Source organism: Rhinolophus sinicus, chromosome X (genome assembly GCF_036562045.2).
Source record: "Rhinolophus sinicus isolate RSC01 chromosome X, ASM3656204v1, whole genome shotgun sequence".
Classification (NCBI taxonomy): Eukaryota; Metazoa; Chordata; class Mammalia; order Chiroptera; family Rhinolophidae; genus Rhinolophus; species Rhinolophus sinicus.
This window is the reverse complement of record NC_133768.1, coordinates 5734677-5878855: the sequence shown is the minus strand read 5'-3', so window position 1 is coordinate 5878855 and position 144179 is coordinate 5734677. Positions and strand designations below refer to the sequence as shown.

Genomic DNA, 144179 nt, shown 5'->3' with positions numbered 1-144179 from the left:
GCTTGTTGGCTTCCTCAATGTCTCTTGACACCATTTACCTCCATCCAATTAAAAGGGAAAGATGAGGTAGAGCGTGCAGGGATAATCCAACACATAGATCTCTACACAAAAGTTCTGGTTTACACCCTAGTAATTAATTCCCTAAGACCGGCCTGTTCCCCACCACCCGCATGGATGCCGGGCCATTTTGTCAGCCCCGACACATATCAATATTTCTCAGGGCAAACATGAGTGTAGAAAGAGCATAGTGTGATCAGATTAAACACGTGCTCTATCTGTTAGGACACACACTGCCCGATAATATTGACATATTAATACGCATGGTTCCTAATGGATTGATGAACGAACGTCTTCTTAAACAGTGGGGCCAATTCTTCAGCAATGAATTGCCCATCCACAAAGGTCATGTAGTTTAGGGCATGTTGCTCACTAGTTAAGTCTAGTATGCAAGGAGCATGCCAATGGACATTCATCAAACACTGTTTTCACATTTGACCCCAGTCTGGAATGTTCTCTGCCAAGTTTCAAGTGTGAAGTTCCCTCACGGAGATTCAGTGCTGGTTGCCTAACCGGAACGGTGGGGAAGCTGTGTGGACTCATTCCAAGGTATATCTTACTACACACTAGTTTACAAGGCATTTCATTCACCCTAATGAGGTGTTTATTGGTGGGAAATATGCGTCCTTAGGATCTCCAGACAATGAGACATGCCCCGTTGGCCGGCCCCATGGATTTCTGGCTGAGAAGGTGCCTGGGTCACCCCGGAGGAGAGAAACGCTGTGGTGGGTTTGAAGAATCAGAGTGGCAGTGAAGCTGGCTTGTCATATGCACAGAGCCCTAAGTCACACAGTACAGACTGTCACAATGTTTGTGCGTGTTTATCCACTGCTCACAGATGGTTGGCAACTTCTGCCTTTTGTCTTAATTAAGTGTGCTTGTTACTTGTTGCACCCTCTACAAAGGCAGGCTGTCGGGCTGCTTCCCTCACTTTGCACACAACTGAAAACCTTCAGCCTTCCCACTTGAATTGTGCCCAGACAGAGTGGGGCGCGGGGCGTGTGGGGTGCACTGGACCATTGCAACAGCGGCTTCACGGAACTTAACGAGACGACGGCGTCCTTCCCCACGTTTGGTTGGTGGCGCTGACTTTTCAAGCTGGAAGCTTCATTTCCGGTGCAGAGTAAAGATCATGGAAAGTAAATAACTGCTTTTCCCCCAGGGCTGACACCTTTGCCATTTTAAATTCAGCTGAGTTTGACTCTGCCGTGCATTCTTGATGGAAACCGGGAGCACAGATTTTCAGAGAGACGGGTAGGGGAGGAAAAGCCATCCTGTAGGAGACACCCCTCCCAACGCCGTGGCCGTGAGAGCATGGCCGGGCAGGCATCCTGGCCTCAGCAGGGAGGGGCACAGAAGACATAGAAACTTCCTGCAGGCAGTGGGATTTTATGGGGCATCACCGCCATCCTTCTGTTCTGTATGTCTGGCTCTATTCTCTGTTTTTCTGATCCTTCACTCAATTTATATTTGGATATAGCAAATGCTATTTCAGGATGACTCTAGAATATTGCAGCACTGCACATTTTCCAGCAAAAGCTACGATTCTGTGACAGCCCAGAGCATAAAACATTATAAGACATGCCCAGGGCACCAAAAAATGTATCCAAGTGGACACTTTGGTCAGTGTTGCTCAAGCAATAGTTCGCCATCATCAGAAGTGTCTGGACGCTGATGGGAACCACTTTGAGCACCTCTTGTAATTGCAGAAGTGAAACGTGACTTGTATTCATCTTTTATTATCGGTATATATTGAGAAAGCAGTAGCTGTGTGCTTCTTGTCCACAGTGTAGGACCCACCCCGTCCGTGTTCACACTGCGGTTGGGGGGTGGGGGTCATCCTGCCCTGAATCTCACTTAGCACATCCCACTGTTGGCTTGCCACCACCTGCCGCCTTCTCCTGGTTCACACACCTCTGCTGTTGCAAGAAGCCTCAGAGCTTCACCTCCCCTCTGCAACGTCCCCAGAACCCCCCACATAGTAAGGTGCCCCCACCCCGTGCTCTGTTTGCACTTGGCATTGTTTCCTTGTAGCCTTTGTCTCACTTTACTATGCGTTCCTGTTTGTCCTGTGGTCTCAGCAAGTTGAGGGGAAGAGATGCTTCTCTTTGTTTAGGTCAGTCTTGCTCCAGCACGGTTCCTACCTGCCACCGAATGCAATGAGCTGTTTGGGACTGAAACCCGGGCATCACATGCACAGCTCAGTGACAAACTATGGATGTTGGTGTTCCGGTGAGCTCAAGGGCCCATGGCTTAGGCTGGGGCCCCCAGAAGCAGACAGAAAGCCTTCAGGGAGGTGAAGGAAGCAGAAGTGAGGGAAGGGGGAGAGGCAGGCTGAGGGGCCGTTTCCACCGTCGGGTGTGGGCAAGGCTGATGCTTAGCTGTCAGGCACCCTCTTCCCTGTGGACAGAACGAGCTGAGTCTTAGGACAGAGCCTCAAATGCAGGAAGGAAGAAGGAGTTATCTGCTGCCTGACCCCTGTCTGCCATTGTTCAAAGATTTCCTCCTCCTGCGTGGGGTCTTGACCTCCCCATGCTTCTGGATTGTCACGTCCCAGCTCAAAAGGGCAGGGAGTAGGTGTTTGCAGATGTATATACATGTGCGTGTAATATGTATATGCGTGGATATGTGAATATCAATATTATCCAGATAATTTATACTTTGTATATATATTACATTACATTTCATATAAGATGCATATAGTATATATTATATACTATCATATATTATATATATGATAAATGCTCTATTACATATAAATTATATAAGGCATATATGTAATATATACAAACTTATGTATTATATATGTGTTTATGTATAACTATATATATACATATATTCTACGGAATATAAATTATTATATATTATATTATATATTGTATGTGTACATATATGTATATTTTACATGTATTATTTATATATTATGTGTATATATTGCATCTCTATTGCTAGATAATACAGACGGTGCCAAAACAATGTATACACATTTTAAGAAAGGAAAACTGTATTAAAATTGGAACTTGCACGGTTACAACACAACTCTCCACAAGTGACCCAGCTTCAAGAATCCATCAAGCCACTTCTCCACCTGTATCCTCCTCATCCCAAAGTTATCCGTTGAAATCGCTTCCGTCTTCTCAAGAGAGGAGCAAGGAGACGGGACTTTTGTGCACATAGCAATGGGAGGAAGTGGGACCAAATTGAGGTCCAACACACCCAACTCTGTTTTATTCCTCCATGAACCTGAATGAGTTCCAGGAGCCTCTTTTTTCCAGGGTCAATCTTATGGACCTGCTCTGAGTCGGGTCTCCACCTACTGATCAATTAACCCTGCAAAGGATGGTGAGGCCACAGAACGGTCATCAAGAATCCACTCTTGAGTCAAAAAGGTTCTCTCAAGGATGGGTGATTATCAGAGGGTGGGAAACCATTCCAGAGTGAGTTACTGCACCTACAAGTGAGTTATGTTGCCCGTGAAATGTCGGCATCCTTCAAGAGAAAAGAGACAATGGTACGAAGGATTGAACATGCACATGCATGAAGCAAAGTAAAACCTTGGATCCTCCATCCCAGTTGAAAAACCTAGAACCTTCCTTACTCACTATTGCTCTCTGGGCTCTATTCCTTCCAACTCTCCTCAGGAAATCCCCACCACCCGAGTTAACTACTTTCCTGGATTTTCTGTGTCATGAGGAGATGGTCATCATTTCGCCAAAGGTCTCTGTATGCTGAAGCAATGTATTAATGGTCAATTCTGCTTGATTTGAACCTTACTCATTCATAACACACACTGTCTGCTCTTCCGCATTTTTTTTTCCCACTCAACATCGAATGTGTAAGACTTCACCCATGACGCTACCTGGAGTTTAATTTGTACAGTTCTTTTTTCTACAATATTCCAGTGTGTGATTATGTCACACGTTATTTACACATTTCTTCTTTCAATCAACACTGGAGTTGTTTGTAGGTTTTCACTCTTACAGACATTACGACTGAGAATATGCCAAGCGTGTCTAGAGTTTCTACCAACAAGGGCAATTGTTGGGTCATGTTCAGCTTTATAAGATGGATTTACAGAGTGACTGTATGAATTTACAGCCCTGGCAGTGATGGATGAATATTCTCATTGCTTAACATACGAGGTCTGTTAATTCAGTTTGCGAAGTCATCCTAGAAAAAGTGCTACACACCTCACTGCTGAATATCACTACTGTCACCTTTGAAGGACTCCCCTTGGGAAGCTATGCACCAATGCCAGCACCTAGTCCACCCTTCAAAGCAATGTTGGAACTCTTTCTGGAATGGCCATCAGAGCTGTCACTGTATTACCCTTGATGTCCTGAGTGTCATCAAAATGTCTTCCTTTCAGTATTTCCTTTATCTTCAGGTAAAGAAAGAAGTCACTGGGGGCCAGATCAGGTGAGCAGGGAGGGTGTTCCAATACAGTTATTTGTTTACTGGCTAAAAACTCCCTCACAGACAGTGCCCTGTGAGCTGGTGCATTGTCGTGATGCAAGAGCCATGAATTGTTGGTGAAAAGTTCAGGTCGTCTAACTTTTTCATGCAGCCTTTTCAGCACTTCCAAGTAGTAAGCTTGGTTACCTGTTTGTCCAGTTGGTACCAATTCATAATGAATAATCCCTCTGATATCAAAAAAGCTTAGCAACATCGTTGCAACAAGTTCACGACCTCAATTGTCAGACCTCGTATGCATTAACTGATGGTTTTGTCAGTGAGCGGATATGACTAACTGATACCAAACCAATTCTTCCCTCTTCTCAGTGTGACTGCATTTCCCAGCTGGCCTTACAGCTGGATGTGTCCGTGTGGTTGAGTTCTGGCCAAAGAAACGTGGGTGGAAGAGCGTGCACCCTGAGAACCTCCCATGGGTGAGCTGCGTGTGCTTTCCCCCTTTCAGCTGTCTGGCATTGGAACAACGGCAACAAAAGCATCAACAGCAAAAAAGCAAGAACAAAACCAAAAAGCAAAAACCACCAGTGAAAACAGGGCTACCTGGGCAGGCAGGTGTTGGTGATGGCACAGCACCAATTTGGCAAGGAACCTGGATCTGTCACTCACCACTTGGAAGAAACCTGCTCAAGCAGGGACACCTGGAGTGGACCAGGAATTTAAAGTAAATAAACTGTGATTGTGCTAAGCCAACAAAATTCCTCAGTGTCTTCCTGATGGCACCATCACTACTGGAACTCACACAGCCAGAGTCCCTAATCGATCAACGTAGCACGTCTCAAATGACAGCTATTTGGTCACCGCTTGAGTTTCTCGACTTTGGAGGCAATTGGTCAGCGTTGCAGCTGGCTATTCACCTATCATGTTTCCCCTTCTGGGAAGCCTGACTTTGCGTGTCTTTTGCGCGCCTAGAGGCTGTAAAGTAATTGGAAGGGAACATGAGACCAAGGAGATACGTGTACATGAATAGTTGTAGACCACATATGGAATATGTGAGTATGCGAACATAAACAATGTTAAGAAATATGTCAGTTTTAGGGATTGCTGAGAATTTACCTTTCTTTTGTATCAGGGCCTGTTAGAATGTGTAGTGAGTTTCATGTTCTGAGAGAAATATACCTCTGAGGAGCATTATGCCACTCTTACTGAATTATATGGGGGCCCCATCCGTGCGTCTAGAATATTACAACAACAAAAATCCAAAAATTAACCCTTTGTAACTGGATGCTCCTGGGTGATAACCAGCCTCTAGATTATAGCACTTGGAATGTGGCCAATATGTCCAAGCAAGCGAATCTTTAATTAAAATTTCATTAGCCATGGGTGGCTACTGGCTACTGCGTTAGACAGCGCCTCTCTAGAACCTTCCCAGTCACCGTCTAAAGCGCCACCGGGAACACCACCTGGGAGGGACCGAGCTAAACATGGCCGTTCTCAAGCCGTGCCAGGAAGTACTGAGTCAGACGCATCCGTGGGCTCATTAAACTCTGCTCCCCGGGTGTAGAGCTGTTTCACACACGTAGCCTACCTGTCGTTGCTGCTTCTCAGAACTGCCCTGAGCAAAGCACCCTGGCCCCCTTCCATCATCCACTGAAGGTAACAGTATCCCTGTGCCTACTTGTACCTCTGCAAAGCTGGCTCACCAGTGTCCCGGAGAATCGACCCATTTCTCATTCAGGCTCCAAAAGCAGGACAAACTATGCTGTACAGTTTCTGCCATGATGTCGATCGCCATGTGGCAGAGGAAGCAGAATGAGGATGCAGAAGTTCGTTTCCACAGAAAACGGAATTCGAATAACTACACGACTGAGCAAGCATCCCTACGGACGGATTTGCAACAGGAGGCCTGTCGTTGCCGAAAGCCACTGCATTATAGAGAGGTCTGTCCGGATGAAGCCTCCCTGAAATGTTTTCTGTGACGCCACACCGATGGCTGAGGACGCTGGCCACCCCATTTGCACACCTCATGCCCTGTGACCGTTAGGGTCCTGCCCCTCTTTGGCCAAGCTCCCATTCTCTCCGAACCCAGCCACCGAGAAGGTCTCACGAGGAGGCTTTCTCCAGATGGTTGCAGCCTTTCTCATCCCTCACCAGTTGGCCCGGTGCCCTGAGACATGACCGCATTTCACCAGGGGGGCGGCTCACCCGGTGTACCCTGGAGGCCCTGCAGCCACGGCTGCCAGTGGGGCGAGCCCAGGGCGGATCCCTGGAAGAGCTGACGGGATTCTGTGAGCTGAGCGTGGACAGGCGGGTACTGGCAAGACGCTTGTGAACATTTATAGAACGTTTCCAAAACAGTAAATCGGGTGAGCTCTTGCGCCTCGAGAATTTATGAAGAGGTTAGACATTGAGAAATAATTGTGGGGTGAGGTGAGACTTGGTGGATGATGAATGCACTTAAATATTTTTACATATGTTTTTCTGCCTCGTTGCCACGTTTGGAGTATATGAGAACTACAAGTAGAAGAAAGAAGGGATTGCTGGCTGGTGAGAGCGGGGAGGTGGGGGGTGACTTTGGGGAAAGAAAAATCCCTGTGTTGGGACCTGAAATGTTTACAGATATTACTATAAATAGGCACATAGACAACTTTTTCTGGAACTCTAAAACTCAACGAGAACTATCATTTTTAAATTACTTTTTATTGTTCAATTACAGTTGACTTTCAATATTCTATTAGTTTCAGATCTACAACATCGTGGTGAGACATCTGTATAACTTACAAAGCGATCGCCCCCCAATAAGTCTCGTCCCCACCTGACACCGTACGTAGTCCTTACCATATTATTGACTATATCCCCTGTGCTGTGCTTTACAGCCTGGGATTATTTTGTGACTGCCAATTTGTACTTCCTAAGCCCTTCCCCTTTTTGGGGAAATGCAATGTAAATGCATGTTACCACTTGAGAAGGCAACAGGCTGTACGATTCCAACGCTACCACCTTCTGCCAAGGGAAAAACCGTGGAGACAGTGAAAAGATCAGAGGTTTCCAGGGGATAAGGGATGAATCGCGGGAACCCCCAGGGTTTTTAGGGCAGTGAAACGACTCTGTGTGACGCTGTCATGGTGGACCCATGACATTATACATTTTCCCAGACCCATAGATGGTACAACACCAAGGGTGAACCCAACACAAGGTACAGAGTTAGGGTGATAGCATGTCAATGTAGGTTCATCTATTTTAATTTTACAGATGCACCACCCTGGTGTGGGGTGTTGACAGGGGCGGAGGGGTGCGTGTGTTGGGGCAGGAGGTATATGGGAAATCTTTGTACTTACCACTAAATTTTACTGTGAACCTAAAGCTGCTCCAAAAATAAAGTTTAGTTTTAAAAAATAGTACACAGAAATGAAATTTTGTTCAAAAATTATTCTCCTACATGAAAAATGAGAGAATATAATGGTTGAGGTGGCAGAGCTTATTTTTATTTTCCAAATGGAAAACCACTAAAGTCAATTTGTTCTTAGATTCCATATGTAATTGAGATCATATGGTATTTGTCTTTCTCCGTCTGACTTATCTCACTCAGCATAATACCCTCCAGGTCTATCCATGTTGTTGCAAATGGGAAGATTCCACTCTTTTTTTATGGCCAAGTAATAGTCCATTGTATAAATGTACCACCTCTTACTTCTTTGTTTGTCCCTTGACAGACCCCTAGGTTGCTTCCATATCTTGGCTGCTGTAAATAACAAAATAAATGACCGAACAAAACAAAACAGACTCACAGATACAGAGAACAAACGGATGGTTGCCAGATGGGAGCCAGTTTGGAGCAGGGTGAAAGAGGGAAAGGATTAGGAAATACAAATCGGTAGTTACAAAATAGTCACGGGGCTGTAAAGTACAGCACAGGGAATATAGTCAATAACATTGTAATAACTGTGCATAGTGCCAGGTGGGGACTAGACTTACCAGGGAGATCACTGAATAAATTATATAAATGTCTAACCACTATGCTGTCCACCTGGAACTAATATAAAAAATACTGAATGTCAACTTTCATTGAAAAACTTTGAAAAATTTAAAAATAAAATGTTAAAAAAAAAAACAAAAACAAAGAAAAGAAAATCACTAAGTCAATACTCGCGATGAGCGAAAGCACTTTGCAAAGACCATCATCTTCGTAAGCATCTTAGAACATGCGAGGAAAGAGCAGACGGCAGTGCCGTAAACAAGCTGAGGCCCCCTGATTCTGTGACGCGGCAAAAGCCACAGGGCGACGGGTTTCCTGGGGGATTTGCATCCAGGATGTCTCACTGCAGACAGGAAGTCAGGTCTGTAGTCAGCACGCAATGCCTTGAACACAGAGGGAGAGCCCCGTGGAGAGGAAGTCAGACTCCACGGACACACCAGGACCTCAAGACAACAGCACTGGATGAAAAACAGTACGGGAAGGTCTGAGTGCTTTCATTTCTGAATTATAAGTGTGTAGCAGGGAGGCATACGGACGCACGCAGCAGATGAACGATGTGTGTGGCTGTCCTTTCAAATTTCGGAGCAATCAAACAAAACATACATGGTCGTCCCTGAAGAAAGTGGTCAGCCTGCACCACCGACACTCTCAGAAGGGCCCAGGGCAACTGTCCTGCCTCCTGGAAAATGTCTTAGGGAGTCAGGCCTCTGGGGACCTTCATCATAGGGGGAGACCCTCGCTCGCCTTGCAGGACATTGAGTCCTGACCAAAACGTCCACTGTGACATTTGCTCCACATTTGCCAAAAGGTCTGTGACATTTGGTCCTTCCCACAATTATTGGACCAATAAAACATGATAGTATTTTTAGGCATTAGTCCTGTGAACCAAAGTATAAATACGTATTCAGGACCACATTTGAACCCAGGGATGTTTTCTGAGTGTGGGTATTTTTGACAGGACCAAAAGGTCCTCCTGGTGGGGACCGATGTCTCCATGGGGCGTTTTTAGCCGGGATCGAATGTCTGCTAATCGTTGCCTGGTGAGAAGAGGCAGCTTCCTGGCTCCGTTCAAAGGGCAGCTGTTGAATAGTTTGAGCTGTAATGAATGCAAAGGCATCTCAAGGGGAAAGTACAGCTTTAAAAATGTATATATACACATACATCGGTTACATGGGCAGCGTAGTCCCCAGGAAACTCACAATGTTCTTACCAGCCTGAGACCTCATATCATAGCCTGAAAATCCCACCCAGCGTCTGAGGTTGAGACTTGTTAATAAAAGTCACATATCTTGACCTCCCTGTTAACAGACCACAGGCATTTAGACTCTTGTGCAAGGGCCTGCCAGGAAATCCCATGCACATTTGGAGTGGGCTCCGCTCAGAGGCCGTCGACCAAAGGCCTGTGTAGACATGGCACCGTCAGGTACTGCAGGGGGCCAAGGCTTACGGAAACCATTCAACCCTTTCCCAGAGATCATGTGAACGAACTTGGCCCTGGAACCAGGCAGGTTCTGCGTGGTGTGTTGCACTACTGTTTGCTTTGCATTTTGGGGGCTGTATATATTTCAGGGTTTTTCAGAGAAACAGAACCAGTCACAGTTAGATGATAGAGATGCAAATACATATTTCTCTATCTATCTATCTATCTATCAATCAATCATTACCTATCTATGCAGAAGACAAACAGAAAGATCGATTTAAGAAACTGGCTCACAGGATCCAGTTGTGTGGTTCATGAACGGGAACGGCAGTACAAGGGTCCATGGAATAAAGAGAAATATTCAGGCCTCATGGGACCTTTGAGTGGAAGCAACACCGTTCGTACCACATCTCTGCAGTCCCCATCAGCCAGGACTGGACACTGGCCCTGCCCCAGCGCCCCAAGAAGAACCAGATGCCCCCCCACCCGTGTAACCTGCAGACGTGTACTTCTCCTGCGCTGGCTGACTTTCAACGCTCATCTCAGGGCCTCATGTGATGACATTGGTCCTACCTGGGAAACTATGGGCCAGGTGACAATCCGAGATGCCCAGTATCCTGGAACACTTTCCATCCTCTCTTGTCTGGGAAGACAAGTTGCAACAGAGACCCTACATATGACCCCAAAAGCCCAGAACATTTACTCTCTGGTCCTGTAGGACATGGCCGTGTACTGTCTTTGAGTATAAGTCAGGAGGGAACCAAAACCTTAAAAAGCATTCACTGCCCTCTGTCTTTGACGTTGCCTGACACCTTCACGTGCAGAGCCCTTCTGCAGGATTCCGCAGCCACCGCTTCTTTAGGCTTTGTGAGTGAGGGCTTCCCTCCTTCCAGAATCCCTCCTCTATCACGCCCATGCCACCCCTGACAGACCCCAGTTGTCACCCGCAGTGGGTGTGGCCCTCACGAGTTCCCATTTTTCCTGACTAGCACCAAACGGCCCTGCTCTCCACAGCTGTCATTGGAGTGAGTCATCCGCTTCTGGAAAACACAGCCCATTACTTCTTGTGCAGGCAGCCAGAACACGACTTCTCCCTGCCAAGCTCACACAAATGCAGATAACCGTAACTGCTAAATGCATGACAATAAATACCGATTGTGCAAGCACAGAACGCCAGCGGCAGCTAAGAAGCCAGCGTGTGCTCCAAACGACAGCCTTGCGTTTGATTCAGCAAAGCATTATGGTGGAGAGTTATTTGCAAACATAACCATGTGCGGCTCCAAGAGGTTACCCGAGACCACGTGGGCATGGAGACCCCAAAGGCCTGTGAAGAAAACAAAAGATGGCAGAACAAGTCTAGTCAACGCGATGTTTTGGCTTCTTGGTTGAGAGATGAGGAGGTAAGAACCGAGAAGCACCCATCTCACCTCATCTCCTGAGCTAAGCAGCTGTCACCTCATGCTAGGATAGAAAAGGTGCTTCTTCCAGAATCCCCAGTGATGCCAGTATCCTCTCCTTGGTGAACGCAGCCATCAGTCATGGTCCCAAGTATGACAGGGGTGGCTGGGGGGGGAGGAATTATTGATTTCCTCTAGCGTCTGGAGCATCTTACTAACATTCCCATCATCAGATCCATTTTTCTAAATTGTGTCTTTCAACTCTGGAAAATGCCATGAAGGTCCAAGAAAAGGAACAATGTTAGCTAAGGGCCATCCACACCTTGGCAGATCGGGCGACAGGACCTCCCTTTGTTATCAAGGGACGGTCTCAGGCCTATTTCTGAGGCTGACACTGAGTGAACATACTAACATGCTTATAGACGTTGAGTGGCTTGTGGAAAAAACATGAGTTTGTATAAATATGCATGAGTGCCACTCCCTGCATTCCTTACGTGCATCGTGTGCGTTACTTATAAGAACGCACGACGAAATGAGATGTAATTCAATAATTGAATGCAACTGGCTGATGTCTGGGCTTAGCTTCAAGGTAAGTCCTGGGGGGAGGGTATAGAAGGGGCCTGGCCACAGGTATGGATTAAACAATGCTGTCCACGGGTGGGCAAATATTCAAAGTGATGGGTACACCAGGGATCCAATGTCCTATTCTCCCTCCTCTTGTGTATGTTTACAATCCTCCAGAAAAGTAAAAAAATTAATCTAACATAACACTTCAGAAGGCAGAAGATTTAAAAATGTACCCTTCCCCCAACCCCTTCCCCCCACATCTCAATATAAGTGTGTCCCTGTGGAGCACAATAGCAAGATTTGTTTTATTATTATATTAGTTTCAGGTGTATGAAACACACAGTGATTAGACATTTACACCCCTCAAAAAGTGATAAACCCCCACATCTACCAACCCTCTGACATTGTATATAGCTGTTATAATACCATTGACTATATTTCCTGGACCACCTTCTTACGCCATATTCAAGAATAAACTCAAAATGGATTAAAGGCTTACATGTAAGACCTGAAACCATAAACTCCTAGAAGAAAATATAAAAAGTAAACTCGCAGACATTACCTTTAGTAACATTTTTACAGACTTATCCCCTTGGGCAAGGGAAGCAAAAAAAAAACACAAACAAATGGGACTACGTCAAACTAAAAAGTTTTTTCACAGCAAAGGAAACCGTGAACAAAAGAAAAACACATCCTACTGAGTGGGAGAAGATATTTGCCAATGATACATCTGATAAGGGGTTAATATCCAAAATTTATAAAACACTCACTCAACTCAACTCCAATGAAACAAACAACCTAATTGAAAAATGGGCAGAGGACCTGAAGAGACATTTCTCCAAAGAGGACATACAAATGGCAAATAGACATATGAAAAAATGCTCAACATCACTAATCACCAGAGAAATGCAAATCAAAACCACAATGAGATAGCACCTCACCCCAGTCAGAATGGCTATCATCAACAAGACAAATAGTAACAGGTGTTGGAGAGGCTGTGGAGAAAAGGGAACCCTCGTGCACTGTCGATGGGAATGCAGACTGGTGCAGCCACTGTGGAAATCAGTATGGAGGCTCCTCAAAAAATTAAAAATAGAACTACCACAATGACAAGATTTTAAAAAATTCAGTTCTGAGCTTCCCAGCAGCCAAAGGAAAAAAGTGAGACACTTCTGTCATGTGGCTGGCTCTCTTCCCAACCGATCTTTCTGGGAAGCAAAGTTGTTCCCGTCACGTCTCTGAGTCATTCATACCAAATGTGTCTTCAATAATATCCCTACAGGGGAGACAGGACAGGGATGTACAAATGTATTCTGCTGTAAATATTTCCATTCCAATGCCCAGGACATAATGACAAAGTGTACTCAGTGGTGGCAATTCTGTGGAGATCTGCAAAAGAAGTGGCCAAAGAACTCAGCTTTTGGGTGGTGCAGGTGAGCTCAAAATAAAACCTATGCCATCTAAGCCTGGGCAATGTAGTCACTAATACGGTAATGACTCTGGGTGGTGCCAGGTGGGGACTAGACTAATCGGCGGATCACTGCATAATTATATAAATGACCAACCACTATGCTGTACACCCGACACTAATATCAAATCACACTGAATGTCAACTGTCGTTGAAAAATCAATAAAAAAAAAAAGGGAGAAAAGTGAAGGGGAATAAGAGGTCCAAATTTCCAGGTATAAAAACAAATAAGTCACTGTCACAGGGATAGGAAAGACAGTTTGGGGAATAGAATCAATAATGTAAAGATTTTGTAGGGGGTCAGATGGGCACATGTCCCATTAGGGAGACCACTTCATGGACAGTGTAGATGTCTGACCACTGTACTGTACACCTGAAGCTGAAGCTGAATAATATTGAATGTCAACTAAAGCTTAACACGTTGCGTACGGCAGGGTTTAAATCCCTCGTGAAGATTCTCGTGATCTGTACACAACGTGTTAATATAGTCGTGGGATGTGGGGTACAGCACAGGGAATAGAGTTAATGCAATTATAACAACTATATACAATGTCAGAGGGGTAGATTGGGGGAGGGGGGTTATACTTTGTGAGGGGGGTAAATGTCTAACTAGTACATTGTTTTATACACCTGAAACTAATAAAACGAATGAAAAACCAATAAGTCATGGGGATGTAATGTCCAGCATGGGGAATATAGTCAGTAATATATTGGTGACAGCACGGGACGGTGTCACATGGTTGCTGGACTTACCATGGTGATCACTTCATTAGGTATGTAAATGTTGAATAACTATGGTGTAGCCATGAAACTAACATAATATTGTATGTTCCCTATATTTTTAATACAAATCTTTTTTTAAAGAAAGAACGTATGCTATTTAGGACCAATGGTCCTTTCTCCCCATAGATCAGTTATTTTAAGTGGTTTCTTGACCCAAAGAAATGGCATTTTAAGGTCCTGTCATCTTGCATACTCATGGGAAACACATTTTCTGAGGCCGAGTAAGGGCGGATTCATAAACTCTAATGATCTACCATGAGAAAGATAAGATTATGACCCTTTCGTGGGGGCTTATGGCAGAACGGGTGGTAAGCTTCCATTAGTAGAGCTCATATCCTCATATAAATGAAAATCCTAAATACTCTGTCTTTCTTTTTTGTCACACACACACACACACACACACACACACACACAGGTCTCCTATCTTCTGAACCCTTGTGTATCACTTAGCTCATTATTTTAGCCAAGGAAAAATTTCAAACTCAGACTTAGAAGTCAGGGCTCCCAGCTCCAGAAATATTCCTGTCACTCTCTCATGGAATGTCTGGATTTGAGTAATGCAATCGCATCGTCGAGTATCAGGAGTTATTTCATGGAAAAGATAATTTGAAGTCAACAAATCATGGAATCACTGCCCATGAACCCATGTCGTCTTTGTGATCATCTGCCGAAACGGATTAGACACCGTTCAGAAAACGTATCATAAGCCACTGTTATGAGAATAGGTTCATCGTAGGGATAACTGTTGACAGCCCTCGGTTATCATAAGTTAATACACTGTTAGGATATATTTGTTGGTCTCACGCCCTCCGTGTTGGGGAGATGGAACATTCTTTATATACTTTCACGTGCCGTGGAAATAGGGCTCTGACCTCTGGGCTCGTTCCCACGGTGAAATCGATTCGTTTGGGTCTTGACCAAGGAAGGGAGTGGGGAGAACATTACTGAACTGTTTAAAAACTACATCAAGAGCAGGTAAAAAAGTTTAATCCATATCAAGTAGTGATTGATTACTGCATCGGCAGGGCAGGAAATTAAAGAGCCAAATTTAATCGTGACCGTAAGCTCTGGTGAACCTGGCAACAGAAACTCGAAGAAGACTCATGAAAAGTTGCTTAATGAGAAGCTGACTGTATGGGAATTCTCATTCGCTTGGAATCCTTGTGCCTGAGAAGCTCACACGTGTGAATTACTTCTGTCCCCTAACAGAGACAACGATTTCACTAATTCAAAAAATGTGGTTAAAAGATACATTCAAGTGACTGTACACAGGAATAGCAAGGTTCAACACAATTAAGTATCCGATGCATATATATAAATCCATATAAATATCCATATCTTATATATATATATAATTATTATATATTGTATATATCCATATTTTATATATATGGATATATATAAGTATCCAATGGATATATATATATATATATATCCATATATCAATATATAAATACATATATTACATTATATATAGAATGTGTGTATATATACATATATATATACATAACACTGACTGAATTACTATAAGCTATTCTATAGAACACTAATAAAATTGAATATAAAAATGAGTATGTGTAATGACTCTGGAGCAGGTAAAATGTAACTGTAATTTGTGAATCACACTTCTTTAATGACAGAGGTGGGAGAGGCTACGTCTCAGGTCCATATCTGATGGCTGTGTCCCCTTCTAAGATAACTAATGATTCCATTAGGTGGTTTTTCATCTGAAGAATGAGGATCAGAGTAGAATCATTGGGGATATTGTCTGTGAATCATTGAATGGATAGACACAGAACGATGGTAGATAGATGATAGTTAGATGACAGATAAGAATAAATGGAAGGTTTATAAATTTGATACATGATACAGATACAGATAGATGAAAGATTGATCAATGTGATAGACGAGAGATAGCTAGATAGACGGTTGATAAATACAAAACACTGACGGACTACATAGAGAGTTAATACATCTAGTATACATGACATATCATCTGCATTTAAACTTGGACCCTCACCCACGCAGCTGAGCTTGTCATGCAAGTAACTCACGTTTAGATGGTAGTGATTTCAGTTGAGTTACCACTGCAATTTGTACATTTCAGGGTCATATTCCAAATACTAAAAACCTGATTTAAAAAACATTCTCAGTTTACCAGCATGCTCAGTTACAAAGAACTGAGGACCCTCCAAATCTATGGACACATTTGAAAGGATCTGCTGCCCCTGTGAAAGAGGGGGCTTCTCCCCTCCGCTCCCCTTGCTCTCTCCCTTACCCTGCGTCGCTTGCTAATAAACGACTTCTAGCTCTGCACACAGAAGGAATCTGGAGACCCAGTGCTCTTGGAAAACGCTTTTCAAGGCTGACGTCACTCAGCTTTGCTGACTTTGGCAGAGGCTGGAGGTAGGTAGGTGCTGGGTTTGCTCAAGCAGATATGCCAAATGGATGAAAACCTTGCTGTCAACACACTGGGGAATGGTGACCTACATATAAATATTAGATGTGTGTTTCCAGTTTCTGCTGGTGACTCACCTTGACTTGTCAGTCCTTAGACTCTCCTAGCTCCAAGGCAGAGCCCTGGCACGGTGGGCAGGAGTGTGCAAGGACACACTTTGCCTGGGTGATCAGGCTTCCGAATCAGAGGGACTGCAAACATCCGGCAAAGTTATTGCTCCACCCTCAGCGTGCATCAGAAAAGGACGTCTGCCTTCAGGGTCTGCCGAGAATGCTCATTGCTCCTTTCCAACCCTGAGTGGACGAATTTTCGGGCAAGGCTGAGCTCTGCCAAGGACAGCCAGCAAAGACCCTTTCTTCAAATCAGGTCACATTCCCCAGGGTCCAGAGATGGAGACCTGATATCGTTGGGGACTTTTATTTAGGCTATTAGAGGAATAAGTTGTCACAACACTGAAGGGCTCTATTCTCAAATGACGACCAGTCCCATCCCTGTCTGGGAAAGAGTGGGGGCCTGGGTGGGTCCCGGCTATCCCTTTCATGCCGTTTGTTAGCTGAAAGGGAAAGAAGCGATGTCAGAAGGGGCCTCTTCCTCGGAGAGATGTCAGATATCTCACAGTGGTCCCCAGAGGTTCCAGGGACCCTCTGGAGCCAGATGGAGCCTTTTCCCCGCTCAGTCTGTGTCTCCAAGAGAAAGTGAAGTCGCCTTTTACAGCAGACAATTGGCCTCAATTATCCTCAGCCCAGCCTGTCCTTTCTGCTCTGTTTCCGTTCTTCCCTTCTCTCTCCTGGAAGACACAATGAGCCCTTTCCATATGCGAACTTGATGTGTGAACTTGAAGACCTCAGACCTGGGCTGTCCCTGGCTGTCCTTAACCAGTGAGAACCGCTCTACACATCAGGAGTGGACTGGACTCCAGGCACAGGGAGGCATGAGGCAAACTCATGGCCAGTGAGGTCCAAAGTGCCAGTGTGTCTAACGCCATCGAAACTTGGGGAAACAGCCACCTTCAGCATCACGAGCTTGCTCCGAATTAGTGCATAAATACTCTTGCTAAGTAAGAAACACGAATAACACAAAAGGAGTCCAACAGAAACTCTAGGGGATACACTTTTTTAACTTTTCACATCTGGAGCATCCAGATTCTGTCAAGTTAGCTTTAAAAAAAAAAAAAAAGAAAAAAACAATTAACACATGCAACGTCTCCATATGAAATCAAGATGGTTGTATTAAGCACGATACACTTCCCTTCCACGGCTTGACAAAACAGGTTCTACTATAGAAGGATGACACATTTGCTCTAAACCATATAGAATCTCTTTACGTTAACTTTATTAATTTCTTTTTTTTATATCTGCAGTTTAACTTTCCCAGTGACATTATAGTTTTTAATAATAAAGAGTTTCGCATACACCCTTAGGTCTCTCGTAAACTCCTTTGGTGATGAGAAACTTTCCATTATTAATGAAAAGCATATGCTGAGGTTTAGATGACATCAGTCTGATTCCTGTGGAATGATGGGACCTTGGGAGCTCTGTGCAGTGGAGAGAGAGACAGAGAGAGAGAGAGAGAGAGAGAGAGAGAGAGAGAGAGAGAGAGAGAGAAGAGCCCTACAGCTTACTCAGCACTATCGTTTAAACCAACAGGATAAAAGACCGTTTATGAGCATCTCCTGTCAGTGCACCGAGCGATGTAAGGTGATGACACATAAGAATGGACACAGTTTATCGTTATCACTATGGAACGTAAGAAGCACCGCCCATGGTGAGCTGTATCCACCAGAGATGTGATGCTGGCATCACGTCTGCTTGAGAAACTGCATGTCCAGAGGGAGTGAGTGTCCAGTCTCCCTCCTGCTCTCTCCTCACTCTTTCCAGCCCCCATCGGCCTTGACCTTAGTCATGTCTTGACCACAGACATCTCCTGACCAGCAGATACTCATGTCCACCCACGCCTTTGTCGGGCTGAGAAGTCTCACTGGCTTTCTCTTCTGCTCTTTCTTTTGCTTTCCTTCCACCGACGTCCCATACATACCAGATGCCAGATGGTGCTGGATGCTTTTTAACGGGGAACGTGGCAGACGTTCTCAGATGCACCTGTCTTCATGAAGACGCTCGCTCGTGTCCTTGTCGTTCCCTGAAGATTCCGTCTGTTCTCCCGCCTTCCTCTCAGTAGCAGATGTTTCCGTACATGGACCACACGCATTCTCTCCCGTTCCTCAGATATTGTGGAGTGTTCAGCTCATCCGATGATGCTGACGTTACCCAGGAAACTGGGCAGGATCCCCTTTCCAACCCCCAGAATCCAATTTCAAGAGGTTCTTCTTTTACCTTCTCTCAGCCCTGGCCTCCACCATTTCGTTGTTTTCTCTCCTTCCTCCCACTCCACTGCCCTTTTCACCCATCCTGATGTCTTTACAATTTCCTCTCCTTCGTGCTCCCGTATTTGCAAAAGCTGAGACCTGGTCAGTTTCTTCTCCTCTAGGTGCCCTTGTCTCCTTCTGCTTGTTCCAATATCTTGCACATGCAGACGTGTGCACGTTTCCCTAGCCCTTCCCAGGTGATCCTCCGGGTGCCAGTTATCTATGGAACCTCTCCAGTAGGATGTCAAACTCACGATGTCCGAAAATATATGTATTATCCGCCCTACCTCAATCCCAAACAGACTGCGTTTACACGTCGTATCTCAAAGGGCCCTCAATCTGTTCACCAGAATGGGAAACCATAGAACGTTTCTTCAGTCCCCCCTCCTTCTGTCCTGGTCACATCAGACTTGTCCCAAAGTCCCACCCATTCTATCATCCCTTTCTGACCTGTTCCTCTTTCCTTAGTCCCACGGCTGTTTTCCTGTTTCACGTCCTCACCATGTCCCTGAGGACTGTGGTGGACACAGGTAACCCCACTCCAATCCATTGTTCCCTTCATCCTTTCGGTCACAGAACCCCCAAGTGTCAGTTGGGTACAAGATTTTCCTGTCTATTTCCCAGCGTCTCTCGCAGATAGTGGCAGAAAGGACCAAGTCACAGACTCAAGCTATGGAAGGGATGGTGGCCCTTCACTGCCTTCTTGCAATCTCTTCAGGGCTAAATCCCACTGGCACCACGTGCTGACTGAGCAGAGATTCTACCTTGTTTTTTTCTGTCTCTCATGGATCACTGTTCTTAACTGCCCGATGTCCAGTCTTGCAAACTGTTCCTTCCTGCACATTGAATAGATTCCCCCCACCTTTTTCTTCCACGTCTCCCGGTTCAAGGACTCACGGCAGCCCAGCTCCAGGGAGAGGTGTTGTTCACAATCTTAGCTGTAGAGGGCGCAGCTCACTGGCCCACGTGGGACTCAAACTGGCAACCTCGGTGTTAGGAGGCGCTCCAACCACCTGCGCCACCGGGCCAGCCCCGTTGACTAGATTTTTGACTGATTGTTTGAAGCTAAAGAGTCAATCCAATTCCTGTTACTCTATCGTGACCCACAGAGAAAGTATGGTGACTGAATTACCCCATTGTGCCTGTGACTTTCCAAATTTTAAGAAACACCTCCATTGCAGCATGTGTTTAGCCCTGAGCCCCTCAGTCTCTGGGAAGACCAGGATGGTTGTTGACCCGCACTGACGATCTGGGGGACAGTCTCAAATTCTGCTTCTTTGAGTGTCCGAATTTCATACTGCCAGAGGAAAGATTCAAATTGTTTGGTGTCTGTGTTGAAAGCTTATAGAATATTTCCATGTCTGAGCACTAAATGTGTACATCTTTACAATGTTGATGGATTTTTGTCATTTGTTTGTGAAGTAAAGCAATGGGACTCTCCAAAGGGACACATTAAATAACGTGGAATGGTCACTGTGTGAGGACAGTGATAGGTGCATATATGTATGTCCTCTGGTCACTAATACAGGAAGTTCTTCTGGAAGTTTAAGAGGAGGAGACGGAACAACTGGAGCTGCTGTGCTTTTGATGAGAATAATGCAAAAAAAAAAAAAATATTTGGAGAGCAGGAAAGGGAAGTAGGACAAATAAACAGCAGTGCCTCCATGCTGGCTGCTTCCTTGAGACAGTGTTTTCTGAAGCTAAAGCACCCACACCCGTAAATGAAAATAACACTATATTCTAGCTTACAGTTGTATCTACTTTTCCAAGTCATGGCTACCCATTAATCTGAATAGATATCTGTTTCTTTTTCTCACCCCAAATTTAAGAGAATGCTAGACCTCAGTGTTGGAAGCAGCCCTAAACCCAGGCACCCTGATTCTTTAGAGCAGAGTTCCTCTCCATGATTATAAATGAATATCTCTGGGAGAATATTATCAAAATTCACGCACCCAAACCCACCCCAGATCTTCTGGTTTCGCAGGTCTGGAGGCGAGGAAAGAATCTCAAGTACATATTTTGGAAAAAAAAATAAATAAAATCCAGGTATTTCTCATGCGTACCCTTCCAGAGTCACTATTATAGGGCAAAAGAGTGTCTTAAAAATAGTTAAATTTCCCTCTGGACTATACCTAAGAATTATGTGAAGGAGAAAGTGACACAATTTGCCAGCAACCGGCCAAATGAAAAAAGATCATTTCCTTCTGCATATTCATTAGCAAATTGGGACGATGCAACTCGCTTCCCAGCCAGTGTCCACAGAAGCTGGACCTGTTACTCTTATCGTCACTGGATGGAAATGACACTGGCTTTTCTGTGGTCTGCAAAACAGGACATGAGGCCGTTCGCGCAAACAGAGGGATATAACTTCATGGGGCTCTGGGATCTCTGGGCTTTTATTCTGCACACTACCTGGGGCCAATGCACACCTGAATGTTGGTAGGAAAGGGAAAAGTAAGTGGGAAACAGACATCCAGAGATTCCCCATCATGCAAGGTATGAGGAAGGCAGGAAGGAGAGTCACCAAAAAGCACCCAATAAACAAGCGCAGGCAATCTGCTGATGGCTGGGTTGATGGTAGAAAGCATGAATGTAAGTTGCTTGGAGTCCTTCCCTACCCTGCCACTGGCATGGCTGGGGAAGGGCTGGCACTCATGGGTGGAATGGTGTGAAAAACAGGTCAGTCATCTGCAAACTTGCCCATCTCCACTTGGGTTCATCTGCTTCCCTGTCACAAAGCAGCCTATTGTTCAGGAGCAGCCAAAGCTGCTACTTGAGGCATAAATTATTTGCAGACCATCCTTCTGTCAAACATGGTTTTACTCCCAAATCTGTGACGAGGAGATCTGCTCTCAGCTTTTTCCCCTCCTCCTCCTACTTCTTCTCCTTTCTTTTATTTTTATCCTGTTTAAAAGTGTTTCCTTGGGAGATGCTGGAGACATAAGTGTGATTCACGTGTACACTGGGAATAGCTGATTGTTGTGCCAAAAGTAGAGAAACAGAAGGAGTGAATGGTTGCACCTGTGTATAGGTGTATGAGTGTGTAAATGTGTGTGTATGTGTGTATGCACACTCATGCATGCAGACACAATGTCGCATAGTGCATAGGGCACAGAAAACAGCTAGGAATAAGGATTAAGATAGAAACTGCAGTGCTGCCGTTGGCTGTATGGTAAATGAGTTAACCCCCTTTTAAATCCCTTTCTCCTCCTTTATAAAGTGGAGATAACACCTATCACAAACATCTGTTGTGAGATTTGAAACAAAGCTTCCAGTCCTGGAAGAAAGCCATGAACTGTTCCCGGTGTGGCTTGGTTTGGTGGAGGGGGAGGGGAGGCATGGGGCTTGAAGACTCCAGCAATCAGGGCTTCCTCGTCAGTCTGATGCCAGACAAAGCAATTAGACCCCAATATGGGCAGCCCAGGAAGTTTATTCTTTACAGGATGTCACCACAGTTATTTTCTAGACTCATCTAGTAAACACGGCATCAGTCTATATACGGTGACATAAGCACGCCCTCTTCATTTCTTAAATGCAGCTAAATCAAGGTGGTGACATATACCACATTCTTCACATCTGGGCTAAAGAAGAGATTAACAAGCAACAAGGTAAAGAATGGGGAAAAAATAAAACAACTTCAATGTGGAAATTGGACATTGCAGCTCCTGTGATCCATCGCTGCTATCACACTTTGTGGAAAATTTTTAAAAGTGTAATCAATAATTGAATCTGTGAGGTGCCTATAGAGTGTTTGTTATTTAGAACATTCCTGAACCAAAAGATTAAACTCAGAAGATGCTTCCGGAATACATTACCTGAAAGGAAACTAAAAAGACATCGAGAAGATGATGAAACTCCAGCGAAACTCCCGTGAGGGTCCCCTCCAGAATGGTGGGTGGAACGTGAGACCTTTGCCCCAAAGAACAAAAGACTCCAGAAACAGAGAAGAGACCTTTTTTGGGGCAGGAAGCTCCCTCTTGATGGGGGCTGCCCCTGGGGGCAGAGCTAAGACAAAAGGTAGACTCTACAACAAGCCCAACCACACTCCCACCTTCAGGAGGGTGGCTCCCCGTCAGAACTAGCAAAACACAAAATGGGGCCACCTCCAAGACAAGTGACGGGGGCCATTTTCAAACAGAGCTGCTCACCCTTTCCTTTGGTCCTTCAAATCTCTACATACAGGATGTTTGCAGAGGGAGTTGGCCATCAGCTGGGGAGGAACCTCAGGTGTGACCAGCTGAGCAGAGCTGGATGTTTTTGTATTTAACCCAGAACCTTGGACTAGTTCACATCCTGTCAGATTTACCGCTTGTTTTGAAATGGCTCCCTGCAACAAATTAGACGTTGTGCAATATTCCCTTCAATACCTTCAAGGGAACAACAACAACAAACAACAGAAATGCAATCACATTTCAGCAGGCATGAAAAAGAATTGCATCCTTGGAAAGGGAAATACCAAACCCAACATTTTATGAGTAATTCGCCCGTCAGACCGTTTGTCACGGTGCCAATTCAGCGGGACGAGAGGGACATCCTGAGATAAGGTAAGCACAGTGCGTGCTCGGCTTCTCGTGACGTTGGGCTGTTTCGAAAGAAGGGAGAAGCTTTGGGTTAAAACATCCAGATGGTTACAGTTGATCTGAATTTACCGTTTCATTTTGTTTATCGATAATCAAAATGATTCCTTTGTCCGTGGGCGTTGTTACGCAGACTGTAGGTCCTAGAAACCTCAGATCTATAAACAAGGAAGGCAGCTGCGGGGTTGTTCACCTGTGAATTAATATAACTTGTCTGCCACACTTGAACCGCAGGACCCCACATACGCGACAGTTGTGCTCTGTTTCTCCCGCGGCGTTTCATTCGGTCTGACGTCGTTCTTATTCAACCTGCTTCAGATTTAAGCAAGGTAATCTCAGGTCTAGAAAGTTGCGAGAAACAAAGTCTTCACGTTCTGTGTATGTGCAACACAGATGGCTATTTCAAGGATGCAGTAGCTTTTTCGTTTTGTTCTGTTTTTTTTTTGCAAAGCATTAGTGCTATGGTTCATCTAGACCAGGGGTGTCCAAACTCTTTTCAACGGTTTTTACCAAGGGCCATACGCGGTAAAATACACAAACAGCCGGGCCACTCACTCGAGGTGAGGTACGTATTGCCTCATCTGGTTTATTTAAGTAAACTAAATATATTTTCCGAATTTGCTGCGGGCCAATTAACAATGGATTGTGGACCACAGTTGGCCCGCGGGCCGCAGTTTGGAGACCCCAAATCTAGACTGAGATGCTATCCCCCAAAGTGTTAGGATACCCATGGTTCAAATTCTCCAAGTCCGTCAACTTTGTCCCCGTCTCCCGGCCACGATATAGCAACTCTTTCATTACATCATTAAATAACATAAGCATGCAGTCCTATGTACGGAAACATATAAATATCAATAGATACGTAGTCCCTGGTTGTGTGGGCCACCCAGATGCAGGCATGTGGATAGGGGGTGCTGTGGGCAGGTACCCGTTATAAACTGTGAAAAGACCAAATGAACTCCAGCTCTCAAAACCCTTCAGCCCTAAGCATCATGCCCCACGGGGAGTGATATGCAGATTTTTCTAGATGGCAGGGTTCTCACACATTCCATCGCTGTCCACCGTTGGGAACTAAGTGCCCCTCACCCACATTCTAGCAGAAGGGTCAAGGGTATCAGACCTCAGGTTCATCGTGGGTGTTATGGCCCCGTTAAATTACAGGGGGAGTCAGAGCTCATGAGTGAGATGGATTGTCTTTTTATGGCACATTGTCCTTGAGGAGCAGATGTTGTCACAGGGACGTCCAAAGTCACACGTGCAAGTGATTTCACAGTTGCAACTTTTCCTTGGAGGAAATGTTTCATCCTTCATTTCTGCCGACACCTATCAGATTGATTTCTTGGTTGTGAAGAAGATGGTACCAGGCATAAAAGAAAAGAACACATGTCATTCGTGTGTTTCAAATCCCACCAAGAAACAGCGTGTGGAATGAACACGGGGCAAAGACTGGATTCCCAGGAAAAACCACCCAAGAGACCTGTTTTCATGTCCCCTGACTTCCAGCCCATGGGGCAGCTCAGGTCTCAGGCTGTGGCCCAGGCTTTGTCGCTGCACAACTGACGTCTTATACCTCTCAAATGTCATATACCAATACCCCCCCCCAAAAAAAAAAAAAAAATCTGCATTCAGAGATGAAATAGAACAGAGGTAGAGAGTGTCAAGGTCCCAGCATTTAAGAGAGGGTGAGGGACCAGGCGAGAACAACTTGGGGACATAAAAGGAAGGGAGAGAGCAGCAAACTGGAGAGTGTGCAAAAGGGCAAACAAGGGCTCCCTGTCGATAAAACAGTGTCCTTTTGTCCCACTGGGGTCATGAAAATCCCCACCCTGACGGCTTGTGAGGCTGGTGAACCACCAGAGTTCTCCGCCTGGTGTGGGTGAGAAGCTTCAAGTAGGTGTTAACAACTTGACAAGGATGGATGTAGGTGGCCCTGACAAGGTCATGGAGACCTAAAAGGGGGGGCGGTCAGGAAAAACCACCCCCAGGGGACCCACTCCTAGGGGAGACAAACTTCTGCCCAGCAGCCGAGACACGCAGACTCCGACGCCCACACACGTTTCCCTGCTGGAGGAAAAGCGAGACTCCAGAATAACGGAAACGGAACGCACATCTCCCCGTGTCAGAATTTGCAGAGGCCAGGCTGACCTTAAGACGCTGCATAAAAATCCGGGAGGGCTCAGGAGAGGTTCTGAGTCACCTTGCTTGGCCCGCTTGGTAATGGATGGCTTGTCCAGACTTGAACTTTTCCTACTGAGTCTGTTGGTTACTGGCCACAGGGTCAGCCCTGCAGCTATTTTCCGGCCACTGTTCTCATCTGGGTCCTGTAAAAATGGACCCTTTTAGAATCAGTCCACAGGGGCACTGTGCAGGCTGGCCTGAGTCAGGTCGGGCAGCGGGGGCTGCAGACAGCAAAGGCTGCAGGAGGCAGTCCCGGACCTCGGCCACGAGAAGCTACAACCCTCCATGCTCAGCTCACAAGGTCACAGTGTCCCCACACGTCCCTCTAAGGTCACTCCATCATCTTATGTCTCAACAGGCTCTAGCAACTTTCTCCCTCTCCCTGTGCCTTCCACTTAAAGTTAGAGACTGATGTAATTCTAATCATTGTCACCCCAATAAATTTAATTTTTAAAAAATGTTAAGGATAGCTTCCCAGGGAAATTTCAGTTGCCTGCTCTGGTGACGCTCTGTAATTAGTCCTTGGATAAAAACCTTATCACTGGGGCCCAGGCTGTGACACCTACACTTTACACCTTCTCTCTCCTGCGGTCAGCTGTGGCGTACGGTTTCACCCCATGTTCACTGTGGCCATTTGAATCCCAGCCTCACACCCTGTTATCCTACATAAAGGTCTTGGGACCAGTGCTTCCCAAAGAAAACTTAGCGGCAAAAAAAAAGCCTGAGATATAAAACTTGCAGAATTTTGTTTGCCACTCCCACCTTTTAAATTTGGTCGGAATTACAGAGCAGAGAGAGACAGAGATCATCACCCATCGCTGTTTAAATAAGAAAGATCATTTTCTTTTAATTCCAAGCAAACAGCAAGCCGTATGTGGATGGAAGCTTGCACCCAAAATATGTAGACACCTACCGAGGCATCGCTTGCCAAAAATTACAGCTCAATTTGACTGCCAGCAATAACTGTAATATTAAGAGTTTCCTTAATGGTCTTGCAAGATTTTCACAGCTCATTTTGTAACACTCTCACCAAAGGTGGAGGTCAGTAACTGAAAAATTAATGTCACAAAGCAGACGTCATGAAGCAAACCTTTGCAGTGGTGGCTGGCCAAATGCGTTATGCTTTCCCCAGTGTGGAAACCACGCTAAACAAGGAAACCTGGGAAGGATGGTGAGTTTACATTCTTGTGTGTGTTGGGGAAGTGCTAATTTTCTCATCCTCTGTGGGCTTGCTCTGCGTCCCTTGGTGGGTGGGGTGGGTGGAGCGTTGCTCTGTGAAGAGATAGAGGGTCTGTCTCTCCCCAACTCAGTCCAAACATGCACACACACCACAGATTTGTGACCTTGACAGAATCAACTCATATTTATCTGTCCCAGTTTGGCCAAGGGAAACAATAATCGGACAATGACATCATTCTATTTTGGTTTAAACGATGGACATGTCGGGTTTCCTCAGATAATTACAGTCCCGCACTAGCAGCTTCATGTCGAGAGCAAATAAACCAGAGATGCATAATGACTATATGCATATGAAATTGGAACCACAACCACCCAAACACCTGCCTCCCATCCTCAAGGTTGCCTCATGGCTCACCATGGATACTGAGGCTCCAGCCATCGCGTCTCCATCCCTGGAAGCAGGAATGAGAAAGCGGTGAGGAATCAAAGAGTTTACCTGCCAACGGAATTAGCTCTTCCTCAGCAGGCTGGCTTCCTAAATGTCCCACACCATGACTGATATTATACTGAAGTTAGTCACACGGCCACACCTTCTTGACTGAGAGTTTGGCTAATGGCGTTTGTTACGCTGGGGACAGTAGCACCACCCTCAAAAACGAAAAACAAAACCCAAAACAACTTGAGTGCAATTACGAATGGACTTTGGAGACCAACAGGTATTTCTGCTGAGAACGCCACGAAACGACCCACGTTAGGACGGCGTAGAGATGGGGCCAATCGGGACTGGGGTGCCAACTGCTGCAGGTACCAGCACAGCTTTGTCCCCTTGTGCTCCCAGGCAAGGCAGCTGCTCTCTCTGCACGGGGCTGTCTCCTCACGCATGCCCGGTCTCAGCTGCAGCTCAGCATCTGCAGGTCACCGGCAGGGCTGCTCCTCCTGGAAGCTTCCCAGGGACTCTGCTTTCCTGTCTTCTCCAGCTTTTGGTACCTGCACTGCTGGGCTCACGGCCGCTTTCCCCATCTTCAAATCCCAGAGCAGCGTGTCTTCCAATCCCTCTCTCTCTCCTTCTCTCTCTCTGTCTCACTCTTTCCCTCTCTTTCTCTCCTCTAATTGTCTTGTCCCATCTCCCTTTCTGACTCCACCCTCATGTTTCTCTCTTATGAGGACACCTGTGACGGTCATCGTCCCATCTCGACATCCTTCATTTAATCACACCGTCAAAGTCCCTGTTGCCACATAAAATGACATACTCATGGGTTCCAGGGAGTGAAACTATGGACTTTCTTTTTCTTTCTTGGAGGGGTTATTATTCAGCCAACTACACCCAACTTAGGATTCTGAATTAAGTGACACGGAAGCATAGGTTTTTTCCAAAAATGATTTACTGTTTGGGCCGCTGTGATCTGAGTGTTTCAGCTGATGAACCTGGAAGCCACTTAAATTCTAGAGCGTCACGTGGCCTCCGTCTGACATTGCTACATGTGACCATAATCGTATGACAATGCTTCACAATAGAACCAGCAACCTTGTTGTTAAAAGCACCGCACGCTAACCAACTGAGCCATCCACCTGCCCACGTCTCGTGTTCTGATAACCACCTTGGAGCATGTCCTTCGAAAATAAAAAAGAGATAGTTGCCTTTACGCTTCAGCTGAGGGCCAGTTAGATAAGCGAGTTCCTTTCACTTCCAAAACAAAGCTAGGGGGTCAGACTTACTTTTAAGTAAATGTGTGCTGAATACACTGGAGGAAGAAGTGGAGAAAGCTGTTGTGTAGGAAAAGCGTAGGGCTCACTCTTAGAATTCAAGGTAACGAACACAGCAAGTGGCTTCGTTCACAAGACGGTTTGTGGCATTAATACAGACAGAGCTGTAAAGACTCTGTTTGTGAGACAAATATCCAGAGACCAGGCTGACCCCTTCCCGCAAATGATGACAGAATGAGAAGATTGTCTGTGACGCACGGAGAGGGCTGTCACCAGACACCAAATCTGGTGTCCCCTTGATCTGGGACTTCCAGCCTCCAGAGCTGTGGGAGACACATGTGTGTTTTTTCGAACCCCCAGTCCATGGTATTCTGCCCTGGCAGCCCAAACGGATGGACAGGGCGCTTGTGGAGCGGTGGCCAGAGTGTGAATCCACATGGATTTTCACCGATGGCATTTCATAAAGAGAGAACTTTTGTGGCCTCGAGACCTAGCCCTGGGAACTCTGACATCTGCTCTCAGCAACTGAAATAGAAAGATTTGTCTGTACTCTGGACTTGGACCTAATCTCACTTTCTTACTTGAACGAGACGACATGGAAATACAGAAAATGAGCAGGAAAGAGAGAGAAGCATTGATGGGATCACCCCCAAATTTTCACGGCAGGTTTCTAAGCTCTTCAGAGGCCATGACCTCACCACCAGGCGGAGGGGGGCGCTGTCACCCTCTCCAGCTTACAAGTAACAAGTAAGGGGACAGACGCACAGAGAGATGGGGGAGCGCGGCCAGGTTTCCAAAAGCAGGAGGTGGACACGTCACTACTTATCAGATCTGGGTCCCTAATTCAGGAAAGACAGTGTAACACAGCAGATCCCTACTGAGAATTCTGCAGGTGGTGGTGAAAAGTTCCTTTTCTCTGCGTTTCTTACTCTGACCATTTTCATGAGCCGGCACGTACACTCCAAGCGGAATTGCAAGTTGGATTGTGCCCGTCTCCCAGGGGGGTGCCCTGTGGGTACCCATGCTCATATCCGAGAACCAAATAAAGTGAAATGTGTTTCCTGCAATTGATGCTATGAAGGTCTGGGAAGAAAAATACTAGAACTAAGACCTGCGCTGACTAAAATCAAAACGAACCCATCCTTCTCACCTCAGCCTATTCCATTTTTCCGTATTGGTTTTTCAAATAACCCAGCAGTAATCTAACACACACACACTCTGCATGGCTGCCCCCCCATCATGTGCACAAGCAGGGACGAGGCATCAAGTCCTCGTAAGCTAATCAAGTCCAATCTATGCACATGTGAATTTTAAAGACACATGCCATTATTTTACGGGCATCGTTTCGTATCCTGTCCGGGTAGGGTCTGACACCTCGGCCAACGTCAGCAGTCTCAGCTGTCAGAAGAAGCACGCCCTCACCCTTCCAGGAGTGTATACGTTGGCTCCTTACAAACGCAGACACACCCATTCCGCGAAAGGCTTGTACAATGTCATTTGAAATGAGAACACCGGGAGCCAGGTTTCAAATGCAGTACACGCAATGGAGATGAAATTAAAAATGGGCCGTCCGTTACCCGGAGAATCTGATGAGAGCAGAAACTCAGTGTGGGCCGATCGCAGGAAATAGGAACGTACACTATTTCAATGCCACGGCAAGCGCTGTGAGTCTGTCTGAAACCCTGGAAGCCCTGCCTGCAAGTTTCCACTTCCCTCAGCCAGACTGAAAACTGCATCGAATACTTAAAAGGAACATAGTGAAGATTATTGCACCAAGAAAAATAGGCCCATTGTAGCATCTCATGAACGAAGGGAGAATGGAAAACTCCGAACCAAGCCATCCACCTAAGCTGAGGAAATGGGGGTGGGGGCTTGCTAGGACAGTTAGCTTCTGGTTCCCATCGGAGACAGAATGACGTGACTTACGACCTTGAATCTGAAACACTGTCTCTTTCCAACTCAGCAGCACCGGATTCCAGAAAGACATTATTGCAAGAATGGCTTCATGGCCAAAAATAAGGTAAGAAGACATACAGCAGTATAATTTCTGGGGTACTGGATACATACCTGTATGAGCTTGCTAGGGCGGCCATAGCACGTACCACAGACTGGGGGTGCCGGGGTGGGGAGGGGTTAACACAACACACATTTCTCTCTCCCAGTCCTGGATGCTGGAGTCCGAGACCCAGGTGTCCCAGGGCGGGTCCCCCCGAGTCCTCTCTCCTGGGCGTGTGGACGGCCGTCTGCTCCCCGTGTCCTCACATGGCCGTCCCTCTGTGTGTGTCTGTGTCCTCATCTCCTCTTCTTATAAGGACACAGTCCTATTGGATCAGGGCCCACCCTAGTGACCTCATGTCACCTTAGTCCCCTCTTTACAGACCCATCTCCAAGTACAGCCTCCTTCTGAGGTCCTGGGTGTTAGGGCTCCAACATATGAATATTGGGGGCACACAGTCCAGCCCACAACAGTGCCCCTTCCAACAAGCTGTGTTTGTGCTGAAATGGTCTGCATGCCATTGGCCTCGGCTGCATATTTTTATAAAGAAAGGGATACAGGCACCATGAGCTGGTGTTAGACAACACGAGATGAGAAACGATGGCTTGTGGGGGGCAGCTCGCTCCGATCATGAAGAACCTTACACGTTTCCTAAATGTTGGGACTTAGCCTAAATCAGAGGCCAGCAAACCACAGCCCATGGGCCCAATCCGGCCCACCACCTGTTTTTGTAAATAAAGCTTTATTGGCACACAGCCACGCTATTCATTGACATAATTTCTATGATTGCTTTTGCAATAAAGTGGCAGAGCTGAGTAGCTGCTATGGAAACCAGATAACCTGCAAAGCCAGAGATGATACTTTTTCCCTGTCGAGTTAAAAAAAAGAAAGAAAGAAAGAAAGAAAGAAAGAAAAGAAATGCATCCCCTGCTGTAAATGAAAGGGAGTGATTGGAATGGATACACTCACGTTCACAGTTTTACAATCGCCCAAACTATTCTGAGACGAGACCAGGGGGACTCGACAGGTAAGATAAGGTCTCCAGGTGATGGGGCGTGTGGATGACAGGAAGGGGTACATGTGTATACGGAAACAGGTTGGCGGCAGCAACCGGTCCTGCTAGCCTTACGTTTGCATCAAAATGTAGAAGGTAAGTGCGTCTTCTGAGAAAGAAGACAAGGGGCAGATGTATTTGCAGGTGTGCAGCCTGTCCTCAGGACGCCCACGGTCCACACTGCAACCCTTTGTGATCAAAATCAGTCTCCTGCTTTGTAATTCAGTAAGGGCTACTTTAGAGACTGGAAACACACGCATTTTGTGACAAGGCTATTTTTTAAACAGTAGCACGATTCACAATCGCCAAAAGGTAGAAACAACCCCAATGACCATCAGTGGACGAGTGTATGAACAACATGGGGTCCATACGACGGCACAGTATTCAGCCAAGAAAAGAGGGAAGCACTGATATTCGCTACAACAAGCATGAACCTTCAACACGATGCTAAATGAGAGGCCAGACACAAAAGGCCACATCGTGTGTGACTCCATTTATGTGAAAAACCCAGAATGGGCTCCTCCACAGAGAAAGAAAGTGGGTCGGTGTTTCCAGGGGTTAGGGGAGGGGGATGGGGGCGACTGCTAATGATTTTTGGGGTGACGAAAATGTTCTGGAAGTAGATAGAGGTGGTGATTGCACAACACGGTGAAGGTACTAAATGCCACTGAGTTGTTCAGTTTGAAATGGTAGGTGAATTCTGTCTCGATAAATTGTTTAAAAATAAGATAGTACTGACCACAGCTAGAGTCCCGATGTCACCACCGAAACACAATCATTTTTGTGTTCTTACATCAAATGTGTAGATAGATGATTGATACATAGATAGATGATAGATGATTGAGATAGATAGATAGATGATAGACAGATAGATGATAGATAGATAGAAATAAATCATTTCCACTTTTACCACGATCTTATTTTTCTACTGACAAGGAACGTCAGCCTTCTGTGAAAATCTGACTTCTGTTCGATACTCTGAAACACCATTGCTATTAGCCAAATGCACATAAAAAGCTGAATTTCAGGCTCTATAATAACACATTCTGGATCAGCTGGATATTTTCATGTTCAAGCTTTTTGTGTGGTGATCAACCTTTGAATGGTAACTCAGAGGCCATTTCTTTTTATGAAGAGGTTAGCTGCTCGTTTCATCTTAGATGAATATTCAATATGGTGGATGAGGGAAGTCAAGTCTATGGGGTTCCTGGGTTAGTGAGAAAGAGGCCAGCTCTTCCAAAACTATGGGAGAACGGTATTTATTCTATAAAATAAATAGAAAGAATAATTTTCTAAAGGAAGTGACTTTTAAAGCCGAGTGAGAGAAATCTACTGGAAAAGGAAAAATATTCCCCAAATCCCAGGGGAAAGACTCTTTCAATGATATCTACTGCCCTCTCGTGGAGACTATTTGAACAGAAAAGATCCTCCCCAAATATATATTTTTAGCTATTATTAGATGGATTATTTCCAGCATAAAGAAAGAAGAGAAATAAGTCTGCAAATGTTTCTTATTAATTTATACAGTTGTTTAATCATCCAGAAAAACCACAATCAGCAGTGTTAGGAAATATTATGTATACAAATGACTGAGCGCTTTGCAGTTCAAATGACTATAAAGTAAACTATCTCTTCCTTTTCTCCAAAGATTAAGCAACAATAATTTTTTTAAATATTCAAATTTGTCATATTCAAGTCTGTTTAGTCCACTCAGCTTGAAAGAGTTTTGCAAGATCTCCTGGCTGCATGACGGGCCATAATTCACCAGCAATAACAGAATCATAGCTGATATTTCTGCACAATAGTACAATTGTTGAAAATATCTTGATAAGGACAAAGACCCCTGACGGCACCAGACAAGAAAGGTAGGGTTTTCCTGGCCTTATTCTGATGGGTTACACTTATTTTTTATTTAGTTTTTTATTTCCAGCTCCACAAGCAATTTTCAGAGCGGAAAAAGTACGTGGCAATAAATACTTCATTGCTGGACCCATGAAGCCAAGAGGATCTGAGCTCACTCGGGAGCCAGGACTCTCCAAAGTGTTGAGAGAGTGGCTCCATGAAGCCTGAACTGGGGAAAGGGCTCTTGCTGCGTGGCGGCGTCCCTTCTGGTTCTAGTGGGTGACAGGGAAGAGATGAAATGCATTCCATTCTCAATGGTCCTCTGTGTATTGTGCCCCTGGGGGACACCGGATAATGTCTGGAGACATTTTTGGTTGTCACAGTTTGGGGGCAGAGTGCTATGACATCTGGTGGGTGGAGACCAGGGAGAGTGTCAACACGCTATAGCACACAGGACGGCACCCCACCACAGAGGTGATGCAGCCACAGACATCTGTTTCTGAGGGCAAGAAACCCTGCCTTAGCATGGCAGTCTGTCTGTCTGTCCATCTATTTACCTATGTATCCGTTCAGCAATCTATCAGTCCATCCATCCACTCACTCACCCATCCGTCCATCCATCCATCCATCCATCCATCCATCCATCCATCCATCCATCCACCTGAAAGTTACAAGAGAGCCTGGACAAATTGGTCACTCTAGCTCCTGGAATAAGGAAATAAATCAAGTAAATATGTAGATTGTAAAACTATGAAAAGCAAAATTTGCCTAAATTATGACTTGCTTGGAGAACACCATTGCCCAGGACAGGGGACAGATGGTGGCTTGAGAGAAGTTAGGTCTTCAAAGCACACCAGATATTAAAAGGTGGGTCAGGTCATGTGTATTTCTCAAATATGATTTGTCGTTTTTTTTTCCCCCCCCAAAGTTACAAGTTTCCTTTAAATAGATGCAGCTATTCTCCAGGACAGCTCCAGAGGACTTTGCTGGAAAGCAATTTAATTTGTAAGATGGAAAATCTGGATAAAGCTTAATTTTGTGTTATTTTACAAAATTAGAGATCATTATCTGGCATTCCAAATGTAAATCCCTACAGGTATCAGGCCATCAAAGAAAATGTGCTTAAAATTGCAAATGGGGGATGCTCAGGTGTGTGCTTCCTGTCTTGTGTCTGTCACCATTTTCAACATAGGTCACCATTAACCTGCAACTGAAGCCATATTTCCAAGATCTATTGAGTTTTACTGTCTTTGCACAGAGTCTAGTCAAAGAATTTCAACTTAACTCTTTCCACTGAGCCAATGAAACAAATTGGATGCAAAGCATCACGGGCACTGGGGGATGGCGAGTGAGTACACGTGATGAATTCCCTTCACAGAGGAGGCAGCTCTGGGAAAGAGGAAAAGGTCACACGCATCCTGCAGATTAACTGGTTCTCTCTGCATGGAATCCTGTGCATCAGTTAAATTCTCAAATAATCCCAGGACCTCCTTACCTGAGACACTGAAAACCACCACCATAACTACCACCATCCCAACTGGGAACAAACTGCAATTAGGAGAAGACGCAGGTTTTGTGGGAGCTGAAGCTCACAACAGTTGGGGGAGTCATCTTGAAAAAAATGAATTCCGACATATCCTGCTTCTAGAAAACTTGCTAAACTGTACAACTGTGTGAGTGCACTGCTTGGGACCCTAGGAAAGCACAGTAATCCCATTCCCGAAGGCGCCATCCTCATGACCAACTCACCCCCCGCAGGCCCCACCTCCTAAATAACATCACCTTGGGGGATGGGATCCAACCTTTGAATTCTGGGGGGACACACACATTCACCCCATAGCACCTCTGCATGCCACTTCCACAAAGGCAGTATGAGGCCACCCAGGAGAAGCTCTTAAGAGGCAAATCCACAGCGCGCAGTTACATAAATGACCCGACCACTGAAACAGCCAAGTCTTGTGCCGACACTTGTGCCAAGGCTCTGCCCAAATGCTGACACGTCCACAACGACGTGGACCATCCAACTTCCTGAGTCTCCCTGTAGGACACTACGTGTGCTTCTCACAACAACAATATTAAAGTCTGCAATGGAATACAACTTTAGAAATAATCCAGTTGAAACCCCTCTTCTTAAAAGACCATGAAGGAAAACAAATTGGATGGAAGGATTCAACACCAGCTTCTAAAAATGAACGTATTCTCTCTTCTCATTATAGAACATTTGAAGGCATGGAATAAATTCCAGCTACTAAAGTATGACTTTCAATTTTTAAAAAAAATGAGCCTCAGTGCTATTTTTGGTGAAATGATCTCTGTGTTATTTACAAAACGTTATTTTCTGACATCACCTTTGAGTTAGGCTTTAAATTTAGATCAGCTAGGATCTGGATCCAAGATGGCGCAGTAACTGTGCTTTCTTCCTTCCATGAACACATTAAAATTAGAACTAAATTATAGAGCAATCAACCTGGAGAACCATCTAAAGTCTCGCTAAACAGAAGCTTTGTAACTAAGGATATAAAGAAGAAGCCAGGCTGAGGCTGGGAGGAGGGGTGGAGACGCGAAACGGGCCCCACACCTGTGTGTGGTGGATGAGGACCAGGTGGGATATCTCAGCATGGAAGTTCCCTTCACAGGAGCGATGGACCCAGCCCCACACCAGCCTCCCCAGCCTGGAGCACTGGTGCTGGGAAGAGGAGGCCGCATACAACATCTGGCTGTGAAAAAACACTGGGGATTCTGACTGATGGAGGCAGCAGGAAACCGAGACATTTTCTTAAACAGCCGCACACAGACCCACTCGCTCGCAGGCACTCACCTTGGGCTCCAGCGGAGGGACGGTCACTCGGGGGTGTCGGAGACATACCGGGGGCAGACTGAGGTGTGTTGCTTCCGGGCGAGGGCTGGGGGACAGTTGGCATTTTCTCTGTGAGGACGCCCTCCTCCCAGGCAGCCGGCTGCCTGGCGCCATCTTTCCTGTGTTGAGCCCGCCCCCTACGCTTAAGGCCAAATCTGAATCGGATTGGCCTGGTGAGCTCTGCAGCCCCGCCCTGCTGACTCACTGGGACCCCACCCCACCCAACTCCCCCAATGCCAGAGGCGCTTTCTCCCCAGCAGCCAGCCTCACCTGAACTACAGTCTTTCTGGAAAACTGTCAGTCTGTGGGCCGTAGGCCCATGGCGACTGGCCTCATTGTGCTCTGAGATTTTTGCTGAGTTGCTCCAGGCTCAGCACTGGCACCAAACCAGAATCTACATTAACCTGGTGACCACAACTCTTCCCACTCTGGTGACTCCCCGAGACTCTGCCTCACCCAACTCAGTACTTGCACGAGACTCTATCAGTGGCTGAACCTTAAGGGAGCTGGCAGGTGGCAGCAGGCTTCTGAGTGTCATAGCTTTTTGAGGAGCTACCCCAGGCCGAGTACTGGTGGCAGGTATCCTTGGTTCGCAGTGTGGCCTCTGCCATCTGCTTCCAGTTTTAGCACAGGCAGCAAACAACCACGGATCACTTTGTAGCTCCTGCCAGGTAGCCCCTGGTTGGTCACAGGCAGTGGGTGACTTGGGCCTGCACCAGAGCCCCTCCCAAGAGGCCCCAGAACCAATATACTTGGAAGTTGGCTTCAGACCACAGCACAGCTCTGCCCAATGAGCCCCACAGGTGGCACACGCAAAGGGCGGTCTCAACAGGCACCAGAACTCACTGGGGGGAATCCCACTCAGTGGGGTAAGCTGCCCACACTGAGTCTGTAAGCTGTGGATGTGGCCAAACCCCACAGCCAGTCAGCCTGAGGGTCAACTGCACACACTGATGTGCCAATAGCAATCAAGACTCACCTGTAACAGGAGGGCACACACAACCCACACAAGGGACACTCTTGCAGCACCAAAGCAGGTGATCAGAGAAACGGTGCCAGGGCCCCACAAGGCACCTACTACATAAGACTCCCCAGCCAAGCCTGAAAGACATAGTAGATCTAATTAATACATAAAACAAATAGACAGGCAGCCAAAATGGGGAAACAAAGAAATACATCCCAAGTGAAAGAATGGGAGAAAACTCCAGAAAAAGACGTAAGCAAAATGGAGGCAAGCAACCTACCAGAGACAGAATTCAAAACAAGGGTTATAAGGATGCTCAAGGAACTCAGTGAGAACTTCAACAGAGAGATAACAGCATAAAAAAGGACACAAAAACCACAAAAAAGAACCAGTCAGAAGGGAAGAGTACAATAACTGAAATGAAGAATGCACTAGAAGGAATCACCAGCAGATTGGATGAAGCAGAGGACTGAATCACTCATTTGGAAGACAATGTAGCAGAAAACACTCAATCAGAACAGCAAAAAGAAATAAGAATTCACCCCTCCCCCATAAAAAAGAAGAAGATAGTTTAAGAGACCTCTGAGACAACATCAAGTGTAACATCATACCAGAAGGAAAAGAGAGAAATTCTGCAAGGGATTGAGAACATATTTGAAGAAATAATAACTGAAAACTTCCCTAATCTGGCAAAGGAAACACACATACAAGTCCAGGAAGTGCAGAGTCCAAAACAGAAGGAACCCAAACAGGCCCACACCAAAACCCATTATAATTAAAATGGCAAATTTTAAAGACAGAGAGAATCCCAAAAGCAGCAAGAGAAAGGCACCTAGTAAATTATAAGGAAGTTCCCATAAGACTGTCAGCTGATTTCTCAGCAGAAACTTGGCAGGCCAGAAGGGATTGGCACAAAATATTCAATGTGATGAAAAGCAAGGACGTACAACCAAGAATATTCTACCCAGCAAGGCTGTCATTTAGGATCGAAGGACAGGTAAAGAGCTTCCCAGGCAAGAAAAAGCTAAAGGAATTCATTACCACCAAACCAGTATTACAAGGAATGTTAAAGAGATTTCAAGATGAAAAAAAATCAAAATTATGAATAATAAAATGGCAATAGTTACATATCTATCAACAATTACTTTCGATGTAAATGGATTAAATGCTCCAATCAAAAGACATTAGAGGGCTGAATGGATAAGAAAACAAAATCCTTGTGTATGCTGCCTACAAGAGACTTACTTTAGATTGAAAGAGACACACAGACAGAAAGAAAAGGGATAAAACAAAAAAAAACAAAAAAAAAAGAAAAGGGATAGAAAAAGTTACTTCATGAAAATGGAAAAAAAAAAAGCTGGGGTAGCAATAATTATACCAGACAAAATAGACTTTAAAACAAAGAGTGTAACAAGAGACAAAGAAGGACCCAGTAATCCACTTCTGGGTATTTATCTGAAGAAACCCAAACACTACTTTAGGGGCCGTGTGCATCCATATGTTCATTGCAGCATCGTTTACAATGGCCAAGATGTGGAGGCAGCCTGGGTGTCTGTCAATGGATAAATGGATAAAGAGGAGGTGGGACATATGACCATACAATGGAATATTGCTCAGCCCTGGAAGGGAATGGGTTCTTGCCATCTGCAGCAGCGTGTGAATAGACCTGGGAGGTATTGTGCTGAGTGGAGTGTCCGATACAGAAAGACAGATGCAGTGTGATTTCTCTTATATGTGCAATCTGAAGAACAAAATAAACAAAACAAGAACAAACTCATAGATACAGAGAACATTGTGATGGCTGTCAGATGGGAGGGAGGTTGAGAGGGTGGGTGAACAAGGGGAAAGGATTAAGAGGTACAAATTGGTTGTTACAAAGTCATCACGGGGAGGTAGGTTATAGGATAAGGGATAGAGTCAGTAATATTGTAATAACTATGTATGGTGTCAGAGGGGTACCAGATTTGTTTGGGGTGACCGATGGAAGGTGGTTTCAAGGGTTTCAAGGTGGTTTGAAGGGGTTAAGAAGTACAAATTGGCAGTTACAAAATAGTCATGGGGATATATGGTAAAGCACAGGAAATATAGTCAATAATATGGTAATAACTATGTGTCACAGTGCCAGGTGGGTACTAGACTAGTCAGGGGGATCACTTCTTAAATTAGATAAATGTCTAACCACTGTGCTGTACACCTGAAATTTATATAAAATAATATCAAATGTCAACTGTAATTGAAAAATTTAAAAAGGGTGGGAAGGTGAAGGGGAATAAAAGGTCCAAATTTCCAGGTATAAAACAAGTAAGTCATGGGGATGTGATGTACAGCACGGGGAATACGGTCAATAATATTGTGACAGCCTGGGACGGTGTCAGATGGTTGGGGGACGTATCATGGTGGTCACTTCTTTAGGTTTATAAATGTTGAATAACTAAGGTGTACCCTTGAAACTCATATAATATTGTATGTTAGCTACATTTTTAGTAAAAATCTTTAAAAAAAATGTAGATCAGCTCATCAAAGCATCGAGTCTCTCATCTGGGGAAAATGAAGAAAAATATTAAGTTAAAGAAATTGTTTTATATTCCTAGGAAAATGTATTTTTCAGCCCATTCAGTTTTATCTGAATACATTGAGGCTCTGTCTTACCGTGGCCCACCCAGGTCAGTTCTCCAGAAATCCCCAGAATGATCTAAGATTGGAATGAGCTCAGAAAATTCTTGTTATGCTTTTTGTTTCTCATATGGGTGACTTTTTATGAGAAGAATACTTAATACTTTGGCTCTGATTGACTAGTTCTGTAGAAAAGTTTCATAACCACTTTATAAGCAAGGAGTTAGCTGGGTCAGGTTTATAATTGATGGATGAATGGATAGACATTTAAATATGATGAATAGATTATTAGATGATAGATTAGATAGATAGATAGATAGATAGATAGATAGATAGATAGATAGATAGATAGATAGATAGATAGATAGATTCCATGACATGGAAAAATATCAAAACGCATCAAAATATCTGATGAAATGAAAAAGGTTTAGTTCAGTTTCAAACATATTTTCACCATTGTGAAACTAGTCATAAAAGCAACCAGTCATTAAACCAGTATTCTAAGAGGTTTATCTGACTCTTCTGACGTTTCTCACTTACTGTCCATCAGGGTTTCTCACTCTAAGTGCTATTTGACATTTGGGCCAAGTAATTCTCTGATGTGGGGGCTGCCTAGGGAACTGTACACTGTTGAGGGTCATCCCTGGTCCCCACCCACCAGATGTCAGTACCATCCTCTCCCCGCAGTGGGAACAACCAAAAAAAAATCTCCAGATATTGCCTAATGTCCCAGAGGGGAGAGGGAAGAGTATCTCCCCAAATGACAACCACTGATGTTAATGGATAAGCTAATTTTCTCAGCAGTTGCCATCCAGCTCATTCTAGTGTGTGAGTTAATTCTATTTGTCAACCTGGCTGGGCCAGGGCGCCCAGATACGTGGTCAAACATTATCCCAGATGCTTCTGTGAGGATACAGTTTAGATGAGATTAGCATTTCCGTCAGTAAAGCAGATTGCCCTCCATAATGTGGGTGGGCCTCACCCAATTAGTTGAAGGCCAGGGGAGAGCAAAGGTGGACCTCTCCCTGAAGAAGAGGGAATTCTATAGCAGACAGCCTTAGCCTTGAACGGCAAGTCTTATTTGAGCCTCCAGCCTGCCAGAGTAGCCATCAAATTTTGGACTTTCTAAGCCTCCTCAATTGTGTGAGCCAATTCTTTAAGATAAATCTCTTGATAGATAGATGAATTGATGAATGGATGGATGGATGGATGGGTGGATGGATGGATGGATGGATGGATGGATGGATGGATGGATGGATGGAAAAATAGGTGCATAGATGATAGATAGATATTATCTACCTATCTCGATATGTCCTGTTGGTTTTCTCTCCCTGGAGAATGCTGACTGAATCACGCATCATGATTCTAGGCGTCATTAGGAGAAGTTCTCTTTTCTTTTTCCTCATCGTAGAATCCACGCGTTCACCCGCAGTCATCTTGTTCCTCCAAGTTCCATTTCCTCCACTGTTCCCCTGGCTTTCGAGTGCAAAGCCCATCTGGATCTGACTTCTTGGCAACGTTAAGGCATTCAGTCTGGGTGTGTCCTGGAATTCTCACTCCCCACTCACTGTCCTGTCTGAGTAACCCTGACCTGGCGTGTGAATAGCTTCTTAAAATTTTCACTCTTTATCTAAACTACTCTCTGCTCATTGGGAAGTTCACCAGGTTCACCTTCTCTTTCATTTGTTTGCAAAATCTGGATTGAGGAAGATTTGAGCTAGAAGTTTTTTGTTTTTTTTAATTGACATGAAAAACACATGCATAGGGGATAGAGTCAGTGGAACTGTAACAGCTATATGTAATGTCGGAGGGGTGGTAGGTTGGAGGAGGGGGGTTATCACTTTGTGAGGGGTGTAAGTGTCTAACTATTACATTTTGTGCACCTGAAACTCATTTTTAGGAAACCACATACGCACACACACTCACGCACGTGACATAAAAACAACCGTTTTAAAGTGACCTGTTCAGGGGCATTTAGTACAGACACAAAGTTGCACAACCACCAGCCGTATCCCGTTACAAGACATTTTTATCTCCCAGAAAGTAACCCCCTACCTATTAGCAGTCATTCCCCGTGCCCCTCCCCACCCCCTGGCAACCACTCACCCACTTCCTGTCTCTGTGGACTTGCTTGTTCTGCACGTTTCCTGTAAATGGAATCACACACCGTGTAGTATTTGAGTCTGGCTTCTTTCACAGGGCATCCTATTTTCAAGGTTCATCCACAGAGAACCAAGTATCGGAACTTCATTCTTTTTTTCTTATTTATTTCATGGCTTTATTGACAAAGAGACACGCCTTGGGTTTTTCTGGGGGCGTGTCTATTGAACCATTTGTTGGTCCAGTGTCACCATACGGATATAATGTGGATGGTAAAGAGTACCATTTTCAGTTTGGGCTCTTATTTCATTCATTCATTCATTCATTCATTCATTCATTCATTCACTCATTCATTCATTCATTCACTTGCTAATGGACTTGCCCACTCATTACAATTAAGAGAACCGAGGAGGGTCTCATCTTACAGTATTCCCGATAGCACAACAGTCTGCTCATTCCTTCAACACATATCTGTCGGTTTGAATTGGTTTCAAGACATCCCTAAACGATTAAGTGATACACACCCACCCATTCTCTGCATATTTCCCCTGGACCTGCCACGTAATAAATTACGTGACACTCAAAAACTCACGAAATGGAGGGAAGCAGATCTAAGAAAACTCTCTGTGAAACCTGAGTGTGGCCTGCATCTCACTGGGGCACAGGATGTGGGAAGGGAGGCAAACTGTCATCATCTTATCAAGTCAGGAGAAAAGGGGAAAATGTGTAGAATACCTCCCCCAGGGATTACTGGATGGCCAAACGGTGTATTAAAACACATAAAGAGAAGCTCAAAAACGTGAGGGGTTTCTGCAACGATCTCTAGGCAGGTGTCTGCAGTGGTGGTAATATGATCCCATCTGAGTTATAATTTTCTGTACCTTTTTGGCGTTTACGGACACCCATTAAGAGCAACGCAGAAATGCACATCTTTCTGTTTTGATGTCTGTAACTTACTTTGGAGAAAATTAACCAAGATTCAATAACAGTGAGTTGTTTCCAAAAATGAGTCAGTTAAAATGAGCCGCAAGTTATAAAGGAGAGGACCGGTGATTGAGTCCTCTGAACTGTAATGAATTTAACGATTAGGATGGTGGCGTCTCTTAGGAAAACAACACATGCAGTGAAAACAGCCGAAGCCAATTTCTGAATTGCCCAATTCATGATACAAACCCAGTCACCTTGTGTTTTATTGTTGTTGGTCTTTTACTGGAAAGCAGAGAGGAGGCACAGCTCACAGCTCGCTCTTTAATCCCGTGTCAATGGCAAAGTGATGTTTGTTTATCGTCCCTCGTCCCCAAAACCTGAGGGCAGCTGAGCACATTCACACACAGAGAAAATAACGATGCCCCAATGTTGAAAACACACCTCGTAGCACCTACACAGAACAAACACAGGGTGCTTCATCCTTCCTCATTTAGAGAATTTGTTCTTTAAATTTGATCTTCTGGTGGTGAGAACGTTTCCCATAAGTGCTGGCCTCTTAATAACTGTGCAAGTGGACAGTGCAGTATTCTTGGCGTAGGGCTGATGGTGCACAGCAGACCTCTACCACCTACTCATGTTTCTCACTTCCCAAGAGTCAGGGCTTTGGCCACTGAATTAAAAGGTCACCAAAGATCCATCCACCATGCTTTGCGTGTCTCTGAAACAAAACCCACACGCTATCCTAGATGACAGCGGTCACCCAGCTGGGTTAATTCTGTACCAGTCCTCACTCCATTCTCCAGATATACACCTAGGTAGGCAGACAAAACAGTATTTTGTTACCTGTATTTCAAAGAGAAGGGGCTGAGGCAGTGGTTTATCCAGCAGGGGACACTCGCCAAAGTCTGGGACACTTTTGGTTGTCCAAATGGAGTGTGGGCGGTGCTCCTGGCATCTGGTGGGTGGAGATCAGGGACACTTTTCAGCCCCATAGGGCCCAGGACGCCCCACAACAGAGAGCCAGCCAGCCCCAGATGCAAGTATATGAGGTTGAGAGACCTGCCTTAGCATGAGACATCTGGTGTGTCTGCTTAACATTGATCTATCTATCTATCCATCCATCCATCCATCCATCCATCCATCCATCCATCATCCATCCATCCATCCATCCATCCATCCATCCATCCATCTATCCATCCATCCATCATCCATCCATCATCCATCCATCCATCCATCCATCATCCATCCATCCATCCATCCATCCATCATCCATCCATCCATCCATCCATCCATCCATCATCCATCCATCCATCCATCCATCTATCCATCCATCCATCATCCATCCATCCATCCATCCATCCATCATCCATCCATCATCCATCCATCATCCATCCATCCATCTATCCATCCATCCATCATCCATCCATCATCCATCCATCCATCCATCATCCATCCATCCATCCATCCATCCATCATCCATCCATCCATCCATCCATCCATCCATCCATCCATCATCCATCCATCCATCCATCCATCCATCATCCATCCATCATCCATCCATCATCCATCCATCCATCCATCCATCCATCCATCCATCATCCATCCATCCATCCATCCATCCATCATCCATCCATCCATCCATCCATCCATCATCCATCCATCCATCCATCCATCCATCCATCATCCATCCATCCATCCATCCATCCATCATCCATCCATCCATCCATCCATCCATCATCCATCCATCCATCCATCCATCCATCCATCCATCATCCATCCATCCATCCATCCATCCATCCATCATCCATCCATCCATCTCTATCTATCTATCTATCTATCTATCTATCTATCTATCTATCTATCTACCTACATAGCTATTATCTAACTATTGCTTATCTATTTTATCTACCTATCTATTTTTATAATATATCCAATCTCTACCTAACAGGTTATATATTAGAATCTATCCCATTCTTACGTATTATGTATCTATAATATAGATAATTTGTAAAATAGACAACCACTTAAAATAAAGCACTATATAGGGGGAGATGAAATGTGTAACTTGGGAAACGTAGAAATTGCTACCTCAGGAATTCACGTTTAGTGATTGGCAGACCGACGTTTGTTCACTCGCCACAGCTATGTACAGCCAGGGGTCCTTTGTGGAGACAGTCTCCCTAGTCCCCTCCACCCACGTCTCCATCCCCAGCACCGCTCCCCACCTTTGCACCTGGCCGACCAGGACAGCACCGTGTCCCTGGCCCATCTCAGCTGCCTCAGTCAGCGTGTCCACGCTGAGTGTTGGGCGTTTGTCCGACTCCCCTCGGCAGCACACACACAGAAAGCACCGAGAGGCGTCCTCAACCAGCCTCCCTGTACCCGGCCCAGCCCTGGCAGCCAGTATCACCCCATTCATGTCTAAGCAAATTAAAGGGCAACCCAGCTCTTGTTACAACTGTCCTGATTTTAGCTCCTCAGAGCCAATTAACAGGAGGAAGGGCATTTATTGTCAGCTCCGGAAAACGGCTGAGAGGAGATGGTGAAAAGTACCTCATTCATGGGAGTCTTTTCAGTAAAATGTGTAGTAACGCAGGCGTCCTGCCGTGTTTCTCCAACCACGGTTCCAACGCATCTGGTTCTAGTTCAGGCCAAAGGAAGTTAAGTGTGTTTCATAACAATGCCTCACGGCACACAAATGCAAATATTGGGGTGCTTTGGGAAAATTGTCCAGTATTTGCTAGTGGTGGTGGGGAACAGTGTTCTCTCTCAAATCTCTCCCCCACTGACGCATGTAGAAAGAACTGGACATAAACCTAATTTTTATCTCCCAGCCTGTGTTCTCCTTAATTTGTTCAATGTCGAAATTTTCCTGAAAAATCATCACCAGATTGGAATTCTATATGTCTTTTAAGTATCTCCCTATGCCAGAGGGTGGGGCGGGTTTTGTAAAATTATCATTTAGATTATTTACATGTTTTTGAACTGCTTTAATGAAGTTACCCATGGTCGGTAGGACAATTGAAGTGTCGTGTAAAACTGAATCTTGGGGGTGCAGGTTGTAGAAAAAAAGAAAAAGTGTGGACATTTTGGGCAATGCCAAACAGTCGAAATCTGATTTTCTTCTACAAGAAGGAAGGCTGAGGAAATTCTTTTTCCCAAGTTTAAAAACCATTCAAACTTCATGAGTTTGCTGTTTTGATCATAATGTAAATGGCTTCCAGATTTCCACCCTTAGAAAAAAAATATATGGGTTCATGCTTTTAGCAAAGAAAGATCAAAATAGTCTATTAAATACTCCCAGAAGACTTTCTGTACACATAAAAAATATTCAGTGAGTTCATATAAAATAAATCAGAAACAGATAGACTGATTCTCTCTTAGATTACACAAGCATTTAACTGCTAAGAAGATGAGGGATTACAAACTAGGAGACTAATGAAAAATACCAATTACCCAAGAGAAACATTTTAGAATCTCAATGATGGCTCAGAGTCACTATTCCTAACAAAAGTCAAATATTATATGCAAAACAAATAATGTCATGTCTTGGTTCTTTACACCGTATGGAATCTTGACTATGTACATTTTCAGGCCTTTGTTGGGAAATCCAGTGTAAGGATAATGGTTGAGCAACCATGACGGATTAGGCAGCAAAGCCATTTCACTACACGTAAGTCGAATGATAAATAAACGAATTCCTGTCTGAAACATAAATCCCTGTCACCGTGTCCAACTTTCCCTAAAGGAATTCCCTTCGCAAACTCAAGCTCAGCTTGGCTCAGATCCACAACTAACCCCTGCGGCTGAAACTAGCTACCAGCCACCCCATCACCCTCACGTCACATCTAGACCCACAGAACCAGTGGTGAACTCTTCCGCCATGTTGGAACTAATTATAAACATAGGAGGTCGGACGATTAAGTATGTGAACTCATTCTAGAAAAAGTGCTACACACCTCATTGCTTTGAATATCACTCCAGTCACCTTTGAAGCACTCCCCTTGGGAAGCTATGCACCGAAGCCAGTGCCTAGTCCACCCTTCAAAGCAATGTTGGAACTCTTTTTCTGGAATGGCCATCAGAGCTGTCGTCGTATTACCCTTGGTGTCCTGAATGTCGTCAAAATGTCTTCCTTTCAATATTTCCTTTATCTTCGGGTAAAGAAAGAAGTCACTGGGGGCCAGATCAGGTGAGTAGGGAGGGTGTTCCAATACAGTTATTTGTTTACTGGCTAAAAACTCCCTCACAGACAGAGCCATGTGAGCTGGTGCATTGTCGTGATACAAGAGCCATGAATGGTTGGTGAAAAGTTCAGGTCGTCTAACTTTTTCATGCAGCCTTTTCAGCACTTCCAAATTGCCAACTTGGTTAACTGTTTGTCCAGTTGGTACAAATTCCTAACAAATAATCCCTCTGATATTAAAAAAAAAAAAAAAGGTTAGCAATGTCATTGCAACAAGTGCGTGACCTAAACTGTCAAACATCATAGGTGTGAGAACGTCCATATTTCAACGAAATAAGCTGTCTGTTAGTGAAGGAGCCAGAGCCATGTCAGTGAAAAGCTAAAAGCTACCACCATTTTACTTACCTGCCTTGCGATGGGTCAGCAATTTAGGCTCAACTGGGTGGTCCTTCTGTTGGTCCTGTGTATGGTCTGTCATGTGGCAGCAGTGACCTGGCACTCTGAGGGAGGATGGATGGATGACCCAAGCTGGGGTCCAGTGACACGTCTGGCTATTGGTGCTGGTGTCAGCTGGGCCCCTGTCTCAGCTTGGTCACCTGAAGGATGCTACCCTACCTTTTTCACATGATGGTCTCAGGGCTCTAAGCTGATGGACAGGACCGTCCTGCAGAATGTGAGAGAATCTATGGTTGACCCTTAAATAGCACAGGTTTGAACAGCGTGAGTCCACTTGTGCATGAATTTTTCCCCCCAATAAATACGGACAGTACTGTAAGTATGTTTTCTCTTCCTTATGATTTTCTTAACATTTTCTTTTGTTTACGGTAAGAATACAGTATATAATACATACGACATACAAAGTCTGTGTTAATTGACTTTGTGTTATCGGAAAGGTTTCCAGTCTACAGCCAGCTATTAACAGTTAAGTTTTAGGGGAGGCAACAGTTATAAGTGGGTTTTAGACTGTGGGATGGGGTTGAGGGGATCAACGCCCTTAACCCCCGTGTGGTTCAAGGGCCAGCTGTATTGTGCACCATCCATTCTCCTGCAGGCCATCCAGATGGCGGCAGCTGTGTGAGCGGCCCCAGGCAAGACCAAAAGGAGGCCTGCGCAGGGAAGCCCAGCCCCAGCTGCTGATTCACGGAATTATGAGCAAATCCAGTGCTTGTCATGTTGAAACATGAAACTAAAAGTTCTTTGTTGCTCTAACTTTTTGTTGCCAAAGCGTTTTGTTGCCATAACACACGCTTAAAACATCCTATATTGGCGTTGAAACTGGGTGGGGAATAGAGGTTCGAAAGATAGTAATGAAATTACTCCTGGATGCAAAAAAAAACACACACAAACAAACAACCCCTTACACTGTGACAGAAAGAGAATCTGTTTGTGATGTTTTTGGTTTTTTTATCTCCTGCTTTCACCAAGGGTTCATTCCCTTTCAGTGCATCCCATGGGCTAACTATGACATCGGACAACCTTAGCTGATTTTGGCTATTATTCTATGAGACAGATACCATCTTTACATGAGCAAACTGCTACTCACTGAAGTTAAGCAGCAGGGGTGCCAAAAAATGTGCACAAGTGGACACTTTGGTCAACGTGGCTCAAGCAGTCGTTTGCCGTCATCAGAAGTGTCTGGACAATGATGGGAACCACTTTGAGCCCCTCTTGTAATTGCAGAAGTCACACGGGACTTGTATTCATCTTTTGTTACCGGTATATATTGAGTATTATAATTTTAATAGTGTTTTCCTTTCTCAAAATGGGTACACATGTTTTTGGTCCCCTCTGTATTTGGGTCATAGTCGCGAATATAGGAAACAGTATTGGTTTCTTAGGGTCATCATAACACATCACCACTAACTTGGTGACTTTAAACAACATACAGCTATTTTTTTGTAGTTCTGATGGTCAGAAGTCTGAGACAGGTCTCACTGGGAGAAAACCAAGGTGGCAGTGGGGCTGCTTCCTTCTGGAGGCCCCCCTGGAGAAATGTTTTCTTGTGTTTTCCGACTTCCAGAGGTGCCTGTATGCCTTGTCTCATGGACCTTTCCTCTCTCTTCAAAGCCAGTGTGGTGGGTAGAATTCTTCTCAAATAGCGTCACCGTGACCTGCTTTTGTGTCTCCTGTCCCATGTTTAAGGACCTGTGTGACTACACTGGGCCCAGCTAGATAATCCAGGAGCGTCTCCCTATTTTAAGGGTCAGCTGATGAGCAGCCTTAATTCCATCTGTCACTTTAATTCCCTTTTGCCCTATAACCAAATATAGTCCCAAGTTTGGGGGGTTAGGACGTGGCCGTCTTTGGTGGAGAAACCAGCATTGCACCTACTACAACGCAAAGGAACCGAACGTTGGTCTGACAAATACAACATATACAGAGGGTGCCAAAAAAATGTAGACACATTTTAAGAAAGGGAAAAACTGTATCAAAATTGCGATACCGTGAATGATGCTAGCATTCATTTGATTAATGCCGTCTTTTGAGTGAACGTCATACTACACACACATTGCTACACTAGTCAACTCAACTTCGAAAAGTAATACATAGATAATATCTCTTAAAATGTGGACTTTTTTTTGGCACCCCCTGCCCCCAGTATCTATTAGTCTAGATTTTAGTCTACAGTTCGTAAATCTTTTCTTCACGTTGAGATTCCTCATGCCACGAAAAAGGGAGACCATCCCATAAACCAAACAGAAAACCCACAGAGCTCTTGAAAGAGAGAAGGGATATTTCGCATTGTCCATATAAAGGGGGATTTCTTTACAGAAGGATGGGCAGAGTCTCACAAGGAAGGCTTCACGTGGCCCAGAGGGAACCCTGACGGGTGTATTCTCGGAGGACGTGTGTGTGTTTGATGGATGAGGTCACCCCTCAACACAGTTGGACTCAGGCTGTTGGCTATAAATAGGCTCCCCATTAGCTTAATTTCTGCAGCGGAAGCAAATTTTAAAAATAGAAGTACATGGGGCTGTTCCATCTGGAGAGCATGTGTCTAGAAGAGTGACAGTGCTTGCATATGGGTTGGGTCACAAATGGCTTCAGTGGGTGTCACTCCCAGGGCAGTCCCGTTGTTGGTGTACACATGGCATTCAGTCTGGCGGGGGAAAAAGACAGAAGCCGACAGGTGATACCTGGGACACACACGATGAGAACCGGAGGGAGTGTTTCCTGGAGGGAGAGACATTTCAGATGAGGCGTCCACCGCTCAAACTTGAATTCCCTGTAGAAAGTCTTGGCCATGCATTTGTGGGATTGCCTCCCAGTTCCGTGGCTGCAGGAGTCAATGTATCCACCGCTGAAAATGCAGGCTGCTCAATTTGTGTCTGACGGGGCACCCTTCAAGTTGTCAGACACGGCCGAGTACGCTGTCTGTGAGCTGGGGACAACTTGTATGGTTGGGGCTGAGGTTCCAACTTCCACTGGCTTTTGTGTAATGACTTGTAAGCTAACAGCTCGAGACTTCCAGCTGAAGGGTCTAGAACATCACATATCAACATTGGGCCTAAAACGAGAGGTCATGCCAAAGGAAAATGGTGACCTTCCAAACAAATCTCCCTTTATACCAATATAAAACCGTGTTGTAGTTAATGACCCCCCTTTTAAAAAAGTTTTTTATTAAATGCATTGGGTTGACATTGGTTGGAAAAATTGTAGACGTCTCAATGGTATGATTCTATGATACATCATCTGTATATCGCATTGTGTGCTCACCACCCAGAGTCAAATCTCCTTCCATCACCATGTATTTGATCCCCTTTTCCCTTTTCTCTCATCACCCGTCTCCCCTGACTCTCTGGTAACCACTAAACAATTGTGTGAGTCTATACGTTTTTGTTTGTTTGCTTGTCTTGTTCATTTGTTGCTTTCATACACGATGGAATATTATTCATCCATAAAAAGGATGACATACTGCCATTTGCGACGTGGATGGATCTTGAAAGTATCACGCTAAGCAAAATAAGTCAGCGATGCCTTTTGAAACCCATGCCCTTATCTGTTTGTATAGAGTGATCACGTCACCGTCAGCCCCAAAGATACACTCTATAGATTAGATGAAGCAAAGCCCAGTTAATATCAGCTTTTTAAGTACATTTTAATACTTGAAACATTTGAAAGTCTTCCTCAAATCTGATCTTCCTGAAAAGAACGAGAAATTCATTGCTACTGTAAACACATTAATATCTTCCATCTGCAAAACTGTCATTGTCGATAACGCGTTGATCGGATCCCGGTGCAAACTGCCTCTCGAAACGTTTTAACGAATTTTACTTGTCTAGGGATGATGTCTGGCCATGCACGTTTCACTCCGCAGATGGGAATCCATGTTTTCCCAGAACAGTGGGTCCATTCAAGTTTTCTGTGATGGGGAGCCCCCTGCAGGATTGGAAGATGCGTCCCGTGGGCTTGGTGCTGTGCTGTTGCAGCTGATGGGAAAACAGATGGTGGGACACAAGCCATCTTAGGAAAATAAAATAGCTGCAAACAGCACAAAGCAAAGTCAGGGGAACAGTTGAAATCAGCGTCTGATGCTGGCTCTTTCCCTTTCCATAAGGGCCTCTGTCCTTTCCCAAGACTATTTATAATAAAGTGAGCAGGATGCCTTTTTCTGGAAGCACCACGCCCAAGATTTGCACACTGATGACCAGCGGCCCACTGGGTTGCCAGGGACAGCTGTTTGTGGTTAGAAGCATCGACCACATTTTCGTGTGTAATCGTTTTTATAAGGATGCATTCTTGCAGCTGATTTTGTCAAGGTTAAGGGCCAGTCTTCATTTTAACACCCCAGCCCACAAAGGTCACTGAATCAGACATGCAAAATTACACTTATATGAGAACAAATTGCAGAAAAGAACACTCTCTTCAAAAAAAAAAAAGTAGTTTTGGCTTTCCTCTTTCCTCAGCAAATTGTCTTTGATGAAGCAATTTCCCTCTTGTTTTCATCAGCATCAGCAACTTTTTAACCCAGAAGGATCTCATCAAACACATGCTTCGTTTGCTCTTGAGTGCAAAGATAAAGTGGTATCTTTCCTTGTTTGTATTCCTGTTGTTAATTGACTTTTCAAGAAATTCACCTTTTCTAAGTTGAATAATTAAGAGATACATAATTATTGAGTCTTACCACGTTTTGTGGTGGAATAAACATAAGGATAGAAATTTACATAATTTGTAATATATATAGGGAGACGTTTACGAAATAATATCAACCAACTTCTATGTATCGGTAAAGTTTTAGGAAGGATGAGACTGGGTATGCAAGTCCCCTGATCCGCAAAGAATGCAACAATTTCACTGAAATGCCGAAGAATTTATACCATTCAGAACTTGGCAGATAAACTGAAAATGAAGGTGGTGGTAAAGAAGCATCAATAATGCAGTGAGAACTCAGACACCCCAAGGCTAGAAGAGTGCGGTACACTTTCTGAATTGAAGGCAACCTCAACTGACCTTCCTCGTCAATCAATTCTGTAAACACGGGGGAAAGAAAGAAAAGACTGTGTTTCCAAAGAACGGACTCCTGGAGAAGAAATGGCTGTTTCGGAAACACATTCTTTGCCAAAGGATGAGACAGATTCTGAATTCAGGATGGAGCGCGCACACGTGAAAACCCAGACTGACGAAAGCAGACGTCCTCAGGACGTGGCACATCTCAGATCACGCCCTGGAGCATCTCAAGTCCACAAAGCAGCAGACAGACAGATCCAGGACATGCAAAACTAGAGGAAAGGTTCATAGCAATGCAAATGGCAAGAGGTTTGCCATTATGTAGTTTCCATATCGTGAAGACATCCAGTCAACCCACAGAAAAAGATTCATCCAAGGAAACAAGCCTATCCAACCAAAAGAAGTTCCAGCAGAAATAGTAGAAGAAAGCGTTTCTGAGTTGATAGAAGACCTGAGTCCAAAGGTGAAAGAAACCCACTGAATTTAAAGAAATAACAAGTAAATAATCCAGTGAGTGTGAGCCTTGGTTCAAATGACAAAAACAACCATGATGGAAGGGCAACAAACACAACACGTTGTGCAGGCCACCATCACCGAGAATGACACAACCCCAAATCTTAGTGCTGCTGAGATGGAGAAACCCTCAACGAAATCCATCACGTCGTGTTACCCTCCAACCTCTGCTTGGTTCTACCTTCCTTCCTCATCCCTGTGTGTTTGCATGGCTGCCTTCTACTTAGTCGTATATATTTTGCTGTTGAGGTTCTTCCTCGGACCTCCAAACCAAAAGTTCAGTGGGTTGTTGTAATTCACAGCACCCATGGCAAGAATTGCTTTTGTTGACATGTGTCTTCCTGGACCCACGTCCCCCATTGTGATCTGTTTCACACATGTCTGTAACGATGCCTGTGGGTTGTAAGTGACACCGTGTTGATTTGTGAGTCTGTGTTTCTCATTTATATAAATAGCATCATACTGTAAATCCCCTTCTGTTTCTGAGTGTCTTTCATTCAACAAAATGCTTCTGAGGCCTGTTCATGTTGCTGACCACACAAATATTATGCTGTATATCTCTATGCTGGATGCGTCTAGCACAAGCACAAGGCTTACATGGTGACGGCTACCTAAGTCCCTAAGCCATGGGAAACACCCTGGGTGTGTCACCTTGCACACCTCTGTAAGAACTTCTTCCTGATGTATACCCACAATGCATATCGCTGGGTCATGAGATTAGCAAAAGTCTAAATCTTAAACTTAGCAAAAATCTAAAGTCTGGCCAAAGTGCCCTTTAGAATGGCAACTTTGATGTTGGTCATCACCACTGAGGCAAAAAAGCTCTGGTCTGACAATTAAGCTCACAAATTCATCCTAGAAAAAGTGCTACACACCTCATTGCTGAATATCACTACTGTCACCTTCCAAGGACTCCCCTTGGGAAGCTATGCACTGATGCCAGCGCCTAGTCCACCCTTCAAAGCAATTTTGGAACTCTTTTTCTGGAATGGCCATCAGAGCTGTCGTCGTATTACCCTTGATGTCCTGAATGTCATCAAAATGTCTTCCTTTCAATATTTCCTTTATCTTCGGGTAAAGAAAGAAGTCACTGGGGGCCAGATCAGGTGAGTAGGGAGGGTGTTCCAATACAGTTATTTGTTTACTGGCTAAAAACTCCCTCACAGACAGTGCCGTGTGAGCTGGTGCATTGTCGTGATGCAAGAGCCATGAATTGTTGGTGAAAAGTTCATGTCGTCTAACTTTTTCATGCAGCCTTTTCAGCACTTCCAAATAGTAAACTTGGTTACCTGTTTGTCCAGTTGGTACAAATTCATAATGAATAATCCCTCTGATATCAAAAGAGGTGGGCAACAGCGTTACAACAAGTTCATGAACTTAATTCTCTGACCTTGTATTTCAGATTTAGAGTCTGCAATATGGATGCAGACAAAAATGTCTCTCACTGTTGCTTTAATCTGCAATCCTCTGATCATGATTAGTTACTTGTTAACAGGGCTCACTGCTTTTTTTGCACTACCTGCTCCTCTACTTCACCTGTTTTGTTGTTTTGTTTTGTTTTTCCATGGAGTTTCCAGTGTTTTCTCTTGTTAATTTGCAGGAGTCTCATCTCTATTCTAAACAAGAATCTTTTTTTCCACTACATATTTGCTATTACATGTAACAATTCCCATCCTCTCAGCCATCCATTACATTTTCCCTATGATGTCCTTCCCAGAAGAGTTAATTCTGACACAGTGAAATGTCTTCATTTTTACTTATCATTACTGTCCTTAAGATCTTTTCTAAGAAACCTTTTCTGAAATGATAGAAGACTTGACTCAAAAAGATGAAAGAAACCCACTGAATTTAAAGCAATAATAAGTAAATCATCCATTAACTCTGAACCTTGATTCAAATGACAAGAAGAACAACGGAAGGGCAATAAGCACAACATATTTGAAATTATAAGAAGGGAGGTGGGAGATGAGGGTAAACGGGATCAAATATATGGTGATGGAAGGAGAACTGACTCTGGGTGGTGAGCACACATGATACATAGATGATGTAATACAGAATTGTACACTTGAAACCTATGTATCTTTACTAAGTATTGTCACCCAATAAACTTTAATTTAAAAAAAAATGGAAAAAAAATATAGCTGGGTCTCATGTACAAGGTTGTAGCGATAACCCAAGTGGTGAATTAGAGTGTATTTCCCAAGAAGGGTGGGGATGTAATATTATTATCTTCCTCATGCTGGAAAAGTTTGGGGTAGCCTGTATTTTAGGCTTTGGCCAGAATGGCATCGCCCAAGACCAGAAAAAGAAGGGACAGGAAAAAGAAAGGCCAGAACAGAAGGTGGAGCGTACGTAATTAGGTCAGGACCAACCCTCCCACGTCTACAGCTCACGGCGGTGTGACTTACTGCATCTGCTGCTTGTCACCTGTGCAGACACCCGTCGCCAACACACAGCTCCCTCTGCCTCTAGCACCGTAACCCATCTGGTCGTCTCTCAGTGCCACTCTCATCTCCTCCATGCTGGACCTGAGGTGACGGATTTCGTGATAATTCATGGCCCCACCTGCAAACTAAGTCTCATAACAGGAATGCTGTAGAGCCTGGTTTCCTTGGGTCCAGAAATAGCAGAAATCAAAGGTAAGCAAAAGAAGCAGTTCTACGCTTATTAGTGGTTCAAACTGCCTTTTCATTCATCAAAACCACGTGTGTGTGTGTCAGCGCCGTGAAGTCCAGATGTCTGCGTGGTAAGAGGCCGTGTGCAGGAGAAGGGAGCCGTGCCAGCCACTCCAGGTTGCACCGGTCTGACATGGCATTTCACTGTGTGCATTTCTACAGACACCGACACAGGTGGTCGTCCGCCGAGAGGACTTGGACGTGAATCTGAAGCTCGGTGAGGAAGTCCTGGTGCCATAAAGGAAACGCTTCTCAGTGGTTCCACAAACGTCCCATCTGTAAATGCACAACAAACTTCCTACCGCTCATCCTAGCAATTCTGACTATTCTTGTTCCATCGTCATCACTGCAACAGGAGCTTGAATACAGCTCAGAAATAGTTCGTTTCCTTTCCATTTTTTTCCCTTTTTTTTAAATTTTCTTTTTTTTTTTTTTTAAATTTATTAGGGTGACTTTTTTTTTTTTTAATTTACTTTTCAATTACAGTTGACATACAATGTTATATTAGTTTCAGGTGTACGATGTCGTGGGGAGACATTTATGTAACTTACAAAGGGATCCCCCCGTAAGTCCAGTCCCCACCTGGCACCGTACACGGCTATTACCATATCACTGACTGTATTCCCTGTGCGGTACTTTACACCCCCATGACTATTTTGTAACTGCCAATCTGTACTTCTTAATCCCTTCAACCTTTCACCCGGCCACCGCCTCCCCCAACCTCCCTCTCATCTGGCAACCATCAGTGTGTTCTCTGTATCTATCAGTCTGTTTCCATTTTGTTTGTTAGTTTAGTTTGATTTGAGGATTCCATAAATAACTCCATTTTCTTTTTTTTTTTTTCATCAAAGAAAGGTGGGCAACAGACATGGGCAGAGACATACCACGGCTGGCTTTCTCTTCTAGAATCTCAGTATCAGTTCAGTTGTCCTAAGCCCTGTGTGGATGCGTACGTTTTTATCTGCTGCAACTTGGACAACTGCAAAGCAATTTTTTGCACACGTCCAGGGTTTATACCATGGCAGCTGAGTTTGCAACTGCTGTGCTGCGTGTTTGCTTCAGGGAAGAAACACCTTTGTTTAAAGCTCGTATGCCTTTCTCATGCTGGCTACACTGGGAATAAATTTAGACTTTTGCTTTTGAGGTCATTGTTCTACAAAAATAAAATATTACGGGAAATGGGAAGCCATTGCATTTATTCATACAAAATGCTTTCTTTTGCCCAGAGAAATAAACCCCACCTGTCTAAATACTAGAGGCTCAGGAAAGAGCCGTTTACTTATTATTATAAAGCCTTAAAGACAGTAGGAAGCGAATCGCGTGTTTATTTTTCTACACGAGATAATATTTAAATTCACAGCAGCAGCAGGCTGGGAGATGAGAGTCTAAATTAATGGACCTATAATAAAACTTTTACCAAAAGGGCATAGATGGACGTCTGCTAGTTACTCTACACAAGGTTTATATCAGTCAGGGTACAATTACCCTGCAGGGCTCAGGGAATGGCCCACCTTGACACAAATGCAAGTCCAACAGATCTTTTCTCTCCGACATTCACATGTTGATTTTGGGGTAAAACCCAAAGAACAGTAGCCCGTATTTAGCCAGGAGCCATCAGGGTATCCTAGCCGGGTTTCTTTACGGTGTGATTCAGGCTGTTGTACAGTATAATTTCTTTTATCTGCCAGCGCCCTCTCTTTAATGACTGAGATGCTCTCTTATTTGTTAAGACTTGTTTCCTTTAAGTTAATCCTGCTCAGACTTCCTTTTGAGTAAAAGCATGTGGGAGTCGCTAGATGATTACTCATCTGTCACAAATCATTGGTGACAATGCTTTTTATGGATGGCTGCCAGCTGAGCAAACTAAACTGCAGGATACCCTCTAGTGTAAGTATGTCCCAAATATTACACGGGGTCCACTTACACTTGTCACCCGTATAAGTATGTCCCAAATGTATAGGATATACTTAATACTTAAAAAAAAAAAAAAAGTATTCATTATTTACCCCAAATTTCGAATTTAACGGAGTGTCCTGTACTTTACCTGGCTACCATGCCTTTATGAGCTGAAATAACGGTTTGTTTGTTGTAAGTAGCAGATGGTACCATCATTTTGGTCTGGGGAAACAGTGGATCCTTGTGATCCACTAAGGCTAAGGGGGTCTCTGCAGCCTTGGACATCCATGCCGTTCACTTGTAACTAAACGTCTGACCATCTCATTGCGGAGTCTGACCTCTAGCCATGGAAATTCTCTGGGACACTCCCCACCAAAAGAAAACAGGCAAGAATGAATCTTTTGAGGTCACACAGGGCCATGCCACGCGGTTATGGGGGGGACCATGCCCTGCACTACTGAGTTTTCCCTTCTCACGACACCCGCCACTTCCCACCCCACCGACAACGTCTTTGTAACGGTGCCCAAGCAGGTCCGAGGCACAAGCAGATTGGGCTCCCCTGCATTCTATCACGGAAATGCAGTGACCTTGGACACAGAGCAGAAGTTACACATTGACTCCTTGGTCCCATCTTCTCTGTTGGAAGCCGGGCAAGTTGCTTTTCACTGAGATGGCCCACCTCCCAGAACCTCCATGAGATTCAAGACATTCCCAGGGAGGGTGGTCTCTGAGCACCAGACACCCCGCAGGACTAGAAGGCTTGCGCTCTGTCCAGAGTGAGGACCGCCTAACAGGGAGGGTGCAGAGCAGCAGAGGACCTTGTTGGGGGCAGCAAATCTAGACTGCAAATGGCTTGGTGGACCTGAGCTAGATATAAATGCCAAGCTGGAAAACATGGCTGACAACAGCTGCTACCTGAGAGGTTCCTGGGGGAGGAGGTGGGAAGGAAGAGCTTAGAACAGTAAGCATGGTAGCCAGTTAGTGCAGAAGGAACAAACGCGGCCCGAGGCCAGCTTGACACGAACCAGGAAAAAAAGAGACCAGCACCAGTTATCCAGAAAGCTCCCCTTGGGTCCAAACAGAAATGACTTTCAGTTTCCCTCTGGGAAGATTAAGAAACCACTGAACAGGTACTTCTAATAGGTTTTCACCAAAAATGGTGGACATGCTGTTGGCATTCGAAGGGCGAGCTCTTTAGAATTGGATGCAAGGAGAGAGCAGATGTGTGATGCGTGTGGGAGAAACGAGGCTTCCGTGTTGCTAGATGTTCTTGTATCACAACATGTGTGGGCGTGTGTGTGTGTGTGTCCTGTGTCACTTACCAAGTGTACAGTCGCTAATAAAAAAAATATGATTCCTGCCTTTATGGGTCTCCAAAGCACTGGAAAAACCAACAGTAAACAGACATTATAAATCACTGTAGGATCGATGGGTGATGTTGAAATCATTATTTATACCGTGTTCTCTAGGGGCCTGGGAGTTCCTTCAATGAGCTCGTCCCTGGCAATAGCAAACACTTTTAAAATTAAGTACAAAGACCTCTTACAATCAGCCCTGTCTACGAACTGCACACACACACACAGTGTGTTGCTTTTATAATGACGGTTTTGGTCTGTGTTTGATCGTTGGTCTTTCTTCTTCTTTTTTTAATCCATTGTTGCCCTGATCCATGACTATGGGAGAATTTCAGTGAGGAATGTGTCTTAACGAGTCAGAGGTGATGAATGGCATCATGCGATGTTTTGAAACACGTTTAGAGTATCCCTTAGACTGGTCAATACTCCTCTGAGGTTGGGTTAATTTTCTATTAATTCTCGAGTTGCTCAATGGGAATTGCCTTGAAGAGAAAAAGAAAAGACTTTCTTATCGCTTTCTCTGACGCCCAATGAATGTTCTTCCATTTCAGTAGAATTCTCCAGGTCTTTACTAACTCTAAATGCATTCACAGTTTTTTATTTTATTTTTTGCATTTTTTTTTTTTTTTTTTTTTTTTGCATTTTTACTCTTAAACACCGAGTCACTCTTATTTGGGGGTAAGTGTGGAATTCAGAAGACACCGGAGCCCAAGGCAATGCCAATTTTTGACGCAAATCTTTGTTGTGTGGTCTAAGCAGTATGAAAAAATAAGAACATCTCTTTTAAACGCGAGCGTGAAGGCTTGGCGTGGAATGGAAGTGTAGTTTAGAAATCAAGGTTGTCTCCACCTTCCAGAATGTGTGGAAATAGACTAAAACATGAGTTTGTCAGATGCCACAGGCAGCGCGTTATAACCCCCAAATAGACTCTACAGTGATCTGGTATGAGGCGGTTTTAAACTGATGTGCAGAATTTACATTTGATAGCCCTATTTTTTAAAAAAAAGAAAGAAATCATGAAATCATACAATTGTATCATTCTGCCTTCACTGAGCCAAAATGAACGTGCAATCATCCCTGATAACCCGTAATTACCTGACTCGAGAGCAAACTTGCAAAATGTACTTGGAATCCATAATTATTTGGAGTGAAGTTTTGAATGATAGTGATTTTCCAATTATGCTGATTTAAGGGGCGTCCTACCCCTGCTTCCAAGAATTGTAATTTATCCTTTTTTCAGTGTTTTCCTTCAGCATGCATCATGATAATGCCTAACACATGTTTGTATCTTCCCCGGTGAGGATGAGACGGCTGTCACAGGGAGGTATTCAGTCGGATTCTGCTCTCACTGAATGAACGAATGAACAGCAATAGTTCTGTGATATTTATAGAACACACCGGGCTGGGGCCACAAAGGCGAAAGCGATTTGACACGTATGTCCCCAATCTAAGACAAAGTCCCACTCAACCCCACCTGGAGGCAGCTGGCATGACCAGGGCAAGCAATGCATGGGTTAGGACAAGGGCTGGGTGAGTCAGGAACTTCTACAGAGCATGGCGTTTGCATTTGCATCTGTGCAGGTGGCCTTGCCCGGGCAGAGAAGTTGGAGGTCTAACCTCCAAGAGAAAGAGGAAGTGCTGTGATGAAAACCGAGATGCGACATCAGGCAACTCCACGTATATGGTCTTTGGAATTGTGGTGGTGCTATTTACTCTGGCTGTGTTTTCAAAACTCCAACGGTAGAGAAATAAAAGGAAACAAATCAAGTTTCTCTTTACAGTCCCCTTCCATTCCCCTCGGTTGTTACCTTTCCCATGTGTCTGTCTGCATGGCTTTGGGACCATACGTACATGCTGAAAACTGTCTAGCTTTCTGAGGTGCGTCATTTCTACCCCCAAATGAGCCACACTGCAGACACTATTTTGCCAGTTGCTTTTCTCACATATCGATATGTCTTAAGGATTTTCCACTGACCCAAAATAAAGGTCTTTTGATTTTTTTTTTCCAAACAACTACAGCTTATGCTACATATTTGATGCACTGTGGTTTATTTTCTAACCCCTCCCTAATTGTATGGTTATTTTTCAAATTACTTTTTCCCTTGGTTTGGTATTAGTTTATTTCTGAGTAGTTTTAATACAGAAGGGCAAACCAAACCAAACCATCTGATAACGCCACCACACAGAGATGTTGGTTGCCCTTTTTTAGACAAGCAACGTACGCATGTGGTAAGAAAACTCAAACAGCGTGGACATTGTCTCTTTGTTGTATGTATTTGGGAACTATACATCAATAAGATAACCGACACAAGGGCCAAATAATGTAAAGAATGCAGTCACCCATTTGAAAGCAACATGTAGACACTGACATACAGCAGATGGTTAAGTTGGTTCATTCAAAACTGCCAATTACGGTTAAATAATTTTTACCTCTTACAACCGGCAAAAAGAACATTTAAGTACATGCAAGCAAAAATCTGAAGACACGTCTTTTATGTCTTAAAGCATTGATTCGGTGGAAATAAGAGCTGACTTGACGCTCTCTGTCAACTTTTAAATAGCATATGGAAGTAGGACGTTTGGAGGAGAAGAGGTGGACAGCAAGACATTTTTGTATTTTCTATTCATGGGTTGAAGTTTAAAGTTAAAATACCTGAGGGCGCAGAGATAAAGGATTAAGGGTGAAAGCCACATTTCTGCCACCTCCCTGAGCTCCTGGGTGGGGTGGTGCTGCCATCCCCTTCCCAGCACACAGACCCTACAGGACGCTTCCTAACCTCCTAGATGCACCAGGAGGAAAATGGGGAGAGGAACAGAATAGTGGATGGTGGTCTCATCCCTCTACAGACATTCAACCAACCCAGCTCTCGCCCTGCTTTGATTAGGCCCGTACAGAAGGGCAAGACCTGGCTTCTGCCGGCCCTTAAAGAGGACTGTTAAATAAGGAAGAATTCTGTGGGCCAGCTGTGAAACTGCAGGCCGCTAGAAATCAGTCATGGCGGAAAGTAAGTATTTACACCATGGAAATGAGCAAAGACACCAAGTCACAGCTTTATCTCACCGGGGACAACTGGTTTACCCGCATCCACTGCGAAAGCTCTTCTGGACCTATTTACTGCAACACTGGAGGTCTATCGTCCCTCAGGGTCTCAAGAGAACGACAGCAGTGTACTATTTAAGGGGGTCTTTTACACACTTTGCAAGCCACAACATGGTGTTTTCCAGGGGTGACCTGGAGGCTGCTGGTACACGGAGAAATAATTAGGGAGGGAAGCTGCAGAACGCCTCCAGGAAAAAGTCAGAAGGCTCCAAAGAAGCCAAAGGTTCTGAAAGGAAACGAGCAGACCCAGGAGCCCACATGTAAATTTAGGAGACAACTGCCTTCCGCTATCAGCTTTCACTGAAACACAAAGCAGAATGCAGACGTGTAGCTCACTGCCACGTCCCCATTGTTGGGGCAACTGGCAAGACAGACAATGATGTACTTTGATACGTCTGCTAATTGACTTTCAAATATTGTAGAAAATAGATCTACTTCGGCTGATGTGCATCCAAACATTACACACAGACTGGGGAAAAAACGAAATACCAAGTGGGCGCTCATAAAAAGTGAAATGAATAAGAGTTTTCGTTGGCTGTATCTAATAAGCTAAAATAACAAGAACTCTCTGGACGATGGGCTCAGTTGCTAAGTTCGGAAGTTCAAGGGATGGTGAAGGGGGATGTATAATGATTTCTTTATAACTTCTGCTCCACACCGTGATGCCGCTTGAGTGCAAGTATTTCAGGCAAAGAGATGTGAACCATCACGGGAACATAGCACGTGGAAAAGACGGTCCCTCACTTAGCAGAGAAAAGCAGACCAGTCACTTAGCAGTTTGGAAAAAGTCATCCAAGAAGAAAGAAATCCCCACCACACTCCATCCATCAATAAAGTAAAAAGGATTTAGCATTCTGAATCAGAAATCAATCAACAGACCCTGAAAAGAAACAGCATCACGATGGGGTGGTCTCATTTTCATGAAATCCTGTCTAAGTGACACCCAAGGGACCGAAAACACACACTCAATTACACAAAATGTTGGCAGTATGTTAAGGACGTATTATATACACGTGTTAAATATATTCAAATAAACGTTTTGAGTAAAATTATGATTTATGTTTATATTTTGACTAAAATTATATATACACACACACACACACACATATAAATAAAACAGATTGGAAAAGAATGAAATTAACTGGAAAATATTTTGAACTCAGACAGAGTTACGTGGTTACATTTCTGGTTTTGACGATGTACTATGGCATAAAAAAAATGCTTTCATTGGGGGAGGCTGGGCCAAGGGTCCCCAGGAACTCTGCATTGTGTTTGTGACTTCCAGTGAGTCTTACATTATTTCCAAAGAAAAAGAAATCCCTGATAAGAGACTATAACTTGAACCCCACTTGTTAAAAACTGGGCAAAGGGACAGCAATTCAAAAATAATGTAAATGCTCAAAACCTAAAAAATATGAAAAATCTCACTAATAAAGAAACATGGATTGAAAATATTGAAATATCAGTACTTTTAACTAATCCAGTTACCACAAACCATAAAAAATAGCAAAGCCATAAAAATTAACAAGGCTATGAGGACCTTTTATTAATTATACCTGATGGGTATAAATTGACACAGCATTTCTGGATTGCAGTTGGCAATATCTGATCGTAATTTAATTGTGCAAATCTTTTGACCCAGAAATTCGTTTCTAGAAACTGATTTTACACACAAACACAAACACAATGGTATTTTATATAGCATTGTCAATTGTACAAAATGCAAACTTAGTTCCTTTATTTTAGGCAATTGCATAAATAAGTTACACTACATCACACCCATAAATTAGAACACTAAACCATCATTGCAAACACAAACGCCCTACATCTATGCATGGGGACAGGCCATAAATACCATCATTTTCTATGAAGGAGGCATCTTCCATATACTAATGACTGTTTTAGGGGCCAGCAATATAGCACTGAACACAAACCAAAGACCAGATTCTCTCTCTGCATGGAGCTCGTGTCCTAATGAGGAGAGAGAGAGAGAGAGAGAGAGGGCAAAATGATTACGTAAGAAAAGTCTATAACCCGTTAGAAAGTACTTGATGCTACGGAGAAAAATAAATTAGGGAAGGATTGGCAGGAATGAAGTTTTAAATAGAGAGCAGGAGGGAACCCTCATTGAGAAGATAGTTGAGCGAAGACTTTAAAGATGGTGAGAGAGAAAGCCACTCCAGTGTTCTGAGCAGAAACAGACCCACGGGAATAGCTGCCGTCCCTATCAGGGAAGACAGTACCTACATTGCAGCTAAGAAACTTGCCCGCCATCTTGGCCCCAGGGAGACGCTGTGAATTGGAATCCAGGTCTCGGATTCAAGTCCAGGGTTCTTTCAACCACTCACGCTGTTCCTTATTAACGTGTCTCTTACTGCTCATTTAAATACCTGCAGCTTAGCAAAAGGTCAGAAGTTGACCTGAGGACATTCAGGGGGAAAAAAATCCAAGATGGAATCAGAGAAAGGAAGTAGAATCCATCAAGAAAATATCCTTTCCAAAACACGGGAGGAACACCTCTGTAAGGAGACCTGTAACACCCCTTTTCTCCCTGTTTAGTTCTTTGCTGAGAGGCAGTTTTTTTTCTATCTCAGTGGCCCTCTGGTGGCACGGACTGGCTTGCAATTTTTCCACTTGATGTCTCTCATCCCATGAAAGTGAATGACTTTAAGAACTCACATTCTCGGTTTTGCGAGTCGGCAAGACCCGTCCTGGTTTCCAAATTGCGAGGTTGACTGTTGATTCAGGATCTTTCTTCGGCTCGAAGATCAGTCTTGTGAACGTTGGAATAAAGCTTGTCACTGAGGTCTTGATTCTCTCCTGGCTTTGCTTTCTTGGTGAGCAAAGAAACGGTCCCCCAACAACAAAATACTATGAGACAGTGGTTTTCAACTGGGAGGGCATGTTACCCCCTGGGGACATTTGACAATGTCTGGAGGCACTTTGGGTTGTCACACTGGGCAGTGCTATTGGCATCTGCTGGGTGGAGATCACGGACGTTGCTCAACAGCCTTTAGGGTCCAGGATGCCCCACATCAGAATCATCCAGACACAAAGGTGAGCAGTGTGAGGCTGAGACCTGCCTTAGCATGAGAGACTATGTACCGTGTTTCCCCGAAAATAAGACCTAGCCAGACAATCAGCTCTAATGCGTCTTTTGGAGCAAAAATTAATATAAGATCCGGTCTTATTTTACTATAAGACCGAGTCTTATATAGTATAATATAACATAATATAATACCCGGTCTTATACTAATTTTTGCTCCAAAAGACACATTAGAGCTGATTGTCCGGCTAGGTCTTGTTTTCGGGGAAACATGGCATCTATCATCTACTCACCTACCTATATATCGAAGTATCCGTATCTATCTGTCATCTGTTTATCTACCCATAATTATTTATCATCTATGTATCTAACCATCCATTGATCCATAATTATTTATCACCTCTATCTATTTATCAATCTAGCCATCCATTTTCCTACCTACCTACCTACCTACCTATGGCAGTGGTTTCTAATAGAGGGTAATTTTGCCCCAAGGGGTGTCTGTCAACATCTGCAGCCATTTTAGGACGTCGTGACAAGGGGGATGGTGCCCCTGGCACCTTCTGGGTGGGGACCAAGGATGCTGCTCAATGTCCTAGAGGGCACAGGGCACCCCACATCAGAGAATAACCTGGCCCTACAAGTTCATACTGTTGAGGTTGAGAAAGCCTGTTTTAAGGACAGAATTGTAACATTAAACTCATTTATACTGTCCTATACTCACAGGAGTCACTGATGGCTTTCTTTGGAATATTTCCTTTCTAATGTTTACCTTGGTTGTGCAGGGTATGCGGTTTTCCCCGTTGGAAGAAACTGAAGACTCAGCAGATCAGGGGTCTCGATGTAACAAACACCACTTGTGTAGCCAAGGGCTGAGCTTAACAAGGCAAGACGCCTGGCAGATCTGTAGGGAAAGGTAAGGCCGGGTAACTCCAGGGCGTCCTGACGAGAATACTGCAGCCTTTGTCATTAGCCAAGAGTGTCTTACAAACATGGAAGTGGCTGAGTGAGAGCAACAGAAAAGCTGCCTCTAGACTTTGAGAGATTTTAATGCGATAGTAACAGCTGCCTGCGCGGGGTCACAGCAGATACTGCTACTGGTCGGACCTTATCCATGACTAAGCAGGCTTTACTCCTGTGCCATGTTTCAGACTTATTTGCATGGGTTTAAATGTCCTATTTACCATGTTCACGAAATAGCACAAGAGTTAACTATGATAACACCGAAAACTGGTTTGAGTAATTCGTCTATTTGAAATATTCAGGATTATAAATTGAAGGCATTCTTTGTGCCCCTTGAAAGAAAACTACATTTTTTAAAGGTGGGTTACCAGCATTGATTTTGCCTGGGCAGAAACAGTAAATCTACTGCTGAATTGGGAGCCACTTTGGTCAACGTGGCTCAGGCAGTAGTTCGCCGTAGATGGTTAAAACATCAGGGTCTTCCATACTGAACAAGGAGAAGCTGGATTCTGAAGCCTCAAAAGCTCACCCTCTGATTTGAAATAGTTAAGGAGTTAGGGACGGACGTGGAATTCCACCAGCCCCTCGTCCCCCTTTGAAAAGAGAACGCTCAGCTGTATCCAGAGCTCCAGCGTCCATGCAGGTCTTCAGAGAGAATTGGAAACTTTCCATGGAGGGGCGTCCTGCCTAGTCCCCCAGCTGCCAAGAGCTGACAAAGATATTCCACCAGTGTTAGGAAGGGAAACCCATCCAACTGGCATCCAAAGCAGATCGTAAAAAAATAATGGCAACTTATAATGTCAGTGGCAATTTTGACCCAACAGTTGTAAAAATAATAATAATAATAGAACAACAAAAAAAGCTGCACCAACTGTGTTTGTATTTTTTTGGGGGGAGGGAGCAACGTACAAATTTGCAGAGACTCAGACGAAGGCTGAAGAAAGCATTACTCCTATAATGGCAGACTAATAATAAACACTCTCTAAAGTGCCGTATTCGCCAGAAGACTGGTGTGGTGTGTGCCACAGTGAATGACGGAAATGAAAATAAGGGGGTTCGAGTTTTAAATTCACAGATGTCATGGAAAAGAGAGCAATGGGCTTCCTCTGGATATTAGCTGGCATTTAATCCCTCCTTAAATCGCCAATACTCCGCTCCGATTTAATGTGGAAAAGTACAGAGACTCAGAGCCATCGCTCACATTTTTCTTAGCAAAGCGTTTTTCAAACACTGAGCAAGACCCAAGAGTGGGTCATGCAGTTGGGTCCCTACGAGTAGTTTTTTAAAAAATAACCTGCAAGGAAACAATGTTCTAGTCAAATGTTCATAATGTTGTATTTCAGGACACTATCTCTACGCTATTAATTTTGTTAAGTTAGAATTGTCTGTCACTTTCAGGTGTGTGTGTGTGTGTGTGTGTGTGTGTGTGTTTATGAGTTCCGGATGGTTCTGACAAACATGCGAATAACATTCCCCACTGTGGCTACAGTAAAGGATTGAAAAACAAGGCTGACAGCATCTCTGATGAAACCCCAATTACTTTTTAAGATTAAATCCTGAAAGAGGCAGACATTTCCCATGTTAGATCACGTGGGGATCCTTCTCTTAGCAGAAGGGGTGCTGGAGGGCTGGGTTAGAAAGACAAAGGGACCCAAGAGAAAGATATCTCCACGTGTGGGCACCATGAAATGGGCCTTCTCTAGGGCCTGGCGATGGATCTTTCACAATTTTCCCCCTAGCCTGTCAGGCATTTGGGTCCTCATTCATCAATTCAACAAAAATAAGCCCAGTGGAAAATCAGTGTAAGAACTCAGACCTCCGCTGGCCAAATTACCTTTGTTCAGTTCCCACTTCCTGGGGTGACATCACTTTTTAAACTTTGCCCTTGGCGGGGGTTTTTTTTCTTTCCTTTTTCCAAGGTACTGGTTTTAAATCGCCTGCACACAAATTCTGATTATGAAAGATTTGTTCCTGGGCCAGTGGCTCTCTGAGACATTGGCCCCAAAGGGATGGTAAAAGCTGAGTTTGCAGCAAGATTAAAGCCAGATGTTTATAATGAGATACGAAAGCCTGAGTATACTTTCCGTGATGTCCTTGAGAACTGAAAAGACAATTCAGACTTGAAGACCCAGGCAGTCAGGTCCCTAACTTCTCTGATCGGAGCCAAAGCCCAGAGGTGGGTGCCAGGGGCGAAGGCCAGGGAAGAACGGAGTCACTGTCCAACGGGCATAAAGTTTTGATTATGCAAAATGAATAAATTCTTGAGAGCTGCTGGACAATGCTGCCTGGAGCTGACAATGGTGGATTCTGCACTTCAATTTTGTTAAGAGGACAAATTTCACGTTGTGTGATTTTTACCACAATAAAAAAAATTTTGTATCGGAGCTTGTAGCTTCACCGGTTTTATAACCTGTTCTTTTGCACGTATTCCTGGAAGGCAACTTCACTTCTTAAAATACATTTGAGTCTCCGAAGGCTTGATTGACCGGGGTTTAAACAGATCATGGTTTTATTGCCTTAAAACAGAACAAAACATCAAACCCCAAGTTATCTTATCAGAACACGCTTTGTAGGTCGTCAGTATTTGCAAGTTCCACGCAGCCTCCAATGTTTTCTTCAGAACATAGAGAATCTGGTTCGAAATTTGTCTTTTTATTACTGAAACTTCATGTGGTATTTGGAATGAGGAGGGCCCGATGGAGCTTAAATCTCAGCTCCATAATTTATTAATTGTGAGACCTTGTGTAAATAACTTTGTCTGTCTTGATCTCCATTTTCCTATCGGTAAAGTGGGCAGATACCCTATTGCACAGTGTTTTTAATTATTAAATGTTAACATGTACCCAGAAGTGGAATTGCTGGGTCATAAGGTGGTTCTATCTTTAATTTTTTGGAACCTCCATACTGTTTTCCATAGTGGCTGCCCCAATTTGCAACCCCACCAACAGTGCACGAGGGTTCTCCCGAAATGTGTTGTTTCTTGTCTTTTTGATAATAGCCATCCCGACAGGTGGGAGGTGGAATCTCATTGTGGTTTTGATCTGTAGTCAAAGAGACACTACATGCCCATGTTCAAGGCAGCATTATTCACAATAGCCAAGATATGGAGGCAACCTACGCGTCCCTGAATGGATGACGGGATAAAGAAGAGGTGATATGTATACAGAATAGAATATCACTCAGCCGTAAAAAAAAGAAGGAAACCCTGCTACTTGCAGCAACCTGCATGGCTCTTCAGGGCATTATGCTAAGTGCAATAAATCAGAGAAAGAGAAGTACTGAGGATCTCACTGATATGTGGAATCTAAACAAAGCCAAACTCATGCAAACAAACAGTAAAATGGTGGTTACCAGGAACTGCTGGGCGGGGAATAGGACCGATATTGTTTTTAGGGTACAAACTTGCAACTAGTCGATAAGCCCTGGAGATGTAATGCACACAGCGCAGTGACTATAAACCACCACACTGTATTATAACCATCAAAGATGAGAACTTAGTTATTCCCATCACGAAAAATGACAATCACGTGACCTGATAAAACAGGTGTTAGCTAATCCCACAAGGTCATGCTCACCATAATATTTACGTGTCGAACCCACATGTTGTCTAACTTAAATTTACTCAATGTCATGTCATTTCCATGGTGTCAGTAACCCGAGGTCAGACACGGTCCTTAAACAGCAAACGGAAAATTCCAGACATAAACAACTTGTGAGTTTTACATTCTGTGCTGTTCTGAGTAGCGTGATAAAAATCTCGTGCCATTCCGCTCTATCCTGTTCGGGATGTGCCAACCCTTCGTCCCGCGTCTCCAGGTTGTAGACGCTCCCTGCCCGCTAGTCACTTAACAGCCATCCTGCTTATCAGATTGACTATCCCGGTGTCACAGGGCTTGTGATTAAGTCGCCCCCATTTCACTTATTAATGGCCTCAAGCACAAGAGCAGTGATGCTGGTGGTTCGGATACGCCCAAGAGAAGCCATAAAGTGCTTTCTTTAGGTGAAAAAGCATCTACGTATAAAAAAAATACAGTCTATACAGGGTTTGGTATTATCGGCAGTTTCAGGCATGCACTGGGGGTCTCGCAATGTGTGCATAAGGGCAATTGTATTACAATAAAATGGTAACCTATACAAACATGCAACTCATTGCCCTGCCATTAGGGGGCGCTCCAAAGACGAGCTTCTTTTTTTCTCTGCAGACAACAGCTGAGACCACCTCAGGTTGCATCGTGCTCTAACCAACTGAGCTAAGCAGCTGCCCCGAGTATTACAATTTTAACACAGTTTTTTCCTTTCTTAAAATTTGTATACATTTTTTGGCACCCTCCGTATGGTTTTTCTTTAGCTTTCTTGACACAAGGCTATCAGATCCTCTTCATGAGAATGCAAAACGAGCTTGGCTTCGAGGAAAGTAAGAGACCTCCGTGCACAATGTGGTTATGGAAAAAAAAAAAAAAAAATTAAGAAAAAAAAAATCTGAGGGCATCCAAAAGGGTAGAGAAGGGTTTAGTTACTTTGTACCATTCACCCCCTAGATAATCTCAGTTTTTCAAAAATCCTTGTATCTTTCCTACCTCCAAAAAAAAGTGCGCACACACACACACACACACAGCGCTTCTCCCAACTAGACTGTGACCTCCAAAGCACCTCCTCTATAGAAAGTCTACAGAGTCCCACAACGCTGAAAATATTTACCATCTAGCCTTTATGAAAAAAGATACAATCATACTGGTGTTATATATTTGGAAGTTTCTACGAGTTAGAACTGAAAAATTCTCATCACAAGAAAAAAAAAAATGTGTAACTCTGTGAGGTGACAGATGTTAACCAGACGTACTGGCATGATCATTTCACAATATATACATATATCGCAGCATGAAGTTGTCCACCTGAAACTAATATAATGTTATATGCCAATTATATCTGCATTTAAAAAAAACCTAATTTTTAAAAATGAAAAAGACTGCTGACTCCTGGACCAGATGAAAGCCGACAAAGCTGTACCCGAAAACGCAGACGAGAATCAGACTTCTTAAAAGATACAAAGTTTTATTAAACAAACCTGGAATCAATAGTATTATTCCATAAATTAGACAGCAGTAAAATTTTCCTAGGGTATATATACAAATCACAGTGATTTTCATTGTGCAAGAAATTGACAGAGTTAGAAATAGTTTTTTTCTTCCCCCACTCCCCCACATGAGAAGTTGGGACAACCCCGCATGGAGCCCGGTGGTGGCATGCTGGGCCATGCCACACCTGCAAAGGCACTCTGTCTCGTGTCTGTGGCATCCTACGGCAGACGTACGGCCCTAGAAGCGCCTGGGCAACCCAGCCAGGCTGCCCACAGCCCAGCACAAGAAACAACAAAACTACAATTGGTCTACAGAGCTGAAAAACAGTCACAGAGGACCAGGAAAGACTCCCCTCTGCTAACACACACACACGTCATGACTTTTACTTAAATAACTGAAGTGTCCCCCATGGAAGACCAAATGAAAAGCTAAACAGAACATCTTAAAACACAATAATTTACAGAAAACTTGTTCTCTTGGGTGCAAGCCCACAGGGTCTACAAAGCAAACCCGATATGAAACGTTTCATTTGGTGAAAACACCACCCCTCATTCGTTCTACTTCCACGGAGACTCCCTCCCACTCCCACCCCCCACACACACACCAAACAAACTATCCAAACACATTTTCCACACAACATTTCATGTGCTTTCCTTTTTGTTTTTGGTTAAGCGGACATCCTATACTCAAGTCGACCTAATGAGTCAGAAACAGCAATACAGTACATGGAACTCACCCAACACATGTAAAAGACACACTCGGTAGACAGACCACTGCGAAAAGAAGAACTCAGGCATCGGATTTCAAATGTCTACAATTGGAGGAATCCGGGGCTTCTGTGATGGTGATAGTTTTGTGATGGGAAAACCAAACTCCAACCAAGTGTTTTTGCTGCCCTCCATTAACCAAGTATCCAGAGGGAGGAGACTGGATGCAGCCCTTGGTGCCTACAGAGAGGTGAGCTGGGGTTTTTCCTTAACAGCATCGGCCGTATTTTTGGACCACAGCTAAAGTGGTCCAAAATCGAGAGGCAACTTAGGTCAACATAGAAACAGCAAATGCATCCCACATTGTTCCAATGTTTAGCGCTGCTGTCACGCGTGCCAAGCGCTTCTTTAACTGTTTAGATGTATAGAATGAAACAAAACGTTCTAGACACTGGTCAATGGGTGGTGGTGCAGCTGCTTCCTGGGCGTCGATGGCAAAAGGAGTCTTACATCATATCATGATGTCGTGAAGTGGGCACACATATCTTGTGGCTGGGGTTTCTTTTGCTCTTCTCTCATGACGCCAGCAGAAATCATAACTTGCCCCTTGCCGACAACAGATATGTAGCACACAGTTTCGACGTCTGTTGGGAAGAAACTGGAAATCGGCCTATATAAATGGGAGCTATGCTGCGGAATGATTAGTTGTGATTTTGTTTCCTTCTTAGGTTTACAGGTGCAAATCAAAGCAGGCTAGTGACATTCCCAAGAGGCAAACAAGACCACGGCAAGACACCTCTTCTTCGTTTATATGCATAGCCTAAAGATTTTTTTTTTTTAAGAGTACGCTTAAGAAAATCTTGCCAACTCATAAAATTGCAGAAAGCAAATCTCTAACTTTTTCTGATCTGGCTTTTGTGATGATTTCCATGCGTTTTCTTCAGAACTGTGCACCCTGGCTCTATCTGAACATAGAAAGTCCCCACTGAGTAAACTATGGTTCAGTTATATGCAGTGAGTGAGCCATGGGTTGAAGTCCATTTTTATTAAACCAGACTGTACGTTACATCACACCATTTAATTTACGGCCCTGCCACGGGCAGTTAAGATCTAGCACGTGCCACTTCAGATACGCAAATTGGCACGGCTGCCGAACGTGGCTGTAACACCCTCAGGTATTTTGGAATTCCTTTCCATTTCCAATTTGTGTCACTTGGCTGATGGCAAGGTTTTTGAAGGACAATGTCATCGATGCATTCAAACACTCCTGCATATTTGTTCAAAATTAAGGCCGTGCATTCCATGCTCTCTGGATGCTCTTTTCATATTCCTTATTAAACCCTGGACAGTAAGAACTGAACCTGAAAATAAGTATATGGGGGGGAATGTCCCTAAGTACAATTTTTTATTGTATTCAAGGACGGTGGTTCATTTATTTTATAAAGTAGAAGGAGTCACAATAACAATAATAACGATAGTTATTATTTATTTTAGAGTCAGAAGACATGAGACAGGCTGTTCTTTCTGGGTCCACCCCTCACTGCACAAAGTCACTTTGCCAATCTAACCTGACATTCAGTCATGAAACAGTTCAGAGATTCCTAAAGTTTTGGCCCATGGCCGCCCTCCATTGAAGCCACACAGCATGCGGACGGAGAAGTACAGACGGAGAGGGGACATGGGTAGCGCACCCTTGGGGAATAATGTTTCACTGAGTTACTCGTAAAGAGTTTGTTGTAGTAAATTTTGTACTCGGCGCTCACGTCCTGAGTTGATGCCTGTTTGAAGAACAGGTCACGTATGAGAAGGCGGAATGTTTAGGGTCTTTAATTTCACTGTGTTTTAACGTTTTAGAGGGGGGAGTTCTCTCCCCATACATACAGCCCTTGCCTTCTCATGTGTGACGGGAATCTGGCCCAAGTTGATAGGAGAATGTATTTCCTTTGACTTGTTTCTACTTAAAAAAAAAAAAGAAGTCTGACTTTCCCAAGTGGCAGCTCTCCACATGGATCCCTAGATGTGTCTGCAGGAGAGAGAGGTAGCAAGTGCTGGGGGCAGCATGCCTTCCTGGGCACAGCATGGAAAGACAGTAACGACAACAGAGAAACTGCCAGGTGACTCAAGCACACCTGAGCCGCAGGGGTCGGAGAGGGTGCCAGGCATCCTCTGGTGCTGCCCAAGGAACGGGACCTTTCGGGCACAGCACAGGAGAAAAAGGAGGGTGCAGAAGGGGTCCTGGAGGTCCCGTGGGTGTAGCCCTGTCATCACAGAAGGTTCTGGAACCTCCATCTTCCATGCACAGATCTCCACAGGGAAGGTCATAGGTGGGCCCTCGAACCAGACACACACCCGTTTTAGGCAACGGTGTCTTTCCAGCTGACTCAGAGTCAACAGAGAACGGGCAACCCCTTTGGATTTTTACAACGCAGCTTAGACTCAGGAAGCAGAAGAACAAGAGTAGAGAAGGGAGTGAAACACACAGAACGAAGACGCCAGGGACCGGTATCAGTGACCCATTTCTCAGAAGACCCACATCTAGTCACACACGTATCGTGGCCAACCCCACACCTGGCCTTCCTCAGTCAATCCTGAGAGGAAAGAGTCCCAGGGTTCTCGCCAAGTTCTCTTCATGATTAAGCTCCAAAGACAAGAAACGTCACCCACCGCTAACCCTCCTCCAATCCGTCCTGTCAGTGAGACCAAAAGATGCTGGATGGATTCAACTTGACCATCTTTACAACAAGGAGAAAAGAAACTGGGCAGAAATGAGCGACGTTCAACGTACTATGTCAAACGCTGATATCCTAGAGGTCATTTGTTTCTCACTTTTCCCACATGAAAATGAACAGGAAAGCTTTGCATGGAGGTCATCCGAGCACACGAGCCAATACACTCGGCCGTTAGCTTTGGGAGGTGTGTTCTAGTCAAGAGATTCTAACTGAAGTTTTAGTAGGTAGCCTCCCCCTCTGTGCACGACGACATTTGGGGGAAACAGAAAATGTCCTGATGGTACTGCATTCCTTGAACATCTTTAATGCTCACTGGCTATTCCTGGACTAAAATTCAAACCCACGTCTCCTTCCCTTCCTTGTGGTTTCGAGACCTACACTTACCAGAGCTGGAGCATTAAAGGTGTTAGCTATAGAATGCCACGTGGTATTTTCCACGCAAGTAATGAAAAATGCATAGAAGGTAGTAATAAAAAACAAACAAATGCACGCACCATACTTTTTAGATTTTGTCCCCAAGAGAACAAACCCTAGAAAAAGGAATTTGAAAACTTAACATCAGACGCTCTGCAAACGGTGAACATTTACACGAACACGCACAGTCCTGTGAGCCAGTCATACTGTCTTTGTACACGCACACGCGCAGACACACACACATGTGCACACACACGCACACACGTGCACGCACAACTTCTGGTTATAAATGAACACACTCAGTTCAAACTTATAAAGCTGAGTCTGGGAGAAACACCAAGATAAGACAGTAGGAACCCAATGCTAAAGATAAAATCTACCACCAAACGAGTTCTCAGAACGTCCTACTGGGCAGTAGGTTTCCAGTTGCTTAAATAACGGCAGGTCCGTGACTGTCCACTGCTCTCCCATCTCTTTATATACAGAGGAGCGTGTCTCCACGCGGTCCTGTCCTTCTCACAACAAGACGGTGTTTCCTCAGGTCTGCATATATGGAGCGCTGCATCCCAGGCCGGCCCACCTCATCCAGTTTCTGGGATGAAGTAAGACAAAGGATTTGGTTAGTATCTAAATAATTGAGTAAATGACGTAACAGCAAATGGTAACACAAAAGAAATCCCATTGTCTTTGGAATGCTTACTGCAAAGATCCGTAACTCTCAGGAGGGGAGATGTCTCCTAAGAGACACGGAACAGCATTTTAAAGGTTGCAAATGTTAAATGATACTCTCATCCCTTGAATTATCACACCCTCACGCATGCCAACAGAGGAGACCGATGGTACCAGCAAAATCGAATCCCTGTTTCAACGTGCTTACGGCAAGACGAGACATTTTATGAGGAAGGAAACGAAAATGCCAAGTGACGTGAGCCCTCCCGGGCCAGCTGTCCCGTGCCCTCCTCTCCGTGCTGGAAGCACACGAGGGACTCAGACAGAGATGACAGGTGATGTCCCATGGTTATCAGTCATCTCTGCTCACCCTGTCACTTCTATGAGAGACGGTTCTGTGTCATGAAGCAGTACTTTCCTGCATGCGACCAACTCTTAGCTACAAAGGCCCGGGCTTTCTTCTGCCTCGAGTATAAATTACCGCTGGTAAAATGAATGACTAGGTTAGACTACAAACGTGTCGGGCTTTCCGAAGAAGATGGCAAAATCCAAATTTGTTGAATAAATAGAAAGTAATGCGATCAGTAAATGATGTGTTAATTTTCAAAGGTTCTTCAAGCATGTCATCAGCCAGCGCCCCCAGCATGGGACAAATTACATTAAAAACAATTCCAGGAGCAAAAATGCTATTTACATGTACTTTCCCAAGAATACACAGAGAATTGAGAAAGGTGTGCAATCTCCTTATCAGGTAACTGGGGCAGCTGGAAACACAATGTAAAAAGTATTCACTGGGTATAAGACGAAATCCATCGGAGGGGCAGCCTTTTGTTTCTTTAAGGAAAATTTCACAATATCTCTATTAGAAAAAGGTTCTGCACTTTTGGCTTGTCAAGGAAGCATTCCTTGCGACAAAGCAAATCGAGTCTCTTCATCATTGAAAGATTAATGCATAATAATATATCATAAAAGGTTACAAACAAAATCCAAGCAACTGAGTAGACCAGGAAAAATAAAAAGTAAACAGATTCAGGCTGCCATGAGGGTGCCATCTGCAAATGGTGTCGCCTGGATAATTACTTTTCCACTCCTTGTATCTGCCATTGGGGAATCAAAAATGGGAAAAACAAGATAGGCCAGTGGGTAAACATATCACTGGCAATATTTCGCTTGTCTCCTTCACGTGGTGTTTTTCTTGCTTGCGTGTTATGCAGGAAGGAAGACCTGCTTTACGTGGTGTAACCAAGCGATTCAGAATTGGGAAGTAACCAAAATATCTTTACTCCCCATATGAAAAACAAACTAGACCTTCAAAGCCAGTCACAGACTCTAGTGATATAGTCACAGACCTTCAAAGATTCAAGGAAATAACAGATTCAAAGTCACGTGGGTTTTTTTTGATCCTAAATTAAGCTTCGCAAATCCCGTATAATCACATTTTAACTAGGAGGGACCCAAAAACCCTTCTGACAATACTTGGCCAGTATTACGGTGACACTGCTCTGGAAGTCAGGGTTTTCATAACACAAGAATTCACCATTTCCCACCAAAAAAGCTGTGCCTCTCTAATGCTTCGGCACACGCAAAACTCCTCATCAGGGGTCTTATTTGTATGCAGACTCTGCCCCTGCAGAACTGTTCAGGGACTGAGTTCCTGGAGGTGGTGGTGACACCGCCAGGCCACACCATATGCTCTGAGTGACCCCCTCTGCGGTGTTTATTACGCTGAGACTTGCAAGGATTCCCTCCCTCTGCTCCATCACTTGTGTCCCAACAGGTGAGGGAAATCCCGCTTGGTCAACACCGTATGCCGATGACATGGGGTCCTGTTTGAATTACTAAAGATGAAGCTATACCTTCCAGAATGTGGACTCCTAGCCTTCAGAAATTCTTGAAGACTTCCAAATCTTTGGGTGACACTGGAGGCGCTGTGTTCCAGTCATTCTCAGGATACGCTTCGAAATTGGAGGTATCCCCCTCGCCACACACTTTGGGCACGATGGGAGGCTGCGAGACGAGAGAAGACCCAAAGGTACGGTTAGAAAGACGTGATTTGGACAACCCTCTCCAGCTGCGACCGTCCACATCGGTGGTCTGGGCTGGGGACCAGGCATCAGTGTTTTTCTAGTCTCTCCACTGACTCTAAAGCACCAAGCTGAGGATGCTGCTACTAAGGGCTCCTATGAAAACATCCTTCCTCCATTCAGAGGAAGATGACCCCCAGAATATGCTCCATCTAATCTACGTGCATCACTGCACAGGATCCGTAAGGGTGAGACACACCAGTGCGCTTTCACGTACCATTCCCCCTGAGAAAGTGGGGGCGGCGGGGGCTTCAGACCCACACTGGCCACTGAGTTTGTGAGGCATGGAGCCAGGTCTCAAAAAGTCCAACTGCAAAAGCTGGGTCTTAATCCCCGTCTAGGTGCCTCTTTATGGCCAAGATCGGCATTGCATAGGGGACGTGGCTTACCAGGGGTTTGATATGATTGGTTGTGCCGTGCAAACTAACTACGTATCAACCACAAACAACCGAGTCACAGAGTCAGTGATTTTATACGGTGCGCTCAAAGAGGCGGCATTAAGCGTCACCGTTGACAGAAGCTGTACCTTCAGTTTCCTCTGGGGCACAGCTTCCCAGTCCACCGTCCGGAACCAACGATGGCGCTTCACGTCCTCCGCTCCATTCTTTAAAAGAAACACGCGTCATCCGCACACAGAATTTTGACAGGACCGCAAACTACATATTCTAAAGCACCGGCATTTTTGTAGTACAGAAGGAAACGGACAAACAGAAAGTCTGCTACGTTTGGAGTAACTGTCCCTGGCGTGTGAGCTATTAGTGAAAACTCTCAGTGGAGCTGTTTGTGTCTCCCTGGCTTTCCTCCAAAGTAGAAACAAACAGTCATCACGCCCACGTGTGTGCTACTCTGGACCAAAGATGCAATGATGGGTGAACCTCTTGACACAGAATTCGACGGATGGTAACGTCCACGTTTGTCACCTGTTTTTACCGTGACAATTTTCTGTGCTGTTTATGACCCTTATCTGACAGACCCAGAAGCTAAGGTTCAGGGAATGATGGAGGTTGCTCAAAATGGCCCAGCAAGTGTCACAGGACTAAGACATCCCATGACGTCCAATTTCAGAGAACTCAAGAACTACCCAACGTTACCTTCCAGCTAACAATGTTTACTAGAGTCTGTCTCCCTCATTCCCCAGTGTGGTGCTCGTGTCCAGCTGGCAGAGCCCAATGTCATCGTGACCTCTGTAAATCCCCGCCAAGTTTCCAGTCTTCAACTGTGTCCTCCTGCCTTTTTATTGCACTGGTAGCCACTGTTTGAATCAACGCAACGTTGGAAGTTGTGAGAGAGACACAGGTGAATTCTGTACTATGGGAGCCAGTGGACCTGAACGAATAAATGGATGGATGGAAGGAAGAAAAGAAGGGAGAGACGGAAGGAAGAAAAAGACAGAAAGATTCATCTAATATGAAAGAAAGAGAAAGCAAATGCTAGAATTTTCCATGTGTGGAGGACAGACCGGTAGCCATGAAAATAAAGGAAGAAAAAGGAGAAACACGCACGATAAAGGAACCCCAGGAGGATAAAAACAGCATGGTGTGATAATGGAAGGAAGACGGAAGTGGTGATTCAGCCACCCAGGCTGGCCTGGGTTTACCACGAGGACAGTGAATGGTCAGGTGAGAAACCGGGGGCGGGCAGGAACGGGAAGGTTGCTGAGCGCCAAGCTAAGCTCCTTGGGCTGTTCCCTCAGAATGGCAGACTCGCGATGGCCGTCCCTGCCTGTCGGAAGGTACCCTCGTCACCCCAGAAGCCAGGGACACACCCGACCTTGGAGGCAGGCACGGCAGAGAGATGGTCAGGCTTGGCCAACGTTCCAACGTCACCTGGGCAGTACCCACACTAGACTGCTTACGAGGGAGATCGTGCTTTCATTTTAATCGGGCAGCGTCTTCCCCCTCTTCCAGCCAATGTCCACGCCAGGAAGCCCTCCCCATACTCTCAAGTCCTAGCTTGAATGTCAGTGAATATCTTCCAGATTCTGTTGATTCGAAAAGATTGTTCTCATCCATCGCAGGGTTCGTAGTGCAGACTCTGAGCCTCTGCCAGCTGATTCTACATACGGGTCATCTGATGTGTCCCCACAGGGAGTGAGAGCGTAAGGGCTGCTGGATTCCTCGTGATGAAATGTTCTCTAAAACTGACCGTTGTGATGATGGCATGACTCTGCCAAGATCGTGTTTCCCCGAAAATAAGACCTAGCTGGACAATCAGCTCTAATGTGTCTTTTGGAGCAAAAATTAATATAAGACCGGGTCTTATTTTACTATAACATAGCCCTGATATATGATATAATATATGATATGATACAATATAACACCACGTCTTATATTAATGTTTGCTCCAAAAGACGCATTAGAGCTGATTGTCCAGCTTGGTTTTATTTTGGGGGAAACAAGGTATATTAGAAGCGAATGGACTATACACTTTAAGTGGGTAAATTGTGTGGCGTGTGAATTGGGTCTCAATGATGCTATTTAAAAAGTAAAAATAAATGCACAAAATAAGTAATCACTTATAGATCACGGCTGAGTCATATGTTCCTACGGAGAGAGGAAAAGACGTGTGTCGACCCAGCTGGATTTATTTTTTACACCCAGATTTGAAATTCGGCCAACGATTCAACACGCGTCCTGCGCCTTCGCTTTTATCTATCAAAGCAATGCATGGCGTCAAGTGACAGGGACTCATCACGGAAACCACTGAATAGATCGGGACGCAAACACTGACCTTCATGTTCCCGAGACGCCTTGTTCTGTCAACAACAAGAAGTTTCTTAATGAGGTCTCTGTTTGGGGCAGGAGACAAAAAAAAAAGCGTTTCTGTTTTGAGACGGACCTGAGCGAACGCCACATGTCAACAGTCATAAAACTACCCTCTACGTATACAGGTGGGCAGCGGTTCGAGTTTCACGTTGGCTCACCATCTTCCAGCACTTATTTCTGAATAACTGACGCAATGGTGGGCTTGCTGCACACAGGGACTGTACTTCTTCTTCCGCCCCATTATTGACACCATCGCCGACCCAACGAGTACCCACAGGTAAAGCTGCCATACTGGGATTATAAGGAAATGGAGGTTTATTGAAAATACGACACCAAACCCCTGCAAAACAGCCCGGTCCTGAAAGCAAGGGGCGGACGGGGCAATGGAAAGGGGCCACCCAGTGTGGCAAAGCCAGGTAGGAATTCGGAGTGGGTGCGTTGACTGTGAAACGGGCTGTGTGTCCGCTGGCAGTACCTTCATCCACTGTGGCTGAAATCCTTTAGCCAGTAACTAGAAACTGGCTTTTCTCTCATCAGACACGATCAGACATGAAGAAACACTGGTAAATATTAGTTCTACCAAGCTGGCAAGAAGCTCCAGAGCTTTGCTTCCCTCTTCCATCACAGACACAGAGGGTGCCACAAAAATGTACACACAGTTTAAGAAAGGAAAAAACTGCATCAAAATTCTAACACCATAAACGACAGTAGTTTACACGGTCAAATGCTGAGGTTGTGTGAACCGACAGATGACCTTAAAAAACACTCAGCGTCAAAATTCCACCCTCAGGTCCACCCATGACAGTAATTTGGACGACAAACAATGCATGAGGGTCCTGGTTCTCGGCCAGCTCCCTAAGATCCAGCCCATCGTGTGAAGACGTGACGTTCTGCTCAAGGTCCGTGTGCTGTCACCAAGTGCAGACGGGGTCCCCGGTTCCTGCTCTTGCCCAGCCCCCTCGCTGGTGACATGGGGGAGCCCCAGGGTGCAGGGAAGGGCCCGGGGGTGCCTAAATTATGAGGACGTTAGACCAAAGGAAACCAGGCAGCCACTGCTCATTGTGTCTTCAAAACAAGGATAAACTCTGAGAATACAAGTGGGGAAATGGGAGCACACCAGAGTTACATGATGCTTACATTTGCTCTACACTTTCTAAAACACCTTCTTTTCCACGAAATGCTGGAAACCCACTCAATCTATTGATATACATGATCTGAGCCCTTTTCTCGATATATTGATATCAACGGTCTGTGTCCAATGACCCCAGATTTACGGACCGTCCTTTCTTTGGGGGGGAGGAGGGAGGGCTTCTCTTGGAAGAGTTTATGGCATTTCCTTGCAAGAAGAAGGGGAATAAATCGTATAATCTTCTGAATTGCCTGAGACCGTCAGGAGTCTACAAAAGAAAGCGGCTGAGTGCGAGAATACAAGGGACAGTGCACAGTTACTTCAGCTCAAGCAAATGCACCGGCGGTGACTCCTAACTGACACCCACCGTGGACAGTGCCCCCGACATGTGCATCTGTACTAAGGTAGCTGTGCCCACACCCTGCAGGTTCACCCAGCAGAATTCTAGGTGCTCCAAGAGGACGACTTTCAACTGGCAGACCTATCAATGCTTCTGAGCACAATTTAATCCAACCAAATCGTTGGCCAATTATTGATAAACATGTAACTCAGTTTTCAAAGTGTTTTGCCATCCATCTGAAATAGCGTCACTCAACTCTGCTGGGATTTGGACCCTGGGAGAGAAATGCTATACAATACGGTTCACTTCTTTTGGGATGAAACACTTTTGAGTGCCATGAAGCCAATGGCCCCAGTTACTGATGCATTGTCATGAAATAAGTTTTCTCGGAACTCAATTTCCATAGGCTGCTTTTAAAAAAAAATTAGCAAAAATGCAAGGAAAGTTCGGTTCTGAACTAAAAGCATTAACACCCGTTTGTCATCAGCAGGGGTTGGTGCCCCCATCAATTCACCTGGGAAACAGTGAAATAGCTAGAAATCACAACTCATTATGGCGCAAAATGGCTAAAAACTGACCAGATGGAGTAAGGTATCTGGAAAACTAAACACATTCTTACACCTTTTTTTAAAAAAAACTTAAGTGTTTTCTCCACCACCCTCCCACCCCAATTGCCACAAATTTACTGAAACTCGGACCTAAGGTTCCTAACACTGACGCAAGGCAAGAGGTCTCAAAGAGACACGCTCATCTCTCAAAATTTAAGCATAAAGAAGGAACTTAAGGATGGGAAGTCTTTGAGCAGGAAAGAAAAGAGAAACTGTGCTAAGCCCCCCAACACTTCTGCCAACTACACAACCAGCTGGAGGAGGGGAACCCTATGTGTGAAATAAATCCCCAACCGGCTCTTTCATTAAATAAGACCTCAAATGCCTTTACTTGCTAATGATAAATCTCATTGATCTCAAAAGGCATAAAACACAGCCGAGAGTCACTAAGAGGGTAAGTGCCCGTATATATGGCAGGGTAACGGAAACCGCTTCACTTTTTGTGGCAAATTGACTGCCCAACATAGTTTAAACAACACACTGAATAATGCAATGTGGTGCCCTGCTGAGCACATGCCTTAACTGTGATTTTCTTTTTGTAGATGCTTTAAAAATAAACACGCCCGAAGATGAGGGACACGGTTTACTTACTTTACATTGAAATCCAAATGTCTGGGGAAATCTATTTTGCCGGCAAGAATTTTTTGATAAATGCCAAATGGGTTGTCATCAAAAAATGGAGGAAACCTGTTGGGAGAAGGAAACGTGTGTGGTTAGTGGACAGCCAGTACGGAAAAATCGCCACTTTGGAACCACTACTATTTCTGCTTGGCAGACGCAGAGCGGAAGCTACTTCACGTACACGCTTTCCTTGCCGTCCTAGCAGGGGACACACGGGGAAGGGATGTTTCTAACAGGCAAAGCGTGAAATGTTGCAGCTTGAAGCAGAAGAAACGTCAGTGGAGACGGGCAACCATGGGGACACCATTTGACCGACTATTGTGACACCTTCTGAGGCATTAAACATGTCAGCCCCAGCAGGACCATAAGTAGACGTCTGTATTCTTCATACAGGCAGCATGGGGCACATACTCGGTGCTTAATAAATGTGCACGGGACAAATGGAAGCGGATGGGTTCCACTGTATCCTATTTTTTTGGTCTGGCTCCAGTAGTGTAGAATTTTACAGAAGCCAATATATGAAACCCCATTGTAGATGGATTCACCTAGGTTAGACTTTGGGAGGTGACAGCAAGGCGGGTTTCCAGGCTGTGAGCCTTTGGTCACACAGATGTGGCCCAGGGCTTGGATATTATGGCCCCCGGCCTGATTTTGTCAAAAACGTTGTAGGGGTACACGGCCACCCCCAGGCACTTATGCATGTCTGTGGCAGAGTTCCCAGAAATAAAGATTGTAATCCTGGTATAAAAACCAACAGACCGACCTTTTCAAATAAAGACCCTCAACTCAAAAGCATAACCTCCCTTGGGAGGAGATATAATTCTGCTGAAACAAGCCATGGAAACATCTCAGAAAATAGAGCTTTCACATGACATCCTGGTCAAAGGTGGACATTTCAATGAGCAAAGATGGTTCTCTTGTGGGTTCCAAATCCACCCCCGAGTATAGCGGGTGGGATGGTGGCCTCCAAAAAGATGTCTCCACATTCTGACCCGGAAAGTGTGTGTCGGACCTTATCTGGAAACAAGGTCTTTGCAGATGGGACTGAGTGAGAGATCTGAGGTGAGGTCGTCCTGGATCAGGGGGCCCTGGATCCAATGACAGTGTCCTCTTGTCCCTCACAAGAGGAGGGACACAGACACAGAGGAGACGCCACGTGGAGACGGAGGCAGAGATGGGAGGGACGCGGCCACCAGCCCAGGGACGCCTGGAGCCCCCAGGAGCTGGAAGGGGCAGGAGGGACCATCCCCTGGGGCCTCCGGAGGGAGTGTGGCCCTGGGACACCTTGATGTCACATTTCTGGTCTCCAGGACGAGGGGAGGATGGATCCCTGTGGTGGTAAGACCCCAGTTTGCGGTCAATTGTTACATCCACCCCCGGACACACACACAGTGTGTCCACATTTATGCTCCAAATATATTAAAGAGGAGTAGAGAAATTGAAGAAAACCTAAGGCACTGAACTACAAAGTACAGAGAACTCAATGGAAAGTGGATGTGAGTTAATTGGAAAAATGGAATATCATAAAGAAATGTAAAGCTGCAGCCTTGGGTGATACGGCATAAAGTAGCCCATCTGTCTTCAGTAACATCTCACGCAGATGCTCTGATTTACACTATGGTGTGAACAGAGGCACAGTGTCGAGAAGGTAACAGCCGTATCTCTGAGTCTCCAGTTATAAGGACTCCTAATCTACAACGATTTGTCCTCTGGTGCTTCCAGACTCACGAGCTGCCACACAATGGGGAGCTATGCAGCCCAGGCTGTGTAGCAAAGGTCTACGTGTGGATAGTCACCCAGTCTGGCCACCTCAGTCTCCTTTCAGCTTCTGACTCCCGAGTCCGCCCTCCGTCGTCTGCCAGGCACTCTCTCCAGCAATGCTTGGGGGACCCGACTCCCCTTTCTTGGGTGGTGGCCCTGAGTACATTCAGCTGGATGATTTCATCAGGGAAATGGTCCATGGTGGGAAATGGGACATTACACATCACGTGAAAACGTGTCACACGGACCTAAACGCATCGATGGAGAATGTCAAACAAAGCCCTCTTGGGATCCAGGCATCCCATGACTGTATCATGGGAAAGGCATGTTAGCAGTAGAACAACCGAAAAAAAAAAAGAAAACAAAACAGAACTTTCCAGTAAGGACAAGCATGGAGAACTAGCCGTCCCCTGGGCAGGTGCAAAGTGCAACACACATTCCAATTCTTAAGAAACAGGCGACGGTACTCCTTATAGGGAATGGGACGTATAGGGAGCTTATTAGCATTTATGTATATAAGTTATCTACTGGGAGAGGTGGGCTTGGAAGGAGAATGCGCTCAGATGACGGCAGCCTCAAGAACTGCATCTTCAAAATTCACGACCATGTTGTCAGTTTCTCCATCGTGTATCCATGACCACTTTTAGGTACCCGTTCTGCCCACCTAAACCGTCCAGTAAAACGGATTGGCCAGAAAGAGGCGACACAGCCATTGTAATTCCATGTCCCTCTTCAGAACCCCGCCCGCCCCCACCCAGAGGCCCCCGTTAGACAAATACGACCCTAAACTAGTATCAGCCGAACGCTTCATCTGCCCACATTTTTAAAACAGGGAGCTGGCGTTGGAAGGCAGGTCCTTTGACATGAGTTCACGGAAAATAGGAAGGAGTTTCCGGAGACAGAACGGAAAGGGAGTAGCTGCAATGTCACCGTTCTGCCTGGCACCGGAGAAGGAAGAAGGGAGTGGTGTCAGAAGAAGTGGCAAGAACAAAGCGCCAGGCTGTGCCAAGCTTGGGGGAAAGTGTAGAGTATGAAGGAATCTCAGGGGCACCGTCGGAGGCATGCCAGCCTTGATTCCCAAAGTGGGGTGCCAGGGAACCCCCAGGTTCCCCAAGGCCTTTCTCTCCAGGAGCTTTGAATCTGAACGTGGATGCATTGTCTTCATATACCTCAACCAAAGCAACGCAACATACCAGGCAGGGTACATAAGAGAAAAACCCAGCCGCCAGACACTAAACAGAGTAGCAAAAGTGTTGAAACAAGGCCACTCTTGTCTCTCCATATTTGTAATTATAGGAAGTATTTTTTTCCATTAAAAATTCTATCTGGGTTCACTGTTAGTGAGTTTATTATAATTTTATGTGAATACATATAGAGCTATAGAGAGGGTGCCGAAAAAACGTATACACATCTTAAGACAGGAAAACACTGTACCGATAACAAAAGATGAATACAAGTTATGAATATACATTTTTTTGGCACCCCCCCCCCCGCTGTGTATCTTCATTTCAGTTTTAGTTTCAAATGCAGTGACACAGTGACAGATATAACCCACGTAGATGAAAGCTCTCTGGGGTTGATAGGTTCCACATGGGTGAGGCTCCAAATGCAGATAAAGTCCATCTTCTCTAAAAACTGGTCAATAGGGTTCAACCCTTCACAGGGATGGGTGTGAACGGAGAAGAAACGAGCACGGCACTGGGCGCTCCAGGGAAAGCCCATGAATGGTTTTGTTAAGGAGTGGGCCATACATTTTCATGCTGATGTGAACATTTCTCATTCAATGACAATAAAACCCTGCTTATGCTACGATCTCACACCATAATCAAACCGCAGGTTTTACCCAACGACTGGGTTTTTCTCAGAGTGCATCGAAGATGTAATCGACCAATTAAAGCCATCAACAAAGAGACAAAGGCAGAGTCTCGCTTGATCCTGCTAAGCGTGCAAATACAGAACATGGAAACGGAATAAGCCAGCTGGAGACGGGAGGACTTTGAACAAAAGGCCGCCTCCACCTTCCAGACAGTAACTGCCTTCCACTGACCACGAGGAGAACCCTCTAGGTTGGGCCCAACACACACAACCTGCTAAGTGCTATAAAGAAAACAGAAGAGGGCGGTGGGGCCGACTGGGGCAGGAGCAGCACGGGAGAGTCCTGTGGTCAGGTGAGAGGTGAAGCTGCACTGTGAGCCACAGAGCAGAAGGGGCTAGCCAAGGCGTGACCCTGCAGGAGTCTGGTGACATGCTGGAGAGGCGACGGGACGGCCAGCGAACCCAGAAGAGGGACCGGGCTACCACTTGGGGTGGACGTATCTCGTACAGACCATCTCAGAGCCTCATATAATGAGCTCTGGGTGTTTCCACGAGAGGGCTGCAAGGTGGGGAGGGGTGATGTGGGTCCGAGACCCCTCCGGCTGCTGCCAGGGACAGGTGCCACGGGCAGCAGACCGAGTAGCTGGATGGCACAGCGTGGAAACTTGGGGGTGAGCCAGGTGACAGCTGAGGCTGGCAGGAGGGGTCGGGCAGGCTTGCCGGACGTGCCAGGACGGATCGCTCTCAAGAAACCCACCCACAAAACCTGACTCTCTCCAACTGGAAAGGTGGAAAACGGGAATATGCTTATTGGGAATACACAGCCCGCTGTCTCGGATGAAATGCAAAGGTCGGCTTACAGTCCTTTGGGTTAGGGAAGTTGCAATTATTCACCACCAATTATTCTAATAACAGAGCCCAATAATATATCAGCTTCTAATTACATTATTTTTCATTCTATTCCTAATATTTGTTAGACCATTAGAAATATCCTATTGTTACTATTCTATTACGATAACAAAAATATTCTATTTTCTAATACTGTAATATAGTCAGATATTATATTCTATTCACATTCTAATAATTATTTTATATAATAATCGGAATATAATCCTCATATACCCTAATATTGTACTCAAGTTTTATTTTAACGGTTTTCTATTACATTCCACCATGTTCAACAGTGTGCAATGCTCTAATATCGTATTTACTACTAATATCCCATATTTTACTAGTAATATCTCATATTACGTTCTGTAATATTGTTACTCGATCCTAATAATAAGGACAAAGAAAACAGCACGTGAACCTCCTCAGTTTAAATACCATCCGAGCCAGGATTCAATGATTGTCAGGCTGTACTGCCCTCTACTGGTCCACAGAATATCAGCAGGAAAATGTGGTCGTTTGCCACTATTGCCTCTTTTTGAAGGACTGACCCTGTATGTGACTTACTTTAACCTTTTTCTTTGCTTGGGATCTTCCTGGGCTACAGGATATATTAAGAAAAGTGGTTCTATATGATTTGCTAGAAACGTTTGACTGAAGAATCATGGAAAATTCAAAGGAGTAGATAGATGATAGATGGCTGGACAGATAGATACACAGATGGATAGACAGACATATACAAATGACAGATAAATATGACAGAAATGACTGATGATACATGAATACATCACAGAGAGATGCTATCACAGATGACAGATTGGTAGATAAATAGATGGCGTGTGGATGGATACATACGTAGGTGACTTAGGAATGGATGGACAGACAGACAGACAATAAACCCAGGTTTTCAGAGCCCACTCATGTCGGCCACACCCTCGACGCAGAAGAATGCACCCCTTTCCGTCTTTCTTTCCAACCAAAAGGGAAGGTTTCCTGGGAAAAGCCTCTGGACCTGCCCTGCGTGCAACCAGACAGGTGAGGAAGAGGGGCTGGCTTTTGCTACCACCAGGAGCAACCTCGGCCTGTCTGTGACTCACAGGCAGGGAACAGGCACGCCAATGACAGAAGCCCAAAGGGAAGGGGACAGCGGTTGTAAGGAGGCAGCCCGGCAGCTGGCCCGAGGGCCCCGCCTGTGTCCTGGGCACGTCCCGGCTGGCTGCCTGAATGCAGCCCATCAGACACAAGACCTTTTCATTCACAGAAGGAGGGTGAGTCCCCACGTCCAAGATTCTGACGAGCGAGATGCTCGCTTTACGTAGAGGAACATCAGCTCTATCTGACACATAAAGCATCCTTGGTGATTCAATCTCGACGACACCTTGACAAATGGTCCAGCTCGTGGGTATCTGGACCTGGGCGACGGGGAGACATGACCTTCCACGTCTCCTCCAACGCAGGTATGGGATTTCAGGAAAGCACACCCGCTTTCCTCGGACACGTTGTTTGTTCGTTCCTAAAACCCTAAACTGTGTTTGATTTGGGTTTTTCCAGCCCATACAAGACCCAGCTCCAGAAAGGGTCGATGTAGAAGGTGAATGTCACATTCCCGGAAGGAAGACGGGACACTTTGAGACAGGACAAAGATCCCCACAGACAGGCACGGCTGATTCGTCACCAAAACAGCCTGTGTGTTTGCAACACAAACACAAGCTGCACCGCTGAGGTCACACCACCGGCCACGGGAAACCGCCATGGGACCAGACCCCAAGTGTTGGCCACCCGTCCTTGGGGCTAACAGACGCAGGGTGAGGAGCAGGGAAAGGGGGCGCCGGGGAGCACATCCTGACTCCCCACGGAAGCACGTACTCACCCCGAGAGCATCTCAAATATTAGGATGCCCAGTGCCCACCAGTCCACCGCTCTGCCATGACCTTTGCTCTGGATGACTTCGGGGGCCAGGTACTCGGGCGTCCCGCAAAGAGTCCACGTCCTGGGGAGACAGAGGGCGACCACAAAATTCAGCCGTGCTGGGCGATGCGATGCGATGGGTACCCATTAGAAACACTGAACGCTACAGTAAGGAAACCGAGCCCAGTGATTCCCGGGGCCCACGCTGGGGATATCCTGCCCTGGATACAGACAGAAACACTGTCTGCACTGACCTGTTCCCTTGCAGACACTCGGGAACCCCAACACAACCTAAGGAGCAGCCCTGTCAGCACGGATGTCCCTTGTTATTGCTGCATGGATGGCACTGTCACTCAGCAGCTGAGAATGCAGTGCCCGGCTTCCTATAAAATGGCATCTAAAAGAATGACTCAGTAATTCGTGAACACAGTCTCGCCGGCTAATGCATTTTTGAATCAATCTGAACACAGTATAGACTTTAATGAATAATAACAGAGCGATTCTGGTTCATTAATTGTGACAAATGTAAGATGCGAACGAGACGGGGGGATAGAAGGCGGGCTCTTTGGGAACCCTCAAAATCATCCTGGCAACTTTTCTGTTCTCAAAAGTTTATTTTTTTTTTTTTATCGCTTCTCGGCCTTTTGGCTAAGATCAAGTGTAAAAGTTTATTTTTAAAAAATGCAGGGAGTATTAGTTCTAGTCTACTTTTCCATAAAAAAACAGAAAACAAAAAATCTGTTTTGCCTAATTGTACCTCATTCTTTTGGAGGGGAAATTGTAAATACAGTAAAATACATCCACGTTATCTTAATGTTAAAAAGAAAAAAATCATTAACCCGTCTCAGTGCCAGGGGTGGCCTCCGAGACCACACTCAAAGCCACTGCTAATTTGTTTTCCACGTTCTCTTCCAAAGGTTTGACGTGTTTGCAACGCGTGTGTGGGTTTCCTGTCATTTTGCGGCTTTTGGAAATCGTTAGGTTAAGGGACACAAGGCTACTTGGGGATTAAACAGAGCAGAGAGGCGAGGAAAGGCTTTTCGCTGCAAACACATGAGATTTGCAAAACATTAGCTTCTAGCCCCATCTAGAGCACAGCTGGAGGAAGCAGGAGATGCTGCTGGATAGCCAAGTGGGACCCAGCCTGGATGACGGCGTTTTCGGGTTGGCTGTTTTCTCTGTTTGTTTTTATTCTGGTCATCCGTCCCTGACAGGCCTGAAATCTCTCTTTTTCACAGCAGGTGGGGGAAGCTGTTCCTTTCTCTCCTTATAAAAGAATTCTCTTTATAGTTCAAATAGAGCCACAACGTTTCATTAAAATCTACCGATGTGTAATGTTTCTGCTGACATCTCTCAATGTTACGCTGTATGAAAAATGCAAGACTGATTTTCTTAACTGTCTCCTCATTTGTTTCTATCACTGTGTGTGTGTGTGTGTGTTGGCTAAGAAAAAACTCACCTGTAAAAAGATAAACGACAACCTTCCTGTCATAAGATGACGTCCTGGGCATGTCATATACAGCACTGTGACCTGCGTCACCACTACTGCATTGTTTATTTGCAAGTTGCTAAGAGGGTAGATCTTAAAAGTTCTCATCACAAGAAAATACTTGTAGCTAATGAGCTAATGGTTGTTAACTTGACTTATTCTGGCGATCGTTTTGCAATAAATACAGGTATGAAATCATTATGGTGTCCACCGGAAACAAATACCATGGTATGTGTCATTGTATTCATTTCCTCATTTCAAAAAAAAAAGGGCAAACTGATGAATGAACAAAATGTGGTCCGTGCAAATAAAGGAATATTATTCAACCATGAAAAACAATGAAATCCTACCATTTGCCACAACATGGATGGACCTAGAGGGTATTATGCTGAGTGAGATGAGTCAGACAGAGAGAGACAAATACCATAGGATCTCACCAAAGTGTGGGATGGAAAAAACAAACAAAACAGAAACAGCCTCATAGATACAGAAAACAGATTGGTGGGACTTGGCGGGGCTGGGTGAAAAACGTAGTCTGATTTTAAAATGGGTCTTTACAGAAGGAATCAAGTTAACCAGAGGTCATTGAGGTGACTCGTAATCCAATAACTGGTGTCTTTATAAGAAGAAACCTAGAGAGAGAACTCTGGTGGGATGTAAATGGGTGCAGCCACTATGGAAACCCAACAGGATGGAGGGTCCTCCAAAAATTAAAAAATCTGACCCAGCCGTTCCATTTCTGGATATTTATCCAAAGGAAACAAAAACCAGGATCTCAAAGAGATGTCTGCACCCACACGCCCACTGCAGCACTATTCAGAGCGGACAAGACTTGGAAACGCCCTCAGTATCCACTGATGGATGAACGGATAAATGTTTGATATACACACAAGGAGATATGACTCACCAGCAAAAGCAAATCCCGCCATTTATAGCAACGCGGATGGACCAAGCTTGAAGTCAATATGCCCACAAGCAAAAGAAGCCAGAGGCAGAAAGACAACTACTATATGACCTCACGTACATGTGGGGGTGTAAAACAGTAAAACGCATAGAAACAGAGAACAGTCACAGAGGCTGGGGGGCGGGAGGAGGAAACGGGAGAATGTTGGTCAAAGGCTATACACTTTCAGTTACAGCACAAGTTGTGGGGACCTAACATACAGCAAAGTGATGATGGTTAATCATAGTATATTTATGTCCTTGAAATTTGCTAAGAGAGCTGCTGACCTTGGGTGTTGTCACCCTCACATAAAGAATGGCTCTGTGTGAGGTGATGGACATGTTAATTAACAGGATGGTTGATCACTTCACGTGTACATTCTCTCATCACGTTCTACACTTGGTAGCACATCCAAGGTCACCTATTCAGGTAGCTGGAAGCCTAGGGCTTGGCTCATACTAAGACCAAGTGGAGGTGGCCACAGGTAATTGTACCTGTCGTAGAGGCAGCATCTCCACTTACAGCTGGAAAGGTGAGTCTCTTCTGGGCTCCGTCCCAGGGTAAGGGGCACAGGTTGTACGAATTTCCAGTTTCTAAGTAGCCTTGGGTAGGCTGACACTTCATCCGAGTAGGAGATTCCACCAAAGAGCCCCAAATCCTCTGGAAGGCACAGAGGCATAGCTGCTATAAAGACCTTCAGAATGCTACACACATGGGAAGATGGGACAAAGCGCCCTGGGTGTACTTGGGACACCGCTGTTGGTCGGGCTCTGAATTATCTATGCCCCCGGTCTTATCTCGTTTTGCTCGCTTGGCTCTTGGACAGAAGGCAAGGTGACACCGCTGCTCTTAGTTTGCTCACTATTACCAGGTCCGCTCCAGCAGAGGGGAGGAGAGCGTGACAGCCAAGGAAAAACGGGATTCTCTGTCAAGTACAGACGTCAGATGTTCATGTGACCTTAATGCCCCACTGCCTTCCAGGGTATGTGTATGGGAGTGGGGTGGGGGGTGAACTGTGTCCCCCCAAAAGTCCTAAACCTCAGTGCCTGTGAATGTGATCTTATTTGGGAACAGGGTCTTGCAGATGTAGTCAAGTTAAAATGAGGTCATACTGGATTACGATGGGGCTAATTCAATGACTGGTGTCCTTATAAGAGGAAGAGAGGGGGCATGGGGGAGACATTTCTGTCATGTGAGCACACAGTGAGAAGGCCACCTAAAAGCCAGGGAGAGAACTCCACCAGGAACTCAACTGGCCAAATCCTGGTCTTGGACGTCAAGCCTCCAGAACAGTGAGAAATGAATTTCTTATAAGCTCATCAATCCTGGGGGATTTGGACCCCATTCTCATGACCTCGTTTAACCTTTATTATCTTCTAAAAGCATTAGCTCCAGATACAACCACACTGGGGGTTAGAGCTGTAACACGTGAATTTGGGATCCAATACAGTCCATAGCAATGGTGATGGTGATGGTGGTGATGATGATGATGGTGGTGATGGTGGTGGTGGTGATGGTGGTGATGGTGGTGATGGTGATGGTGGTGATGGTGATGGTGGTGATGGTGGTGATGATGGTGGTGATGGTGGTGATAATGGTGATGGTGGTGATGGTGGTGATGGTGGTGATGGTGATGATGGTGATGGTGGTGATGGTGATGATGGTGGTGATGGTGGTGGTGGTGATGGTGGTGATGATGGTGGTGATGGTGATGGTGGTGATAATGGTGATGGTGATGGTGGTGATGGTGGTGATGATGATGATGGTGGTGATGGTGGTGGTGATGGTGGTGATGGTGGTGATGATGGTGGTGGTGATGGTGGTGATGGTGGTGATGATGGTGGTGATGGTGGTGATAATGGTGATGGTGGAGATGGTGATGGTGGTGATGGTGATGATGGTGATGGTGGTGATGATGGTGGTGATGGTGGTGATGGTGATGGTGGTGATGATGATGGTGGTGATGGTGGTGATGATGGTGGTGATGATGGTGGTGGAGGTGATGATGGTGGTGGTGATGGTGGTGATGGTGGTGGTGATGGTGGTGATGATGGTGATGATGATGGTGATGATGGTGGTGATGATGGTGGTGATGGTGGTGATGATGATGGTAATGATGATGGTGGTGATGATGGTGGTGGTGATGAGGATGGTGGTGATGGTGGTGGTGACGATGAGGATGGTGGTGATGGTGGTGATGATGGTGGTGGTGATGGTGGTGGTGATGATGATGATGGTGGTGATGGTGGTGATGATGGTGGTGATGGTGGTGATGGTGGTGATGATGATGATGGTGATGGTGATGATGGTGGTGATGATGGTGGTGATGGTGGTGATGATGGTGGTGATGATGGTGGTGGTGGTGATGATGGTGGTGGTGATGGTGGTGGTGATGATGAGGATGGTGGTGATGGTGGTGGTGACGATGAGGATGGTGGTGATGGTGGTGATGATGGTGGTGGTGATGGTGGTGGTGATGATGATGATAGTGGTGATGGTGGTTAGGGTTAGGGAGGGAGCGAGGGAGGGAGGAAGAAAGGAAAGGAAAGGAAAGAAGGAAGGAAAGAACAAACCCTGGATCTAATCCAATCCATAGATCTAACCACCAGTTTACAAGACATACTGGGGACAGAGAAACAAAGGAGAAATCTGCCAAATCTAGACTATAGGGTTTCCTACAAGGCAAGTGACCCAGTGTATTTGGTAAATAAATGGCAAAAAGTGGGAAAAGAGTGAACTTTAAGTGAGACACAAATCAGCCAAATGTAATGTAGAAAGCTTGGTTTGCAGGGAAAGAAAAAGACATTTTTTTGAGACGCTAGGAGTTTGCATCTTGGCTGGGTGACAGCATGATATTAAGGATGTTTGTCTTTAATTTCGTAAGATGCAGTAACAGGGTCAAAGTTATTTTTTGTAAAGTGAATTACCTCTTAAGAGACAGGGCGGTGGGGACTAGCTTTAAAATAATTCCAGAAACAAAAATGTGACAGGTAGAAAGATCACATAAGGTTGCAAAGCTTTGACAGTTATTCAGGCTGGGTAATGGGCACACGAGGATTTAATGTAAACGCTTATCTCTACTTTTGTGTATGTTCAAATGTTCGGTAACAACTGGAAAAGATTATGATGCCTGTTACCCCTAGGAAGATGCCCGAACTGAAAATTCAAAAGATAGCATTCAATTTAACATCTCAGTTTAAATAATAAAAAAAAAACTACAGTAGAATAACTACAAAAGATCTGTTTACAGAAGAAGACACCCATATCCGAAAAGGAATGCTGTGTAGTCTACTTATAAGGTCAAATTAAATACGTCACTAGCTTGTTTGATCATTTAGAAAATCAACAATAATTCTAGTTTGTCCCTAAGTATATTAGGAGTGCTTTAAAAAAATAATAATAATAATGTATGCAAAACATTTTAATACAAGAAAAATGAGAAGCTGAAAAAAAGACCAAGAACATATTTTCTCAAACTACACTACCCGTGATTAGAAACATTAAGTTCTTTCTAAAAACAACAATATCAAGAGGCTTTCTTTCAACATAATGAGGCTTTCTTTCCCAAAATACAGCCTGTTCATTAAGTAAATTAATTGCTTGATGTTACGTACTGAACTGACCACATCTATTTAATCTTAAATGGACATAATGGATTAACTAGATAGGAACATGGTTTGCCAAACTTATAATCAAGTGAATATGTGAAACATTTTCTTTTTCTGATTCACTAGAATCAGACTTCCAAATAAAATGAATAAAAAACCAATCAAGGGTATGTCCTATACCATCTGCTGCCGGTAGGGGGCAGCACGAGTGTTCTCAACCAACCTGGAAAAAATATTAACACAAGGTCTCCACTCACCTAGGTGAAGGCCCCTGGTTTTTACGTGCTTTATTCTTAGAAATATAATCAGTGAAGTCCTATAGGGGAAAATCAGATTGTAACTATAACAAGGAGTTCACAGGATGGCCCTTTTCTAAATACCATCAGAGAGAGGAGTGATTGAGTGAAACATGGCCCCCCAAATCAGGTGTCCCACAAATGCAGAAGTTTCCACCTGGGACAACAGGAGTGAGTTTTCCAGGTCTGCCTGTCCAATTCGGGAGCCGTGTGCAGCCGCTGAGCCCTTGAAATGTACCGAGGAGCTCAAATTCTAACTAATTTTAACTAAAATTTAAAAACAGAAACTCTACGCAGTTGCTGATAAAAGGCTAGGGATTTTTGGAGAGCTTGTGAATCTGTTTCTACAACTATGAATGTCTCTGGACACTAAATTAAGAGCAAGTATTTCTCAAGGAAATTTAGTGCCCGGATTGAGACGTCCTATGAGGGACAAAACATACCTGGCATTTCCAAATCTTAGTATCAAAAATGCATGGATGGAAACTCTCAACTTTTACAAGGCTTGGTATGTTGAAATGGTCATACTTGGTGTATGTTGAGTTAAACAGACTCTATTATTAAAATTATATACATCTGTTTTACTTTTTTTTTTTTAATTTTTTTTTTTTTTTTTTTTTTTTTTACTTTTTAAAACAAGGTGATTTCAAAATTTCAAATGACATGTGAGGTTATTAGACAACATTGTTGTTGATAAACAGCCATTTTAGGCACATAAATGACTAAAATTGTCCAGGGCGACAAAATTAGGAATGCATGTTATTATCAGCAGCTGCGATGACATTAGAAATATTAGCACACACTCTCTCCGGCTCTGTCCGGGTGTGTCTCTCCTTAATGCCTAATTGTACAATTTGGGGAGCAACTGGGGATACAAGAAAGTAAGCTTACATCTTATTAGGGGATGAAAACAAGAAAAACCACAGCAAAAACCACAGGAAAATAATCCCCAAACGAAACAAAACCCCTAGAAAATGACTTTGGGATTGATGTGAAAGGAAGTACCAACATAGAAAATAACAAAGTTTCATCACCCACCTTTATACACTTCCCTCTTACTCATTTCTCAAAATCTAGAATTGCATTCAAATCAAATGTGTAGCCCCCAAGAGAAGCCCCCAGTGCTTTCATGAAAGAGGTACTCCTGGTTTAAATGCATGGGATTTAAACTACTCAGAGTGTTTCTTACCCTTAATTTTGTTTGCGTGGTGTATCACGTTCATTTATTTGCGGATATTGAACCAACTTGCCCCCCAGGAGTAAATCCCATTTGATCGTGGTGTATGATGATTTTAAGACATTGCTGAATTCAGTTTGCTAATATTTTGCTGAGGATTTTTGCTGCACACCTGAAACTAATGTAATATTGAATACCAACTATAATTGATAAATTTAAAAAAATTAATAAAATATTAAGAGTGTTTCCTGTATTCTTTATAGTAAAGGCTGCATTATTCCTAAGGGAGACTATGCACTTTCTACAGAACAAGGCACTAACAGCAAGAAAATGCAATACACAGGGCTTTGCGAGTACGTTAGCCCCACTTAGGCTGAACACTGGGCTTTTATACGTTATGTATTATTTAATTATACACAGTACTTACAAACATCTTCCCAATTCAATAGAGCATTCTGGATCACGGGGGTGAATTAAGCCAAAAGGTATTTGTACGGAACTATGTAAGAGTATTTTAGGTCACGATTCTTAATAAAACCAACTCTCTGATTGATTTTAGCAATGACGAAAACGTTTATCCCAGAAATTCCATTGTTTGGAAATCAACATCATCATTTCAGAATTAATCTGAAACACAAATATTTATGCGTAGTGTATGTACTCGACCTTTATTTACATAAGAAAACACTGGAACTCATTTTTTGTTCAGCAAGTGGACTTCGTTTTTTGTTATTTTAAGACGTAAAAAGCAAGCTACCATTTTTTTAAAAACTATATAAAGATGCCCTCAGTGTTTTTAAACGCATACTCCCTTCTTATCAAGATGGTGAATTAAACAAATTCGGCTCTACCCGCTCCCAAACTATAAGGAAGAATGATTTTAAAAAATGTTTTAAGTGAAATGCACAAAAACTAAGAGGGGACAAAAAGACAATGCTGTACAATTCTGGAAGTTGCCCAAGTGTGGGGCCAGGAAAACTGGATGGGCAGACCTGACAGTTGAAAGTGGTTGTCGTTGAGAATGGAAAATGGTGGTGGGGGGTGGAGGGGGTAGAGAGAAAGCTCCTTGAGTCACAGTATGTGTGTATAATTTTGATCAAAAGAAAAGCTACCTTGAGATATGTCACCTCACACCTGTCAGAATGGCTACCATCAAAAACACAAGAGATAATAAGTGTTTGGTGAAGACGTGGAGAAAGGGGAATCCTTGTGCACTGTTGGTGGGAGCGCAAATTGGTGCAGCCACAACGAGAAACGGTATGGAGGGTGCTCAGAACATAAAACTAGGACTAGCGTGTCATCCAGCCACTTCACGCCTGGGTATTCATCCAAAGGAAATGAAATCAGGGTCTCAAAGAGCTATCTGCACCCCATGGTCACCGCAGCTTTATTCACAGTAGCCAAGACATGCACACAACCCAAGTGTCCAGTGACCAATGAATGGATAAAAAAAACGTGATACATATGCCATGGATTATTATTCATCCACACAGCAGAAGGAGATCCTGTCATTTGGGACACACTGGATGGACTGAGAGCACATTACACCAAGGGAGGTAAGTCAGACAGAGAATGGGCGGAAACGGTCACTTACTTGTCTACCAGTTTCTTCGCGAACCCAAAGTCGGTGAGCTTGATGTGACCATCTCTGTCCAGGAGGATGTTTTCTGGTTTCAAGTCCCTGTAGACAATTTCTCGGGAGTGTAGGTACTCGATGGCACAGATAATCTCTGCCGAGTAGAAGAGCCCCGCGTTGCTGGAGAACCGCCCCCGGTTCCGCAGGTAGCTGAACAGCTCCCCGCCAGGCACGAACTCCATCAACATGTAGAGGAAACGCTCGTCGTGACACGTCCAGAACCTGCGGGGACACGACGGCGATGGAAGGGGCCCCATGAGAGATGCAGGGGGCAGGTGTGGGCAGGTGACAGGATGTGGGCACGGGGGGCATTAGGATACGGGTATGGAAGGATATTCAGATATTCATACACGGACGCATGCAAACGTGTGCATATGGATGGACGTTAAGACCCAGTATAGATTGATGGGTACACATAAACGTTAACATACAGCATACACAGCGGTTACATGGATAGAAAATGCGAAGACATGGGTATCCTGTTAAACGTGCAATGGTCTCAGAATGGAGGAGAGTACAGACCGTGTTTAGATAATACACTAGCTAACAGCTTGCTATGGGTTCCACTATATCCCTGAAAGTAAGTATGGTGAAGCCCTGACCCCCAGGACCTCAGGATGGGACAGTGTTAGGAGACGGGTCTGTAAAGAGGGGACTAAGGTGACATGAGGTCACTAGGGTGGGCCCTGATCCGATAGGACTGTGTCCTTATAAGAAGAGGAGATGAGGACACAGACACACACAGAGGGATGGCCACGTGAGGACACGGGGAGCAGATGGCCGTCCACACGCCCAGGAGAGAGGCCTCAGGGGGGACCCGCCCTGGGACACCTGGGTCTCAGACTCCAGCCTCCCAGACTATGGGGAAAATAAGTCTGTTGTTTTTTCAAGCTGCCCAGTGTGTGATATTTGCTTTTGGCATCTCCAGCAAATGCATACACAGCGGGCACATCTTCAGGGACCCAGAGCTGTAATCATGCCTGGAAACTTACAGTAAATTAATGCACTGACTCTAGAACACCTGCCAGGAAAAGGTGGCCATTACCAAAGCCCAAAGTCAGAGATTTCTGGGCAATTACCGGGGCGGACCTTGCCCGAGAGAGTCAGAAGAGATGCATTGTCCTTTCAGAGGCTCGATTAGCTCTGTTAATGGAACACAAGGCAGCGGCACTAAGGGATCGAAGAGAAAGTGTGGTGGGGAGAGAGGGAAAAAAAGGCTGTGTCACATCTGTGTCTTAGAAGTCTTGGGGAAGGGAGGCAAGTGTTGAGGGAGGAAGAACATTTTCACGTAAGGAAACACGGCATAAAGAGAAGAGCGCTTTGGAACAGAGGGCCATGTGTTTAGAGAATTCAGAGGCATGAGTGTGCCCAGCTGAGGGGCCATCCAATGAGAGCCACCCGCGGGCACGGGGACACACGGGACAATGTGAACCCAGATCGGGCACCAGTGACACTGTAACGACGCCCTCACATCCTCTTGGGACAGGACAATATGACCGCTGCTTTCCTGCAAAGCTTGGCCAATGACCAGTGTCCATCTGGGCTTCACCAAAAATAAATGTAGCCCAGGGAACCGGCCACCGTATGAGGCGGCAGCTCAGGGAACCATCTACCTACCAGAGGGTCCTGCCCGCTGGGATGGGCCACCCCAATACAGTAAAGTGCGAGAAAGACAAAGCGTTGGGGGAGGTAGCTTGTAAGGACTGACAGACGCACTCCAAGGAAACTCACAGACAGTGACACTGTTTCCGAGGGTGAGCGTAGAACCCTGCAGTGATTTTAATGCCCAGGTGGGGACGTAGGTGCAGGCTGCAAATAACACCTGACTGGTGAGCCCGTACAATGAGGGTCTATGTGAACTGGTGACCGTCTGAGTCCCACGGGGCACGGCGGATGGCACATTTAGCTCGCGTGCTCCAGGAAAGCCTTGTTCTGGGGCACAGGGGTGTCACTGAGCCCTTGAAAAGACCTTAAATGGTCCAAACTACCCCAACATGGGGCTACCGTTTCCTACAACTGTGAATTTGGTTGGAAAGGTAGAAGAACATACAGGACCCCTTACATACATCAACACACAGACACAGACACACTCCTCTTTGATTAGCATGCACCCACTCTTTACAAAAATCCTACAGCCAGATCTATTAATTCCCACCAGGCGAATAATCAGTCCAGCTCCTTTCTCAACTCTTGAAAACCATGCCTCCCCACGTTCCAGGGCCACCTCATGTCACCCTCCAGGGCCATCAGAGAAATAACTAACAAGGGGAGGAGGTTAGAACAGCGCCGAGAGAGAGTTAGCGATAAAGGCAAGAAAGGGCCTTTTGGATCAAGCCAGTCAGTGGAGTGTGTTGGTCCCTAATAATAACGTGGGTAGAGACTAGGTGACCCAGACTGGAGCAGCGGCTCAAAGATTTCAGATTCGGTCAGCTGGGGTCCGTGTCATCCATGTTGCAGTGTCATCCATGGGGCCGACGATACATATACGAAGAGTCAGCGTTTAGTGTGTATTATTCTGCTCCCCATCCCAACGTGTGGGTTTGTTGGTTTTGCTCCACACCAACAAGCAATTCTGCGGCACCACCTGGGTGTCCTGCAATTCCACTCCGTTCTCACAGCCTACCCAGAGACAGGTGGCGTCAGACCCCACAGGTGAAGGGCTCGGTCCCACAACACTGTCCCCCGCCTTCACACGTCAGTCGCAAGCCCAGGTTGTCACCTGCGCTTCTGACCGTCTGCCTACAAATCAGAGGGTCCCACGACCCCCCTACTTGGGTTTGATTAATTTGCTGGAGCGGCTCACAGAGCTCAGGAAAACAGGTCACTCACCTGATCAGCGGTGTATTATGAGAGAATACAGCTCAGGGACAGGCAGGTGGAAGACATGCACAGGGCACAGAGCCTCCACGTCCTTGCCAGGCGTGCCAGTCTCCCCAGATCGCCACGTGTCGCCAACCCGGGAGCTCTGTGAACCCCGTCCTTTTGCGTTTTCATTGTGGCTTCGTGACACAGGCACGATTGATGGAATCTGCCATTGGTGACTGATTCCACCTCAGCCCCTCTCCTCTCTGAGGAGGGTTAGGGGGTGGGACTGCAAGTTCCAACCCTCTAATCAGCTGCTGGTTCTCCAGGCAACCAGCCCCCGTCCCTAAGTGTGGTCCGAAAGTCACCTCATTGACCAAAGACACCAAATATATAAGACAAACCACATACATAGTTCTTATTGTAGATCACAATATTACTGTCAAATGTCGCAAGTGATTGAGCGGGGAGAATTATACCACGATAAAAGGCCACATAAGATAAGTTTGTTCCACAAATACCTCAATAAAATCAAACAAGAGATGGACAAATCACAATGCCTAAGACAGACGCTATGTACGAAGGGGCATAAGTCACTTTTACCTACACACGCCACACTCATAAGCCATCAGTCGGCAGCATCCTTGAGAAGGGAGCAGAAAACTGTGGCTATGAAAAAACAACTCCTGACACCCCTGATTTACCCATCTTCCTCCAAATCACTAACATCAAATGAATATCATGAGAAAATTAAAAAAGAAAAAAATTCCTCTGGCACATCTTTCCTTGAAATCTCCCTCAATAAGTCTTTTCTTACATGGAGAGACTTTGTAAAGAGTTTGGTGTTAACAATGACAAGAACCGAAATAGCCCAAGGAAGACAACTCACCATCCCGGGAACATTTACAAACATTAAGTCACCACTTGGGGCTTCTGGACTGACAGGAAGGCATCTGTGTGGCCACAAATACATTAAAATCCAAGTTCAGAAAAATCAGAAATAAGATTACTTGCATCAGCCCATCTGTTGGTCAAACGCTTCTCATTACGGGCAAGACACCGTCCCTTGCACCAAGTAGATAAAAAATACAAATGCAACGGCAAAAAGAGTGAGAGGGTTGACCGCAAGTGACAAGACAAAACGAGGCGAGTTCTGGGGGCAGAAGTGTCCGTAGGGAGTATGAGTCTGACCGAACAACATCAATCCATCGTCACTCCCGAGCCCCACTCTGTACTGACCTCCGTAAGCCATTCACTCTTTTCCTCACTGAATGGGTAGAGTTTGGCCAAGGACCCACCTGTGCCAGGTGACGTCCTGTCTTAGACATACAGTGAAGGGACGGGCAGATCCAGCTGGGGGTGTCCTGCAGGTCAGCAGGTCAGCAGGGGAGCTGACGCTAAACAGTCAACACGGGACGCCGGGTGGACTCATGGCAAGAACAGGCCTTGGGAGGACCCGGGGGCCAGATGCATCCCTGCCCAAGGGAGACCAGGGAGGGCCGTGCAGGAAGGTTGGAACGTGAGGTACCAGCTGACACCGTGGAGACACGGCAGAGAGTCCTCCTTCTGTCGAATGCGTGGAGGGGAACCACTGATGGGATTTCAAAGCCAAGAACGGCACCGTCTGATTTTCAAGGCAGAGAGAAGGCTGGGCTCAGGAGTGGACGAGCCCTGGGAAGGACACTGAGAAGAAAACAAGGGGACCCAGATGAACGGAGTCAGCTTCTGGGACGATGGCATTGAAGTGGACAGACTCTGAGACGTGCTTTAGAAGAGAAAAGGGCAGGACCCCTGACAGAGGCCAAGAAAGGACACCAAACACGGCACCCGATGGGACGCAGGGCCTGGGAGACCATGTGGGGGAAACTGCAAGGAGGGACCTGTGAGTATAAGGGGCCAGGAGGAAGGTCAAGGTTTTGCTTTTGGACATAAGGACACTGAACGGCCTGTGAGGCACCTGAACAGAACGGATCTTGAGTCTGAACTACGGAGCAAGCCTGGTCACGGGGGATGAGGGCCCGATTTGGGGGGCACATGCACACACGCCTGCCCCCTTCCCCAACGTCCAGTCTCCCACCTTGCATGGCCTCGCTTCTCTCCATGGGAATTTGGGGATGTCTGGCCTCACCTTCAGCACGTCCTCAACCCCGACCACACATCCCGGAACGTGTCCTCCCAAAAACGTCTGCGGGGCCCTCCATGAGGTTGAAGGGGAAACAGTAAGAGGTGAAAGTGTGTATAATATGCTTCAGTGATGTCCACACTGTGTGTGTGTGCACGTGTGTGCGTGTGTACGTGCAGACAGCTTTAAGCACAGAGAAAAGGACCCCTGAGGATGAGGGAGGGTGGGAGGAAGAAAGGCAAGCCGAGACAAGCCGGGAAAGAAAACAGAAACAAACAAAAGACAACACGTGAGCCCCCTTCACCAACACGGAAGACACAGAACTAGACGCTGAAAATGCAACTCAAGCAGCTGAAAGCAGGGACGGGAACAGATTTGTCTGCCCCAGGATCGCAGCTGCGTGATTCACGGCAGCCAAGAGATGCGAGATAAGCAAAACGGGCCCGTCCATCTGTCCCGTGGAATAATATGCAGCCACAAAAAAGGAAGGGAATTCTGTCATCTGCTGGGCCGAGGATGAACCGTGAGGACACCGTGCTATGTGAAACAGCCAGTCACAAAACGACAAATACTGCGTCATTCCATGTACAGGAGGTCCCTGGGGGAGTTAATTCGTAGACAGGACGGAGATGGTGGTAAATGGGGAGTTAGTGTCATGGGGACAGAGTCTCCATTGGGGAAAAAGAGAAACTTCCGCCGATGAAGGTGGGTTTGGTTCCACAATAACGTGAACGTCTGTCATCACTGAACTATACACCAAAACACGGTTAAGACAGACAATTGTGTGTCGTGTACATTTTACCACAGTTGAGAAACGAATCAAAATGCTACATGTGTCCACACATGCGTATTAACCTATGAATCAGGAACAGCAGAAAGCCTCTGTCGTGTGCAATGTCTCAGGAGGTTTCTAACCCCGGCCCCTCGGCCTGTCCCGCAGACTCCAGCTCGGAGCAGCTTTCTATCCGAAACAACCACTTTCCATCTTTACATCGTCTTCTTCTTGCAACGTCTGAGCCAGGGCCCCGACCGTAAGGCATCTTCAGGGACCTGGAAATCAGCCGCACCCATCTGCAGAGGCCTAGCTTAACGTTTGCTGTCATCTCTCCAAATGTTGCAATACAGGTGGACCTGGACGTGTGCCACCGACGGAAGAGAAGGAAAGATGGCCCGTGTCACCCTATCTCCTCGGCCCCATCTCTCCGTGCAATCTGAGGCTCTGGAACGTTCCTTCTTCTTTCCGAACTGGCTCCGTGGTAACCAGCCCCCCCACCCCCCCCTCAAGGTGACCTGGGCTTGTTCCCCCTTCCCCCCACCTCACGGCCGTCTTCTGCTCCTGGCCCCAAGGGCCCCCACCCTCGGTGGCTGCATCTGACGGCTCCCACCGATGACAGTGATTCTCTCTTCCAAGACTGGTCCTCTGCCCTCAAAGTATCCCAACGAGAATCCGCTCTCTCTCCCGCTCAGCTTCCTAGCCGTGTGCCACCCCAACGACACGGCTGTGCAAGTCAGAAGCGTGTCACCTTTGTCAGCAGCCACGCACACCAGCCCCCACCTGAACTCACAGGGAAGCCCAGCATCTACTAGGTGCCCAGGCTGTGCTTTTGCTGTGCCCACACCACCTGCCATCAACCCCTGAGGGACCCTGCCGGACCCTCTGTGTCACCTCTTCTCCTTTACAATGCCCACCACCATCGATGTCCTCACCCCGTCCACACCCAGAGTTGAGTCCCACGCAGAGTCAGGTTGCTCACTGCGTCCTGGACCCCTGGTGACCAACCAGCAGCTGCCGTGTCCTTCTGCATCTGGAAGGGGCCTCCCACCCACACCCCGTGAGCCACCCTTCCCCCTCTGCACAACTCTGCAACGTGTCCACCTCATCCCAACCCCACGTCCCCTGCCTCACCGAGTAGGTGATCCCCTCGTTATCTGTGACCCCTCGATCCACTGGGGACTTCACACTGTCCCTCTGTCACCGCAGTTTAAACTTCCCTTTTATAAGTGTCCAGCTTGCCCACGAAACTCATCCACTACATCATTTTAGGGCAAGAAGCAGGAACAGGACTCGGGCGGTGTCTGTGTCCCTTCTGTGACGTCTGTTCCTTGCAGGCGATGACGGAAGAGGAAGGACGGCTATTTCTAGATCTTTGCTTAGAGGGCTGGGAAGGTGGCACTCTCTGTTCTTTCCTCCTCAACCATCAGAAAAACAAAGGAACGCTTTTCCCAACTACCGGCCCGTGGACGAATGGGGAGTGAGAGAAGATCTAAGGCTCTGACCGTGACAAAGATCTTTCCTTTAGGCTTTGGGCACGTGCTGTCTAGGCTACGGGCACGTGAATGCCTCACAGTGAACACAGAAGATGTCCCTGCACCAGGAACGAGGACTCGCCATGTGGTGTGTGGGTGACACACTTCCCAGGTGTCTGTCATCCAGCACAAATGTCAGTATATGAGGTTCAGAGACCTACCTAAGCATCAGAGAACCTGTCTGTCTGTCTATCTATCTATCTCTCTATCTATCTACAATCTCTCTTAAGACGCCAGCAATCTCTCCACGCAGAACAGGTGAGGGATGGGTGGTGACAGGACACTGGTTTCTGGGGAGACGACCAGCCTTTCTCCCGGGCCGTTGTGACTTGGTCCCAATTCTTCTACGCCCTGGTCCCTGAGTTTCTCGGCTCTTCTGAAGTTCTCTCTCCCTTGGGACACGGCTTCCATCCCAAACAGCACGCTGTCCCTTCATGTGTATTGAATGAGCGCCTGGCATCTTTCCAAACCCACAGGCGGTAGCAGCTCACAGACTGAAGGCTGATAATGCCACTGGTGAATGCGCCCGGTCGTTCAAGGGGAATTCCACACTCACAGACGTCCCTGTTTAGCGTGAGATGCGTGGGGTCCCACAAAACTCTCATATCAAAGCCCTCACTCCCAGGACCTCAGAGAGTGACTGTGTTTGGGGGCGTTAAATAAGGTGACATGAGGTCACTAGGGTGGGCCCTGCTCCAATAGGACGGTGTCCTTATTAGAACAGGAGATGAGGACAGACACACACAGAGGGACGACCATGTGAGGACACGGGGAGCAGACGGCCGTCCACACGCCCAGGACAGAGGCCTCAGGGGGGACCAGCCCTGGGACACCTGGACCTCAGCCTCCAGCCTCCAGGACCGGGAGGAAATAAATTCTTGTTAAGCCACTTGCTCTGTGGCCCTTGGTTATGGTGGCCCAAGCAAACTAACGCAGTGGGCAGTGTCTTTTTCCATCATTTCTGGATAAAGGTAACCTGAAAATTCATATCACTGCTAAGTCTCTACAGCATCCATTTTGACAATAATGTGCCAAGATCCTATGCATTTTACGAGCGCTGTGGCACCCAGAGCCTGCCTTGTTTTACATGCTGTATCCGTGCTTTGGGCAAACAAACACTGACCAACATCAGGGGATTTTAAAGGACTTCCCACCACATGTGTCCCCCAAGCTGGTGAAGTGTTACCCCCTGAGCAGAATATCTAAATGACCGTGAGGTCCCTCGCAGACTAAAGGACAAAACAAAATTCTTGCCTCCCAGCCACACCCCCAGCTGGACGTGAAGTATAAAAAGATGGTACTGGATTCTGACCTGCCCCCGGGAGGGTGGAGGCAAGAGGAAAGTGAAGGTCACATACCAACGGGCAGATTATGGAGCCAGGTACAGGGAAGTCTCACTCCTTCAAAGATAAAAATTAGCCAAATCGGACACCTGGGTCCAATTCCATTCCCCCAAACCTAGAGCTTGCAGACTGTGATCTCAACTACGTAGGTCCTTTCTGTGTGTCTTTCTCTTTTTCTGGCAGGATGCTTTCTATTTCTAAAGTAAAATAATTTCTACATAAATAAATACACACACGACTCACGTAGTTCACTGAAAACAAGACACAGCCAAAGACAGAAGACATCCCTGTGCATTTTGGACTCCACTGCCCGGTAAGCAAAGCCGCCATTAGCGGGTCCTCGCTCGTGGCTTCTGACCACAGAAAGCAGCTCGCCTCACTGAAGCTCGAATTCGCAAGCTCTTCCCTTGCCCTGTTTGTAATTCCCCAAAGCCCAAGGCTTCCATCCTGGAGACTTTGACTTGAACACTCTACCCGGACCCCTGCATCCATGGGGCTCTTTCCTGGGATTTTAGACTTTTGAATTGTAAGACAAACAAACAAACAAACAAACAAACAAACAAAACACCTTACTGCCCATCGTCTCGGCTGACCCCCACTCCAGGAGGTGACAGGGTATGAAATCTCCTGCAACTCCAGTAACACAATGCCCCCCACTAGGGGGCCTAAAACCACAGGAATCCATCGTTCCCCATTCTGGCGACCAGGGATGTGACCTCAAGGTGTCCCAGGGCCACGGTCCCTCCGGAGGCCCCAGGGGACGGTCCCTCCTGCCCCTTCCAGCTCCTGGGGGCTCCAGGTGTCCCCGGGCTGGTGGCCGCCTCCCTCCCATCTCTGCCTCCGTCTCCACGTGGCGTCTCCTCTGTGTCTGTGTCCCTCCTCTTCTGTCTCTGACGAGGACACTGTCATTGGGTTCAGGGCCCCCTGATCCAGGACGACCTCGTCTCAGACCCCTCACTTAGTCACACCTGAGAAGACCCCATTTCCAGACAAGGCCCGTTCTCAGGTGTGGGAGGTGACATGAACACATCTTTGGGGTGGGACAGCCACCCGCACAGGGTGACACTCCCAGCACTGGGGCTCCTCACCCAAGGGCCGAAGCACATGCCCTACAAGGTCACCCTAACGATGCCTGAGGGCTGAGCCTGCACCCCAGAATACATACGACGGGGTGACCTGGAGTTGCCACAGTCCCCACCTCTGCTCCCACTGGGCTCCTCACGCGTCTCGAAACGCATTTCTTGTCAACAACGTCTGAGACGTCTCGTGTTCACCATGAATTCTATTCGCTGTGCGTCCCTGTTCTCCTAATGTCACCAATGTCACTGCAAACAGAGGCCACGCCGGAATGCCAGGTGCACTGTCTTCCTTGGAAAACTTGCGTACAAAGCACCTTCTGAACCACACCCCATATTTGGCAGAAGCCCAACCCCTAACACACACACACACACACACTGGGACCCAACAAGAGACTGGGTGTGACCCTGCTGTGGGTGCTACTTTGGTTTCCATGACTTGAAACCATGAGATGCTCAGGGGCCCCTCATTTTGGCACAAGACCGTCTTTTCATTCCATAAAAGGAAAGTAAAATAAAAAGCCAACTGCTTCCCTTCTCCCCGCCATCAAGCGTGGCCCACATCCCCGCTCTGGGAAGATGCCGCTTCAGGCTTAGCGGACACTGCTCTGGTGTCTGAGTTTCGGGGTGTCCCTCCCTGTGTTGGGGTGCACGCAGATGCTTCAACAGCATGGCAGAGGACATCTGTCCCCATGCGGGCAGGTGTGACGGTGAGAAAAGGCAGGTGTCGGTCAGCTAGGAGGGGTGCAGGACGGGGGACGCAGAGGAAGGAGGCATGCAGGGGACAGGTGGCCCCCGAGGAGCCCTGGAGCGATGACACGGATGGCACTTTGCACCCTCTGCTGCAAATGTACTCCCGTGACCGGATGATGGCGGGAAGGGGGGAGGGAGGGAGGCCAGAGGCCAGGACTTCACGAGCCCTTCACAGGGCATTACGTCACTGGGGCTCGATTCCGGGAACCCCTTTTGTTCCGTAGGCAGAGACGCAGCTCAGTGGGGAGGTGTGTGGGGAGGACGGTCATGGCCGGAGAGTGAAGAGCCTCAGAAGGAAGCGAGGTGGGGGTGGGGCAAGAACATGGGGAGGCCCGAGGCAGAAACTCAGGGCAGAGAAAGGGGACCTGAGTCAGGCAGGAGCTGGGGAGGAGAGCGAGGAATACGGCAGAGGGAAGGGGCGGGACGTGGGCAAAAGGCCGTCACGGCTGGGGACAGACAGCCACGTCTGGGCGTCCGAATGTCTGACACCTGGGTGGGAAAGGTCTCCCTCTGTACCAGCAAAGCGCATGGGGGCAGAGGGATGTGTCCGCTCCACGTGGGGCGCGTTGCCCTGCAGGCATGTGTGGGATGTCTACACGGAGACATCTAACAGTCAACTAGAAACCCAAGGAACGACCTGACTGAGTTAAGCTGAGAAGGTGGCTGAGGTCCCCGAACGGTGGCAGGCCCTCCAGGGAGCCAGTGAAGCTGACCCCGCTGGAAGGAGGGGCGACACAGTCTGCGGCGGGGCCACCCACGCCCGGTGGATGTTCGACTGCCTGAGCAGGGCAGACATCCTAGAAGCAGCACTTGCGTGTGTGGGGGCCCGGCCGCCCCAGCTCAGCAGCCGTTGCAGCATCATCTGAGCACCATCAGAAGTGGACCCCTGTCTCAGGTGGCACCTGGCTCGTCTGAGGGTCACACGCACACATGGTAGGTGGGGCAGCCCCGCCCAGGGTCGCTCGGGGTCCCAGGGACGGTGAGGATCAGAGGGACAGGTGGGGCAGCCCCGAGGCATACTCACAGCTTGACCAGGAACGGGTGGCTAACTTCCTTCAGGACCGACTTCTCGTTGTGTACGTGTTGCTCCTGCTTCAGGCGGATGACGTCCGGGATGCTCATGACCTTCAGGGCGAAGAAACGCTTGGCCGTCTTCTGCCTGACCACCTGCACCCGCCCGAACGTGCCTGTGCCTGCAGGGGAAGGAGAACCCAGGCTGCATTGAGACCGAGGGCTCAGCCCATCATTCCTGCGTGACACACCTGCTGAGAAGCTCACGCTTGGAGTTACCAACTGAATGCACCTCTTACACACACACACACACGCTCACATAGAGGGCACCTGCCTGTGAAACGTTCTTCAATTAGGGGCCATCACGTGTGCAAATGAGAACACACTCAGATACACACACACACGTAGAAGGAGACGTACAACGGGAAAGTGTGCAAAATGCATTCCTTCAATGTGCCTTCTTCTCTTCGAGCTTTTTCCCTAAAGACAGGGCTCGTGACGTTCCCCAAGAAGGCTTTCGCACACTAACGCCTGCTCAAAATGCTTGGTTTTTATTTTAAAATGGGCCACGGACTGGAATAAAGTGATGCTGATAATAATAGAGACGGAGGACAATTTAAGACTTGCAACCAACTACAAATACGCAAGGAAATCAGGGAACCAAACCGTCCTCTGTACCCAGGTGGGGCATTTTCAACCCAAATGCTCCCTCTTCCTCCCCGTCTGCCTCCTTCTTCTAGCCTCTCCTCGTCCTCTGAGCCTTGCATGGAGCTTACCTTCTACCCCTCACACAGGCTGGCCGTCATTTGATGCAACTATGAAAGCAAAAGTCCAAAGGAACTTTATCGATGGCCAGAGAAGAGAGAACAATGGAACTGTGTCTGTGTGCGGCCAGGCACTGAGGACGCTTATAAATGGCAGCTATCTTTTCTGTCCCTGTCGGTCTAACAAATAACGCAGGGGAAAAGGTCTCCTGCCTGAGCACAAAAATGCAGAAAACAGTCCACTTACAGGGCACCCTGACTGGAAAAAATGGCAATCAGCCTGGTGAAACAGGAAAAATATGAATTCAAGGATGGCTAGAGCATTAAAAAGTGCTCCAACATAACCACACAACAACGGATTTCCTTTTTTTTTTTCTTTATAGAGTTTGGAATTGTACATGGTAAGCAAGATGAAAACAAGAACAAAGTTGGACTCAAGCAATACTTTTTTTTTTTAGCATTTCTGTAAGTCAACTTTTAAAGACCCCATCTTTAAATATTCACATAATAAAGCATCAGTAACAAAAAAAGAAGCAGCAAATGATGAACGATACATTTTTTAAGTCTAGTCTCATGAAAAGATCATTGGGAAGTAAAGATGGAATTGTACGAGAGTAAAGTGGGATCCTGTTGATACAATTATGTGGAATCAGGTCAAAACAGAGAGGAAGTAGGGACAGGGCTTTGGGGAGAGTGAAGGGATAGTTTAGGGGTTTTTATGCAAACACTGGTGTTTCTATTGAGCCGCGTGCATTTGAATGGAAATGGAAGACACAGTCACCTAGTCTGAGTGCTGACTTTGATTTGATCTATGAACTTGGGCAAACAGATGAACGCTTTTTGGCCTCATGGTTCATCTCTCCAATAGGACAGGTGGATTACTATGCAAAACATAAATGTCTTGCCGCACATTAAGATTCTAGCAACAAAAAAGAGGCTGTGTGTCTTTCGATCTTTCTTCTTCCTCTTGGTCCCTTTCTCCTGAATCCTCTCTCTCTACTGCCCGCAATAAGGAGCCCATTCATTCCCTGACGATATTTCCTAGACAATATTTTGTCTTTTTAGCACCTGTATTTGACCTTCAACGGAGGGGGTCTCTATGCCTATGTGGAAAACAACACAGCTCTGCATGGACAACAGAATGTTTTGTTTTTTACATTTCTGTCTGAGACATCTTTTAAGCTTGCTTTCTCCGAGCTGTGCGAGTGGTAAACATTCAGAACTCACATCAGGGTACGTGGGCACCGACGCAGATGCCCTGTTACCCTGGGAGATGTGGCCAGTCCCTCAACGGCACAAGCAGGTGACAACACGACACAGGTATGCAATCGTGATCAAGGAAGACAAAACCAGCAGGCTGTCATTTTGAACTCGGTCCACTTAAATGTACTGAAGACAAAGAAAACATAAATGCATTGTTGTTAAGTTACCATCAGCGCAGCTGGAAGGAAAAGGGGCAACAGAGTGTTTCCTACTTGGTATTGGGAGGCTCTCCAATATACGTCTCCAGATGCCATTATCAGACATTTGAAAGTAGAAAATCCACGGTTTTTTTAAGCTTTGCTGCAGGTAAGGATGGTCACATAACCCACCTCTGCCCAGTAAGACACACGATGGAATATCACTCGGCCATAAAAAGAAGGAAATCCTGCCATTTGCGACTACTTGGATGGACCTTGAGGGCTTTATGCTACGTGAGATAAGCCAGGCAGAGAAAGATAAATACCACATGATCTCAATTATATGTGGAATCTGAAAAGACCAAGCTCCTAGATACAGAGAACAGATTGGTGGGTGCCCACGGTGGGTGAGATGGGGGAAAAAATGGTTGAAAGGGGTCAAAAAACACAAAATTCCATCCATAAAATGAATAACTTCAGGGGATGTAACGTGCTACACGATGCCTATAGTTAATACCATATTGCATTTGAAAGTTGCAAAGATCCCTTCGTGAATTATACAAATGTCTCCCCACAATGCTGTACACCTGAAACGAACATAAAATCATACCGAATGCCACCTGTAATTGAAAAATAAATAACAGTACACGTAAAAAGAAGAAAGTCGCTAAGACAGTCAATTGTCAAAGTTCTCATCACAAGAGAAACATGTGAGGTGAAAGATGGTAAGTGGACTTACTGTGGGGGGAGGGCAGATGGGGACAAGAACAGAGATACATTTCACTATATAAGTTTCTTAAATTTTTACTTGTGAACTATGGGACTGTTTCATCTATATAATAGTAAAATTTAAGTCAAATTGATAAAGGAAATTGACACATTACATAATTATTGCAGAATAACTGACTACATCCTAACATGAATTTATCACTAAAACTCAGTTCTTTTTCTTGGCATTTTCCCCCTCATAGTGATATCAGAAAAGATTATAAACTGCAACATATGAAATAATAAATGTTTATCGAAAGCATTTCATTCTCCTTTAAAAAGTCAATTTTTGAAATTATTTTGTCACACACAAGTAGAGTCAAACTTCCTATTTATGGGGGGAAAAAGACTTTAAACAGTATTTTTAAAAGAACGTGTGCTACCTCTGTGACTAAACTTAAAACCACAGAACTGGACACTTTAAAAGGCTGAAACGGGGGGCCGGCCTGGTGGCTCAGGTGGTTGGAGCTCCGTGCTCCTAACTCCGAAGGCTGCTGGTTCGATTCCCACATGGGCCAGTGGGCTCTCAACCACAAGGTTGCCGGTTCAATTCCTCGAGTCCCACAAGGGATGGTGGGCTCTGCCCCCTGCAACTAACATTGAACACAGCACCTTGAGCTGAGCTGCCGCTGAGCTCCCAGATGACTCAGTTGGTTGAAGTGCATCCTCTCAACCACAAGGTTGCCGGTTCGACTCCCGCAAGGGATGGTGGGCTGTACCCCCTGCAACTAGCAACGGCAACTGGACCTGGAGCTGAGCTGCACCCTCCACAACTAAGATTGAAAGGACAACAACTTGACTTGGGAAAAAGGCCTGGAAGTACACACTGTTCCCCAATAAAGTCCTGTTCCCTTTCCCCAATAAAATCTTAAAAAAAAAAAAACAAAAAAAACAAAAGGCCGAAACGTACGGAATGGATATCACATCTCAATAATCAAAACACACCAAAAAAAAAAGAAAAGTGTGGTTTAGATAATCTTCTGAAGATTTAAAAAAAAACAAAAAACAACAATACAACTGCACTATTTATTCAAAGGTCAGCTGAATAAAGTGGACCGAATGCAGCTCAGCCCTGGGGGAGGGGGTTAGTTTTCTGAGTTCCCTTGTCTAGACAGCTTACAAAAAAGAAAACAAAACAAAACAAAAAACCCAGTAACTCCCCGTACCATTTTGTTGAGTCAAGCAACATTCAATTTCACATTCTCCTATTTTAAAAGATAAACACAGAAGAGAGATTTAAGAACCATTTGTAAAGGAATTCTTCCCTTTGCAAATTATTTGTTAATCCTCGCTACTCTCCAAGACAGAAACCGAACCATCACAAAGGACAAAAGGAACACAGGAAGTCCGTCCTCCCCCCCCCACTCACAAATGTCATGCAAGGAAATGCCTGGGATTCCTGGCTCAGCCTGGCTGCTCACATGAGCCGGTGTCTGCAGCCCTGAAGACCACCTGGTGACAGATACTTCACCAACAAGAGCAAAGGCTGGCTTTCATGAGCCCACAGTACAGGCCGGCGCGTTCAAGCATGCAGCCCTAAAATGCATCCCAGATGGGGCGTAATGATGTCACCACACCCCACAAAATACAAAAGACGCATTACCCTCTGGCTCAGGTTTCTCGAGCTGAGCACTACCGACATTTGGGGCTGGAGGATTCCCTAAGGGGTGGGAGAGGGGGGCTGATGTATCCCTGACCTCTACCCACTAGATGCCAGTAGCATCACCCCGTCCCCACAATTGTGACAACCAAAAATCTTTCCAGATGTTGCCCAGTGTCCCTGGGAGACAGCTCCCTCTTGGTCAAGAAGCATAGAGAGACAGACAGTCTTGTGCTAAGGCAGGTCTCTCAGCCTCAGCACCACCACCACCACCGACTGGGGCTGGATGACTCTCTGATGTGGGCCATCCTCCTGTCCATCACAGGGTGCTGAACAGCGTCCCTGGTCCCCAGCCAGCAGATGCCAGCATCACTTCCTCTGGTGCCCCTGTTGTTATAACTACGATGTCTCCAGCCATCGCCACACGTCTGGTGGGGACAGCATCACCCCCGCTGAGAACCACTGCCTTAGAGCAAGCAGCGTCCAGTAGAACTCTCTCTAGTGACAGAAACACTACACCTGTCCTGTCCCTGCAGCAGCCACGAGCTCACCAGGGGCCACGGAGGCTCTGAAACGTGGCACCTGCATTGTTGTCTTATCGAATGTGTCCAGTGGCTGCTGTCGTGACAGACGCAGCGTTTGTACCCCTCAGCTCCCACCCAGTTCGTGTACCACTGCCAAGTGCCAGCTCAGAAACATTTGGCACACTCCACATCAACACGGGCTATGAACACAGCGTGGCTCTCTAAACACACACCGAGTGAACACAATGAAATAAGGCCTTTGTTCGGCCACTGTCGCTATGTTATTGTGTCGGGCGCCATGACGACTGAAACAGCAGCCACGCACACAGGCTGCTCTGTGATCTCACATCGTTTCACTCGTGGACGGTCGACATGATTCACCGTAGCTGTAACAAGTGACAGGCTCACTCGGCGTTCATGGCCTGGTTCCGGCATCAGGACTTCAGAAGACAGGTGGGGGGCTCAGGGAGTTAGATGGAACTTCCCGCGTGACTTTTGAGGAAGTCGTGTTTCACAGGGAAATCAGACGGTGCTGCAGACTGCAGGATAAGGCGTGCACGATGCTTGGGAAGGATGGAAGGTCAGGGAGGTAAGGGTCATAAAGACCTGGCATTTCTGAGGTTGGAGGAAGGCAGGGATTTGGAAACCCTTCGAACTGGCATCCTTACGCCAAGGGGACAGGAAGTCACGGGGCTGACAGCAGGGAAATGCCTGGGTGGGTCTCAGTTGTGCACACTTTCCTTTTGTTTTAGAGCTTGCCCTGTGCTCGGAGAAGCCAGCAGGCAGAAGAGCAAGAAGGCTTCGGAGGCCAGAGACAAGGGGTGCACTGGGGGGTGGAGGTGTGGGGGTTTGGAATGCTCAGCCGAGGCGTGAAAGAAAAGACTGGGGGGTGAGGGTGAGATGGAGGGTAAAGATGGCTGCAGGGCAGGGATAGGCATCTGAGCAGTTAGTCACGGCAGCCATACAGACAGGTAACCCTGGCAGGTGTGCAAAAGGTCTGCTGACTTAGTCTGTGTGGGGAAGAACGTCCCAAGTTCATGATGGGCTCTGGGGAGATGATGGCAAGGGACAGGGCGGCTGGCACTGTGTCCCCCAAAAGGCATGTTCAAGTCTGAATCCCTGGTACCTGTGAAGGTGACCTTACTGGGAAAGAGCGTCTTTGCAGATGTGATGAGTTAAGGGTCTCAGGATGAGACCTTCCTAGATTAGGGTGTGTCCTAAATCCAATGACAACTGTCCTTATCCAGGGACGCCTGGAGCCCCCAGGAGCTGGAAGAGGCAGGAGGGACCGTCCCCTGGAGTCTCTGGAGGGAACGTGGCCCTGGGACACCTTGATGTCACACTCCTGGTCTCCAGGGCTGGGGGAGGTGAGTGTCTGTGGCTGTGAGTCCCACGTTCACAGTGGTTTGTTACGACAGCCACAGAAAGCTACCACAGAGAGCCTACTGATGCCCCGGGAGAGATGGACACCCAACGGCATGGCCTTGGGAACACACCCTCCCGCACTCAAAGGAAAGATGTCCCCAGATTCCAGCGGTGCACCTGAGAGCCACGAGCTGCGGGAAGGTAACCGAAGCAGCACGCATGCATAAGAATACCTTTCGATGTTTTAAAAAAATTTTTTTCATTAAAAAAAAAAAATGCTTTCTCGGCAATCCTATGGAGAAGCTTCTTTCTGTTCTTGTTTTATTGGAACCCTCTGTTTAGGCCGAGAGAGACAGTACCTTCTCCAAGGTCTCTGAATAGATAACTAAGAGTGAGACTTAGTGTTTTAAATGTGTCTTACGGTTCCCATTTTGTTTTCATCTTAATCTCTCCGGTCCCCGGAATGATCTGCTTTTTCTGGGATCCCGTGTCTTTACTTATCTCGACGTCTCACACAGGACAAGCTGATAAGCACCGGGTCTGCGGTCTTTCCCTGCGTAAGGATGAGACGCTACAGAGGAAAAGTTGAGTTTCCACGTGTGCGTGAGACCGGGGGACCCTGGGAGTGAAAACCTGGGGGAACTTTAGTGCCCCTGCCCATGTCCTTCTATTTCCGTACAAAGAAGACTGGTTTTTAGGTGCTGATGGTTTTCTGAGCTCTCTGCTCAAACCAGGGGCTCTGGGGCTTTCCTGCTTTGCCGTCCCCCTCACGCTCCTTAGAGCTGGTCCGAGGTCTGGCCCGTGCATGTTCCTCGTGCTACAGCTTCCTCCACGTTTACCCAACACTTTGTTATCAGCTTCTGGTCCTCCCGAAACCTGACGCCATTTCTAATTGGCACGGGACCCCGCCACTCCCTCCTACATGTGTGTTTACATGTTTTACTCCTGTGTTCCTGCAAATAAAGTGTGTTAACAATTTAATACAAATTTGGGAGGGGTAGGCTATGAGGTGGTGTGTGCGTGAGTGAGTGTGTGTGTGTGTGTGTGTGTGTGTGTGTGTGTGTAGCCTGACACAAGAAATAGTTACAGTGGTGAGAGACTGGAAACAAGTACATTATATATAGTCACATATAAACTACTATTTCACTGTATCTTCTCAAACAAGTTGACCGGCTTGTTGACAAACTCAGGATCCCCCATCAGTGAAGCTGTTTTGCTTACTTGTAAGACTTTTGCTAGGAAATGCTCAGATAACGTTTAAACTATAGGTCATATAAAAATAAAAGAGATACTATAACTCGTCGACCTGGGACCTGGCACGATACATATTTAGAAAATTACAGTTGCTATTAATCCCTTTTGGAAAACGTCATTATACGTCTAGACCACGGGTGTCCAAACCTTTTTCAACGTTTTTCACCAAGGGCCATATGCGGTAAAATACACAAACAGCCGGGCCACTCACTCGAGGTGAAGTACGTATTGCCTCACCTGGTTTACTTAAGTAAACTAAATATATTTTTGGGATTTGCTACGGGCCAATTAATAATGGATCACGGGCCGCAGTTGGCCCGCGGGCCGCAGTTTGGACACCCCGGGCCTAGACGTTTGATACATTAGGAAAAGGCGGTCTCATGGACGTGTGTTGTACCTCAGAGGTCATGCGAATCGGGACAGCAGAGGATATTATCAAAAAAGCTGTTTCCATTGCTATCAATAGCAATGTCAGAGAAATCCCTTAAAAACTATCGAGATCTGCTGACTTCCTGGGAGGGTGGATTTGCGATTTCTGATTTTATCTACTCACATCACGGTAGAGATTCTTAAATGTCTAAGGCGGTGATATCCAGTGCAGTGGTCACCAGCACAGGTGGCTGTTTCAAGTTAAATGAAGGGACATTAAATCAAGTAAAGACGTAAGTGCCACATGGGGTGGGGTGTCCAACAGATAATGAGACCTGGTCATCAAGTTGCACTGGACAGCCCTGCTCTGAGGAATCAAAACACAGCAGTGGAAGGTTGTTATGACAGAGTCACCAGCAGAGACGGATGACTCAAGAGCTTGTCATGCCAACAGGTTGAACGAGTCCCAACAGCAGGCTGAACGGGTCACGCCAACACGTTGTGTCTACGAGAGAGCCCGGCGTGCCGGCGGCCATATTGCTCCCAAGCTATTGAGAATGACCCTTATTTCACGTATGAGAGCTAGGACTCAACTCTATAAACTTTTTCTCGCTCATAGAAAACGTATCAAAGTTGTGTAATAACATGAATTGTACAACGGGTAAGCCATTCACATAATCGTTCACGAAAAGCCTGCACACCGCTGAGCAACACTTGGAAACAAACATCTCCTTATGGACCAAATATTGAATTCTTCTACCATGACAATCTTCCATTTCCTAAAGCCGCGAACCCGTTCCTAGCCTCTTCTGTCTCTCGCAGAGGAGATTTCTAAGAGGCAAACGTCAGTCTTCAGGTCTTCAAACTGACCTAACACGTAGTACTCTTGCCAGGGTTAACTGATACTCAGCAACGCACCCATTTTTCCAGTGTCTGGCTGGACAAATATGCTGGGGTACCCACTGTGCCCCAGGGACTGGGCTATGTATTGTAGCTACAGAGTCAGGTAGATATAGACCAATGACTCCTTTCCCCTGTTCAACGTCCACCTCAGAGCCCCTCACGCTTTCAGTCACTTGGGAACTGGAACCGGACTGGATGCCATGAAATCTCCTGCCCCACGGCCTCAATTCACACCCATGATCCCTTGGACGGAAGGATCTCGCTGGTCCCGGCCTGCAATCCCTCCTACACCTTCCTGCATCAACCACCTTCCCCTTGCACTGGTTCTGCAGGGCGCTGTTTCACCTAAAAATGGACATAAACTTCTAAGTTAGTGCTACACACTCGCATCGTGTGGATCTAACTCACCTCTGCATCCTTCTGTCTGCCAGCCACACACCTTCATTCCAACTGGTGCTCTGAATTCCCACCCCCCCTCCCCCCCCAAAAAAAAAACCTGTGCTTCCTCTGTCTCCTCTCCTTGCTTCCTCTCCAATTATGTGTTACCCAGATCGGCTCCATCATGAAATATCTGCTATCAAACCCCTACTTCCTTCTCGGCACCTGGACGGCAGTCCTTGCCACATTCAATGGTTATTTCTATTAGGAAGCTTCTGGAAAATGAGGACTACATCCTGTGTATCCTTTGATGGTCCCCCCACCCCCCACACATAATGGCTGCAGTTCCTTGTGCACAGAATGTGTTAATCCCACTTTTGGAACAGCCTTTGAGGGGACCATCCATATCTGGAGACGACAGGAATGCAATTCAAAGGAGGGAATTGTGAACACATGTCCACTTCCGTTGGGTGCAGTAACATGGGGGAGATGGGTTAAATCTACAGATACCAACAAGGGAAAGAGAAACAAAGCACATACAAGAGTGACACGGACGCATTCCACTGCTGGTCAGAGATGATGGCATCACGTTTCAGGCAGCCTCTGGAAACTCCACCCACACTCATGCCAGGCGGAGACAGACCAAGACTAGTGCTGTTTTCCTACAACTGTGACATCATGGACTCCTGAAGAATTCCTCAGGGAACTGCATGCCTTTCAGGACCCCACCTGGAGGACTGCTTTGATCTCTACTGTGGTCTGGCTCTTCAATAGAGTGTTTCACGTGGGCCACCATTCTCCAAACACGACCAAGATGTATATTTTCAGTGTATTTTGGTTTATGCTCTCTGCAACGGACACGGATGTTTACACTGTTAGGTTCTACAATCGGCCCTTTTCATTCTCTTTTAGTACTTGGTTCGCCATCATTTAAGAGCCCAACGCACAACAGCGGTGCATTCTGAAAATCCTGAGGAAAGGACACATGCTGAGGTGTCACAGCCAGACGTACAAACTGCCTTCTGTGGAAAGCATTTCTCTTGGTTCTTGCTTCCAACCAACTTTTCTCCAGGATCAAAAGGGCCACTTGAGAATGTGACTGAGACGTGTCTTCCTCCAGCATTTCTCCTGTCCCCAGGGACACCCGATTCCCCTTGTACAACTCTCCCTTCCATGAAGACTAAGCAGCTCCTACATCATGCCCCACGAGGGTCTGGGAGGGCGGGCTGGAGGGTCCCAAGGAGAAATCTCAAAAATATAACTGTAGGGGGCCGGCCAGGTGGCTCAGGCGGTTAGAGCTCCGTGCTCCTAACTCCGAAGGCTGCCGGTGTGATTCCCACATGGGCCAGTGGGCTCTCAACCACAAGGTTGCCAGTTCAATTCCTCGACTCCCGCAAGGGATGGTGGGCAGCATCCCCTGCAACTAAGATTGAACACGGCACCTTGAGCTGAGCTGCCTCCCGGATGGCTCAGTTGGTTGGATCGCATCCTCTCAACCACAGGTTGCCGGTTTGACTCCCGCAACGGATGGTGGCTGTGCCCCCTGCAACTAGAAACGGCAACTGGACCTGGAGCTAAGCTGCGCCCTCCACAACTAAGATCGAAAGGACAACAACTTGACTTGGAAAAAAGGCCTGGAAGTACACACTGTTCTCCAATAAAGTCCTGTTCCCCTTCCCCAATAAAATCTTTAAAAAAAAAAAAAAATATATATATATATATAGATAGATAGATAGGTATATATATCCCTGGGCCCCTGGGCTGGGGTAACCATCCCTCTCTCCTCTTTGCAATCCAGGTCCTGGGTACACACATAGAATCCAAACGTCTCCATCAAATGAGCCCATCGCCTACCTCCCGCGTCTGACCTTTGCCCAATGAGAGCCAGAGAACAGCTTATGTACCCAAGGCACATTTTTATACAAGCCCGGTCCTGAGGAGCCCGTGTCAAGTCGGGGCACCGCAAAGACCCCTTTCCAAGGGAAAGCACACGCCATCCTTTTGAGACGTGACGTTCCACGCCTGCAAAAAAAAGTCAATAAAAACACAATGCACAAATTCCTCGAGAGTGTCCATCAAAGCCAGTGTCTCCATCTTCATGGCCCTCCTGTCCAATGGACCATCAAGCATCCAAGACCACCGCTTTCTGCACTGTCGAGTTCCTCCTTAGCTGGATCCCTAACGCCATAATAATCCTGCTCTCGACTTGCATGTCATCATGGGATGCTTGCTACGACGCATAGTCTCTTCTGTGCTATGAATGAAGCCGCCTGCAACCCCACCCGCCACGCACAGCCTTGTTTGCAGAACCGAGGTATTCCAAAGGGACAATGGACAAACCGCTTTCTGGGGCAGAACACAGGTCACTGTGAGGGCCCCCTGCTTTGCTCACTCCACAGAACCGCAGGGAGCCAGCGCTGGAATGGGAGATCGCTTTCCCAGGCTCAGGATTCATCAGACTATTTGCCCAAATCCGAAGAATCAGTGTTTTCAACGGCCAGAAGGGCTGTCACCCAATCAGCAAAAATCCTTTCAATGTGTACGGGCGTGTGCACACGCGTGGATGTCCCAGTAACCGCTGTGTGTGCATATGTACTGTACCACACACCACGGGGGGTAGGAAGGAAAGCTCGCCACAGATGGCCCACCGAATAAAGAGGACAGAGGTAAAGATTCTCCACCCGACTATACAGCACTAAAGAACCCAGACAGCACACCACTCACCCATCTGCCCCCCGCCCCACTCTATCCAACAGCTTTGCCAATGCCAGCCCACGTTCTACCCACACTCAAGCTAAGAACGTGCACACCGCCACCAACACGGGAGGCTTTGATGGCACCCTTATTTCACTTTTTCTTTTAAAGGACGACAACTGCCTGGAACTGCCAGCAGCTGTCCTGAAACGGATCCCAGTTACAGACACGATGCTGGAGCTGGTGACGGCCAATTGGTTTTCTTCATGCTTATGACTGTGGCTTGTCTGCCGGGGAAGAAGCCGGGGGTGCTGGCTATATGCAGGGGGAACTCCGAGCTAAAGCGGCACCTTCTGCGAGAGAGGTACCTCTACCCACGAACAAGCACAGCTCCCTAAGGACAGGCAACCGGACGCAAGCGACAGAACACGGCAGACTCCTGAAGACCAAGACACACCCCGTGGCTGTCCTGACAATGGCTTGAATAAGGGGAAAGACAGCTTTTCTTGGCCATTTTCCTGGGTTCCAATGCCAATTCTCCCATGGTTCCCTGCGACACGCCAAGTAACAGCCCAGAATTTTGAACAAAATAAAACACTTTAGGAAATGACAGAAAGAAGAGTCACAAGCCTGTAAATGATAACATAAATGGAGCCCCTTTAACATGGACCCAGAGCTGCCCTCCCAGAGGACAGCCTGGCACGTCTGACGCCTCAAACCTGTGGATGTTAAAGCAGGACAAAGTCACCTCAGGACGGGGCCTTAGCAGCCTGGTGTCCCAAACAGCTGTTTGCAAAGACAACAAGAAAGCAGGTGTCGTGACTACAGGACTGATGACTCTGGGCTGAAAATTAAAAACACTTTAGCATCAGCGTCCCTGTGTCACGTTATCTGCACCAATAGCAACGCCTTCCTTCTGTGATGTCACTGTCCCCTCCCTTTGTCATAAACACCCCTGGAGTTTGTGTCCCCATCGGAACACTGTCTGGGCTTCTGCCTGAGTCAGGGCTTCCCGAGTAGCTATTCTCATGGATCTCAGATAAACGCTGGTCGCCTCTCGGTTTGGCCTTTCATTTTTAGATGAACAAACCTAAAGCAAACAGAAGAAGAGACATAACAAAAATGACAGCAGAAATCAATGAAATTGAAAACAGAAAATCAATACAGAAAAAAAGAAAAAATCATGAAAACCAGAAGCTGGTTTTTTGCCAAGATCAATACAACAGACACACCAGAATCTGTTACCAAAATAAAATGCTAAACTATTTAAGGATGAACCACAGAAAAGTCTTCGTAAGTGAGATCACATCCGAGAATGACTACTTATTCAAGGACCCAGCTGATTACTCTGAGTCACTCCTGACTTTTTTACTGTAAATTATTTTTTCCTCAGGTTGTCACGAGAAAAGGAAATTCTAGAGTTGCCTTCTCGATGCCCTTTCGATTTGGGGAATGTCGCTCCAAGCTTGATATTTCAATCTCTGTGGAACGATTTCCTTTGGCATTTTCCCCAAACATAAGCTGGCTCCCTGAGCCCCTGTCTTACCCTCTAACTGCAAGCCCCCGACGTGAGCACACACACCCACACGCATGCACACTTAGGCGCACACAGCCCCACATCCATCTGCCCATTCAAAGTCACGTCCCAGCCCTGGAAGCCACACCCTGCCTCACACAGCACAGCCCTGTGTTCTGTAAAGAGGCTCCTGACACAACCGAGCAGGGCGAAATCCTCCACCAAACAAACGATCAGAGCTTTTAAAAGAACCCTCTGGAGATGGTCCTCCACATCTCTTGGCTGAGTCACCAAAACGTCATCAAAACGACGTCCAAACTGACGTCCTCAAGACAGTCAATATAACGCCTGCACGCGAGACCTGCTTCGTATATTACAGCGGTGGTTGCAATTATCTGTAGGAACTTGTGTATTTTTATAGGGATTTGTAACACAATTTCCTTTTTCTGATACCTGCTGGAAAAACCAGGATGAATTTCCAAGTGGGGAAGTGGGGTACCCGAGGGTAACTGCAGAACCAGCTCAGACGGTCCTATTTCTAACGAGACCTGAAACCTGACTTAACACCACTTACGAGTAACACCTGGGGACTCTTACCTGCTCCTCGCACAGAACAAAATGACCAGCACACGATGGGAAACTGAGCACCAGAACTGTCTCAGAAGCGAAAGGTCTGCTGTCCAGACGATCTGGTGCTGAAACCCCTAAAACCTTCCCCAAACCCCGGATTCAGAAGAAAGAGTTAAGGCTTGCCTCCTGTCTTGGGGCCAGTGGACTCACAAATAAATCTCTTTCTTTTCTCAAAAGCATATGTCATAGCTTTGGTTTCTACAGACACAGGCCAGCGAGGCCTTGCTGGGTTAACACCAGCACGAAAAACACTGTGTCAAAAGCGGGTCATTGTTGGGAGGGAGATCCAAGATGGCGGAGCAGATAAATACTGTGCCTATGTCCTTCCGTGAACACATTAAATTTACAAGTAAATTGTAGCACAATCAACCTGGAGAACCATCTGAAGTCTCGCTGAACAGAAACTTTACAACTAAGTATATAAAGGAGCCACGTCGAGACTGGTAGGAGGGGTGGAGACGCGAAACGGGCCCCACACCTGCGTGTGGTGGATGAGAATCAGGTGGGATATCTCGGCTCAGAGGCTCCCCCCGGAGGAGCGAGGGACCCAGCCCCACACCGAGGTCTCCAGCCCAGAGCACTGGTGCCGGGAAGAGGAGCCCCCACGACATCTGACTGAAAGACAGTGGGGATTCCCACCACACGGGTGGGATGGAAAGTGGCGGGAAACCCAGGCGTCCTCCTAAATGACCCATGCACAGACCCGCTCACTCACAGGCACTCACTTTGGGCTCCAGCGGAGGGAAGGTGACTCGGGAGAACATCAGAGACATACGGGGGGCAGACTGAGGTGTGAGGCTTCCAGGGGACAGTTGAAGGACAGTCAGCATTTTCCCTGTATGGGGCCATCGTCCTCGGCAGTTGGCAGGCGGAAGCCATCTTTCCTGTGTTGAGCCCGCCCCCTACGCTTACAACCAAATCTGAATCTGATTGGTCTGCTGACCCCCACGTGGACAAATCTGAATCTGATTGACCTGGTGAGCTCCGATGCTCCACCCTGCTGACACACTGGGACCCCGTCCCACCCAACTCCCGGAACACCAGAGTCACTTTCTCTGTGATCAGCCAGCCCTGCCTGCATCGCCCTCTTTCTTGGAAAACTATGAGAGTCTCCGGGCCCCAGGCGGTGGCAGATGGCCTCAGTGCACTCTGTGACTTTTGCTGAGTAGCACCAGGCTCAGCACTGGCACCAAACCAGAGTCTACATTTACCTGGTGACCACAACTCTTCCCACTTTAGTGACTCCCTGAGGATTTATCCGTGGTTGAACCTAAAGGGAGCTGGCAGAAGACAGCAGGCCTCAGCGGGTTCTGGCTTTTTGTGCAGCTACCCCAGGCCCAGTATTGGTGGCAGCCACCCTCAGTTTGCCGCGTGGCCTTTCCCACACACCTCCAGGGTTAGCACAGGCAGCAAACAACTGCAGATCGCTTTGTAGCTCCTACCAGGTAGTCCCTGGCCAGTCACAGGCAGTGGGTGACCTGGGCCTGCACCAGAGCCCCTCCCAAGAGGTCTGAGAACTAACATACTTGAAGGTTGGTTTCAGACCACAGCAGAGCAGCACCCAATTAGCCCCATAAGTGGCACACACAAAGGGCGGTCTCAACAGGTACCAGAGCCCACTGGGGGGAATCCCACTCAGTGGAGTAAGCCTCCCTGCCTGGCAGCCCATAAGCTATGGATGTGACCAAACCCCGCAGCCAATCAGATGAGGGTCAATCCAACCCACTCACATGCCAACAGCAGTCAAGGCTGAAGTATAACAGGAGGGCAAACACAACCCACACAAGGGACACTCCTGGAGCACCCATAGCAGGTGACCAGGGAGACGGTGCCAGGGCCCCACAGGGCACCTACTACATAAGGCCACCTGGCCAAGATGGGGAAACATCGCAGATCTACCTGACACATAGAAACAAACATAGAGAGGCAGCCAAAATGAGGAAACAGAAATACATCTCAAATGAAAGAACAGGAGAAAACTCCAGAAAAAGACCTAAACAAAATGGAAGAAAGCAATCTACCAGAGACAGAGTTAAAAACAATGGTTATAAGGATACTCAAGGAACTCAGTGAGAACGTCAACAGAGAGATAGCAGCATAAAAAAGGACACAGAAACCATAATAAAGAATGAGTCAGAAGAATACAATAACTGAAATGAAGAATGCACTAGAAGGAATCACCAGCAGACTAGATGATGCAGAGGATGAAATCATCGATTTGGAAGACAAGGTAGCAGAAAACACCCAATCAGAACAGCAAACAGAAAAAGGAATTCCAAAAAAATGTATCTTGGAAACCACTGCATGTGCTGCATGGACCTGGCGGGTACTGTGCTGAGTGGAGTATGTCAGGCAGAGAAAGACACATGCAATGTGATTTCACTTATAGGTGGAATCTAAAGAATAAAATAAACAAACAAAACAGAAACAGATTCATAGATACAGAACATTTTGATGGTTGCCAGATGGGAGGGGGTTTGGGGACAAGTGAAAAATGGGACGGGATTAAGAAGTACAAATTGGTTGTTACAAGTAGACATGGGGCATGTATTCCTTAGGGCATAGCCTAAGGAATAGTCAATAGTATTATAATAACTGTGTATGGTGTCAGATGGGTGCCAGATTTGCTGGGGTGATAGATGGGAAGGGGTTGGGGAGCAGGGTGAAAAATACAAACTGGTAGTCACAAAATAGCCATGGGGATGCAGTCAAGCATAGGGAATATAGTCAACAACATGATAATAACTATGTATAGTGCCAGGTGGGGACTAGATTAGTCAGGGGGATCACTTCTTAAATTATATAAATGTCTAACCACTATGCTGTACACCTGAAATTAAGTAATACTGAATGTGAACTGCACTTGAAAAATTAAAAAGGGGGGGGGAAGGTGAAGGGGAGTAAGAGGTTAAATTTTCCGGTATAAAACAAATAACTCATAGGGATGTAACGTACAGCACAGGGAACAGTCAATAATACTGTGACAGCCTGGTACAGTGTCAGATGGTTGCTGGACTTATCACGGTGATCACTTCTTTAGGTATATAAATGTTGAATAACTATGGTGTACGCCTGAAATAATATGTTGTATGCTAGCTCTATTTTAATAAGAATCTTTAAAAAAATAAAGAGAAAAGTGGGTCATGTTTTCAAACGTGGATGTAAGCAGTGGCTGTGGCTCCTGTACGCTCGGGGTCTAACTTTGACATTCCCCTAGACTCCGTGGGGTGGGAAGATCCATGCAGATCCTGGAGAGGCCACGGGAACCCCCGACATGAGATGAAGGTTGGAAACCTGCCTCGAGGTGTCCTGCAGGCAACTCTCCCGTGAGCACAAAGCTGACTCACTGGAACAGCCTCCGACAGGAAGACTCTCTCCCTACACCACAGGGAAGCTGGGCCCAGCTGTGCTGAAGGAGGAGGGCCCTGCATTGTGCAATGCACACCTCCTGTCCAATCCACTTCCGGCGCCAATGGAAGGACAGCCTTGGGGACACTTAGGAGGCGTCCACGGAGGAACGAATGGCTGGTCAACTTCAAATGCACCCAGTGGCTATTGTTACATTTCTGCCTACTCCAGAAGGGAACCCAAATACCAACTGGATTCCCACTTGAGTGGCCCCACTGGTGAGGGCAACAATGTAGCACCCTGTCCACCCCACCCACATCCCACCGAAACCCACATCCCACCGGTGAAATCGAGGGGAAATGTTCCGGGAAGTACTCATAGTGTGTTTATTATTTTTCCACAGGGTAACTCAGAAAAAAAGAGCCTACCAAGTTCACCAAAAAAAAGTACCCATGAGACTTAATCATTTATTCAACGTGCTCGCGATTCCTAGCCAATAATCTTCCCTCTGTCGCTTTTATCTTCCTCCTGCAGGTGGACTCCTGCAGCTTTTCTTCTGGGACTTCTGGGGCGGGACTCCAGCTGCCAGAAGGTAAGACTATGCCGTCCCATCTGCGAACAACCCTGTTGCTCGGGCTTCCTCGTAATGTTAGAACTGGTTCTGCCCACCCAGCACAGGGGAGGGGACCACAGAGGTAGCAATTAGCGCTTACACACAGTTCCAGCCAGGGAGGAGAGGGCAAAGACGTGAGAACGTCAATTAACTCAATTAATCCCTTCCCCGGCATGCACGCCCACACAGACACATACATGCACGCGTGCAGACACCCCCACACACACACATTCACAGCCACAGCCATTGCTATTTGGAACTAGCATTTCTCCTCCCAGGTAGCCATGGGTTCTCCATTTCTAGATGTCCCTGCAGTTGCCCAAGGATGAGACCAGGCCGGAGGGCAGCTGTCCACACGACCACACTCTGGGATGTCCTCCCCTGAACCCCCACAACCTGTATGTCAGTCTACGAGGCAGTTTCGAGGTGCTAATTACAGATGCTAATCGGTTAACACTGAGTGGGAAGACGATCCTGGGTCATCTGGCTGAGGCTCGTGGAACCAGAGGGGCCTTAGCAGTGGAAGAGAGGGGCAGCAGAGAGAGAGATGGCAGTATGACAAGGCTGTGCCCCCAAACTGCTGGCCTGGGAGGTGGAGGCATGTATCATAAGCCGAAGAATGGGGAAGGCTTCTGGAACCGGGAAAGACAAGGAAACAGGAGCTGCCCGAGCCTCCAGTAGGAACCAGCCCTGCAGACCCTTCCTTGTAACTAAGACCCCGTCACACTCGAAACCTGCAGAACTGTAGGGTAATAAATGCCCATTGTTTTAAGTCACTAAGGGTGGGGTGATTTACTGCAGCAGCCGTAGCAGGTGCAAACAGTGTGAAAGACCAAGACAAAGGCCACAGGAGGAGAGAAGCAAAGATGCCCTCAGATGACCTCACAGTGGGCTTTCTCTGGGATCCCACCCTGCCCTAACCCAGAGCTGGAAGGAGTTGATGGAGCTGCCTGACCACCCATAGCGGCTGCTCTAGGAGACTTTGCAGAACATGGCAGGACCCGCAGACATGAGGGAAGGTTACCCGTCGCGATAGAGTGACAGAGATCCACAGACCACCCAAGAAGAGCCACTGGAACGTCAGGCCTGTGAGAACCGGGAGCTACCCACAAACCCCCGGGAAGGGACCCCACAGGTCATCCACATGGGCTGCCCCTTTTCAAAAAGGAATGTCCACCTTCCAGGCAGATGTCTGCTAAGCTGCCACTTGAATTAGAGCTGACGGATTCTGGTGGGCACCAGTTAAACACAAGTCACGACAGCTTTGTGTGACAGTGACAAATGACCGGGACAGAAAGAAAGAGCATGGGTGGACAGTGGTGCACAAGAGAAGGCAGGTAGGGCTGACGCCAGGACCAGGCAGGGCGATGGGTCTTTCTACGGTTCCCATTGTCTCCTGCCCTTTGCCATAAAAGGACCCGGCCCCTGCCCTCAAATCTGGTAAGTCCCATCTACCTGGGGAGATGCTAAACACGGCATAATGGGACTCTGAGGAGACTGAGGCATCATGTGATGCATTAAAAGTTTCATGGGTGTAATGGACTGAACTGTGTTCGTTCCCCCCCAAAAAGCAAATTCATGTTGAGGTCCCAATCTCTAGGGCCACAGAATATGGCTGGATTTGGAGATGGGTCTCTAAAGGGTAATTTAGGTAAAATGATGTCACTAGGGTGGGCCCTGATCCAATAACTCTGGGGTCCTTATAAGGAGATGAGGACACAGACACACACAGAGGGACGACCACGTGAGGACACGGGGAGCAGACAGACATCCACACGCCCAGGAGAGACGCCTCAAGGGGGACCAGCTATGGGACACCTGGATCTCCGACTCCCGTCTCCAGGATTGGGAGAGACAAATGTCTGTTGTTTAAGCCGTCCCAGTATTCGAACTTTGTTTCTCTAAACAAACTAATAGAACATCTGCATAGACATGCCATGGACTATCACTCAGCCATTAAAAAAAAGCACGAAGACCCAGGGGCTTCCCAAGAGGAGGTACCGTTAGTGTTATCTGGGACAGTCCCGCCAGAGAGGGACACACAGGCTCCCCTACATGTGAGTGACTAAATGGATATGTGGATGCATGGATGGGTGGATGGGTGGATGGTGGATGGATAGATGGATGGATGGATGATGGATGGATGGATGATGGATGGATGGATGGATGGATGATGGATGGATGATGGATGGATGGATGGATGGATGGATGGATGGATGGATGGATGATGGATGGGTGGATGATGGATGGATGGATGGATGGATGGATGATGGATGGATGGATGGATGATGGTGTTAAGGGGGGCTGCCAGGCACAATACATGCATTAGCTCCTACACCCACAGCAGCTCAGCAGGGTTCTCACTAGCCACATTTTCTGGAGGGGAAAGAGGGTTTGAGAGAATGGATGCCACCTGCGCAAAGAAACTCGGCTAGCAAACAGCCCCAGAGGTGGTTTTCGCCCCCATGGGGCCGCCTCTCCTCCCAGCTGGGAGAGGACGCCTGATGGAAGGAAGAGGCAAGTGCCATGCCCTCTACGGCTGCAGAGAAGGGGGGCCCCTCACGGATCCTTGTGCAAACCAGGGGACATGTTTGGACTCTGCCTGGCACACTGTTGACCATCTCATAAGAGCTGCCCCACACTATGCAGTACTTTAGTCTTCCCAGCAGAAACAGCGTGAGGAGTTCCAAGGAAAAGAGGCGCATTGTTTAAAAGGCACTCAAGATGGTGACACTGGAAGGTTATGTGGGAATAAAAAAACACTCGGGAAATACGGAGAAAGCCCGAGGGTGTCACTCGCAGAGACTGACAGTGTTTGATGGAGAATTCTGAACACGCGTCTCCCAGAAGGAACACTGTGGTTAGCAGCTCTGCGCGAGCTCAGGGAGGAGACGGTGACATGGGCACTGTGGCCTGTGTCCTGCGGTGCTTCTGCCTTTTGCTCCAAAGTGGGCCTTCCACTGTGGAGGGACTCACTCAGGAAGCAGGTCTGGGACTACCTGTCATGGTGTCACGGCCCCATCGACATGGGTGACCCAAGTTGGGCCCGGGGAGGATTGTCCCTGAACAAAGAATGGTGTCTTCCACCGTAGAGTGTAGGCTGTGACTAGGCGTGCCTCCTGCTGGGACACCACCTCCACCCCAAAGGGAGGGGTTCAGAAGAAAAAAGACAACACGGTAGGACCAAGTCTAGTGTTATGGCCTGAATGTGTGTCTCCCCACAATGTGTGGGCTGAAGCCGAGGCCCCCGGTGGGATGGAATTTGGAGGCAGGTCTTTGGAGGACACCGTCATTGGATTCAGGGCCACCCTCATCCAGGACGACCTCATCTCAGATCCTTCCCTTAGTCACATCTGCAAGGACCTTATTTACACATCAAGTCACATTCTGAGGTTCCGAAGAGGACATGAATGGGGGGGTCTACTCAACTCAGGAGAGCAAGTGTTACATGGATGGGTCTGTCATCCGTGTGACCGTCACTCCCTGTCACTCCTGCTGCACACGTCTACCCTTGGTGTGTGGCTGGCAATCGTCTCACCTTCCCTTCCCATCGGCCCGTCAGCCTCGTAGAGATGGAAGGTGAGAGAGGAGAAATGTTTACAAAATGAAGAGCACAGAACAGGCAAATCCATAACGATGGGAAGAAGCAGACTGGTATTTGCCAAAGGCTGGGGAGGGAGATGGGAGTGAATGCTCCTGGATCTGGTGTGTTCTTTGGGGCGATGGAATGTTCTGGACCTAGACAGAGATGATGGTTGCACACATCTGTGGATGCACGAAATGCCACACTGGCTGGTTCACTTTAAATGGTTCCTTTTATATCATGTGACTGTCACCTCAAATTAAAAAAAAGAAGAAAAAAGAGGAACGGCCTGCAAGACTTCTGTACTTGGAAATGCTCTTTTCTGGTACTGTATCTAATTTCTGACATCCCTCTGATGCCCGTAAGCTGACACTGTCACCCACGGGCATTCACCACCGTACTCTGAAGCGCCCAGGCAAGATACACAGCGTGAAAGGGAGCACGATTTTCCGTGCACTATTCAGCAATCAACCTTACTCCTAGGGGCTTATATCAGCGCCGCCCATTCTGACTATTTATCCCCGTGACCCGGGTTCCACTCAGGAGCTGTGCACAGAGGTGCTGGTGTGACCATTTGGACAAATGACAGCCCAGGCCAGAGAGAGAGAGAGAGAGAAATGAGGGCCGACTGAAGGGAACCCAGACAAAAGGAGAAAATCCTCTCAGTTTAGAGGGAAAGAAAACGATTACAAGTAAATGCTCGAGAGGGAACGGGTTTTAACTAATTTCCCATTACGCGAGGTACCCCAGATGTTAAGAAAACACAAGCTTCCAGTCCCATCATGTGAGATGGTTAAAAAAGAGAGAGAGAGAGAGATGTCAAGTATGGGCGAGTGGTCTGTGTGGAGTGAGTTTTGTGCCTTGATTTGGGGGTTGGAGGGGTGGACGCCCAAATGGATGGATGGGATAACATGGCCTAGAGCTCCCCACACACCCCCATTCTTGCTTGTAAAGGAGCCTGTGAAAACTGGGGAGCAGCAAACAGGGTCTCTAGTTGCTTAGCAGGACTGTAGCCAGGGCTGGTTTGACACTGTGCTAAAGCTGCAGAAGATGTCACCATGCCGGGATGCTAGCTATTGTTTCTGGAATCCCCTGGGCATCTAGAATGATTTCAATTTTTTTTTTTTGTTTTGAATAGTGCCATCATCTGTGCACACGGGGTACGGACCGGAGTTGGGGAAAATGGGGTTGCAAACCATTTCTGTGCCCCAGAGGCCCTTGTGGGCTCTTTGGGGAAAAAAAAAAGTCACCATGAGATGTTTCACCAACGCACGCTCGGCATTCATCCAAACCGTGTCACTTTGTGGAGAACAGGTTGATCACCACTAACCATCTTTCCATAGCCGTGTTCCCCAGAAGCACAGAATAACAGGACCTGAGACCACGTGACCACTGACTTTCCTTCTTATACATTCACTAGGGTGTCGTGGCTGCCCGTGAACTCGGCTGGATATTTCCAGCTAGGTCTTGGGCTCACGGACCCTCCCCAGACGGTCGGCACGGCCATCATGGGCTTTGCCCAACGAGCAGAAGCCCACGTGTGTTTACCTGCTGTGTTCCACCTGCAATGAAATGTTAAGTCATTCCAACTGTGTGTCAGTGACTGTGAGTCAGCGATTCTGTGCCCAGGGCTCCTTCCCCTACACCACTCCCCTCCCCCCCTCGTGTACAGCTCACAAAACGCAGGAGCGTGTGTGTTAAGGAAAAGGATAAGACACACACAGGTGCAGACCAAGACCAAAGGGAAAGGCTCACCTGTGTGGGGACAAGGGCTTCCAACAGCCTTGAGGGGGGAGGCGAAGCTGAGTGCTCTGTTTCCACCCTGACTCATTCTAGAAGATTCCAAGGGGCGGGGATTATGATAGTAAAGAAAGGTTAAGACCCACGGCTGGAGTTTTTGTTTCGTGTTTGTTTTTGCATGTGGGTTGGTTTCCCACAGTGGAGAAGCCGCATTGCTGAGCTGAAAACGACACAGACGCCCTCGGACAGTTAGGAATGGGGGGGACCAGGAGAAGTTCCAAGGGAAGTTATTTTCCTGAGCTGGAAGCTTAGGATAAAGGGCACGCGTGCCGGCCCCAACTGCGTTCTAACTGCAGGTGCAGAGTCCAGCCGAGCCCCTTACTTTTGTCCACTGCACCTTATGAAATGATCTAAAGTTGCTGGAGATTGTGTCTCAAGGGACGTGATTGTCACAGCTCAGAAAGGCGTGTGTGTGTTTCTATAGCTGATTCTTAGTGTTTTAGGTTGATCATGTTCAGATTACCCTTTCACCAATATTAAAGAAAGGAGTTTGGGTGAAAGAGCGCAGAGAATGTCAGTGAGGCTTTCAAGGGGCACACGCACACAAGGCTGGGTCCCTGTCCCTGGAACTCTGGTGACCCTGAGTCACCCTTCACGCCCTTGGAGCCCACCGGAAGTTATCCCTTCCTGAACAAACATTGTCTTCATGAAGAGCAAGCAGCAAAGAGGCCTTGGCGAAAACTCGCTTCCCAGCCCAGCCCCAGGGGCGGCAACATTGTTTTTAAGGACCAGAGGAGTCGCTGGGCACCTATGCCCACTTGGCAGTGCCCACGGGGTACCAGACGAGCTCTCGTCTGCAGCCCACACATCTGCCAGAACCTGGCTGGCTGCCCCGGACGCCAGCCCCCGCACCTTTGACAATAGACCCAAGTGTGTGCCCAAAAGAAACACAATGGCCTGTGCTGTGTGCCAAGGGACGGCGGGTTCTCCACCAACTTTCCATTGTTCGCGTGCGTTTCCACCTACTGTGGAACTGCACTGGCCTGGGTTTCTGTCCCGCCCTGGTGCCATGCAAAACACAGCCTGCTCTGAAATCAGCCAGCACAGCTTCCCAGGGGACATGGGAGGGGAAGAGGAGGAAGAGGAGGAAGGGGAGGGGGAGGGGAGGAGAGACAGAGAGAGAAGATGAAGGAGAGAGGGGGCTGAGAGGGAGACAGGGAGAGAAGCTGGAGAGAGACAGGGTGCCTCCCACCCCCCCCTTCCCAAATCAGGTTTCCTGGTGGTCCCTTCCTCACAGCCAAGTACACAGGGGCAAGGAGGCCACTGAGGAAAGGAGGGGACCCCCTGTTTGCCGGCGGTTTCCATGCTGGTTGGTCTCAGCAAGCCCTAATGACCTCATGACCTTGGGCCCACTGTGTGCTGCTTTTCTGCTGCCACCATTCCGAACTTGGGGGGCGGGGGGGAGACCCAGGAAAGTACCTCAACACCCTGCCCCAGGGTCCCACGGTCACACTCGGCACGCCCCCACCCCCTGCTCCCTGCTCACCTTCCTACCCAGCAACCTGTGGGCACAACCCCCTTGGCAACAAACAGTTGCCAAGAAGCCACAGGCTGGCTCGCGCCCACAGCTCGAACCCTACACCCAGCTGAAGTTGGGATGTGCTGACCCACTCAGGGCGGCCCCATGAAACAGCGTTTTTAGAGATCCCTGAGCCCACGGAGCTGGAAACCTACATTCCCAGCGCCCCGGCTGGGGTCAAGTTCAATCAAAGGCAGAGGACAAAAAGAAGTAAGCGTCTGATGAAAGAATGCCATGTTTGGGAAGCACCGGACGGGAAGCACGCGCGCGGTGTCAGGAAGTGTCTAATCCATCTCCAAGGCCAGCCCCCCCCCGCCCCCCAACGCCATGGGACACCTGTCCCGCAAGCCCCGTTGGGTCTGAAGTCCACGCAGGAGACTCCTGCCGCAGGGCAGACGGGAGACTGGCCCAGGTGAGGTCTGCAAGTGCCTTCAGGGTCTCTGCCTCTGTCCTGGGGGGGGGGGGGTCCCTGCCCGGCAGGGAGCCTGAGGTCCCCACTGTGACGTGACCTCCAGGAAGTTTAGTGACGTCGGAATGCCCAGGCACCGTGCTGGTTTAGTGGGGGGAGGTCTAAATAAGGGGCTTTTGGAGGCGCGAGGCAGGACGCCCGCAGGCTGGGAGGCTCGCGGAGGCCTGGGGGACACGCTCCCAACTCTCGGGGCGCCCGAGCGGCCGAGGGTGCCGGGGCAGCCCCGCGCCAGGAGCGCGAGCAGGCGGGGCCGGAATCAGTCCGCCCCGGCAGGCGGCGGGAGACGGCACACGGGCCCTTTGTCTGACGCCAGCGTCCCGGGCGGCACCGAGCGCCCCTGCGGGCCGGGTCCCCACGCGTCGCACTCACCCACGGTGGCCAGTGTGTCGAAGTCCTGCAGGCGGTAGGCGGGCGACTCCGGCGAGGGCGCGTCGGGGCTCGGCAAGTGCGCGGGCGCCCCGTCGGGGGTCTCCCCCAAGCTCTCCGGGGGGTCGGGGTCCGCCGCGGCCGCGTTGGCCAGCCCCGGCGCCTCCATGGGGGCGCGGTCCAATCCCGGGCGCCGGGCCGGGCCGGGGGGCGAGAGGGGCTGGGCTTCCCGGGACGCAGCCTCGGAGGGCGGCGCGACGGCGGCGGCATCAGCGGCGCCCAGCCATGCGCGCCCCCCGCTTCCCGGCCCGCGGCCCGGCGCAGCTGGCGGAGCGGCGGGGCCAATGGCGCTGCGCGGGGCGGTGCTCACGGCAGCGGCTGAAGCGGCAGCTGGTGGGAGTAACCGGCGGCCTCGGAGGGGGGCGCGGCCCGGGCGGGCGGGGGCGAGGCGGGGTCCCGGGCGCGGGTGCCCGGTTCCCTGTTCATTCCGCGTGTGGCGCTCGGCCGCCCCCGGCGCCGGCGCTCAGGGCTCCTGGGGGGCCTGGCGGAAGCAGCCGGGGCGGGGCCGCGCGCTGTCCCCGCCCGGACACCGCCCGCCGGGAGGGGGCTGTCGCCGTCGCCGCCGCGCTCCGCCCTCGCCGAGTCCCCGCCCTGGCACCGCGAGGCCGGCGCTGGGCGGCTGCTCCGGCCACAGACTGGGCGGGCGGCTTTGGGGAGGTGCCCGCGCCCTGTGCGCGTCCCGGGACACGCCGGGGTAGGGTCCCCGCCGAGCTGCCCCGGGGGGAAAGCGCGGGCTGGGTCCCGCGCTCGCTGCGCCCCAAACCGGAAGGCTGGAGGCGGGACCGGCTGCGGACGCGGAGGGCGTGGTTCAAACAAAAGTAAAGTTTAAAAAATAATAATCAAACGGAACGTGGAGTGAAATGCGCACGGGACGCTTGGTGCACAGCGCGGTACCCACGAGCCCGCGGCGGTGCCCGGGTGGGCGTCCGGGTTTCGCTCTTGCACTAGCGAGGCGCGGGCGGTGCGCGGACCTCCCCGGGCGGGGCGTTTCTTTGCAGCTTCCTCTGAATCCACAATTATTTCAAAAGAGCCGTTTAAAAAAAAAAGAAAAATAGTGGGGAGAGACAGATTTAAGAGACCAACCGAATGCACTGCAGGCAACTTGCGCAGTTTTACACACCCCAGGAAAGGCAGTGCAGGGCGCCCAGACACGTGAATTTCAACTACACAATAACATTTTTTTCTCCTACCCTATGTTCCAGGCCACATGTATATACTACAAAACGACTGGTGTGTATCTGAAATTCTCATGCGATTGGATGTCCAGAATGTTCACTGACCATTTTCCCTTCCCCCCCACCCCCCGCCGCCCCAGGGAGGGGGGCGGGGCGGGATTTGGTGCAAATGCGCCCTGGGCTACAGCGGACCTGACCAGGCCTGGTGGCTTTGTCGGCGGCCGGTCCGCGGACCACAGTTTAAGTAGCAAGAGGTCACCCTGCCCGTCCCCTTGTTAGGACGGGTCTCAGCGATTCCGTCCGTGGAGGGAGTGTCCTCGCCTCGGGCGGGGTGGAGAGGCATGGCCGAGTCTTAAGTCAGAACTTCAGAACGGATGAGTTTTACAGGGACCAGGCCATGCCTGCTGGCGCAGGGGGAGGGGGCGACAGGAAACCAGAAGCGGGGTCTGGGTGTGGTGTTCTGGCCCTGGCTGCCAGCCTCGCCCCAACCCTCCTCTGCGCGTTGTGGGTGGCATTTTCCCCTGGCGTGACTCCTGATCTCCACCGGCTGATTGCCAAGTCTTGAAGTGGAATGCGAAAAATGCGTGCCAGTGCGCCTGGTTACAAGGAGGCGTCCCCCGCCCTCCGGCCACCAGGCCCTATCCACCGGGACGCCGGGCTTGGGGAGACCAGGACGGTCCACGCGGGGCCAGTGCGCGTCTCTCCGCAGGAGCGCACGGCCTCTCGGTGGATTAGACCTTGTGAAGCTGCTGGCTGACACAGGTCAGTGGCCCAGGCCAGGGTTTCGCACTGCGTTAAGGGAAGTCCCTGGCGCTTCTCACTGCACCCACGCAGGAACTTCCAGAATTCCACTCTGGCCTGCGGAGCTGCTGTGATCCTCTCCCTCACCCACCCGAGAGCCTGACCACGTACCTCCTCTTCCTATAAAAGTCTTCGGCAGGTTTCGCAACACCTGGCGGAACACAGCAGCTCGCAAATGGAAAGATCATAAACATTCCTCAGAAACCACAGCATAGCCCTTGAAAGACCAGAAAAATCCCTGTCAACTAGGCATTCCGGGGCCGGTCCTGCCTCTGTGACGTGCGTGTTATGTTGTGGGGCGTGAGGAAAGAGTGACCCACAAGGAATGAATTTCTGCCTCAACCAGGAGGACCCTCAATGCATCTCAGGACCCGCGTTGTTGATCACAAGAGGAAAAATTGTAGTCTCCAAAGGCAGCTGGACGCTTCTTTATGTGTGTGTGTGTAAATATACACACATATTTAGTTGTTTGTGCTGTGTATGTATAGGCATACATATGGACACATGTATGTGTGTGGATACATACATGTACATATGACACATGTGTATATATGGATACATATGTGTGCGTGTGTATACATGTGTGCATATATACTGAGTTAGAGTAGAAAAGCAGTGCACAGTTAATATCACAGACTACAATTGTTTTAAACACTTTGTATTTTATTTTATTGGGGAATATTAGGGGACACTGTGTCTCTCCAGGGCCCATCGGCTCCAAGTCATGGTCCTTCAATCTGGTTGTGGAGGGCGCAGCTCGCTGGCCCATGTGGGAATCGAACTGGCAACCCTGTTCAGAGCTCGCGCTCTAACGGAGCCATCCAGCTGCCCCTACAATTTTTATACATAATATGTTACGTATTATATTCTAATATATTCCATAATATGCACTTTAATATATTTTACAACATTCTAATATGTCTTATAATTTGTAATATATAATTTGTAATATTCTAATATATATTCTAGAAGAATTGTATAGTTGCTGTCGCAGACTTTCCAATTCATATATATATAATATTTGATATTATATATACTATATATTATATTCTTATATATTCTGATTTATTTTATTACACATTCTAATGTATATTCCAAAAGACGTGTTCAGCTGCCCTCACAGACATGTCAGCGTACATGTATATAAACATTTATAAATAAAAAGAAGTCTGTATGTTTTCTGAGATGAATGGATCTACGTCCACTGCAGCCTTGCCCAGGTAAAAAGACCCGTGGCAGGTATTGATGGCATGCTCCCACACGTCAGCAGAGGTCTCCCCAGGTGCCTGGAAAGAGACTTTTCGTGCCATGTAGGAATCGGTTTGAATCCGAACCTGGGCAGGGATGGAAATGTCGTGTCATTCGTTGGGCGATGATATATGCCCACGTATGATTTGGGCCTAGAAGGCAAGCAGAAAATCCAAGAGGTGTTCAGGTACAGAATAGGGGTTCAGGTTGTAGTACTCAGATTTTACCCTAATTCAAATGAAGTCTTTCCGGAGTCTCCACTCTGTAATAGGAATATCTGCCAGGCTCAGTGCTCTTCAGATATCCTCAGATGAGCTGTGGGAAAGCCGATTGTGGGGGTTTGGGGGTTTTTCGCCCTAATCCCCCAGAGCATTTTCCCGGCAAGGACTAGGAGGTGTAAATAGTCATTGTGGGTGGGAAGCTCGGCAGTCACCTGCTTCTCATTTCTCCCTCAGCCCACGATGACCCTGGGGAGGGTTTGTGTTGGTTTCATGTGGTAAGAAATCAGGACAACCTAGTTAGTTGGCTCTCTGGGTTCTACTGCAATCCTCATTCCTTCTGCCTCTGCAGATGGAGCCTGCCCCAACGTGACTACTGACAGATGACGAAACTTATTATAAAGTGTGATAACAGTGACCACAGTCATGCCAGACGTGCTCCAGGCCCAGCCCAGCTGAATCGTGGCTATTCGGTGACCCTCTGCCAGGTCCCTGAGTGAGTGCCGGGTCTCTGAGTGCCAGATTTTGGCCCTTGGTTCTCTAGAGGTCTTTCGTGCACATAGGACCCCCGTTTCAAACAGCTCCAGTGTCACTTGTTGAAGACAGGCCCTGACCCAACAAGGTAGGTGTAGGAGACACGGAAACGCCCTCTCTGGTGACAGAAATGAAACTTTTCCCATGAAGATGTCACCCCTCTGGCTAGGGAGGTCATGAATACCAAACGGGATTAGAGCGGTTAATTTATTAATTTGGAAACCTGAGTGGTTAAATGACTGCAGAGTTAGGTCAAAATCAATCCCTCATCAATCGGTAAAACAAAACAAAACCCCAATCCACTCTCTCCACACACGGAAGTTTGGCAATGTGAAAAAGTACGAGGACATTTCAGCGGTCACTCCCCACCCTCTCCCCGCCATGCTCTCATCCAACAATGGAGCACTAACGTCTAAAAATAATGCCTCCACATGTGTCTATTTATTCAGAGGCTTCTCTTGAGTGATTTCGAAGCAAACTGTACAGGAAAGTATTGAGGATGGTAACACCATCTGCTGAGTTCACACCACACCCACAACACGCCTGAGAGTTTTTACTTCTCAGATGCCGGAGGGGTCCCTGGAAAATGCCCTCCCGGTACTGAAGGAACACAGGTAAAGAATGCTTTCCAAAGCCTACACATGTGTGCTCGGCAGAACCATCCTGCCCCCGAAGGGGACGTGATGGTACCGCTCCTGGCCGGTGGCTGTTTCACTGGGTTTCTGAACTTGAACTTTCAAGGGCATGTTGTATCCAGAGAATGACAGTGATGGTTAGTAAGTAAGCAAGTTAGAAAGTGTGACGACTTGAGGGAAGTTCTTCCAGGGCACACAGCCTTCTGTTGTGTAAAGTGTCAGCGGAGTTTCCTTTAGAGACTTAGCACCTCGGCTTGTGAAAGCGGAAATGTGGGTGGATACCATGCATCTCATCATCTGCCTTCTAGTATCTACAAAACTGACCTTAGCACGTGGGTCGGAAGGATTGAACTCTCTGTTTGCTCGTGTGCTCATCTCTGAAGCTTTTAAAGAACTCAAAGTATGACACAGTAACCTGAGAAGAATTATATCCAGTCACGTTGTATGTATATCTCTTGACATAATAAATTATATGCTAGTATCTACCGTGCTCTGTTTCGGATTCAAAGCTTTTGTAGAGTCTCAGCTTGTACACTATGTTTAAAACACCACAAACACATCAGGAGAAAAGAAAACTGAAATGAATTCCGGGAGTATTCGATTTAAAGGAGAAAAAATATCAAACTTAACCCAAAAAGATGAGAATGAGTTTTCAAACGCCTGGTAGTTGGAAGGACATTCTAAAGTTGAGAGAACCACGGAGGTAAATACATGACAAGACCTGACTACCTAAAAATGTAAGAAAATTATGGAAATACAAACGTAATAGAAACACATGCACAGCAAGCGTGCCTAGTATGTAAAAAATGTCCATGAGCTAAGCTGATGTACGGGCGGTCAGAGGGTGTTAAAAGACAATTCCATCCCCAGCAAAGGCCATCGCTATGGGTCATCCACTAGGGAGGGGAAAAAAATGTTCATAGTCACCAACAATCAAAGAAATGTGACTGAGAGCAAGTGTGGCCCCTGTTTTCAAAAATTCACCTCGTTTTAGACAGAGTGGAGGTTCCATGCTGAGGAGACAACTCTTAGACACTTGGGGTTGTCATAGCCATGAATGAAAAGCCTTATGGTGTCAGAAATGATCGCACATTTTGGCACATGAATTGTATAGCTAGGAATTTGTTTCTAAAAATGAACTTTTGAAGTACATCCAAAGCTTTATGATCGGAGTCACCCAGGGTTATGGGCTAAATTTTTTCCACCCCCCCCCCCACACACACACAAATTCGTATGTTGAAATTCTGACTTCCAGGACCTCAGAATGAAGCTGTACTTGGAGATGGGTCTGTAAAGAGGGGACTAAGGTGACATGAGGTCACCAGGGTGGGCCCTGATCCGATAGAAGAGGAGATGAGGACACAGACACACACAGAGGGACGACCATGTGAGGACACAGGGAGCAGACGGCCGTCCACACGCCCAGGAGAGAGGCCTCAGGGGGACCAGCCCTGGGACACCTGGGTCTCAGACTCCAGCCTCCAGGACTGGGAGAGACAAATGTCCGGTTTTTAAGCCACCAAATCTGTGACATTCTGTTAGGGTGGCCCTAGCAGATTATTACCCATGATTGGAGGCAGTTTTTATTATAGAGAAATAAAAGAGATGCATTCAAAGTCCGAAAATAGGGGAATGTGTATGTTTATGCTGATGTGTGGATGTGAGGAAACTTTCAAACTCTTCACAAATGCTAAACAACATGGAAGCACTTTGAGTACATTTTAAGAAATGTAAGCAGCAGATAGAATCCAAAGTTTATGACACACTCTGAGCTTCGTGAACTAAAGAGATGGCCCCAAAACAGGTAGGACCAGGTGACCAAAGGTTGTGTCTGGATAATGCAACCCTTTGCCATTGTTTTCCAATGTTCTACAGGTTTTCTTGGAATGACGGACAGACTTCAGAACACACCAAAAATGATTACCCGGGAATTATAAATGGAGAGATCTGGAAACCAGATTTTCTAAACGGGATGGATTGGACTGGTGTTATCTTCGTCCTTGCGAAGGAGCTGTGGTTCTGTAGTTTATCTTACTTTGCAGGGCAGAGGTAAAAAAACATTTATCGAGTCTTATCAGCGAGGCAGATAGTGGTCCTTAGTCATGGGTCCCGTCATCTGTAAAAGACTGATAATTAGGACATTTGGAAACTCCTGGAGGCCAGAAGGGACATGGGACTCCACAGAAACACACGCCCTGACCTTGCTGAAAAACATTTGCTACTGGACTTGTTCCTTCTGGGATGACCAAGGCCAATGTGAGGTTAACTGCATCTGGAAGAAAAGTGTGAGACACACGACGGTAAAGGGCTGAGAAATAAGGCTCGTCGTGAGGTGAAAACTAGCTCCTGTCAAGGCAGAGCCGGGATTTAACACGTAGTTTCCGTTGGAGAAGAAACACCGAGCAATGCATCACTCTGGAGTCCACAATGCAAGTGCCATGTCGGCGTGGGGGAGGGGACACGGCTCACCGGGGAACTGTCACTCAGCCAGCTACACGGTGATTTCAATTTTTTCTTTTTAAAAAGCGGCATTTCTTCTTTATTCCTTATGCCAAAGTAAATTCTTCACGTGTCAAAATGCACGTGTAAAAATAAGACCATGGAGTCGGAAATGAAAATGGGGACTTTTAAAATATAATAATGATAACTCTGTGTACATAATGTATAATATATAATGTATGTTACACACAACTTATGAAGAGACTATATCATTTATATTACATGTAATTTATATGTACAATATATCATTTATAGTACATGTACTTTACGTCTAAAATATACCATTTATATTATCAATTTACATATATGTAATTTGGAACAGGGAAGCTTTTCTAAAAAAACATAAAGTAAGGGCATATTTGTGCTTATATTGCATAGGGAAAATATACACGTTTTTATGTTGACATATATATATACAAAAGTACATATTACAGTACAATACAATATACCATATTTCCCCCAAAATAAAACCTAGCCAGACCATCATCTCTAATTGCGCCTTTTGGAGCAAAAATTAATATAAGAACCAGCTTTATTTTAATATAAGACCCGGTCTTATGTAATATAAGACTGGGTATAATATAATATAATACCGGGTCTTATATAATATAATATAAGACCAGGTCTTATATTAATTTTTCTCCAAAATATGCATGAGAGCTGATGGTCCGGCTAGATCTTATTTTCAGGGGAAACACGGTAGTTGCATTCATGTATGTATACATAGTAGACACACAAATGTAAACATGTGTACATAAGTATATATAAACTTGCATTACACGTATTTACAAACCAAATGGTCAGTATAAATACATCCCATACAATATCTGGGATATACTTATACACTAAACACCCACTTGAATTCGAATTTACAGTTAACAATGAACATTTTATCGCAAGTATGTCCCATGGAATATTTGGTATATATTCAGCCTAAGCACCCAGCTGAAGTTGAATGTTAATATAAGTATGTCCCATGCAATCTTTGGGACATAC

The 144179-nt window shown here is 46.7% G+C and overlaps 1 protein-coding gene, 1 long non-coding RNA gene and 1 pseudogene across 3 annotated transcripts; 2 read left to right on the top strand and 1 right to left on the bottom strand.

Moving 5' to 3' along the window:
* Positions 1–71103: 71103 nt before the first annotated feature.
* On the bottom strand, positions 71104–136587 carry PRKX (protein kinase cAMP-dependent X-linked catalytic subunit). Its single transcript, XM_074324196.1, has 10 exons — positions 136459–136587; positions 136017–136424; positions 110164–110332; positions 98695–98958; positions 89550–89669; positions 83186–83281; positions 80483–80540; positions 78279–78356; positions 77525–77675; positions 71104–75591 (listed from the first exon to the last, which is right to left on the bottom strand). Exons 2-9 carry the CDS (start codon positions 136180–136182, stop codon positions 77550–77552), a joined length of 1077 nt encoding a protein of 358 aa, XP_074180297.1. The 5' UTR covers positions 136183–136424; positions 136459–136587; the 3' UTR covers positions 71104–75591; positions 77525–77549.
* LOC141569811 (U2 spliceosomal RNA) lies at positions 90216–90376 on the top strand (annotated as a pseudogene).
* On the top strand, positions 135372–141167 carry LOC141569742 (uncharacterized). Of its 2 annotated transcripts, none has more exons than XR_012493523.1 (2): positions 135372–135590; positions 137276–141167. It is a non-coding gene; the product is annotated as an uncharacterized LOC141569742 (long non-coding RNA). The 2 variants fall into 2 exon arrangements; XR_012493524.1 differs by lacking the exon at positions 135372–135590 and adding an exon at positions 136623–136891.
* Positions 141168–144179: the final 3012 nt, after the last annotated feature.

Excerpts from the sequence above, each read along its gene's own strand:
- PRKX (XM_074324196.1), bottom strand. The coding sequence starts at position 136,182 with ATGGAGGCGCCGGGGCTGGCCAACGCGGCCGCGGCGGACCCCGACCCC. Across the intron at positions 83,282-89,549 it reads ATATTTGAGATGCTCTCGGG|GTTTCCTCCATTTTTTGATG; the intron begins GTGAGTACGTGC and ends TTCTCCCAACAG. Across the intron at positions 78,357-80,482 it reads GGCGTCTCGGGAACATGAAG|AATGGAGCGGAGGACGTGAA; the intron begins GTCAGTGTTTGC and ends TTTCTTTTAAAG.